We start from the raw sequence: 140,359 nt of genomic DNA, 5'->3' as shown, positions 1-140,359 counted from the left end.
GTTTCAATAGGCAGTAAAATTCTCTGGTTCTTGGTTGCCCTGCTTGCCTTGGGCCAACTGGCCAACTTGACCCTTCCTTGATGACACAGTCTGGGAGGAGGACACTGACTGGCTGCTGGGGACAGCCAGCAGGGGACAAGGTGTTTCTGGCTTTGCATCTGCTAAGATACTCTCTCTGAGGGCCTCTCCATGTGTCCAGGGAGCCAAGAATGTCCCCCACTCGGGAGCTTTGCGCAGGATCTGGGGCTGAGCAGAGGGCAATGGGACAGGGCACCCTCTAAACACTGGGGGCAGGAGAGAAGGGGACCTCATGGAGCTACCTGGAGCTGCTCTAAGCCACTAGGACCGGGAAGGCAGGCAGGGCCCCATCCTTCCTCTGGCCAGCTGCTGCCCCCTGAGCCTACACTGTATCATGCTGGACGCCCTTGGGTCCTGCCGTGTGGGAGGGAGGGCAGCTCTCTACATCACCTGCAGGGGGACATGAGCCCCATGAGCCCCTCTATGGCTAGGAGCCTCAAGCTCTAGAAACCCACAAGTCAGGGCACCTGGGTGGCTCAGTAGGTTGAACACCTGCCTTTGGCTCAGGTCATGATCTCAGGGTCCTGAGCATCGGGTTCCCTGCTCAGTGGGGAACCTGCTTCTCCCTCTGCCTCTGCCGCTCCCCCTGCTTGTGCTGTCAAATAAATAAAATCTTTTTAAAAAAGAAACCCACAAGTCTCCAGCTCCGCATCATCCTATGCCACCACCACGTCTCCATCATGTGTCCTCGGCTTGCAGCACACTCAGGATGAGGAGCTCACTACCAACAAAGTGCTCTATCCCACTGTTGCGGGGTCCTAAATCCACGCCATGCAGCTGAATTATAACGGAAGCACATTCACGTTGCCTCAAGCAGTAAAAAGAAAACAGGCAAAATTAATTTAATTTAATTTTATTTTTTTTTTATTTTTATGATAGACACACAGTGAGAGAGAGAGAGGCAGAGACACAGGCAGAGGAAGAAGCAGGCTCCACGCACCGGGAGCCCGACGTGGGATTCGATCCCAGGTCTCCAGGATCGCGCCCTGGGCCAAAGGCAGGCGCTAAACCGCTGCACCACCCAGGGATCCCGCAAAATTATTTTTAATAAATTTTTTTTACCCTACATATCCAAAATACGATCAGCAAGGAACATTTTAAAACATTTAGTGAGAGGTTTTACATTCTGCTGCTTTGCACTGGGTCTTGGAAATCTGTTTTTTTTTTTTTTTTTTTTTTTTACACTTAAGCACTTCTCCATGAAGCTAGCAATCCTGGTGCTCCAACGTCACATGGGGCTGGCGCCTGTAGTACTGGGCAGTGCAGCTCTCGCTCCCGGACTCCTTTCTTATGCTGCATTAAAATCTAACACGCTGCCCATTGGTTTTCTTTTTGTTCACTGTGCTTACAGACTGATCAGCTATTTGGTAACAATGAGTAGCTACAAATAAACTGTTATGCTCTTAACTCTAGTGCCAGCCAGTAAGCCAGATGCCTTATGTGAATTCCATTTAAAACCCACACAGCCCAATAGTGCCAGTTTTCAAAGGAAGACATCAAAAAGGTCACATAGTTAGCAAACGAGAAAGCCAGGACACGGCCCCAGGTCTGTGATCCACTCACTTCGTCTGTAACACCAGGCTGCCCAATATGGTAGCTGCCACCATCTATCACAGCCCAAGCATTTGAAACGTGGCTGGCCCAAACTGAGGCACGCCGTAAGTGTAAAATACACACCCGATTTCCAAGACCTAGTACCCAAAACCAATCATTTTTCTGTTGATACCATGCTGAAATGACACTATTTTGGTTAAGTAAAATATTAGGTCATTAAAATTGCTTACTCCTGTTTCTCTTTGTGTTTTTCTTTAAAGTGGCTATTAGAAAGTTTAAAATTTCCTATGCATCTGGCATTATATTTTATTGGACAATGCTGCTCTAGCCTGTTTCCTTCTGGGCTAAATATTTTCCTTTCCTTTACCAGTTCAGGCATAACATCATTTCTAATCCTTTCCCCGAGGTGCTCCTTTGGATCAATTCTTCTTGCAACGATCAATGGTCCGGCTGACTATCCTTCCGTGATTTGCCTGTTCATGTTGTTTGCCCAGTTTGGATGTGAGACTTTTTTGTATTTAGAGGCATTTATGTCTTCTGTCCATTGCAAGATTGCAAATATTTTCTCCCAACCATTATCAGCCTTTCGATTTTTTCTGTGGTGTCTTTGGCCACATAGGTTTCTGGTTTTATGCACCCCATCTGCAAATAGTTTCCTCGGGGGCTATTTAGAGGCATTTATGTCTTCTGTCCATTGCAAGATTGCAAATATTTTCTCCCAATCATTATCAGCCTTTCGATTTTTTCTGTGGTGTCTTTGGCCACATAGGTTTCTGGTTTTATGCACCCCATCTGCAAATAGTTTCCTCGGGGGCTTTGGGATTTCAGATCACAGAAATTCAGAGAAATCTAAGATTTTTGCCCACTCCCAAATCTATCAAAAAAGCACTCTGCATTCTCTTCTACTATATTCACTTTTCAATCCTTTTTTCTTTCATCCAGCTGGAACTATTCTGTTTGTGATGCGAGGAAGGGATCTGACTTAATTTTCCCCTAAGTGTGTAGCCAATTGTCCCATTTAGTGAATAATTCATTCTTTTCTTTATGAAATGCCATTTTAAAAAATCATCTTTGAGCTCTGTTTTCCCTCTGTTGGCAGGCAAATGAGGCACCAGCCGCTCCAAATTTACATCCGACCAGCTCAACAAATAGAGGTCTTCTCTAGGTAGTGCCAGCAAAAGTCCCAGGGCTGACTCTTGGCAGACCCTTGACCCAACCTGGTGGCCAGGAAAAGATTATGCTAACAGGCCAAGTCTGATCTGTTTGTCTCCTGGAGCAGAGGGGTAAGGACATTTGAGAAAGTGGGGGAAGGTGGTAGTTCCTCAAAGGGAAATTGGGATGCTGGAGATAGAAGAATAAATGCTGATCATCAAAAACATGCCTAGCACAATGTGGACCCTCCTAGCCTGTCACTGGGTACCCCAGAGCCCAAGCTCCATAGACATTTTGAGGGAGTCCTTCAGGTCCATTCTGTACTAGCTGGGCTTCGCCCTCAAGGATCAGCTAGGGTCATGTCTGCTCAGAAATTCAGATCTGGCTCCAGATGCCCTTGCAGAGGGATCCCCACCAGCCTGGAAAATCAGCACAGTGGGGCCGGGGGGTGGAGACTGCCTTGCTGACTCCTGCCCCAGGACCCTTGGCCAGGTCCCTTCTCCCTGCCCAAGGGGGTGAAGCTCGGGGAGGGAAGGAAGAAGGAAAGGTGACAGCAGGGCAGGGCCACTGTTTACAAACAGAAAGCAGCTCCTTCCTGCCCGTCCCTAAGAATGTTGCTGTCAGGACTGGCTCAGGAAGTTGAGCTACTATAGGCAGGGTCCCCAGAATGCCTCTTCTGGCCTCCTTCCAAGGGCAGCCCCTGGGCCACTAGGGATAGAATACAGAGATCAAGCTCTTCTGCAGAGAGGTTTTGCAACACAGGCCAGAATGTTGACCTTGGGGGACAGGAGCCTGTGTTTCTACACAGGACGCCCCAGCCCTCAGTGCATCACGCCACAGATGCTGGCACTGCAAGCCCCGCCCTCTAAGCCTACGGGGGAGCAGGGCAAGATATGAGGAGTCCTCAACACAGGAGGCCAGACCCCGATTCTCCTGCTGGCTCCTCATCTCCATGGACCTCTCCAAAGCACCCCCTCCTGCCATATTAATAATACACTGACCAGAACAATAGTAACTGAAAACACCATATAAAATGAGAATAAAAGTCTCTTTAGAAAACTTTGCTCCACTGGATGACACAGAACTTTGGCAACTAAACAAAAGCAGGCTGCTTGCTATACAGAGGGAGGGCACCAGGACACCAGGGTTCAAAGCTCAGCATTGCCACTTGCTGGCAGCGGCCCGGAGGCAGCTCGTTAAACATTTCAAGCTTTTGTTGACTCCCCTTCAAAATGAGGCTGAGGACAGCCCCGCTTCCTAAGGTCATTTGAGGCTCTGCAAATCGAATGACTTCCATAAATGATCGATAACTGCGATGTGTTCGGTGACTGTAGCACCTGGGAAGGGACATGAGTGGCAGCTGTGCTGTAAGGGAGGGGAGGGAGAGCGTAGGAAGACTCTGTGAAGCAATAGAAAGTGCATGGAGATTAGCTATAGATGCATATTATAAGATCTTTAGGTCAGCCACTAAAAACATACATATATATTATGTATATATTTAAATATACATATATATAAAATATATATATTTTTTTCTTTTTAAGATGTATTTGAGAGAGAGAGAAAAAAAGAAGAGCCGGGGGAGAGAGAGAGAGAATCGCTCTTTTTTTTTTTTTGAGAGAGAGAGAATCTCAAGCAGACTCCTTGCTGAGTGCAGAGCCAAGATCCTGAGATCATGACCCGAGTTGAAATCAAGAGTCAAAAAAAAAAAAAAAAAAAAAAGAAAAAAGAAAAATCAAGAGTCAGACAGGTAACCAACTAAGCCCTCCCCAGACACCCCTAAAATTTTTCTGAAATAGGGCAGCCCCGGTAGCCCAGTGTTTTAGTGCTGCCTTCAGCCTGGGGTGTGATCCTGGAGACCCAGGATCAAGTTCCATGTCGGGCTCCCTGCATGGAACCTGCTTCTCCCTCTGCCTGTGTCTCTGCCCCTCTCTCTGTCTGTCATAAATAAATTTTTAAAAACTTTAAAAAAATAAAATTTTTCTGAAATAAGTATAATTGGAAAAAAAAGTATAATTGATAGGCAAGGAGAGGAGGAAAAATGGAATCATATGAAACCATTAAAAATAGAGAAGGCAGAAAAGGAGGGGAAGTTTTTTTTAAAGGAAGAACAAGTGCACTGAGTACTATGCAGACATAGTAGATATTAACCCAACTATACCATTATATTAAATGTGAACGGCCTAAATACACCAGTGAGGAAACACAGACCATTAGAGTACATAAAAAACAAGACCCAATCATATGATGTCTACAAGAAACTCCCTTATTTTTAGTTTTTAAAAATATTTTATTTATTTATTCATGAGACACAGAGAGAGAGAGGTAGAGATACAGGCAGAGGGAGAAGCAGGCTCCCCGCGGGGAGCCCAATGCAGGACTCGATCCCAGGACCCCGGGATCACACCCTGTGCTGAAGACAGATGCTCAACCACTGAGCCACCCAGGTACCCCCTACAAGAAACCCCTTTAAACACCAATGAATGGGAGTGGAAGGCAAAGAGCTATGGAACCAAGTTGCCCAGGACTGACCTGGCCATTTCCTCAACCTGAGACTCCATTTTCTCTGCTGTAAAATGGGGATAGGAGGGGTTCTGATCATATAGAGGTGTTGTGAGGATTGGTTGAGTTAATTCATATAAAGCATTTAGAATGAAGACTGGCACAGAGTAAGTGCTGGAAGACTATAATCTCTTCAGCGCCATCATTATTATTATCCAAGTGCAGGTTCAGGACTTGTCCAGCTCTCACTTCCACCCAGCCTTTCACTGAAAAGCTTCCCCTTAACAGAAACTCTATAGAGCCACCACTGTTTCCTTGAGTTTTAAGACCAAGATGAGCCATAATTTTCAAGGTCTAGTGCAAAATGACAAAGCGGGGCCCCTGGTTCAAAATTAGGAATTTCAAGAAGGTGTACAGACAGAACATTAAATGGAGGGCAGGGCCCTTGTGAACTCAGGGCCTAGTGAGGTTACACAAGCCAAAAAGGCAGTCAGAATCTAGGATGCCAACCACCCTGCCCTTCCCCCTCTGCTGACCCAGCCCGCTCCTCCCCATTGGGTCAGGAATACAGTGACCTCCACGCTGTGAGCACACCTCGCCCCTCCAGACCCATGCAACGCCAGCCCAGAAATCCCAGCGTCCCTTCCGAGAGCAATGCTTTGCTACCTGCTTTCTTTTCAAATCCTGGACAGACCCCCAGTTTCCAAGGGGGCCTCCTTTCTGGGCCCACCAAAGCTGGGTGCCAGGTTTGGAAAGGGAAAGGGCTAATAACATCGTTTCTGGGAGCCTTGCCCAGGGTGGGCTGGGAACCCCTGGTCCACGTACTCCCCACCCTCAGTCCATCCAGTTGGCCACGCACAGCCCCCACACCAGGGGTTGGGGCTGGCAGAGAGAGACCTCAGAGCTTTTTACCTCTCGGGGCCCCTGTTTACCAGATCTGGCAAAGTCCAGGGGCTCAGCTCACTCTGGTCCCTCCCTACTCTGTCCCAAAGGTCACCACCCAGGGACCCTTGCCCTCTGGGGCACTCTCAGAGCTGCAGGGGGATGCAGGCCTGGGCGGGGGTGGGGAGTGGGGGGTGCCTACTGGCCACAGGCACTGTGTAAGCCGCAGCCCCGGTGCCCAGCCTAAGGCAATTCCCAGCGAGTGTGGGCAGGAGGCAAACAAGCCTTTAGTGTCAGCACGGCCCACCCGGCTCAGAAACACTCTTCAGTCCTTAGGAACTTAGGCTTAGAAACTTAGTCTCTTCAGTCCTAGGAGGTGGGGTGGGGGTCTGATAGTAACCCTTCGGGGCTCAGGGACTGCAGGGCAACAGGCCCCCAAAGCCTGCCCTCCCCCACACCTGCCTCTGTTTTGCATACCCATCCCTCCCCTGCTGCACCAGAGGGGAGGGACTCCCTGCAGGCCTGGGTGCGGGCCAGCTGGGTTTTGATCTGGAAGATAGGGTCCATCCCAGCCTGGGTGGGGCACTGGGAAAGCCTCTTGCTCCTCCGCCGCTTTCCATTCTCTGCCCCCTCAGAAATGAACCTCGCAGGCTGCCTGCCAAGCTCAAAATCCTGAAATGCAAGCAGCTGCCTCGTGGGTGCCGTGCCGGCTGCGGCTGCAGGGTGGGAAGCCAGGATGGAGAAGGGCTGGGGTGGGGCTGGAGCCCTCTGCTGCACCCCATCCTTCCCCCCTTCCCCCTCGCCCGAATTCCAGGATGTTTTCAGAACCCCAAATCAAGAGCTCCTGTGTGACGCGCGCAGGGACCCTGGGCAGAGGGGACCCGTTTGACAACCAAGGACACCGCGCAGAGCAGAAGGAAGGCGGGGAAACAGCTGTTCCAATTCAGAGCTTAACACTTGGCAGAGGTGAGGGGGAGGGAAGGGAGAGGAAGGGAGTGCAGGGCAGGGAATAAAGGTGCTGCCTCTGCCCCAGCAGCTACTGGGTTGCAAGAGCGAACTTGTATAATCTCAGAACAGGGCCTAGCATTATAGGGGTGCCAAAAATGCGTACTTAATGATGGTTACTATTATAATTGTTGCTACCCTGGCTTGTTTCCTCACCTCCCCACAGGTGTCAACAGTTCTCCGGCCTCCGCCTACTTTGGTGGTGGTGGTGGGTGGGGGGTTGACAATACTTTCCCAGGGGAGGGGATGGATTTAGCTACCTTGGGTGGCCTCCAGGGTACTTTGGCCTCTACCGGGGGCTCACAGCCCAGGCAGGCTCCTCCCCCCACCACCCCTCCCTGAAAACCTGCCTCTAACTCAGACCCCAGCATGGGTTTATTCATGTCCTAGTCAACTCTCTGTCACTCAGCTAGAACTCCCAGGGGTCCATCAATCCACGTGGGATTCTCCTAGGGAGATAGTCTTGTGGAGGCAGGGTAAGAAGTACACTTGGAATTGAATTAAAGTTGCTCACTGGAACTAATTCCATTCATTCTGTAGTCATCCAGTCATTTAACAAATATCTCTGGCGGCCTATCACCTGCCAGACGCTGGGCCAGAGGTAGGCTTGCAAGAATGAAGAAAAAGATAGTGCCCGCCTCCTGGCACCGGGAGCTGAGCTGGGGTGCAGACAATGACCACCCATGGTGTTGGACAGGATCACCTGAGGGGTGCGATAAACCGCACCCTTTCTGGTCCGATGCCGGGGCTGCGGAAGGACCCAGGACTCTGCATTTCCAAAGTACTTCGCATGATTCTCATTCCTGTTCCCCCAAGGAGCAAGAATTCTAGACAGAGCGGAGCCCTGGGAAAGGAAGGACGCTGAGGGCAGGTAGGGCTGTCCTGGCGCACTGATGGAGAGGTGGGCGCTGAAGCACGAGTGGGAGAGTGCGCGAGAGTGGGAACAGCATGTGCAAAGGCCCTGCGGGGAAAGTGGGAGGCCAGTGTGGCTGGAACTCAGGAGGGAGGAGGAGCTGGAGAGGAGGAGCAAGGTGGAAGTTGGAGTGGGGGGGGAGGCACGCCTGGAGCTCTGGGGAGCCCTGGGAAGGTTTTGTGCAAAATGGGCCCGATGTGCTTGGTGTTTGAAGGATTTTTCTTCCAGCTCATAGGCATGCTGAGCCCCACCGCCAGACTGGCAAAATCAGGCTTCTCTGGCAATTTCTTCCTCCTGTGGGGCCCTGCAGAGGGCGGGGAGCCCAGGGAGCCCAGGGGCCAGCCTTGGCAGGCAGGAAGCTTTGGACTTGGTTTTTGCTCCCACCTTTGGAGCCCACCTCTTGGGCAAGGATTCGTTTTCCAGTGCCACTGCCAAGATCCACCCCTGCTCTCTGGCCCCTCAGAGGCCAGGGCCAGCCCCCTATTCCACCACCCACCTCCTCTGCACTCCCCCCCCACCGGGGGTCACCTGCCAGGAAGCTAACAGCGCAGGGGGAATGCAGAAGAGCAGACACTCAGCCCTGCAGGGCATGATCCTCCTCGCCTGCGAGCTGGAGCCCCCTCTCCCACAACCTCAGGCCCCCCAGGTGGCTGGCAGCCCGGAGCTGGGGGCTCCGCGGCCCCTCCACAGTCCTGCAGAAGCTGGTGGGGAGGAGGTGGCACTTGGGGAAGGCGGGCAGTGCCTCGGGGAGTGGGTGGCCAGGGCCCGCAGGCCTCCTCTCCATCCCTTCAGGGACTGGGGGGGCCTGGCATGGCTTGTGGGGCGGGGCTACAGACTGGGCCTTATTTGCATATGGCATGAGGGGCGGGGCCAAGCCTGTCTTAATTTCTTTTTTTAAAGATTTTATTTATTTATTCATGAGAGACAGAGAGAGAGAGAGAGAGAGAGAGAGAGGCAGAGACGCAGGCAGAGGGAGCAGGCTCCTCACAGGGAGCCTGATGCAAGACTCGATCCCAGGACCCCGGAATCACGACTTGAGCCCAAGGCAGATGCTCAACTGCTGAGCCACCCAGGCATCCCTGTCCTAATTCTTCATCTGTGATCTCCCCACCTCCACCCTCATAACGGGAGGGGGCGCGCCTCCACCGCCTCCCCAGCACCTTTACTCTGATTACATGTAAAGCTCCTGGACCAGTTGGAGGGGGAGGAAGGAGAGGAAGGGGAGGAATGGCCCCCATTCTGGAAAACATTTCTGGGTAAAGCCAAGTGGGCATGGGGGGGTGGGTTATGCATTCTTCCATTCCAAGGGTGATCACCCCCTCCAATCCTTTCCTGGGGGGCCCAAACTCTCCCCCCCACACCTCCCCGGCTCCTGTCCCAAGGGCAGCAGTGAAGCCCCTTCACCATACTTACTCCATTGTTTGCTAAATCAGCGAGTCTCTGTGCTATCAAGGCCTCTGAAGGGAAGGCCCCCAACCCTGCCTGTCCCCCCACCTCCAGCCCCCTCACATGCCCTGGAGCTCTCTGAGTGGTGGCAGGAGGTCCCTAATTGATCCTGGGCAAGTGGGACCACCTAGCCAAGCCCCTGCTGTGTGCCAGTCTCTGCGGCCTGAAGTTCATAGATCTTATCTCAAACGACCCTGGCTGAGCCCCTGGGAGCAGGAACAATGACAACATCGTTGGCATTTGACAGATAAGACTCAGGTAGTGGGATCCTTGGGTGGCGCAGCGGTTTAGCGCCTGCCTTTGGCCCAGGGCGCGATCCTGGAGATCCGGGATCGAATCCCACGTCGGGCTCCCGGTGCATGGAGCCTGCTTCTCCCTCTGCCTGTGTCTCTGCCTCTCTCTCTCTCTCTCTCTCTCTCTCTCTGTGTGTGACTATCATAAATAAATAAAAATTAAAAAAAAAAAAGACTCAGGTAGTGAAGAGAGTTGCCCACGGTCACCCAGAGAGTGAGCAGAGAGCCTAGGTTGACACCCAGGCAAAGAGGCTCCAGACCGCTCGCAGGGAGGGCTTTTCACCATTACACTGACTCACAAAGAAGGCAAAAGACTCCCCCCCCTCACCTGTAGGGAAAGGGAAAGTTGGGGGACAGGAGACAGAAGCCCAGAGCACCTGGGGAGGTGACTGGGGGCAGGGTGGAGACCAGGTAAGGCAAGCCAGGAGCAAAGCATCAGGAGGCCCTGGGTTCCTGCACCTGCGGACCCTGTCCTGGTAGGTCCCTGAGCCCCTGAGCCCCTGAACCCAAGGCCTCCTTACGTTTATGTGTACGCATTGATTTATTATGTAAAATGTCAAGATATTGTCCAATTTTTCCGTCAACATGTTTGTTTGTATCTAGTGGAAATGGGCCAGAGTCCACACAGACATTTACTTAGGAAAATGAGGTTGGAGGGAAGGAGTGGCCATAACAGATTCTCCCTCTCTCGATTTTTTTAAAGCCAAGGTCAAATTCACATCATGTAAAATGCACCGAAGTGCACAGTTCAGTGGTATTTAGTACATCCACCGTGTTGCACCGCCACCACTTCCGCGGGTTCCAAGGCCTTTTCATCAGCTCCAAAGAGGGGCCTGTACCCTTCGAGCAGTCATCGCCACCCCACCTTTCTCCCCAGATCGGTAAGAGTGAGGCGAATCTGAGGAGCACTTGCTGGCAGTCCGGCCCTGCTAGGATGTGAGGCTTCTCAGTTCCCTATCAGGATGACCCTTTATCAGGACAGGAGGCCACACACCCCTTGGGGAGGCCAGTTCTCTGACTCATATCCCAGCCTGATGGGTCTCCCTCATCTTCTGGAACTGCCAGCAGCCAAAACCCCGGGGAAGGGGGAGGACACTCCCTCTTCCCTTCTCCCACTGCCAGGCATGTGGTGGCGGTGGGGGTGGGGGGTGGGGGTGGGGGGTGGGGGTGGGGGGGTGGGGGCGGGTAGGTAGGCAGGGAGAGGGGGAGCTGGGCAGGCAGCCCCCTGGGTGCTCCCCACTCACGCTATCCTGGGCTCTGCTCCCCATGGGTGCCCACACCCGTGCCTGCCCCCAGAGGAGCGCCAGGAATCCCAAGCAGCATAGTTGGGTGGGGAGGAGGAAAGGACCAGCTGTCTTCTGGGACACCGAATTCCTTCCTCCCTGGAGCCTGTCGCCAGTCACATGGGCACAGAGAAGGTGCAGCAAGAGGCTTCAAGTCCAGCCCCCCAGCCCGATATAGAGACCAAGAATGTTCTGTGTGTTTTTAGTGGAGGAATAGAAGGGCTTCACATAGTTCCCTAGGAATTTTAATTGTGTGCTTTGAACCTGCCTCCCATTCCTGCCCCTCCGCCCTCAGCCTTCGTGAGGGGACACTTGTCAAAAGCTCCCCGGAACTACAGGAGCAAACAGCCAGGACTTTGTGTGATGGTGACGCACAGACATTTCTGGGCAAGGCCAACAATGTAGCCGCCCCCCTCCCAGAGCCTCGCAGCCTGACACTGGCTGGTGTGTGTGTGTGTGTGTGTGTGTGTGTGTGTGTGTATGGGTGGGGAGCCCCAGTGGGGAGCCACCTGGGGGCCAGTGCCAGCTCAGCCTGTGTCACTGTGGCCGCTCTGTGCCTCAGTTTCCTCTTCTGTAAAATGGAGACAGAAACTGCAGCTACTCTCAAGGATGAGTTGGGTAAAGCACCTGGCATCTCAGGAGCACTCACAAGGTGACCTCCAATTATTATTATTATTGCTATATGTTAGCAGAGAAGGAGAAATGCTCTTCCCCCAGGGCAGCTGCTGGGCGAGTAAGGCTGGGAGGGGACCTCTGTTCCTGTGGGGCTGGCCTTTGCCAGCACCCTTGCCAGACCATCTCCTGGACTCTCGGGCCCCCTCGACATCTCTCTCCTTTATCTGGGAGGCTCTGGTCAGTGATTCAGACCCTGACGTCACACAGCAGGTCTTAAGTCCTGTCTCGGCCATTTATTCTCTGTGTGACTGTGGGCAAGTTTCTTAACCTCCCTGTGCCTCTATTTCCATTTCCATAAAATGGCATGTAAACAGAACCCATGTTCCAGGGCTGAGTGATTACATGAGACAGCACTTTGCAAAACTGTCTGGCACAGAGCAGTACTCAATAAAGGTGAGCTGCCAAAAACACACTACTGAATACCCTCGTGTGTAGGATTATAGGGAACCTCGACAGTCACCTATAAAAGGGTGTTTTGGTAACAACAATGGGAGAGTCTTACTGGGCCCATTTTATGGATGGGAAAACAGAGACAGAAAACAGAACGGTGAAACGGCTCTCCCAAGAGCAGCACAGCCTGTAGAGGGTGGAGTCCACGTTAGAACCCGGATCTAACCTGAAAGCCCGGCTTTTAATCATGACATTATTCCCACTGCTTCTTTTAAATAATGATTAAGAGGGGGGCAGCCCGGGTGGCTCAGCGGTTTAGTGCAGCCTTCAGCCCAGGGTGTGATCCCGGAGACACAGGATCGAGTCCCACGTCAGGCTCCCTGCATGGAGCTGCTTCTCCCTCTGCCTCTCGCTGTGTTTCTCATGAATAAATAAAATCTTTTTAAAAAATAATGATTAAGAGGCCCCCTTCCACCCATGACAGAGAGTCCTGGTCTTCAGGATTTGTTGAGAAAAATCTGGAACAACAGAAGGCCAGTATCAATCTAACAATGTATTGGTTGAACACAGCAGCATCCATCGACATTTAAAATAGTTGATTATGTGCTGTTTGAGATGTATTATGTAGTTTTCTGCCCATGCCTTGATGGTCCTGTGGGCTCAAGGAGCTGCTCCTGGCAATGCTGAGGCCTCCCTTAGGGTCCTGGAGGAGGGCACACTGGGGGCAGAGGGAGGGCGAGCATGGGATCTCCTGTGCTTAGTGAGTGGGACAGGTAGGGTGGCTTAGGGAGCACTGGGTTTTACTAAAACCACAAAGGAAGGGACAGTGAACTACTCAACAGTAGAGAGGGGCCAGTCACTGGTGCATGCAGCATGGATGAATCTCAAAACAATTACACTGAGTGCAAGAAAGAAAGGGGGGGGGGGGAGGTGCACGGTATATGGTTCCATTTGTAAAAAACCCTAGAAATGTCTAGTGATAGAAAGCAAATCAGTAAATCAGCTGGTTGAGGGAGGATGGCCAAGGGGACACACAGGAAACTCGTCAGGGTGATGGGTTCATTTGCTGTCTTGGCTGTAGCTAAGGTTTCTTGGGTGAATACATATGTTAAAACTGATCACATTGGGGTACCTGGGCGGCTCAGGTCATGATCTCAGGGTCCTGGGATTGAGCCCCACTTTGGACTCCACGATCAGCGAGGAGCCCGCTTCTCCCTCTCCCTCTGCCCTACCCCTACTTTCTCTCTTTCTCTCGCTCTCTCTCAAATAAATAATTAAAAATCTTAATCTGAGGCCTCTGGGTGAATTCAGGGGTGAAGAGACAAGGTGTGGGATGGCCAAACTCACCTGGAGAGCGCCCTGGGTTGGAGCAGGACTTGGAGAGGGTGCCCAGGCAGAGCAAAGCTCAGCTTCAGGGAATAGGAATAAAAGAAGGCCCTACAAATTCACTTTTTTCAGGAGATGAGTATACATCGGAGTATACATTTTTAAAAATCTCACTTGACTCCACAGCCAAACACTTGTTTCCCCCACCCCGGGATGTTGACAGGCAATGAGGGGGTTGGGAGTTCCAAGAAGGCAGGACTTGGCCTGGTGTAGTTCCTGCTGGGGCTGCGAGGCCTGGCACAGGTGTTGGCGTGTGTGAGGCGCTCGGGGAATAGTTCACATGAAGGTGTGAATGAATGAACGAACGAACGAACGAACGGAGACAACCTCTTATTGAGGAAGGCAGCCTCCAAGGGCAGCTGGCCCACGCATCCTGACTCACAGCCACCTTCATTCCCAGAGCAGACGGTGTAACTCCTATGGCCTGCAGGGTCCCCTCAGCACAGACAGAGCCAGGGTGACCCCTCAGCTCTCCTAACTGGGCCAAGGAGGAGGACTGAGACCCCACAACAGGGTTTCCCACAACGGTCCTGGGAGTTCTGGAGGGAACAGGAGTCTTGAGCTCCACCTCTAAACAGCTGCGTGACTATAAGCAAATCACCATGCCTCTCTGGATGGGGCTTTCAATTCTCAAAAATAAAGGGTTGAAAGTATCCACTCCCAAAGGCTTCCCTAGCTCTATCCATTCACTCAAGAAACCTCCTGCAATTCTGAAGCATAAAACCGAAAAGGGGGCCTATGGGATCACCTTTGTTAACCAGAAAATGAAAACTCTCCCAGACTTTTGCATTCCTAGAGCATCACTATTGAGCTTTCGCTATCCTTTTCCTGGACTCAGTTTTGTGGAATGATGAAACAGAACTGGGAAAGAGAAGACGTACAATAGCCTTCAAGTTCGTAAGGGTCCTGGCCTCCTGCAGCTCTAGCCCTTATGTCTTAGATCCCATGCTCCTCCAGTGCACCCCTACTGGGAAGTGGACTGCAAGGACGGTCGCTTTGGTGTCTGGTACAACATGGCAGGTAGGAAGCACGGTATCACAGGAAGTCAGCAGGACAGGAGTCCGGCACCTTGGTCCCCATCCCAGATCGGCTTCCTCTGTGGTTAGGTGACGCTGCCTGACATTCCTTGTCTTTCTCTAGTCCCTAAGTGGTCAGCAGGCAAGATACGGGGTGAAGCAGGACTAGTGTGTGGCAATAGGGAGTGGTGGGGACTGTGACTAAATCAACGCCATAAGCTCAGCATATCAGCTACATGGGGAGATGTGGGTGTGGGGTCATCAGATAACCCAATCTTTACCAAAAACCCAAAAGAATACATTGTAACACAGAATTTGTTATTAAAATGTTGGTAATGAATTCAATACATTTTTTGAAGGTTTCCTACAAGTTGAGACAGGTCCGGGCCTGTCAACCTTGCCAGCCCCTACATCTTCAATCTCATCTCCTTTCTTGTGGTTCCTCACCTCATTTCCAAAGTCTGCTGGATGTCTAGCACATGTGTGGTCTTCTGAAAAATGTTAAAATTCTGGGTTAGGCCGGAGGCAGGAGAATGCTAGAAGTGTGAGCACATGCATGCACGCGTGCGTGCATGTGCACGCACACACACAAGCCCTGTTTAGGGAGTGGTGTGTCCCCTGGAGCCAGCTGGGGAGTGTCCCTTCCAAGCAGACTGGGAAAGCAAGTCAACTGGGAGATCCTCCAAGTTATCCCAATTTGTTCTCAGGCCTGGCAGGGAGCCAGCACTTGCCTCTGGGATTTCCTGCCTGGGCTGTCATGGGGAGACACCCTGTAAGGCTGGGTCAGCATGCCAGCTTCTGAGGGCCACTCTGGGATCCCACATTACTGGCCTCTTGGGTTGTAAACAGCACACAAATTGGAAGGCTTACTTACTTTCTCCACATCCAAATGCAACTACCCTCCTCTTTTTCTCCTAAAACTCAGAAACGACCCACCGGTCCAAGATGGATATATATGCGTTTGTATATGCTTGTGTGGCCATTCATCATTCGCTCAATAAAGGATTTATGGGACGCCTACTGTGTGCAGGGACTGAGGGTACAGAAGTGACTAAAATCTCAGGGCATCCCCATTCCCTCCGCATCACCTCCTGCCCCCCACCCCATCACTCTGCCAAAACCACTTCTCACAGCTCATCCAAAGTCTCCTGGGCACCAAAGCCGGTAATCTTTCTTTTGTCCTCACTAAAAAATTTTCTTAACAGTAAGCACACCCAACATCACTCATCACTAGGGACATGCAAATCAAAACCACAGTGAAATACCACCTCCTACCCAGGAGGATGCCTACTATCAAAAAACCAGAAAAGAACAAGTATTAACCAGGATGTGGGGAAATGGGAACCATCACTGGAAATAGCATGGTGGTCCCTCAAAAGATTAAAACTAGAATTACCATATGACCTAGCAATTCCTCTTCTGGGTATATACCCCAAAGAACTGAAAGCAGGGGGGCACCTGGGTGGCTCAGTCGGTTGGATGTCCGACTTCTGATTTCAGCTCAGGTCATGGTCTCGGGGTCCTGGGAATTGAGCCCCATATTGGGCTCCCTGTTCCATTCAGAGTCTGCTTGTCCCTCTCTCTCCCCCTGCTTGCTTTCACTCTCTCTCAAGTACATAAAATCATAACACCACCACCAAAGAATTGAAAGCAGGGCCTCAAAGAGATAGTTGTACTCCCATACTCATTGTGGCATTATCCCAGCAGCTAAAACATGGAAGCAACTGGAGTGGCCATCGACGGATGGGTGCAGAAGCAAAATGTAGTAGATACGTGCAATGGAAGACCGTTCAGCCTTAAAAAGGAAGGAAATTCTGATAGATGCTACAACATGGATGACCTTGAGGACAACTGCTAAGTGAAATAAGCTGTCAAAAAAGACAAGTACCGTGTGATCTCCCATGTATGATATAGTCAGAATCATAGGAACAGAAAGTAGAATGGTGGTGGGTGGGGGCTGGGGGGAATGGCGAGTTAGTGCTTAATGGGTAGAGAGTTTCAGTTTTCTAAGATGGAAAGGGTTAGGGAGACAGATGGTGGTAACGTTTGCACGGCATTACGAGTGTATCCCATACCCCCGAACTGTACATTTAAAAATGGTTGTGATGGTCAATTTTATGTTATGTGGATTTTACCACCAATGAGAGAAATAAAAAAATCTCAGCAATGAGCACACCCAACACCCAAACCTTGGTTTCCTTTAAAAACTATTTTTTTTTTTGAGTATAGTTGATGCATATTACCAGAGCTTGGTTTCTAAATATTATTCTCAAAAAACCCACAAAACCCAAAAAAAACAACTGGGGCACTTGGGTGGCTCAGTCGGTTAAGCATCTGCCTTCGGCTCAGGTCATGATCTCAGGGTCCTGGGATTGAGCCCCACATTGGGTTCCCTGCTGGGCAGGGGAGCCTGCTTCTCCTTCTCCCTCTACTCCCCTCTCCCTGCTTGTGTTCTCTCTCTCTCTCAAGTAAATAAATAAATAAAACAAAACAACTAGAACCAAGAAAGAAACAAACAAACAAAAACCAAACCAGGGCTCCCTGGTTAAACAGGTGATTCTAGGGATGAAGCAGAGGGAAAAAAAAAAAAAAAAATCAAGATGAGCCTGGAGCGTCTTGTAGGGTTGGAAAGCAAAAAAGTACTCAAAACAACAAACGAGTGGGGCGGGGTGGGGGGGTGGGGGGTGTCAGAGGGTCAATGAGAACCAACCTGAGAGAGCTCCCATTGGCCAAAGCCAGAATAATTGGAGTGACACAGTAAATAATAGTAGTATTAGATCATAACCCAAAGCATAGAATAAGCATCCATGAGTGTATGAACACAAATAAATGTTAGAATGAATGAGGGTGAAGGCAGGTACTTGGAGAAGAATTATAAATAAAACAGGTAAATACTCTCCCCCCAAGGTAGGGGGTCTTAGTCCCCCTGCCCTTGAGCATGGGCTGGGCCTAGTGACTTACTTCTAGAGCACGGAAAGGAAAAAGCAATAACATATGGTGGAAGACGCCTGGCGGACACTACCCCTTACCCATCGGTCCTCATCACCAGGGACACCATCCACCACGGGGACGTCACAAACACCCTGATACGAGCGGACGAGAAGGGCATTTCACCTCAGTGGTCTTCCCCCCAAACCCGTAATCCAGGACCAATCATGAGGAGAACCTCAGACAAACCCCAATTCGGTGGGGCACCTGGGTGGCCTGGCGGTTGAGCATCTGCCTTCGGCTCAGGGCATGATCCTGGGGTCTTGGGATCGAGTCCTGCATCGGGCTCCCCACAGGGAGCCTGCTTCTCCCTCTGCCTGTGTCTCCGCCTCTCTCATGAATAAATAAGTAAAACCTTAAAAAAGAAATCAAGGGACACCTGGGTGGCTCAGCGGTTGAGCATCTGCCCTCGGCTCGGGGCATGATCCCATGGTCCCCAGATCGAGTCCCACATCAGGCTCCCTGCATGGAGCCTGCTTCTCCCTCTGCCTATGTCTCTGCCTGCCTCTCTCTCTGTCCCTCATGAATAGATAAATAAAATCTTAAAAAAAAAAAAAAAAAGAAAGAAATCAATTTGGAGATGGTTCGCAAACACCTTCAATTCCCCTACCAACACAAGGACTCTTCAAAACCCTCAAGGTGGGCAGCCTGGGTGGCTCAGTGGCTTAGCGCCGCCTTCAGCCCAGGGTCTGATCCTGGAGACCCGGGATCGAGTCCCACTTCGGGCTCCCTGCATGGAGCCTGCTTCTCCCTCTGCCTGTGTCTCTGCCTCTCTCTGTGTGTCTCTCATGAATAAGTAAATAAAATATTAAAAAAAAAAAACCCTCAAGGTCACAAAAAAACAGAGGCCGCCGGAGAAGCTGTCATAGAGGGAATTAACACCTGAATGCCATGTGCTCCTCTGGGTCGGATCCTTGGACAAAAAGAGGATGAACCACAGACACAAACTCCAGAGCTGGTTAACCCTAAGGCACCGATGTCAAACGCGACCCCAGGACGCCTAAGGAAGACGCCAATGCCAGGGCGAGGGCGAGGCAGGTGACGGGCGCACGGGAACCCCCTGTGTATCCTCCCTGCAACTTTGCTAGAAATCCCGAACGACTGCAAAATAAAGACTATTTATAAAAGCCCTTCCTCCCGATTAATACAGGAACGCATGTTCACCGCAGATAATTCATCACATAAACAAGTAACCGGCGCTTGCTTACCGTCCGCTGTGAACGTGCCAGGGTATTTCAATCCGACCTTTCTTTCCTGTGCGCTCTTGACGCAACCGAGGGTAAGGTAACCTCGCGAATTTTGGCCTCTGGGCTCTCAGCCCTCCGAGCACATTCCCTCGGCATTCAAGCATTGGGCACCGGTCCTGTAGCTCCTCGCTATCCCAGGAATCGCCGTACTTTGCTTAGCTGCTCTCCCTGCTGCTGGACGCGGCGTTCAGAGGTCCTCTTATGATAAATAAACTCTAGTGCGCACAGCTGGGTCTGCACGGGGGCTAGTTTCCTAAAGTGAGTCTTGAGAAAGCATTCCTAAGTGGAAGGATGTGGATACTTTCAAGGCTCTTGACGGGTGTTCCCAACTTGCCTTCCAAAACAGTACTCTTGTGAGTACCTCGGCCAGCGGGATATTTAGGACACCTGCTTCTGCAGGGCTTGCTTTATTCTTCGGAACATCCCCATGCTTGCCTTTCTGGCTGCAATCCCCTGGACGTTGCTCCCCCTGGACTCTACTTACCCCTGGACACATCAGGCTCCCTGCATGGAGCCTGCTTCTCCCTCTGCCTATGTCTCTGCCCTCTCCACAGTGGCCTCTCCGTGGCCCCTGCCCGCACTCCACAGTGGCCCCTGCCCGCACTCCACAGTGCCCCTCTTTCTCTTGCTCGGGAACTCCCTGTGCCAGTCCATCTCTTCCTGAGGCTTCGGGCATCCCCCCAGCCCCCAGGCACGGCCTCGGCTAGCCTCCCTCTGGAGCTCCAACACCACTTGCCTTTCAGAGGCTCTTTATACCAGGACATCCCTCAGGCGGATTCTGACTCCCAGCGCAAAAGGGAAGTTGTGACTTCTCCCTGCCTCTGTCTCCCGCAACCCCTTGCTCCAGGCAGGGCACCTCTATGCCATCTTGACCTCCACTCACTCCCTGTAAGCCACACTCTTAAGGATGGTGGCTTTGGCCCCACAAACGTGCCTCCTGCAGCTGTCTGTCCTTCTGCCTTAAATTCTAATAAATTGCGCCCCACCCCCACCCCCACCCTCAACTTCTCTCTCCTCCTGACTCCTCTGCATGGAGGAATTAATTCTAAAACACCAACCTGGTCATTTCACATCCCCATGTTGAAGACCCCATGGACTCTCTACTGCCTGCCAAGTGCCTCAGATTCATGCATTCAAAGGCCTGAAATAGGATTGAAGCTTATTTGTAGAAAAATTGACTCTGTCCTCTTTCAAGCAAGCTTACCTCAAGGACCGTCTTCTGTGCTAGACACTGGACAGTACGGAGGCTTTAATACTTTTTTTAGACTTGCTGATATCCCTTGAGAACAAAGGAGAGAAGCTTTCAGCCAACATCACCTTGGACAGACAATACTTCCTAGCCAGACATCGTTAGTAATATGCTTTGTGCAACCCTGGGCACAGGTTCCTGTCTGCAGTCCCGCTACAGATTTGCCTTTAAAATAGATCTAAGTTGGGGCACCTGTGTGGCTCAGTGGTTGAGCATCTGCATTTGGCTCAGGGCATGATTCCAGGGTCCTGGGATTGAGTCCTGCATTGGGCTCTCCGTAGGGAGCCCGCTTCTCCCACTGCCTGTGTCTCTGCCTCCCTTTCTCTTTGTGCCCCTCATGAATAAATAAATAACATAATTTAAAAAATAGATCTAAGTTTTTTTTTAAAGATTTTTATTTATTTATTCATGAGAGTCACAGAGAGAGAGAGAGAGAGACAGAGACACAGAGAGAGACGCAGAGACACAGGCAGAGGGAGAAGCAGACCCCTCATAGGGAGCCCGATGCGGGACTCGATTCCAGGATCCCAGGATCATGCCCCAGTCTGAAGGCAGGTGCCAAACTGCTGAGCCACCCAGGGATCCCAGATCTAAGTTGTTTTTGTTTTAAAGTGCAAAAATCTAGAAGATGGAGTAAATAACAGTAAAGGTGGTGCTGGATCACAGCAGGCCAGGTGGAGGTGTTACAATTCCTCCCAGGATGGTCCCTGGGCTCTCAGCAGCACCTGGGAGCTTGTCAGAACTTAAGAACCCCAGGCTCGGCCTCAGACCCCATGACTCAGAATCTGTGTTTGAACGAGGTCTGCAGGTGATCTGCGCATGCACGTTAAACTCTGGGAAGCACTGATGTGTATGATGAAGTCTTGGAAACACTGACCTCAGGACAAAAAGCTCACCCTCCTCTGTCTCCACCTCCTTGCCGTTCAAGACTCAGATCCAAGAGGACTTTTTGTCCTTTTGTTTGATTGAGGTGACTTTCACGTAACACAAAATTCACCCCTTAAAGTGAGTGATTCTATGGCATTCAGCACATCTGCGATGTGTCTCCACTTGTGTCTAATCCCCAAGTTTTGTTTTTTGTTTTTTCATTCATTTATAGACGCTTGGGTTTTCACTGTTTAGCTATTGTGTGTAGCGCTGCTATGAATGTCCGTGTACCAGTGTCTTTTTGAGTATCTGTTTTCAGTGCTCCTGGTTATATACCTAGGAGTACAACTGCTGGGTAGTGGTGCAGTTCTACATTTAATGTTTTCAGGCAAAAAAAAAAATGTTTTCAGGCAATGTCACATCAAAATAGAGATTTTCCTTGACCCTCAGAACTAATTTTGTCTCCTTTGCCTCCTAAGCAATTTCAAAAACACCCCACATTGAGGTGCCTGGGTGGCTCAGTCGGTTAAGAGTCTGCCTTTGGCTCGGGTCATGATCCCAGGGTTCTGGGACTGAGCCCCCCATTGGGCTCCCTGCACAGTGGGGAGCCTGCTTCTCCCTCTCCCTCTGCCCTTCCCCATCATTTGTACTCTCTGTGCTCTTCTCTCAAAATAAATTAAAAAACAAAACAAAACAAAAACCACCCCACATAGCAAAGCTGGGATTCAAACCCAGGACTTCTGGCTATGAATCCTAGCTTTTTCTGCCCCCCACAGCAGGCAGTTGCCTCTGCCTGGGACTGACTTCATTTTATAGATGAGGGTGCTCATCAGGTTGGGAACCCGTGCAAAGCCACACAGCTCCTAGGTGACACCTGGGCTCTGGACTCTCAGCTCCAGCGTCTAATCTATGGATCCTGTGGTCTGTACTATGCTCCTAAATGGACAAACAGGTTTCAAAAAAAAAAATGCCCCCTTCCATTCCTGCGGATGCTAAGAACCTCGCGATGCTCCATCCCCCATGAAGTTGGTCTCCTCCCAGGATCTGCCATGAGGCTAGTTCTGCAGCAAGGAATGAGCTCCAGGATCTTTGGTTTGGGCATGTTTATTTGGCTCTTAATATATATATTTATATAATTTGGGGTTTTTTTTCCATGATAGGAGGAGAGGGAGAAAAATGACACTTTATTTTGTTTTTCTGCCTTTTCCATTTCTATGCTGCACAGGGATCGGGTGCAGAGCAGGATGCTGGGGCGGGGCCAGGCCGGCAGTGGCTCAGGTGTAGCCCACCAGGCGCGGCGTGCAGGGGAAGGTCTTGCGCATGCTCATGCACTTCTCTTTGTCGATGCAGAGGGTGTTGGCTTTGATGGCCAGCTCGTGCTCCAGCCGGCACTTGGTCATTACCAGCAGCTGCAGCGTGTCCTGCGTCTCCCGCAGTCTCAGCCTGAGGGTCTGTAAGGTGTCATCAATGGTGAACACCTCATTCACAAGCCTGGGGCAGGAGCAGAAGAGAAGGCACAGTTTACCGAGCTGCTCAGCACAGATGTGCCTGCTAGGTGCCAGGAACTGTGCCCAGCACCAGAGGCAGCTGTGAGCAAGATGGACGAGGGAAGACAGAGGTACAGCAGGGAGATGGGGGAGCCGCTGAGGGGTGTGAGCACAAAGGGAGAAACAGGCTGTTTAGGGCAACAATCTGGCAGCTCCTCAGTACGTTAAATGTAGACTTAGCCACATGACCCAGCAATTCCGCTCCTGGGTATATACCCCCAAGAACTGCTAACAGACACTCAAACAAATACTTGTACAAATCCTGGTGCAGCACTAATCACAAGAGTTAAAAGGTGAAAATAATCCCTACATCCTTCAACCAGATGAATGGATAAACAATGGGTGGTCTATCCATACGATGGGATATCGTTCAGCCATAATAAAAACAAATAAAGCACAGCCACCCGCAACAGTATGATGACCCTTGAAGACTCGTGCCGAGTGAAAAGAAACCAGTCACAAAAGGTTATATATTGTACAATCTACATGAAATGCCAAAATAGGTAAATCCATAGAGACAGGAAAGTGAGTGGTTGGCAGGGGCTGGGGGGAGGTGGCTCTGGGGTTTCCTTTTGGGTGGAATAAATGAAGATGTTCTGGAGCTAGATGGTAGGGGTGGCTGCACACCACTGTGAATGTACGAAATATCACTAATACTAAATTTTATGTTGTATGTATTTTGTTCCATTAAAAAAAAGCAACTCTGATAACTTGGTCCCCCTTTCTGGCTGAGGCACGTGTGTTGGCTGCTCATAGGTCCACAATTCTCCAGAGAAGCTGACGGCTCACCAACATAGGGGGACAGGAGGCCATCCCTTGCCTCAAGGTGGGAACAGACAGCTCCATGGTGCAAGCATGCTCCAGTCTCTCCAGTGGGATCGGACTGAATCTGAGCTTCCCTGTCCTACCTCTTCACCCACCTTCTCCTTAAGGAAACTCCCAAAGGCACCAGGAAAGGCCCCCCTGGAGAGGGAACTTTTGATGTGAGAATAAAAGATGAGAACCAGCTGGCTGCGTGAAGCCCAGGAGGGGAGAGTATGCTATAGCTGTGCCATGGGACAGGACTCTACAATGTTGGAAACGTTCTATACCTGCACTGCCCATTCTGCATACCACTGGCCACACAGGGCGCGTAAGCACCTGTGATGCAGAGAGATCACGGAGGAACTTATTTTTAATGGTATTTAATTTTTAATCATTGAAATGTAAGTGGGAGAGCCATACACAGCTGGAAGCTGGCTACCCAAGTGGACAGACAGCATAGTTCTAGAGAAAAGGATAGATGCCAAATCCAAAGCTGGGAGGCCTGGATTTTGTTCTCAGTGCAAGGAGAAGCCACTGGGGGCTTAATGGGGTGGGGTGACTCACATTTTGGACAAGTCTCCAGGCTGCTGTGTAAAGATGAGATTGGAAGGGGACTAGAGCACAGGCAGGAGAGGGGTTAGGAGGTTATCACAATATCCAGATCGAGTGAATTGAACAGTGACCCCCAAAGATGTGTCCAAGTCCAAACTGGCAGGGCCTGTGAATGTGATGTTATTTGGAAATAGGGTCTTCATAGGCGTATTTAAGTGAAGGATCTCGGGATGAGATCGTCCTGTATTTAGGATGGGCCCTAACTCCAATGACTGGGCTCCTTATAACAGGAAGGAGGGGGAGATATGAGACATGGAGGGACACATGGGAAGAAGGCTGCAGAGACCAAGTGGTGAGGCCACTCCACGCCAAGGGCGCCAAGCATGGCTGGCAACACCAGAAGCCAGGAGGAGGCACGGTGCAGCCTCTCCTCAGGACCTCGGCAGGAACCAGCCCTGCCAACACCCGGATTTCAGACAGTTGGCCTCCCAAAGTGTGAGGGAATCAAGGAATGTTGTTCAAGCCACTTGGTCTCTGCTGACTTGTTACAGCAGCCTTAGGGAATGAATGATATGCCACATGAGCTGTGATGGCAGCTTGGTGGCAGGGCTGTGCTCAGGCCTAGGGACACGCTACTGGAAGGGCTTGAGTTGGCTATCAGGGTGGGCTTCCTGGAAGGAAGCCTGGGCTAGAGAGAGGTCACAGAGCAGCCTGGAACCCCTCTGCTCCTTGGGGCTCTAGCCCAGCACTGTCCACCAGAACATTCCGAAGCCTCAGGAACATTCTGTGCTGTCCAACATGGCAGCCTCTCGCCACCCACGTGAGATGTGGTTTGTGGATATAAGGAGCTGAGTTTTAACATTTATTTCTGTTAATTAATTTAAATGTAAATTTAAATGGGTGTTCATTTTCGGGAATGGGCATGGATAGGACCTGACCCATGAGGGAGGGTCAGAGGGGGAGGGGTTACCTGTAGAAGAAACAGGAAAGAAGGCCCAGAGGTGGGAAAGGAGGGATTGGGAGGTGAGGGAGGTAATGCAAAGCCAGGGCAGTTCAGCTGCTGGAGAAGGCAGACGGCTTGAGTCCAGTTCTCTGCTCAGTTCCCAATACACTCGTGCATACACACAGACACGCACAGACACACGTGTGCGTGCACCCACACTGCCTGGGGCTCCTTAGGCAAACATGGCCCATCCATGCTCCTCGTCTACCCCTTTCAGAGGCACAGCTGGTGGACGAGGAGGTGGGGAGCTTGTTCTAGAGTAGGAGGTCCTCAAGGACAAATCTAGTCCCCAAAAGCCCTGTTCTGTGTAAGTGATGATCACACCTCGGGTGGGTCATCAGAGAGCCCTCGGCCCCACAGGGTGCTGGAACCCAACCTAAGCATCTAAAAAGTGGGGGCAGTGCAGGAGGGATGGGGAGAGCTTCCCCCAAGTCCTCAACAGGGACCTAGACCCCCTTCCAGCCCAGCTGGGGTGGTACCCTGGACCCTGCACCCACTTCCAGGGGCGAAGAGCTTCCGGGCAGCAGCAGGCTGCGGAGTAGGTAGCCAGGCCTTCCAGTTCAAAGCCTGGGGTCACATTCCCTGCCCACTCCTTGCCCACACACACACCCAGCTTTTCCGTTTCCTGAGTGATTATCTGGCAGCAACGAGGCTGTGCAAACATCAAACGCCATCACCTGGAGCCATCCAGCATTTTCTCTTACAATATTCTTCCTCTCTTTACTCCGGTTCTCTTCCCATCTGCACACATCTAGCTTAGGATGAGGACAAGCCCCTGAGTCGTGGGGCATTTGTTATGCAGCAACAGGTGGCTGATACAGTGCCCCTAACGTGGAGGGCACACAAATTCCCACATCTGATGGCCTGTTCCTGCTTTGCCTGGCCCTCATCCCATTCCAGACCCCTACTCCAGGCTCACAAAGCCCTGCTCTGGGCCTGCAATGAGCTTCCCCCGCCTCTGATGAGGAGACCCTTGGCTAATAGACGCAGCCCCTCCTTCACAAATTGGGATGGGCGGGATTAAGCTTTTCCAGGGTACTCGGAGAACTTTACAAGAGAGAGTGCTGGAGACCAAGGGGGTCCCGGAGCACAAGGTAGGGGAGGCCATGGAGGGGACCCCAGAACCCCAGAACCCTGCCCAGTGTCCTGCTGAGCTGTGGGGCCACTTGTCCTGATTGGGGAGAGGGGAGAGGCCCAGTTTTCAGGTTTCCCGGGAGCTCTGGAGACCCACGCCGCCCCGTCCTGAGCTCCCCCACTCACTTGAATTGTGGGATGTCCTTGCACAGCTCCACATTGGGACGCCGGGTCCGGCACTCCAGCCTCGTCTGCGCCACCTTCAGCGGGCACTCCTTGGCCATGATGGACCTTTCCAGAAGCATGATGGTATTCTCCGCCTGGAAGATCTCCTGCAGCGTCTGTGGGGAACATGCGGGGTGTGTCACAGAAGGGGCAGGCTCCGGGTTGGGTGCGTCAGTGAGGACTTCCCCAACCTTGACCTGGTCGGTGGCGGGGGGCATGGGGTGTTGCACTCTTCCTAAAGCAACCTCAGGAAAGCAGCTGGAGCCCCTCTGGTCAGCCAGGACGCTGTGAACACCGGAGAGGGGCAGGTACCAAGGCTGGTTGTGTTTCCAATCTCCAACATCCACTGGAGTCAGCCAGTTAGTATTCAGAGGGAGGGACAGGAGGAGGAGGAGAAAGGCCTGTAAGAGTAACACGATAATCCAAAGTGACAGCTCATCTCTGAATCCACTTCAATCTGACTTAATCTAGATTGTTCTAGATGTTTTTATAATCCAAAATTTACCTTTATAGTAACTAGGTCAGCAAATAAACTGGGAAAGAAGAAAGGAAGGAAGGAAGGAGGAAGAGGAGAAAGAGACTCAAAATTTTCTATTTCCATGTAGTATTTCCCCCAATATAATGCCATACAATTGATGGAAGTACCGATCCCAGGAAGGGACAGGAGAGAGCCTGCTGGGGACCGGGAACATTCTATATCTTAATCTGGGTGGAGGCTTCCTAGGTGTAAACATGGGTGGACAATCTTTATCAGAACTCATCAGGCTGTACACTTTCGAGAGCAAATAAAGCTAAAGCCAGAAAAAGGTCAATCATGAGAAAAGATTGGCAAAATGGTGATGTTCATGTTGGGTGCCTGGGGGTCTTTTACACAAGGATGCTCTTTACTTCTGTATGTTTGAAATCTCCCACAATAAAAAACAAAAGCACGAGAGGACTAATGAAGAACCGGCGCCCTGGCGCAGTCCGTGACCCGAGGGACCCCGATCCCGCACCCGGCTGACCACAAGCGCACCAGAATTGAGAGTACCCCACACACGTCACCCCACTGTGGCTGACGTCCACTCCCCTCCCTACCACCATGTGACCGGGTCTAGTTCTCATGGTGCCCCTCGCCTTCCAGAAGACTCCTTGTGCGTGGGCTGTGCCAACCCCCCTTCCAGTGGCGAGGTTCCATGTTCTCCCTTCCTGACCAGCCCCCAGGTGGCACCCTGCCCCGGGACCTCCCACATCCCTCCTTCTGCTAGCTGTCTGTCCATCTCCCTCACTAGTATGTGCCCTCCAAGAAGTCGGGGGCTCTGTTTTGTCCCTGTGGCATCCCCGTCGCCAGGAACGGTGCTCAGTGCAGATTGAGGGCTGCCAGATAAAACACAGCACACCCAGTTTAGTGTGAATTTTGGATCGACAACAAAGCGCCTTTTAAGTGTACATGTCAGCTACTGCACGAGACATACCTAAAAAAAAAAAAAATTTGTCGTTGCTCTGAAATTCAAGCTTAACTGGGCATCTTGCATTTTTCTTCTTCTTTTTTTTTTTTGCATTTTTCTTCTTTTTTTGCATTTTTTTCTTCTAAATCTATCAACTCTATTCATGGTAGGAATTCAATAAAGTCATAGAATGGGTGAATAAATGAATGAATGGATCACAGTGGGATCTGGGAGTCTGGATGTTTAGCTAGCTCCTCCATGGTCCTTATCCACAAATGAGGTTTGGGAATAGTGTGGCCCTGGACTTTATATGGTCAGGTTCATCCCTGATTTCGATTATCAGGGAAAATTGCTCACACACAAAAATGCCAGGGCTCCTGAATGGGGTGGGATTGCGAGTATGAGACCTAGTCCCTGCCTTCTGGGACATTACATTCACATTGTTTTTCGTCTATTTGTGAGCTAGGAAACATTCACAAATCCTAACAGTACTGGGATGACTATTTTAGCTGGGTGGAGCCCATATTCTATGGGCACCAAGACATTGCTTTAAAAAAAAAAATTATTTTCCCCAAAAGATTTAAAGTCCTGGCTTCCCTATTAGCTTAGGGAGGGGAAAAAGTCTAGAAAGAGAGCATTTTGCTATTTCAAGGTAACAGCAGGATGCCCTCTCCCTATAGGGCTATGGGAAGGGGTGGGGGGCTACTGGGCCTCCTTCAAACCCCGGGAGGAGGAAGGCTCCTCACCTGGTCCTCAGTGAGCCACCCAGAACCAGAGTGGCGCCGAACACATGTTGGTTAAACATTATCCTATGAGAATGTTCTGCGCTCAGCACGTGAGCTGCCATGTAAACACTCCAGTGGGGGAGGGAGGGCTGGATATCTCTCTTAGGAGCTGTAGGGATTTTTCCTTAGAAATACATGCCCTTTTGTGTGTGGAGGGGTGGGGAGGAGCTGCCACAGATGCAGATCTCAGGAAGCACAACCCCAACCTGATACAGAAGAAAACCAAGACTTCTAGAGATGAAAAAAGCTTCTTAGCATCACACTGCCCCGTGCAGAAAACAGCCCCTCCATCTCCCATCTACACGTCTGTGGCCTGTTGGCGGCGTGGGGTTAAGGAGGACATCACAGAGGGTCTGGCGGCTGGTGGGACCTGCCAGGCCTGCCTCAGCCTCAGCCTGTGAAGGCAGCTCCCAGCACACTCATCTGCTGCTAAGGAAACCTTGAGGGTTGAGATGCTCCGGGCCAGTGTGCCAAGGCTGTGCTTGTCTTGCTCTTTCCTATTTGCTCCCTCCATCCCCTGGTCCCCAGCTCAGAGCTTGGCCAGCCTCCCTAGTGGCCTGAAACTTGACATAAGGCCTGTCCCTCGGGTCTAGGGATGGTGTTGACACTCATTCACAGGCTCAATCGCCTCTTCAATTCACTCTATTTAGGGTTTCATTCATTCACACGTTGCCTTCTCAAACGTTCACCGAGGACACATTGGGTGCAGAGCACTTCTAGGAAGGGGACGCCACAATGAACACAAAAGATGGAAAAAACCCTGTCCCGGGGGAGCTCACATTCTAGTGGCGACTTCACTCATTCATCCGCTCCTTTGTGCAACAAACATTTTTTGTACCCAACACGTGTTTCTTAGCACTGACAAGTGCTTCCTACAGCTGCAAGCGCTTTCTTCAACATCACAGAAATTCAAGTTCCTGCTGCCACCCTCTCTCGGTTTAAAAAAAAAAGACGGAACACCTGGGTGGCTTAGTGATTGAGCGTCTACCTTCCGCTCAGGGCGTGATCCCAGGGTCCTGGGATCAAGTCCTGCATCGGGCTCCCTGCAGGGAGCCTGCTTCTCCCTCTGCCTGTGTCTCTGCCTCTCTCTGTGTGTGTCTCATGAATAAATAAATAAAATTAAAAAAAAAAGACTTAGGGGGTGTGTTTAGTGTACAGGACGCTGGCAGGGGACGGGGCCACAGGAGGGGCATCTGATACGAGTTCATCTCAGTTCTTGGGGAAGTCCCTCGTGAGCACAGTGGAGGGACAGGGACACAGCCACAAGCCCGGTGGGTGGAACCCAGAGGTTTCTGCCGGCAACAGGCTGTAGCTACCTTTTAACAGCTTTGCTCTGCTTTCCTTCTCTATATCCTTCTCTGTATCCCTCCAGTGAAGGCAAGTGCTATTGGGTCTCCAATTAAACAAGGGATAGAAATACAGTTTGAAGGATCGTGGTTTTAAGCATTTGTCAGGGACTGGAGTTACAGAGAAATACAAATACTAGCCCCGGGGGCTCGTGGATATGGTAATATTGGGAGGGTGGCCCAGGAGCGAGTAGAGTTGGGAAACCCCACATCACACTGTCCCCCAGGTACACAGATCCAGCAGGTGAGAGAGTGGAGGGGGGCTGGGGAGCGGGGGCGGGCAGTTACAGCCCAAATGAGGATGTGAAGGGGTGGAGTCCCCTGTGAAGTCGTCCACCTCCCATCTTCCGGAGGCTGGCATCTGGTGGTGTTGAGGGGGTGGGGGCAGTGCTGGGGCTGATTGGTGGTTGTTTCTCCAAGTCACCACCTCCTGTCTCCTATGGGCGTTTCTTGAGCAGGCCTGCCTGTGGATGTTCCAGAACAGTAGGGGTTTTCCAGAATTGGCCACTCTAGAACCGGCCGATGACTCATACCCAAAGCAAATATGCCCAGGTGAATGTACTCTGCTGAGACTGTTCCCCACAACCTCGTGTCCAGGCTCTGTCACTCACGCCAGGGTCCTTTTCGTTGGAAGGGAGAAAAAAGCCACACACACTCACACATGTACACACACACACCCATTCATTCTGTCTTGGGGGCAGCTCCTGCCCAGCCACCCCCACCCCCACCCCGGTCCTACCAGCCTCTAAAGCTTCAGGAGCCCCATGTGCAATGACACAGCCTCCAGAAGTTTGAGGAACGACACCTGCAAAGGCTGAGAGGCAGAGACCAAGTGGCCTGCACACACAGTAACCTTGACTTCATGCCCACAAGGAAGCTAAGGACCTGCTTGGTGCCAACAGAGGCTCCAAGTGCCAGCCTGGCCCACCAAGCTCCAGGTCAGCCTGGTTCCGGGACCCCAGATTCCATAATGTGCCCTGAGAGAAGAGCCCCAAGTCTACGAGGGCGATGCACATACCCGAGTACATCCACTCCTGGGTATACACTGTCGTATCGCAAGACCACTAGGAACATCCATGTCGAGGATGTTGAGTGCAGTATCACTTGGAGTGGGCAGTGAGCTGGCAGTGGGTGCCCTTGGCCACAGAGAAGGACGAGAAGAAGACAGCAAGTGGGCCCTGCAGAGGATTTTGGTGGCTGTCAGGTGCCAAGGGTTAGGGGTGGATGGAACCAAGGCCGGATCTTTAAAACCATGCAGGATGAGCAAAGAAGGAAACAGAATGAGCTATATTACAGGATCCCTTTTGAGAAAATTAAAATCCCTGCACCTACAACAGCCTTATACATTTTGAAAGAATACATCTCAACTAAGGGATCCATGTCCAACAATTAAAACAGTCGTCTATGGGAAAGTCGTCCAGGGGAGAAAGGGAGTGAGCGTAAAGTAGGGGGATAAAAGGAAGGAAACGAAAAATAAGCAAAGGGCTTTTTACAAACAGGATGTGCCAAGAAGTGAGGAGTATGATAAATTCCTCTCTCTTCACTGGGGTCAGAAAGGAAAATATTCCCATAACCCTACCAAATTTAAGCTTCCTTTTAAAATAACTTTAGTTTTTGCTTTTTTTTTTTTTTTAAATGGGAGAAAGCCAATTAAAGAAAAAAATACCATCTGACAGTAAAGGGTATTGTTTCTTGAATTTGGCTGCATGTTAATTTTTATTTTTTTTTTTTGAGTAGGCTCCACACCCAGCATGGAGCCCGACTTGGGGCTTGAACTCATAACCCGGAGATCAAGGCCTGAGTTGAGATCAAAGGTTGGATGCTCAACTCACTGAGCCACCTGGGCACACCGGATTTGGCTGCATGTTAGGATCACCAAGAGGGTTTTTAAAAAGATAGATGCCTGGGCCCCTTTCCCGAGAGGTTCTGATTTCATCGGTCTGTGTATCAGGTCAGCAGAGCTCCCTGAGCATTTCAAAGTGCAGTCATGGTCAGGAACCACTGGTGCGAGGGATGCAGAGACAGGCAAACATTGAAAGTCTCCAAGGGAAGGAAATGGGTTAAGGACCACAGCCAGGGACTTGGTGCTGTAAGTCAGGGTGGCTGTCTCGGCAGGAAGCCCCAGGGAGGGTAAAGGGATTAAGTTCATCCCCAACACCTACCAGAAGGTAAAAAGGTAAAAGACTTTTTTTTTTTTTTTTTTGAGACGTGCTTTGGGTTTCCCGAAAGGAGCCTGGGGAAGGAGCAACTGGCTCATCACAGGGTTGAAAACCTGGTATTCTGATGGCACAGCCCAGAGCTGTGCCCTCCTCCCACCATGCCCCGGGGAATCCAGACCCCAGGGAGGAAGGAAGGCAGGGAGGAAGGTCTGAGCACACGCAGCCTTCCAAGGTGGGAAGGTCCGGGCAAGCTGAACACGGTCCCAAGCTCAGGATCCCTCAGACTCAAGGCACCTGTTATATGCAAATGTACATGCACGCACCTGCTCCGGTGCACGCGCACACCCCACACACACACACAGAATGAGTGTCCCAAACAGCTCCATCTCCCTTTGCAGTCACCCACCCACTTACTGCCAGAGATGGTGTATCCCACGCACCCACATCAAACCCACACACTCCCACCACAGGGCCTTTGTACCGTCCCCTCTGCCTGGATGCTCCTTCCCCAGATGTCCACATGGCTCATTCTCTCACCTCCTTCGGGGTGCGGCTAGAATGCCCAGAAGGGCCTTCTCTGACCATTTCCTTTCAAGCAGCCACCCCCAAACTGGCCAGCACTCCCAACTGCCCAAACCACTGCTTTATTTTCTCTATAGCCCTTACACCAGGTGACACACTATGTGTTTTATTCATTTATGTTATTCATCTCCCCAACCAGAAAGTTAGCTCAAAGTGAGGAAGGACTTTTATTTTGCTCACTGCTGAATCCCCAGTGTCTATACCAATCGGTGCTTGGCACATAGTAATAATAATAAGAAGAATAATAAGAATAATAAGAATAATAAGAATAATACTGAACAGCCAACACTTGAAATAGTGCTCACTGTGCACCAGGCACTTTGCAGAGGGCTTTGCATATATGGACCAATTGGTTGGTGCTCAATGACACTTGCCCCCAGGACGGATTAATACACGCCACGGGGTGTTTGGTTAAAAAGAGGACGGTCGTTGGCACCAGCCTGCCTGAGTCTGTTTAAATCCTGGCCCAAGCTGGTTGACCTTAGCAAGTGTCCTAGGGTCTCTGAGCCTTTCTAGTAAAAAGGGGATGCTAGTTACTCCCACCAAATGCAGAGCAGAGGTGAGGTGACTGGGGGCAGGCCCGGGAGGAGCCCCTCCACTGCCCGGCACACAGACACACACACACACACAGACACACACACACACACACACACACACACACACACATCCTTAGAGCCACACGATGAGCACCGGTGCAGCATCCTGCTTCCCAAAGCAAGTATGTGCACGCGTGTGTGCGCGCATTTCTCCTACAAACACACCCTGGAAAGAGCCACAGGAAAGTCATCATCCCCCTTTCCCATCTTTCCTAGACCGGGGTGAGTGATGTCTGTCTGTCTATCTCTCTCTTTCCTCCTCTCTCTCCCAGCCCCTGAGCTGTGAGGGGCACCTTGAGCCCTAGAAGCATCCCCTCTCCCGTAGGCCCCAGGGGTATTAACCGTTCTGCTCCCACAAAGCCCAAGAAGCAGGGGGAAAGAGGCTCCTGAGGCAGGGTGCAGCCTGGCTCACCCAGGCTGGGCGGGTCGCTGCGGGATTGGCCCAGGGGGTCACCCCATGGGAGGAGCCTCAGCAGCCTCACTCAGAAGCTGGAACTCAGTTGGGAAGGAGGTGGAGGCAGTGGAGGGCTCAGCTCACCCACCGGGCTCCCCTAGTCCAGGGCTCTGTGCTCTGTGCTGCAGCCGCAGGGTTGAGACAGGAGGTCTGGGGGAGTCCTGAGCCTCTCATCTGCAGTGCATGGTTTGGGGGAGCAGTAGGTCACTCTGGGCCACTAAGCCCCTCTGCAGTCACACAGATCTAGGTTCAAATGCCAGCTCCGGCTCTTCCCCACTGTGTGACCTTGAACAGGCCACTCCACGTCTCTGTGCCTCATGCAATCAAGCTCTTAACATCTACCGAGCCCCTTCACCGAGGAGCCCCTTTCACAGAGCCAGACACTGGGTGGGGGCACTGGTTCTCCTGTGCAAAACCAGCATAACAATAACTCACCTGCATTACATGAGATAGTGTGTGCAAACTGCTTAGTCCAGTGCCTGGCACATACCATGGGACTGTCCTGCACCCCCACTCTATCCCTGACCCCCATCCTGCAATGTTCAGTCTATTAGATTTTTTTCCTTTGGGATCATTGGTCTTTTTCCTTTTCTTTCTTTCTTTTTTTTTTTTTTTTTTTACTGTACGAAAGTAGGAAACTTAGATTCATTTGACAGAATTTGTTTTCTCAGGCAACCCATAAACTCCCTCAGACCTCCAGTCCAGGGCTCAGGCTTAGCTTCCATTAACCCACTTATTTGGATGTAAGGGGTCAAGGCAGCCTGTGCAAGGGAGGAGGAATGTCCTCTTTCCCAGCCTCTGGAATGTGGCTCGGAGAGGCGGCCAGCCCAGGGCAGATGGCGGCCCACATCCTCCCAACCAAACTTCTTTTTGTTAACCAACCCCCCTCCAGGCAGATACCCAGCCACAGGAGCCTCCGTGCAGGGTGTCTCGGAGGTAGGAGCCTTGGGCAGAAAAGTCAGGAGACCCAGGTTCCCATCCAAACCCTAACACAAACCAGCTGTGGAGCCCACGCCCCCACTCAGAGCCCTGGGCCACAGGGGTGATTTCCTTACCGGGCACATGGGGATCAAGGCCTGTGCTCCCTCGCTGGCTAGGGTGCTGCAAGGTCTCCCGGACCAGGCGATGTGCTCTGTACCCTAAACCATGGCCAGTCTTCCCCGCGTGCCTGGAGCCACTTCCCTGGAACCCAGCCTGAGACCTGTCAGCTGCAGGGATGGCTCTGGTGTGTGTGTTTTTAAGCCTTCATTCAACCCTGTCCAGATGTCCAGGAGTCCGAGTACACAGCCTTCCGGAGCATCTGGAAGATGCTCTAACAGCGGACAGCTTTTTCTGTAAAGGTCAGTGTGGTAGATATTTCAGGCTTTATGTGGTCTCTGTCACGGCCACTTGGGCACTGTGGTGCCAAGGGAGCCCCAGATAATATGTAAATGTACAGAGATGGGGGGAGATCCTGTGTTTCAATAAAACTTTATGTACAAAAATAGGCTGAGAGGGGGAAGAGTGGGCCTTGGGGCCAGAATTTTGAGACACCCTGCTGTAGCCCATCACAGACAAATCCTGATTACCCTAAGCAGCCCATGTCGTGCAAGGCTGCTGCTCCTCTGGGGTTTCCTACATTTAGAAAATCATTTTTCTACTGCCTTGTCACTCCAAGTGCAGTCTGTAGACTGGCATCGCTGTGGACTCAGAGCGCTTTTTAGAAACGCAGGGTCTCAGGCCCTGCCCCAGACCTACCAAGGGAATCTGTGTTTCAGCAAAACCCTCAGGATGATCCCATGCACCATAAAGTTATAAAGTGGGAGGATGGGCTCGAATTTGTAGTTTGGCGGGGAGCTCTCTGGCTGCTGCCACGTGGAGGGTGGAAGCAGGAGGGCAGTGGGCACTGGAGAAGCAAGAGGACCCACACCGAGGTGGGATGGAGAGACATGGAAGGAGAAAGGTCACAGGGGTATTCAAAAGGTAAAACAAGGAGCACTGGTAGCAGATGGGAGGGGGCCAAGTGAGGTGAGGCCAGGTTTCACAGATCTCAGCCTGCCCAGCCCTAAAATTAGGAGGAACCTCCTAGAAGAGAGGCGTGGGAGCTGCCAGCCTGCACATGAATGCCAACACCTAAGTCCTGAGCATGCGGCCTGAGCAAATCACCACACCTCTCTGAGCCTCAATACCCCCATCCATATAACGGAGATGACAGTAGTATCCACCTCAGGGGGTGACTGAGACGACTGATGTAGGCACCCCACGTTTAGCACTGTGGCTGGCACACAGCCAGCACGCTCTAGATCTGGGTTTCTCAACCGGAGCACTTTCCACCTGTTCATCTGTCCATCCATGTATCCATCCGTCTGCCTATTTGCTATCTTTTTTCTTTCGTCTTCATTTTTAAAAAAATTATTTGTGAGAAAGTGGGCAAGCATGAGTGGAGGGAAAAGGGGGAAAAAGGAGAATCAGATGCCCCACTGAGCAGGGAGCCTGATGCGGGGCTCGATCCCAGGACCCTGAGATCATGCCCTGAGCTGAAGGCAGATGCTTAACCAACTGAGCCACCCAGCTGCACCTTCGCACCTTTCTTTCTTTCTTTTTCTTTCTTTCTTTCTTCTTTCTTTCTTTCTTTCTTTCTTCTTTCTTTCTTTCTTTCTTTCTTCTTCTTCTTCTTCTTCTTCTTCTTCTTCTTCTTCTTCTTCTTCTCCTCCTCCTCCTCCTCCTCCTCCTCCTCCTCCTCCTCCTCCTCCTCCTTCTTCTTCTCCTTAATACCAGGAGCCCAGGGCTTCTCAGCCTCAGCACTACTAACATCAGGGGCCGGGTGATAGTCTGTGGTGGGGGCCATCCTGTGCACTGTGGGATGCTAGCAGCATCCCTGGTGTCACCTGCTAGATGCTAGCAGCACCACCTCCCCTGCCAAGTCATAGCAACCAAAATGTCCCCATCGTCAGATGCCCCCCTGGGGTGCAACACTGTCCCGTCGGAGGGTCACCAATCTAACCATTACCTGTTATTTTTTTACGAGATTTATTTGTTTGAGAGAGAGAAAGTGCAAGTGCGAGCAGGGGAAGAGGCAGAGGGAGAGAGAGAATCCCAAACGGACTCTGTGCTGAGTGAGGAGCTTGCCGTGGGCTCGATCCCAAAACCCCGAGACCATGACCTGAGCCGAAATCAAGAGTCAGCCGCTAAACTGCCTGAGCCACCCAGGCACTCCCAAACGTGACCTGTTATTATTAATCATTACCACTCTTGGGGATCCCTGGGTGGCTCAGTGGTTTAGCACCTGCCTTTGGCCCAGGGCGCAATCCTGGAGTCCCAGGATTGAGTCCCACGTCAGGCTCCCTGCATGGAGCCTGCTTCTCCCTCTGCCTGTGTCTCTGCCTCTCTCTCTCTATGTCTATCATAAATAAATAAAAATAAATCTTTTAAAAAAATCATTACCATTCTTATTATTCTCAGGCTGTCCCCGTGGGAGTGGGGGGATGCTCACGACGACTCCCAGCAGGAACTCTGCAGCAAGACACCTGGACTCAGATCGTGGCCCTGCCGTTTACTAGGTGGACGAGGGCAGGCTTTACACAACTTGCTCAGCCTCGGTTTCCTCATCTGTAAAATGGGGCTAACGACGATTCCATCTTTACTAGGCTGCCCGAGGGAAAGAGGACTTAACACAAGGAAAGCACTGAGAACCCTGGCTGCACACAGTAAGCTTAGTCTTCAGGGTGATTCTTCTCTTTCTCCTTCTGCTTGCGGCCTGATGGCTCACCAGACCCGGACTGTGATCAACCACTCTCAGCCCTCGCAGGGGAGCAGCTGAGGGCAAACTGCACCACTCACCCACTGCCCTCACCCCAGGCCCCTGGGTGGGGAAAGGGCGAGGTCCACGTTGGAAATGGGCTCTGGCTGTGTGTGAGGTGTGAACGGCAATTGCCGGGTCTGCCTCTGCCCAAACCAACCCCGTGGCTCAGCGGAAAAGTGCCCTGATATTCCTGGCTGGAACAGAAATCCACCCAAAGGCTTTGAAAGGGGGGGATGGGTCTGGCGGGGTGGCTCGCCATGTAAAACTATCTGCCTGCGTCTTGTCTTGTGACAGCAGAGAAAGCGTCTAAGGCCAGGAAATTACTTTTGATGTGGAGGGGGAAAAAAATGAATTTAGCAATTCTAGCCGGCCTTAGGCTTCTGGGTGCTTTGTGCAACCTTGCAGATTCATTGTTTTCCAAATCGCGCCAAGCCAAGGGGTTTCCAAGGAGGTGCCTGGCTCAAGTGCAGCCTTCTCTGCTCAGGAAGAGAGAAGGCAGCTTGGAATCCTTCTGCTGGTCAAATGGTGGAAGGTTTTCAAGTAAAGCCACTCCCGGGGACAAGGGGAGAGAGAGAGGACAGGACCGCTCGGAGTGACCTCACCAGAAATTCAGGTCGTGAAAGCTCGAGAGCGTGCTGTCCCAAACTCAGCACATTGACAGAGGCAGATGCTTCTTTGTTGCGGGAGCTGCTCTGTGCCTCGTGGAGTGTTTAGCAGCAGCCCTGGGTTCTACTTGCCATGTCAGTAGCTCACTGCCCTCACAGTTACGACAACCAAAACATCTCCAGATATTGGCAAATGCCACCGGGGAGGAAATTTGCCCCAGATGAGGAGGAGGAGCCTGTTGACTAAGCCCTATTCCCAGCCATTGCTGTCCAGAGGTGGCCAGCTGCCTTTGGACAATGCCAAGCCAATGCAAACACGAGCTGCTGAGAGGCCGTCCGAGGTCAGGGGTCCTGCGAGCCCTGGAAGAGGCTCTCTGCTAAAGAGGACACTTACGTGAGTGTGAAAATTCATGGTCATCCACCAGCTCGGGTCTTCAAGTTCCCTTCATATTAATCACAATTTCTATTTAATTGTGTGCTTTTTAAAAAAGATTTTATTTATTTACTCATGAGAGACAGTGAGAGAGGCAGAGATATAGGCAGAGGGAGAAGCAGGCTCCATGCAGGGAGCCTGATGTGGGACTCCATCCCAGGACCCCGGGATCACGCCCTGAGCGTGATGCTCAACCACTAAACCACCCAGGTGTCCCAAATGTGTTTGTTTTTTAAAAAACCAGTCTCCCCTATTAGAACATAAGCCCCCTTGAGGGCAGGGATCTTGTCCCATTCATGTTGTATCCTCAGAACCTAAATCAGAGTCTAATACATAAGATATGTAAGTGGGCATCTGCTTCCGGGAGGCAGGGAATTAACAGACCTTTGTTGCATGTCTACACCTGGGAGATACACCTGGAGGACTTGTTAAAACTCAGATGGATAGGTCCCAGAGTTTCTGATTCAGAAGGTCTGGAATGGAGCCCAAGGATTTGCATTTCAAATACGGGACTGGGTGATGCTGATGCTGTCGTCCAAGGACCACACTCTAAGAAACACTGGTCTGAACTCAGAACCTCTGGTTCTCAATCTTGGCTCACGGAGTCTAAAAGGTTGAATAAATATCCAGGCCACACCCCAACCATTTAGATCAGGATCCCTAGAGGCAAGACCTGGGCTTCTGGGTGATTCCAGTGTGCAGCCAAGCCCAAGAACTGCTCCCCTGCACCCTCCCCTCTCATCTCACAGCCTTATACATCAAGACACGGAGATTCAGAAAGTTAGTCACTCTCCCGAGATCCCTTAGCTCTACCAAAATTCATCCCTGGTCTTCTGACTCCAAACTCCATGTTCTTTTGGCCACCTTGCTTGCTCCTCCCTCCAGATGGGAGATCAGAGCCCGGCTTTTGGAACCATCCTTCCAGTTGATCTTCATGGAGCACCAGCACGGAGATGGGCAGAGCTGTTGTTATTCTCACAGATAGGGGTCAATCATTGCCACTCCCATCCTGCAGACGGGGAAAACGCTGGCCTTGGTCACTTAGCCAGGAAGTACTAGGGCCAGAATTGAGTGCAGCCATCTGCACCCACCAGTGGGGCTCACACGTGGAGATGCCAGGGGTATCTGGACCGGGACAAGGAGAGCAAATGCAACAGCCGGGCAGCAGGTCCCGAGCAGGCAAACAGCCAAAGACCCAGAAGTGGACAACCCACAACTTGGAAGAAATTAGCAAATCGCTAGGACCTAGCTGAGGATGAGACAACGCTCTTCCTCGGCCAGGCAGCATCTTATCGGCTTCCTGTGTCAGCTGTAACCAATCCCAGCGATGGCCCCACCCTTGGCTTCCAGTCAAAGGCCGACACCAGCTGGAGCTTGCACTGGGGAGAGGGAAGGAAGAGCTTGGAGTATTGATGGTGGCCACAAAGTGAGCCCGACACAGCCTCATTTGCACCGGCCACCCGGAGCTCAGAACTACTGGTTCTCTCCCGTTCTCTGAGGCCTCTTCTGTCTGGTCCCTCCAGTGTTCTGCATTTGTTGGCTGCCTCCCCAGCTCTGGACCTCAGCCCTCTCTTCCTGATTCCAGCAGTTTCTCTCCCATTTGTTCAGTGTCACTGCTGACAGATATATGGTGACACAGTCCATTTCCCCATCACCCGGCTCTCAGAACTGCCCGTACCTGGGCTCTCACAGGCCCCTCAGGATGGGTGACTCAGGCACACGTGGCCCAGGTACAGCAATGAGACCTATCTCCAAGGGACACAGGTGAGCCTCTGATTCCTCCTGGTGTAAGGGTGAATATTAGGCAGAGACCTACTGCACGCCACCCCAAGGCTTTTCTTGAGTTACCCTGCCCTACCCACATACCATCTGTATAAGGATTTCATTTTTCTTCAAATCAACCCCCTTTTCAGCCTTGGACAAATGTATTTGAAATAGGATCTTAATTTCATTGCCACAAGTGGAAAACCGATCTCCCTCACCATTAATAGAGGGTACCATAACAAGAGAGAAAGTGGGAAAAAGAAGGTTAGTCTAAGTTCCTTTGTCTTTAGGGTTTCAAAGCCTGCTTGAGACTCGATGCCTCGCCGTCAGATAGAAAGATGTTAAAGGCAAATTAGCATCACTTCCAGTCTTGGCGCTATCGGAAAGCCTGATGACACTTGGAAAAGGGAACTTTCTCGCCAAGCTGCAATGGTGTTGAAGGCTCGCACCCGCCCCTCCTCTCCAGACTACCCACAGCCACAGGGGCAGGCAGGCCGGCTCCACTTCCCCTGGTCTGGGCCAGTTTTAGAAAGAGCCGTCAGTAGCTTGGCTGCGGGTACCGGTGCTGGACAGGATCCGGCTGCTTGCAAAGCACAAAAGTATTTCCCACTCCACAATGGGTTCCAGACCTCCTTGGACAAACACGGGGGCTGGCAGTAGGAGCTGGGGCCCTCAGATCGCCGGCTTTGGGCCCTCACCCCTCAGACACTGTGACTTCCTGCGCTGGCACTGCCTCCCAGGCAGGGAAAGGGTGTTCTTTTGGTGTTAATGACCGCTTGGAAAGCAAAACCCCAAAGACATCTCAGAGTAAAAGCAATGGCTTTCAAGGTTAAAATTCATAGTCCTTCTGTGTTCTGCTCAACTCTTCCCATGCCTGACTGCCTTATACATCTGCTTTCTTACATTTCCCCAGACGCATGCAGCAAAACGTGCTAATGCATGAGCCTACAGGAACCCAGGCGAGTAATGCAAATGAGCTAAGTGGCCCATGACAGGGGTGGTGAGGACCAAGGTGAACTGGAGAGCCTGGGCTCCTACTCACTATTCCCCTGGAGAAAGCTGAGCTCAGGGTTGCTAGAGCTACCCACTTTTCTACAGGTTCTGGAAATCTGAACTGTCCTGTGAAATCTCCATTTTTTAACCAAAAAGTTAAAAACAAAAACAAGCCACAAAAGACCTGTATGAGAGTGCATATAAAAGTATGGACATTCATGTCCACTGCAGCTTTAAAGGTGACAGCCCAAACTGGAAACAGCTCTCGTGTCCTTAAACAGCGGAATGGATAAGCAAATTCTGGTATGTGGATACAATACATACCAGGGGTGTCTACGTACAATACAATATCCGCACAACACACACTGCCCCACAATAGAGAGTCAACCAGACTCACAATTACGCTGAGTGAAAGAAGCCAAATGAAAAAAAAATGCATAGGGTACCTCTCCCTTTATAAAATATTTCTAGAAAATGCAAATTCAAGCAGATCAGTGGTTGTGTGGGATGGTGGTCGGGAGTGGAGAAAGATGACAAGGGGGCACAAGGAAACTGCCTTTTATGTGTTCACGATCTTGATTGAGGTGGTGGCCTCATGACATATATTGGTCAAAACTTCTCAAATTGTACACTTCAAACATGTGCACCTAATTACATGACAAGGATAAATAAAGCTGTTAAAAAGAAAAACAACATGGGGGCCAAAGATAGGCGGGCCAAGTTCAGCCCACGGACTACTAGGTTTTGTCCTCGGATTGAAACCGCTCACCAGCGTTTACTTGAGGTGCGGTGCACCATGCATTTCAGGGGGTGGTGCTGGGTTTACAAAGGTGAGGAGTCCCCGGGACAGCAGTGGTGCAGATCAGCCCGGTCCCAGTGAACATGCTGACCCATGGACAACTGGCAGGTGCTACCCAGACAGAGCCTCTCACCTGCACCTTTCTGGCCACACTCTCAAGGTTTTCTCTTTGGAAATCGAAAGCAGTTGAAATTTCTCTGTAAATCAAATGCCCTTTTAACGAGCTGCCAGCTACTCTGTGGGTACTCTCAAAAGCAAACAGGGAGGCAGGGAGGCCACAGCAGTAACCCAGGCAGGAGATGGTAGAGGTCCCCCAGGGTGGAGGCAGAAGGGGGCAGCCAGAGGATCGTGGTGAGGTTCTGAAAGTAGAACCGACTGGATTTACTGATGGAGCGGCCGCGGGATGGGAGAGGAAGAGAGGCATCCTAGTGGGCTCCAAGGTGTGGGACTGAGCACTCCAAGTCAGAGCCCTGGAAGCCCCTGGAAGCCCCTGGAAGCCCCTGGAAGCCTGAGCCGCAGAGGAAAAAATGAGGCAGCAGGCAGCAGGGTAGATGTCCTCATGGGAAAGCTGGCTCCCGTTTGCTACCAGAAAGCCCACAGCACGTGCAAGGACAAAGCTGCTGAGAGGAAGTTGAGAAATCCCACTTATCTCTTTGACAGCCTGACCCCCAGCTCCTGGCGTTCTCATTTGCTCCAGACACATTCACATCCAAGACGGGAAAATATGACTTTGACTCAAGGGCTCGCATGACCAAGAGGTGCAGAAACCCCAGAGGGGCGTTTGCCTCTGCACTAATGGGGCTGACCCTGGTGACAGGGTAAGCTGGCCGGATCCATGCGGGAGGGACGACTGGGCTCGGCTTGGAAGCTTGGAAACAAATTGCACTTAGGGAAAATCAGATTAGACTGGTTTGCCTTCGGAAGGATTTGGTTCCCCCAATACTCTGAGTCTGGAAGAGGGGAGGAAAGAGAGACGGAGGGAGACAGCTGCTCACCCAGATGTCTGTCAAAGCTGACTTTGCTGGACAACCGACACTCCGGCTACTTCCTCCTGGCGGCACCGCCACCCTCACTGCCCCCTCAGCCCCAGTTGGTTCAAAACACAGACCCTCAGGCCCAGCAGATTGTTCTGCCAGCATCTGCATTTCATTGCAATATCCGGGTACTGGTACTATCTGACACATGGGTCTACGCGGCTGTTTCCCAAGAGTCAGGCCTCCACCGACCACCCTTACCATGTCCACCATAACCCCTTCACACCGTTCCTCGCTCAATGAACAATCTTAGCTGCAAATCCATTCAGTTGTTAAAAAACAAAAAACAAAACAAAACAAAACAAAACAAAACAAAAACACCTCAAATGCCTCTATTCGAAAATAAAACTTTGTATCCCTATCATCTGGAAAGTCGGCATCATTTTCGTAAGTGCAAATAACCATGAAAGTGCATGAAACAAGAGGCAAGTAAAACCATGCTATTTAAGGTGGTGGCCTCATAACATATATTGGTCAAAACTTCTCAAATTCCTCCAAGGCCAGCACTCGCTGTTTAGAAGAGGTGGAGAAGGTCGTCTAGCATGTGATCATTTCAGGGACTGAAACAGGACTGAAGGAAGAATCACGTTCTTGCTTGCGATACACTCACTGTCACTTGCCCTGCCAGGGCCTGGCTTCCATACTTCAGGATAAGCACTGCTCTAGAGCGGTGACCTCATCCCTCCCCCGGGTCACCTTTCTCCCACATTAAGAGTCCACCCCCTTAACAAAGCATATTCAACTGGGTCGTTGGATACAGGTGGGGACTTATGCCGATCTGGAGTCCCGGGCACTCCAGGACCCCTAGGGGGGTCCCAACTCTCAGGAGGCATCGATTCTCAAAGGCAGCAGCCTGCTCCCAGGTCAGCAACTGCTCCAGCCCAGAGAAGTCACCAGCCTCTCTTCTAGCAGAGGTCAACATGACTGGGACACACCCTGGGCCCCAGAGTGCGAGGATAAAGTGCATGGACGAGATCCAGGACATATTACAAAGTTTAGGGTGTGGCCTTAGGGATGGGAACCCTAGGATCATGGTGAACAGCTAAGGCTGTCTATACACCTCCATACCCCTGCTGGATTCAAAGTCTGCATGGGAACTGTGTAGACCTGGCCTTTCAAAGTGGATTCCTATGACTACCTGGACAATACTTACTTTGTAGCATGGGTGAGGATGGGGGCTTCCAGAAATGCTCCTTGCCAAGGGAATCAGGTTTAGCTCAACAATTAACAGGTAAAATTTTAAAGGAAAATTTCAAATCCTCCATCTGAACCCACCACTGAAAGATGAAATGGTTAGGATGCCCAGGTGGCTCAGCAGTTGAGCATCTGCCTTTGGCTCAGGCCATGATCCCAGGGTCCAGGGATCAAGTCCCGCATCAGGCTTCCTGTGAGGAGCCTACTTCTCCCCCTGCCTATGTCTCTGCCTCTCTTTGTGTGTCTCTTATGAATTTTTTTTTAAAAAGTGACGATTGCTATATATTTACCTTCATTCCATCAACTCCTTCTTTTATTATCTTAGAAAAACATGATATAGGATCGTCACCAACCAGGAGGCAAGTCCTCGCTCAGGGAGTGTTGTCACAGGTGCTGGGCTGGGGTGTGGTGTGTTTCAAATGGGTGCTGGCTTATTTACAAAGCAGGTGGTGATTAAATTATAAATATTAATAAAAATCCTCATAGTTACAAAAACTCTCTCATCAGGGAGGAGGAGACTGTTGGTAACAATTCCAAACTTCCCTGGAGAAATTTAGGGAAAAGGCTTTGCTCCCCACCATCACCCAAGAGATCCTTTTTCTCCCCATTAATAATAGTATGAATACTTAGTTACCTTTTATTGAATGTTTATCATGAGCCAAGCACTGTGCTAAGGACACCACAGAAATGTATGCCTTGATCAACTAACTCTACTGTTCCCTGTTTCACCGAGGAGAAACCAGTCGCTGAGACCCACCAAAGGAGCTTCTCAAGTCACCTCCAGGCCTCAGACCTTGTGCCATGAAACATGACAAGGTGCTGTATTTGACCCACAATATGAAATGTCTCCTCAAAAGAAAATGCTTGATCTGCCTTTGGGGCATCTGGGTGGCTCGGTCGGGTAAGCATCTGACTGTAGCCCAGGACATGATCTCAGGGTCCATCTGCTACATGGAGGAACCTCGGAGACACCATGCTCAGTGAAATTAGCCCGTCGCAAAAGGACAAATAGTGTATGATTCCACTCGTGTGGAAGTGTGACCTGGAGTGGTCAATTTGTAAGAGACAGAAAGGAGGGTGGTGGCTGCCAGGGGGACAGGGGACTGGTGAGTGGGTGAGTGGTTTAATGTACATGGAGTTCCTTAAACCTGGGAGTTCTTTTCAGTTTGGGAAGATGGGAAAACGTTCTGGAGACAGATGGTGGTGATGCTTGCACAACAGCCTGAAGTTACTTTACACCAGTGAACTATACACTTAATAGTGGTTGCTACGGACTGAGTGTGTGTCTTCCAAAATTCATGTTGAAACCTCATCCCCATTGTGACAGTAAGAGGAGGCGGGGTTTCAGAGAGACAGTGAGGTCCCTAGTAGGCTCATGAATGGGATTTTAGTGCCCTGATATGAGAGACCTTGGAGAGCTCCTCCCATCTGTGCCATTGCCATGGGAGGACACAGCGAGAAGATGATGTCTGTGGATCAAGAAGCAGACACCGAATCTGCCCAAGCTTTGGTTCCTGAGGCTTACAATCATGTAAGATAAATGTCTATTGTTTATAAGCCTCCCAGCCTGCGGCATTTTTGTTACAGCAACCTGAACAGACCAAGAAAATGGTACTCTTTTTGTACCACAATAATAGGACAACTTTTCCCAGAAGGAAGGAAGGAAGGAAAGTAGGAATGAAGAGAAAGAAAGAATAGGCTTGAAATTAAAAGTATTAATTTTTACTGGATTCATGGATCATTCTTTGAAAAACATCAACAGGAAACTCAACATTGTAGATTCCTCTCCTTCATCGAACAAAGATCTAAGGGGTGTCTACGGTGTGCCAGGTGATACACGAAGCAGGGGGGCTACATAGCGGGGTTGGGAGTCATGTTCTGGGGAGATGCAGACAAGTCAACCAACTAATACAGTAAAATCATAGCCACCGACACAGTGTTTACTCTGGACCAGGCACTAGTTCGGCTGGTTTACCTACTACGTTAACTCAGATAATCCTTCTGGCAGCCCTGAAGTCAGAACCAATATTATCCCCATCCTACGGATAAGGAGACTGAGGCACAGAGAGGTTAAGGAAACTGTCCAGGATTGCAGAGATGGGGAGCCAGGACTCACACCCGGGCAGCCACGCTCTGTCCATACTTCTAACCACATGCCATGGGGTGGAGAGGACAGTGATAATCTACGTAAAACTGCATGTGCAGTCAGCAAGCTGCAACCTGTAGGCCACATCCGGCCCACCGCCGACTTTGGTAAATAAAGTTTTATTGGAACACAGCTGTGGGATGCCTGGGTGGCTCCTGGGATTGAGTCACGCATCGGGCTCCCCGCAGGGAGCCTGCTTCTCCCTCTGCCTGTGTCTCTGCCTCTCTCTCTGTGTCTGTCATGAATAAATAAATAAAATCTTAAAAAAAAAAAGTAATACAGCCGTGCTCATTTGTGTCCATATTGTCTACAGCCGTCCAGATGAGCAGGACTGAGTAGTTGCGACAGAAACCGTACGGCCCACAGAGCCAAAAAGAGGATCTGGCCCTTTACAGAAAGTGTCTCAACCCTGCTTTGGGAAGATTAATAGAAAAGTGTTCAGGAAAGGAGGGAGGGAAGGCACATCTGCCAACTCTGTCTTCTCAAGATAGTTCACATCTCTCCCTCCCCCTCCCATCTGATGCACAGGTGGCCATCCCCCCTCACTGGATGCCCTCAAGAGCCTCTTAACCATGCTGTGTCCACGCCCCACCTCTGTAACCGTTTCCCCTCTTTCTCTGGAAAGAGATCTACCAAGGATGAGATTAGATCCCAATCCCTTCCGTTTAAAGACCTTCTAAGCCTCTCTTCTGTTCTCAGAGTAAAGTCCAGACCCCTCACCATGACCTACCAGGACCTGTAGGACCTCAGCCTGCCCAGGGCTTCAACCTCATACCACACATGTCCTTTGTACTCACTGGCCACTCTTAGGATACTCTTCCCACCATCTCTTGCCTGCCCAACTCCTTAGTGACCTGCTCTTGATGCCACCCAGTGTAAGGTCCCTATGTGAAGCCCTGATGCTTCTCTTTGCTCTTCCCTCATACTAGAAACTTCCATTTTCTCTGCTCCCTCCATACCTGAGGCTCTAGGGTGGCGTTTGTGGGGGCTTACACTGACCCTGTCTAATTTCCATTGAACTTTGCATGCCACACACACACACACACACACACACACACACATATATATATATATATATATATATATATATATATATATATAATCCTTTATATATGTACATACAACATATCCTTGAATCTACAATTCTATTTTGTGAATGCAGGTTCAAGGCTAGTCCTTTGTCACCACCTCCCCCAATCAGACTGTCGTACCTGTGTCCTTCAAATGTGTAGATTTTATAGCCACCACTGCTCTACACCAGAATGCAAATCCCCTGAGGATAGGAAGCAAGGGGTTATTTGCACAGCCCCTGCTTTCATTCCCTGTGGCCAGCAAACATGTGGCACCCAGTATGTTCACTGAGTGTAGGTGGAGCAGGGAGGATAAATTCCATGCAGGGAGGACCCCCAGAAATGTGAGACAGCACACTGCATTCCCACAGGAGCAGTAGAAAGGGCAGGCAGTATGGCAGTGGCAGGAGATAGTGACAAAACTAGGCAATCCTTCACCCCTGATGCTGTGGAAGCCTTCGAAGGTCAAAAGGTTACATTTCCAAAGATGCTGATGTGGGCCAAGAGCTACTCGGCCCATTTCCTGGGGCTCTGATAACTGCGCCCATGTTCACTGACTATGTTCTGCTGCAGGGCCTTCAGATGGAGCGAAGGACCCTGGGGGCCGCCAGCATCCTCTTGGGTGATGTGCTGATGGGCAGGCCAAGCTCCAAGCTCCATCATCGGGGGGAGCAGGGAAGGATCTACCCCAGATGCTGGAATCCCTGTGGGACGCTCATGGCCCCTCCCCTTTCCGGGGGACACCCTCCAGATCCGGACCAGTAGGCCGGTTCAGCACCAGGGGTGGGTGGGCAGCTTGGCCAGATGCCGCTGAGGCCCTTAGGAGGCAGGTGAGGACTCAGCTGAGTGGACAGTGGTCCTTACGTGCACATGCGTGAGTCTCACTTACCTTAGCCAGCTGTATCTGCAGCTTATTCTTCACGTCTGTCACCTCGGAGATTCGGGCGCTGAAGGCCAGGTTGGTGTGGGTAAACTGCTTCCAGAGCTGATCTGACAAGGTCTGGAAGAGGTTCTCAGCCTCCTCGCGCAGCCGGATGGAGTTGGCCCGCATGTTCTGCGAGTGCCTGATGTTGTCATTGCTGAACTTGGCCCAGGTCTCAGGCACAGAGATCCTGCAGGAGGTACAGGGATGAACTAGGGATGAACTGAACTCAAGACAGAAATTGGGATGGGGGTAGAAGGCAGGGCTTGGAGAACCCCCAATCCCAAGTCTCATGCTGGGCACTCTTGCCATCTCGAGTGGGACCATCTCTGTTGGGGGGTCACCCTGGGCACTGTCGGATGATTAGCAGCACCCCTCTGCCTGCCAGATGCCAATAGTACTGCCCCTCCAGTCATGACAACCAAAAATGTCTCTAGACATTGCCAAACGTCCCTTGGGAGAGGGGGAACCACTGCCCCCCGTTGAGAACCACTGGACTAATCCATCCCCCTCGTCCCCCATTTTGCAGGGCAGGTAACTGGAGCCTAGCCAGAGCTCATCTTCCAAAGAGCACCTGGTGAATTGTAGGGAAAAGAGATTCCTTCAAAAAGCTCTTTTTCTGAGCTCTCCCTTCTCACCACCAAAATCACGAGCCAGGCCACGAAGCAGACACTGGGGCACGGTGCTGGCTGCAGGCCCTTTCAATTCAGTGACGAGAGCGTGCCCATGCTACCTGCCCCACCTCACTCATTCAACGATTCAACGAACGTTGTCTGAGCGACTACCACGTGCCAAGCACTGTTCCAGGCACCCAGGATAGAGCCAGAAACAAGAGCATCAACGTCCCTGTCCTCACGGTGCTAAGCTTCCAGGAGGGGAAGATAGACATCAAATAAAGAAGATATTTACGCATGGTGTATGTACTGTGAAGAACTTTAGCCGGGGAAAGACAGGCTGATGGAGTGCAGCCATCATGCATCTGTCAGGGTCATAAATGGGAAGAAAAAGGATCGGAAGGCGTCGCGGGGCTCCTGGGTGAGCCGAGGCACAAGGCTGTCACCACTGAGGGCCAGAGCAGAGGGAGGGGAAGGAGAAGGGAAGCCCTGGTTGGGGAGAGAGTGGGAGCAATCCACCCCCAACCTCCTGCTCCTCCTGCCCTCCGCCTCCCGCTGGTGCCTCTCCTCCAGGCTGAACCCAAGTGGGAACCAGATGGGAAGGCGGTCTGCTGCAGTGGGCAGCCCCCACTATAGGACAGCAGCCGGAGAGTGGATCTGGGGGGCGGGGGGATGAACGGAGACACAGACTATTATCAGAAAAGGCAGGCAGGGAAAGCTTCTCAGAGGTGGTGCAGCATAAGGTATTCAGTATAGACAACAGAAAGTACTTCCTGGCAGAGTCTGCAAATCCCTGCAACACACAGCTGATGTACTGCATGGGGGTCTTCTCCTCTGGGAAGCCTCTTAGAAGGAGGGGCATGTATTTCTCGGGAGCCGGCTTCATTTCGGGGGCAAACCAGACTGGGTGACTTTTTAAGATCTCTCCTAGCTGGGAAGTCTCCAGTTCTTAAATAAAACATCTCTCTTCTCAGGCAGTAGAAAAAAGAGACTCAATTTTCTGAAATAGAAGTCTCCTTTCAACATTTTAAAGCACACTTAGATTGCATGGTGAATAGAAATTTTTAAAAACCATATATCATATGTGGTCGCCTTGTCTGTCTTTTGCAGGAATTTTAAAAAATCAAGCAGTAACGGGGGTCTCTCAGCCTTCTGGAGGCGGGAGAGGGCACGGTGTCTGATCCAGACCTTTCAGCCAACAAACACTTGAGGCTCAGAGAGGTGAAGTGTCTTTTCCAAGGTCACACAGCTACTTGTCATTGATCCACGAAGGGAGAGGCACCTGGGATAGCAGATAGAGACTGCGGACTGACTCGGGAGCGTGCCTCCTGCTGCTGAACGGAGCACTGTCAAGGTCAGGAGCAGCAACCTCTAAGCCCTCGCCCTCCCCTGGAGCAGACAGCTGTGCTCCCCAGAGAAAACAACCCGCTCCATCACACTCTCCCTGGGGGGCATGTGCCAGAGGCAGCTTGTCTGCGGAAGGTGGTGTGCTTTAGTAAGGGGGACGACCTTTCTGGAGCTTGTGTCCTCTAAGGATGGAGGAGGTGGCAAGCTTTGCCAGGAGGCCGGAAGGTGCCGAGGTAAAACAGGCTCTGTGTCCAACGTGGGCTCACACTGTGGCTCTGCCACTCGCTGTGTGAGGTTGGTCCAGTTGCTTCAACTCTCTGAGCCTTATTCTCCTCATAGTAAAATGGGGAGAATAATGGTATCTACCCTGCAGTTGTTGAGCAACTAAACGTGAAACCCCTATTTGGCACCTGGCAACAGGAAGCGCTTGATAAGTGTTTTAGAGTCACAAGACGCTGTTTGCAAAGTGTCGTGTCTAGCACTTAGCAAACATCCAGCAAAGGGCACCTACTACCAGCACCATCACCATCATCATCATCATCGGTTAAACTGCGGCAAGGAGAACTTGGGTGAGCAGAGATCCTTGCAATGTGGTCTCCCAACGTCCTTCCGCCTGCCCTGCCATGGCCCTGTCTCAAGAAAACCTCCAATACAGAGCCTGGGCTAGCATATCTGGTGAGCAATCAGTCACAGCCACGGCACTTGCCCTCCAGCTGGAGTCGCTGGACGGGGACTTTAAACAGCAGGCCCCGAGTCTCTGTCAGCCCCTGGTTTTGAGCTCTCAGGGAAGCATCTGTCTGGGAAGGGGATCCTCCAGACTCCCACTCCGGATGGCCAGCTGCCGCTGAGGGGACGAGGTGCCTGAAGTCCTGCTCACATGGCCAGTGCCATGGGGAGTGGGGGGGGGGGGAGTCCCCTTGTTGGGAACAGGAGGAGGAGGAGGGTCCCCATGAGTTGCCACTACCGGAAACCCCAAAGGGTCATTGCAATACTTTGATATTTACTGAGGTCCAGCTGGTGGCCCCAGGTTCAGACCAAGGAGACTGCCAAGAAATTCCTTTCCTCTCTTCTCTCTTTCTTCCCCCGCTCCCTTCCTTTTTTCACTCATTTGCTCACTCAACAAGCGTTTACTGTGTGACAGGCATAAATATGTGTACTAGAAGTCTTCTTTCTCTCTCTTTTTTAAAAAAAGATTTTACTTATTTACTCATGAGAGACACACAGAGATGAGAGAGAGAAAGAGAGAGAGAGAGAGGCAGAGACACAGGCAGAGGGAGAAGCAGGCTCCATGCAGGGAGCCCAACGTGGGACTCGATCCCGGGTCTCCAGGATCACACCCTGGGCCGAAGGTGACACTAAACTGCCGAGCCACCCGGGATGCCCTCCCTCTCTCTTTTTTTAAGAGACCAAGAGAGATACCACCATCTCTACTTGTACCCAGAGCACTGCTCTGTCCAGCCCTCATCATCCCAGACCTTAGACTGCCGATTGGGAGAGCAGGCCTAAGTTCTGCGTGAAATTCCATCAACAGGGACATGCCTATGACATAGCCAGGCACACAGAAGGCACCTACCTCGGAGCTGCTGTGACAAGAAAATGAGGTCACACCGCAAACACTCAATACATGTTCGCTGCTGTCTTTCCCCCACACTGGACTCTGTGCTCAGCGCTCCACACACCCACCTTTTTATACTCAGAGCAGCTCTGGGAGGTGGGCACTATTTTTACTGCAGTACAGATGGGGCCCAGAGAGATTAAGTACTTTGTCCCAAGCATGAGTGCAGAGGCTGAATCTGAAGCCAGGCAGCCTGGCTCCAGAATCCACTCTTAAGCCGCCACCAGCGCTGACGGGCATTCGTTGGCTCTTGCAGCAGAGCTTGGATTCCTCCTCCGCCTGGTTACAGCCATTCTATTTTGGATTTGTTTAGTGGAATTGCCACTCGGGGTGCCTGGCATGCCCTGGCTCATGGCAGTGGCTGTGTGACCCTCCCTAAGCCAATCTCTTACACCCCCTTGCTGGAATTTGAATCTTGGGCAAAGTGGGGCAAGAATGAAGAGAGGAGGGCTCTGACAATACAGCTGATTAGCTCCCACTGCCTGGCTCATTCAAGCTGCTAGAACCTTCCCGTCCATCCAGCCTTCTCCTGAAGTCTGTGGCTCCCCCAGCAGCCTTCCAGTAAATTCCATCTTGTCTTATGTTAGCCAGCATTGGATTCCATGGCTTGCAACAGAGAATTCTCAATCACCCACTTTGCCTCTTACTTGACTGATGCATGATAACCCCTTATGGTTCCTTGGCAGAAGCAGACCTGGAAGCCCTCACATCCATCAAGCTCGGCCAGAGATAGGTACCAAGAGCTCACTACTTACGTGCCATCGACTTTCTCCATGCCATGGAAAAAGCTGATGCAGTCTGACGTGTTCCTCAGGTTAAAGCACTTCTCATCAATAAACTGGGCTGAGGTTTTGTCCTCCAGGTCCCTCTCCAGAGCATGCTGAGCATCTCGGTTATCCCTGTGTGGGGCAAGGATTTGTCCCTAGGTTATGTACTTACCCAGAGTCCCTCACATGACGTTACCCAGGAGCGTGGTGCAGAGCCATTGCTGAAAGCCAAGCCTCTGGACTCCCAGAAGGGTGCTCTGTCTATCCCCAGTGGCTTCTCGGCCTCTTCCCACTTTGATGCCCTCATCACACTACTCCCATCCCCTTAATACACTAGGATCTGTTGTCATCTAGAACAGGGGTGGACATTTACTGTAAAGGGTCAAATACTAAATATTTTGGGCTTTGTAAGTCATAGGGTCTCTGCTGCAACTACTCAGCTATGCAGGAAAACAGTACATGAACGGGCATGACTATGTCCCAGTAAAACTTTACAGAAGCAGGTGGTGGGCCAGACTTGGGCCCCCAGCTGTACTTTGCTGACCCGATTGAGAAGATATGAATTCTCACTGCGGACAGAGCCCAGTATTGATTTAGATCACTTCACAGATCATTGTGTTTGACCCTATGCTGGGCACAGAGGGAAAAGACATGAACTCATTCACTACCAGTGACCCAGTCACTACTACCAGACCCAGTCACTACCTTCCAGTTGCTTACAGATTTGTATAGATAGAGCAAAGATGAATAAAGAATGGTAGGGTTTGAAAAGGATACTAAGTAATGCAGAGGAGGAAGCCATTAACTCCAGGTGAGAACGTTTCTGAGGTAGGTTCCATAAAACAGTAGACAGGTGGGTCAAGAACGTTTCTGTGGTAGGTTCCATAAAACAGTAGATAGGTGGGCGGGGGAATGAGGAGTCCAAGCTGAGGACTTCACATGTGCAAAAGCAAAGAAACGAGACACCCAGGTGTTTAGGGACCTCTTAGCAGCTCATTAAGGCTGACAGAATAAGGGGCTGGCAGAGTCAGGAGCTAGGGGGAGCCAGGACCTGGACAGTCAGATGGGTAGGATCAGAGACTGGGCCGAGTCAGGGAGCCTGCAGAGCTAGTGACTGGTGGGGCGAAGCATGGGACAGTCAGGAATTGGACAGTCAGGGATGGGTGGAGTCAGGGAGGGGGCGGAGTCAGGGTGGGCGGAGTCAGGGACTGGACAGAGTCCAGGGTCTTGATTGGGCGGAGCCAGGACCTGGTCAGAGATGGGTGGGATCAATGAGTGGGCGGAGTCAGGGAGTGGGTGGAGTCAGAGTGGGCGGAGCCAGAGACTGGACTGAATCAGGCAGTGGGCGGGGTCGGGGTGGGCGGAGTCAGGGCTGGACAGAATCAGGGAGTGGGCGGAGTCAGGGCCTGGACAGAATCAGAGAGTGGGCGGAGTCAGGGACTGGGCAGAGTCAGAGAGTGGGCGGAGTCAGAGAGTGGGCGGAGTCAGGGACTGGGCAGGGTCTTGATTGGGCGGAGCCAGGACCTAGACAGAGATGGGTGGGATCAAGGATTGGGTGGAGTCAGGGAGTGGGCGGAGTCAGGGGCCGGACAGCATCAAGGAGTGGGCGGAGTTAGGGAGTGGGCGGAGTCGGGGTGGGCGGAGTCAGTGACTGGGCGGAGCCAAACATTGGACGGTCAGGGATGGGGGAATCAGAGACTGGGCGGAGTCAGGGACACAGTAGAGGTGAGCCGAGGACAGCGGTAGGGCCAGTACTTGGTGCCTTCAGGGCTGGTATCTTGCCTGGGAGCCTTAGACTTACAGGCCACCGTGTGCCAAACTCCAGACCCTGGAGAACCACTTTTGTGGTTCTTGTCATGTTCTCAAAGTACCTGTGCTATTATTTACCTGCCACTTTTCATAAATCACTTCTAAAATATAAATAAGTGTATTTTATTTTTTTTTCAGTCTTCATTTATTTATTATATATTTTATGCCAGACACTAAACAAGCAGCAGAGTAATTCTGAGGAATGATATATTGGAGACTACAGTTTGGTGGGGTAAATAAGTGTATTTTAAAGGGAAAAATCTGCATCGCTGTCTTTAAAGGAACATCAGTAGCACCGTCCATTATTGGGTCACCTCAAACATAAATACTAAGAAAACACTAACAGAATCCTAGCTAGAATCTGTTGTCTCCAGAAGGTTCTAAGCCTGAACCCTTCTGTCTCTCTCTTAATAGAAACAAGACTAGTCAGTGTTAAGACACACGAGCATCAACTGGGACTCTGCCCTTGAAGTGTTTGGAAATGACGAGGAGTAACCTTCACTGAGCCAGCTAATGTCCAGACACCAACTAAAGTGAGTGGTGCACATTTCATACTGGGGTGTCTGTGTGTCTGTGCATCTGTGTGCATGTGCATGATCCTTCTCTCTTTCTCCCTCATCTTTCTTGGCTTCTCTCTGTCTTGGGGATTTTGTGTCTCATTCTCTGTCCCTCTCCCCCTGTCTCTGTTAATCTTTTTTGCCACTTTCTCTTTCTGCTGTGGACACCGGATGCTGGTGACAGCTTTCAAACAGGCTGGAAGCAAAGAAAGTAAATCGTGTTGGTGGGTTCCCACTTATCAGAATGCTCAGAGAGTCATGTTGGGACAGAAGAAACCATCCTGAGTCCCCTGAGGCCTTCTGAATTGGCAGAGCCATGGAGGAATGGGGCCCTGTCCTGCCTAATGAACTGGAACGTGAAGACCAGAATGTAGAAAAGAAACATGCCAGAGCCTTAGAGGGGACCCAGGGCCTCAGAATCCCTGGCCTACTGGTCCAGCTAATGAGCCTAGAGAAAGAGTGGACAGCCCCTGTCTCCCCACCTCAGCCAGTGACGTAGAGCCCAGCCAGAGCCAAGGCTCACCCTGCTGTCGGCCTGCAAGGAAAAGCCCTGATAGGGCTTCTGCTCAGCCTTTTCTGCCTTGCCAAGGCTTCTGGTGACGTAGGGACACAGCTCCGCCTGGATGCAGGCCTGAGGCCTCCCCCAGAAAACCATGAGGCCACAGGCCAGCACCAGGGAGGCCACCTGAGCCGGTCAGCAGTGGAGCCTCCCCACGGGGGCAAGGCTACACTGAGTTCTACCCAGCCACTGAGGCTCCGGCCAGTGCCAGGTTAATCAGGGAGCCCTGGCAACATGAGCTGCTTCCTGCCAGAAGACAGGCCTCCTCTGCGAGAGAGCCACTGCCCAAGGTCAAAGAGCCTCTCTCGAAGGTGGCTCGGCCTCTGTTCTGGCAAAGGGGAGGGATGCCTCTCCACCTGCTCACGTTCTCTACCCCCACCCTCCCTGCCCCAGCTGCCTGCACCTCTCAGTGTCTGTCCTCAATCCCCCCAACTTTTCCTCTGTCTCTGTGTCCACCCCTCTCCTCCTCTCTAGCTGTTGGTACACTCCCACATCTTGCTTCCTTGCTGAGATTGCACAAGCAGTACCCCCCTCACCGTCCCATCTTGGGATTTCCCTCCTTGAGTCCAGCTCCCCAATGTCAAGTCTGGGATTCTGTTCACTCTGTGGGCTCAAACTATCCCGTCCCAAACTCCAGCCCTCTGTCACCCCCATACGCCGAGTTCCTGCCATAGCCTTAAATAGGGAACCTCAAGCACAAATAGGGAACCTCTTTCTTGCCCAAAGTGATCATAAAAATAAGGGCAAGAAAAAACCCAGTGAAGACATTTCCTTACCCAAAGCGCTCTCTTTGTTAAAAAGATTCCTTTTTAAATATAAATATGTAAGGGTTTTTTTTTAAAGCAAATTGATGTATAGACAAACACGAGGCAAACAGTAGTCCAGGTGGGAGGTGAAAGTATCAGAAATCAGGTCAGAGGCGCGCAAATGACCCTGCTTTCATCCATTTACAGGTCCCTGCATCACTGCTGTGTGTGCACCTGATTTCAGACACCTCCGCCTCTAAGATCTGCCCTGACCACACCCTTAGATCTGCAGGGAGATTTTCAGCACTGCCCTGGATGCTGTTCTATCCTGGGTGATCCTGTCCCTTCCACCTACTCCTCAATGGAGGCGGGGGGCTGCTCTATGTGTGTTGGGAGGGCAGGTGACTGCTCCTTCTGGGGCACAGCAAGCCCCCAGAGCCTAGCTGCAAGCCGCCTGACCCCTGAGCATCTCATCCAGGTTACCCACATGCCCCACGCAGCTGGAAGGGGCAGCTGTGGCTAGGTGACCAGCCCTGCTCTTGTCCTCTGTGTCTGAGTATACGAAGAGGAGAAACCAGCAGAGTAGTGCACCCCATAAGAGTTGAAGGCAGTGCCCAGCTCCAGCATCAAGAGGGAAGGCTACCTCCAGGGGAGCCAAGCGCCAAGGGCTTCGCTATGGGCCCCAAGCCCTGTAAAACTCAGGTCTCCCTTTAATTATGAGGGGGAGCCTCCTGGCTTGTCATGATACTGGTTATGTAATCTTCCAAGAACAAAAAGATGATTGCTTTTGAAGACTCCCGGCTCAAGGCGCCTGCCAGCTCCCCTCTGGAGATGCCCTGGCCCCTCACCTTGATGCCTGATGCCACCCGCTCTCAGCCATCTCCCCAAGTTCAGAACAAACACGGGGAAGCCCCAGGCTAAGAGAGGCCTCAGTGAGGCCCATTTCTTTTGCCAAGGCCCTGCGTGCAAATAAGAACAATCAGCAACGGTGGTGGCAGCACTGACCCCGCTGGCCTTGCAGATGCTACAAATCAGGATTTTATTTTCTTCCCTGGAGAGCTGGTTGTTAAACACTTGCCAACACACCACTGACCGAAAGAACCACCTAGAGACGGACAGCCATCTGCTTGCCCTCAGAAACCAAGGAGACCCAAAACAGATGCCAGAAGGGGGAGAGAAAGCAGTTCTTACCGCATCTGGATATCAATTCTTTGAGCTAGTTTTCTCATCTGTTCTTGGCAACATTTTAGCAAATCTACTTCCTGCAATGAAAAATATCAAAAAAACAAAAAAACAAAAAAAAAAAAACAGCGTCACTTAGGAAGTCATGGCACCTCACTTCCCAGGCTAGTGACTCTACCCCTGCCTCTCGTCGCCCACCTTGACCGTCCCCCCCAAGGTGAAATGTCAGGGCAGGGTCCATTTCCTGCCTCATCCCACCTGATCCCCGGGCCAGATAGGTAAGGGTCAGCTGTGGAGGCTCTACATTCCTCGTCTTTTTTTTTTTTTTAAGATTTTATTTATTTATTCATGAGAGACAGAGAGAGGCAGTGACACGGGCAGAGGGAGAAGCAGGCTGCATGCAGGGAGCCCAATGTGGGACTCAATCCTGGGACCAGGATCACCCCCTCAGCCAAAGGCAAGCACTAAACTGCTGGGCCACCCAGGGATCCCCTGCATTCCTCGTCTTACTTCCTTTTTTATACACTTTCTGATTAAAAGAAAATTTAGCACCTACTATGTGCCAAGTGCTCAATTGTAGATTGTTTCATCATTATATTAAATAATGCATATGAAATGGTACAGTGTATGACATCCAGTAGGTGCTCTATAAACACTAGCTTTTGTTATTGTTACTTATTGGTATTATTGTTAAGTTGTTCATTTTGGAGATCAAAACTGAGGGTCCCATGACCTCACTTCCCTGTTCTCTATGGAATGTAGGCCTTCAATGATGCTTTCTGATCCCTGACTTTTCATGTGGTGACACGTGGCTTCTGCTCCTGATGGGCAGCTCAGAAACCTCTGTGACTAGACAAGCCTCCTCCCTTGGGGCGGGGGGGCGGGGGGCATCTTACCCGGATAAGATTCTTCTCCACATCGTCATGGACCAAATCAATCCCAATCCTTTTCTCTCTATGGTACAGGCACTCCAGAGCCACCTGTAGGGAGCAGCAGGAGTGACATGTTTTCCCTGCACCCATATGGAGATGCTGACCAGAGGTGACTCACATCCACCTTTGCTACAATCTGTTTTATCCTCAGGAAACCTGGATGCTTCATGTAGCCTCATCGCTGTGCACATGAGCGGGCTTCCACCTCCCCTTCTCCCTCCGTGGGGACGACGGGGTGCCAGGACTGCCAATGGGTAGCATGCTGGTGCCTATCTCTCAGGTTTGCTGTGTGGATTAAGTTGGCTCGACAAATGTAAAGCACTCAGAATATGGTCAATAATTATTACCTATGAACATGTGTGAAAGCCCCTTTTTGAAGATCTGTAAATGGGGAGGAGGGGAAAGCTTTGCAAAGTGACCAAGGCCATGTGAGACCCAGGCAACCCTGTGACACAGTCATGCACCTTGAAGCTGTCATGGGGACATGGGCAGAATGGAACAGAAAATGGGAAAAGTGGCTGCTCAGGGGAGCTCCCAGAATGAGAGGCTGAGAAAGGCTGGTGATTGGGCCACGAGCCCGTGACGTCACAAAGACTAGCAGAAGCAAGAAGGAAGGGAGGGAACAGCCCATCTTGGTGCTGGAATGCAAATGCATCTGGGAACTCAGGAGGGGAGAGGGGTTCACATCACAAGAATTTACTGAGCCCCTTTTCCGACCACACCCGATCAAGGTGCTAGGGATACCACAACCAACTGATCAGAGGGTCCCTGCACTAATGGAGCTCTAAGAGACAGGAGAGAACACACACAAGTAAACACAGAGGTGCAATCATTTCAGTAAGGAGGACTTGGATGAGAATAGTCAGGGCGATGTGGGGTTGGCCAGGAAGGACTTTGCTAGGGAGATGACAGACCAAGACCTGAATTATCAGAAGCAGCAGAGGTGAATGGGAATGATGTGCCAGGAAGAGGGAACAGCAGGTGCAAAGGTCCTGAGGTAGGAAGGGGAGCAGACAGGAAGGCCCTGGAACTGGAGGAGGTGAGGCTGGAGCAGTGAGTAGAGCCTGGGCCGTGCAGAGGCTAGGGCTGGTGACAAGGAATTTAGATGTTAACCAGGGTGAATCAAGGGGGTTTTAGTGAGGGCGTGTGGAGATCCAATTTAATATATAAAATCACCCCTCTGGCTGGAAGATGGGTGGGAGGAGGGCAGGAGTGGGGAGGAGAGGAAGGAGGTAGTCATCGTTGTCCAAGGGGAGGGCAGTAGTGCTGGAGATGGGGAGAAATGGAGCTGAAAAATCTCTCATCCCCAAGTCACCCTGCGGCTGTCGGGGAGCTGCCTGCGACCAAGTGGAGCCAGGTTTTCCGGACAGGCGGAGCCAGGACCTTTCCTGCAGATGTCCTCACACCTGACACGGAGCAGAAATGGCAGCAGGGGGCTTCCAGGCAGGAGGTTCTGAGTCCCTGCCTGCTCTGGGGAGCAGCAGAACATCATCCTGTGTGACCAAGGTTGGCTCCCAGAGCATGAGAGGAAGGTAATGCCAGTTCCTTACCCAATGTCCACTCCAGGACCCAGTGAAGACCACTCACCCACCCAGACTCCTCTGCAGCCACAGAGCCCAGGAGACTTCCGGCAGATGGGCTAGGAATGGAAACACAGGATGTTTCCTTCCAGAAAACTGACATTCCCTGCCACAGCTGGCACAGGTGCCCTTTGCCCTAGCCCTATCTTCCCGCCTCAAATGAGAACATCAAAATGCTCCTTGCAAGCAGGAGCCTGCAACATGAGATACAAAATCTCTTCGCAAGCAATAGGACAAAAGCCACATGCTGACGATGGCAGAGCAGAAAGACGGGCACCTGGGTCGCCTCCGGCATCAAGTGGAGGCGGCAACAGGCTGCTCTGTTTCCTCCTGGAATTCTCATTAGGACAGAAAAATCAGTTCCTACTTGGCTGAGCCTTGGCTGAGCGGCCATCAGGTACCCGTTACATGCTGCCAAAAGAAGCCTAACTGATCCGGGATGTGATTGGAGATCAGAAGTGTCGGGAACACTCCCATCCAGGTATTTATTCATTTACTCAACACACACAGAGTGCCTACTATGTGCCACGCACTGTGCTAGGCTGGGAATATATTCAGAACACCGGCCCAGATGACTGCCGTCCGCATAGACACTGCTCACGGAGGACCAGCACAGACGTGCTGCCCAGCACAGCTGAGGATCCGTCTGGAACACGCCGGTGACAGGGCAGACAAGAATCCCTGCCCTCGTGGCACTTAGATTCTAGCTCGGGGAGCAAAAAATAAATAAATATATGGCGCAAGTGATAGAGTATGTTAGAAGGTGTTCACAGGTATGGGGCAAAATACAGCAATTATTTTAAGTATATCCTTTAAAGACCACCCTGTGCGCATGAGTGCACGCACACACACGTACGCGTGCGCACACACACGGGATGACTGGATAAAACCTCTGCAGTTCCGATGTAATCCCAAGGGGAAAAGGAAATCCGATTCAGCCTGAGGAACCCTGATTTGACTGGGATGATCCTGGACTGTAGAAAGGGATCGCAGAAGATAATGCAGCTCAAACTGACCTGCAAAGTGCCTGTGGCCTTCACCCGAGGAGCTGATCGCACAGGGCTGCATCCCAGAGGCTGCCTTGCCCCCCCCTCCGCCCCCCACCCCCGCACTCACCTGCAGTGGACAGTTGAGCTCCTCGGCCGCACACTCCAGCCGCCTCTTGACTGTCTCCAAGCTATAGCTCTCGTTCAGAAGCCTCTCCAGCTCGTAGCACAGCTCAGACTTCCAGAAGCCAATGTCCGACAGCCTCTGGCCCAGGTTCCGGCTGGTGCCCTCCTGCATCTGGCGCGTCAGCTGGTCCTTGTCCTGCATGAGCCGCATGGAGTCGCCCGTCAGCCGGCTGGCCCATAGCCGAGAGGCCTCGGCCCCGCGCATCTGCAGCTCATTGGACTGGTCCCAGTCGTGGGGGTTGTAGCGGCAGAAGAGCGCAGAGCGCAGCGCGGGCAGGATGGTGGGCGGCCGCAGGGCGCTGCGGCACGTGGCTCCCTCATCCACGCAGGTCTGGGCATTGGAGATCTTGTAGAGGAGGCTGGGTCTCCAGGATTTGAGGCAGCGGTACCCAGGCAGGTAATAGGGCTGGTAACATTCCTGGATCTCTGGGGCCGGCACAGCCAGGGGCAGCGTACTGAAGCCACAGCCTTTCTTGGGGCCACAGTAATTGGCGGTTTGAGTGGTTCCAAGAAACTCCATCCTGCCCCATCAGCCACACTAGGGCAAAACTCTGAGGGGACAAGGCACCGAGGAAGGGGAAGGATCTTCTCTTAGAGATGGGCAGGACCTCTATGACTCAGCACTGTTGTCATAAAGCCCCAGGGGAGCGGGGCTCTCATGGGGCTTTTGCTCATTTCAGGCCCACTAGGCCATATTGTCCCAGTCAAAACACATGCAAGAAACAAAGTGAATAGGGGCTTCTCAAGCCACGGAACTGGAGGTGCAAGAAATGGCATTTATCTATTCTGCGGTAATAATCAAATCTGCCTTTCACACCTTTCACACCTAACGCTGCCTATGGGAGAAAATAGAATGTCAGCTCAGAGGCCATCTGGTGGTTAGTTGTCTTCCTTCCCCCTTTGTCCTCAAGATGGCACCAGAGTGGAGCATCTGTAGTGTGGAGTACTACTCAGCAGTAAAAAAGGAATCACAAATGTATTAAGCCAAGTGGAAGCGGCTAGACTCAAAAGGCCACACAACCTGTATGGCTCCATCTAATAGACGGCATTCTGGAGACGTGGATTCATATGGACAGAGGACAGATCAGGGGCAACTGGGGGCTGGGGGTAGTGGGGCAGGAAGACTGACCACAAGGGAGCAAAGAAGCATGGGAAAACGTGGGGGCAATGACAGTACTATCCCATGTCTTGTCTGTGTTGGGAGTTACACAGCTGTTTGTGTTTGTCAAAACCCACAGAGCTATTCACTGAAAAGGGTGAATTTTACTGTACATAAGTCATACTTCAATAACTTTAACTCAAGAAGGGCAGCAAGGGGAGAGATTGTGAGGCAGAGACCTCATAGCTCACCCACCAAGCCCCAGCACCCAGCACGCCGATGAATAAATGAATGAATCAATGAATGGGCATCTAGAATCAAGAGTTTTATTGTGCCAGAAAGCATATTCAATCCTCTACTCTATACCAATGTTTTTATCCATCAAGAAACTTACTCCCTTCTTGGGCTGGTGGGAGTGGCAACGAGATCCCAAGGCAAAGAACCAGAGGGGTGCTTGACCGGTGGGGCCTTCCCCCCTTCCGATATGGGAAAAAGCAGAACCTAACCTGCAAATAAGTGGTCCTTGTTAGGGAGGTGTGATGGTCAAGGGGAACTTTCGCCCTAATTACAATTGAAACCAGGGGTTACAGAGGACCAAGGCAGAGAGAGATGACCAAGCCCCTTCTGCATATCTGATGCTTTACATATACTCATTGAATTTCCACAGTGAACCTAGAACAAAAGGGTGGGCTCTGCACTCATCTTGCAGGGTGGGCTCTGCACCCCCTCCACACCCACAACACTTTACTTTGTAAGATCCTTTAAGATGAGACACCACACACAGGAAGTGCTTGCACATCCAGAGCTGTCAAGAAAGGGACCAAAAAGACTCGGCATATGTTTTAAGCACTAAAGGTTCATGTCTAAAAATAACAATGTGACTAATACTTAAGGGTATAAAGTAAAATTTGGGTTTCTCCCTCCCACTACCTCTAGTTATTTTCAGTCTTCCTAGATATAACTACTATTAATCAGAATTTGTATATTTTTCCAGAGATCACCCATGCATATACAAGCACATGCAAGCAGAATCTGGCTGAGTTGGGCTGGGACAGGGCTTGAGATGCTGTCTTCTTTCAAGTCCCCAGCTGAGGCTGGTCCAGGGACCACACTTGGAATAATAGTGAGACTCTGAAATCAGTTCTACGAGGGAAAGGACCTTGTTTGGGATTGTCCTTGTCATCGCATCCACGGCACTCAGTAGAACACCTGGAACATAGTCAGTGCCCAATTTGGGTTTGTGGAATGAATGAAAAAAAAAATGGATGGATGAGTGGATGGGTGGATGGATGAAGCAACAGAACTTCAGAAGCCGTTAAATGAGAAAGATGAGAAGAGTAGGCTATAGCTCAAATGAAAAAGGAATGGTAAGCCTGACAGCACAGTTCAAGAGGCTCAAGGAATCAAGTTCTAAACATTTAGTAAATGAAAATACTGAAAGTAAGGCCTTTGGAGTAGAGGCCTTACTTTTACTTTTTACTTTTTACCTCGCCGCAGTGGTGCAGTGGCATTTCCAAGTTTCAGCCATGTTGCAGCAGATCTCAGGACTTTCTTTTTGTAGCTGAATAATATGATGGATCGCTCATGTTTATCCATTCAGCCGTAGATGGACCTTTGGACATTATGAAAAATGCTGCTATGAATATTCCTATACAAGTTTTCAATCCTCTTGAATATATATCAAGGAGTATCAAGGAGAGGGAACTGCTGGGTCCTGTGATAATTCTGTTTAAGATATTATTGAGTTCTAATAAAGTTTCAAATTAGCATGTTTTTCTTGCTTATTCTCTATTAAACAGTATACGTAGAAGTTAAATCAGGGAACCCCTAGAGGGCACCTGGGTGGCTCAGAGGCTGAGCGTCTGCCTTCAGCTCAGGTCGCGATCCCAGGGTCCCGGGATCGAGTCCCGAATCGGGCTTCCCGCTGGGAACCTGCTTCTTCCTCTGCCTGTGTCTCTGCCTCTCTCTGTGTCTCTCATGAATAAATAAATAAAATCTTAAAAACAACCAAAACAAAGAACCCCTAGCTATGCAGTCAGCCCCGACACATGCAGGTTCCCGACACTCTGATTTGAGAGTCAGTTCCTAATGGCTGGGAATCGGTGGCGCTCTCTCTGGATACAATTTTCATCTCCAACCCCTTGTGCAGACAGTAGGCTTGATACACACAAGGGGAACCAAGATGGAAAGAAACCAGAACTTGGTTACTTCCATCTGTCATTCTGTGTGACCACTCATGCCCAGAATGTACAACAGAGAAGCAGAGAGTGACCTTCAAGGTATAATATTTTTATTTGGAAAGTGGACATTTTTAGTTCGTACATGAAATCTTTTCTGAATGCAGTGCTTTAAAACTGAAATGCTATCTCTGTATTTGTCAGCTATATCAAAACCAACCAGGAACAAAACTATTTCCCAAAATACTGTTGTATACAGGGCAGGGGTGTTAATACAATTATCTACTTGGGCTGTTAAATACGGTAGGTAGTCACTGATTAGAGACCTCTCATCCACCATGTTTTATTTATTTATTTTTCAGTCTCCCATTTTTTTAAAAGATTTTATTTATTTATTCATGAGAGACACACACACACACAGAGACAGAGACACAGGCAAAGGGAGAAGCAGGCTCCATGCAGGGAACCCGATGTGAGACTTGATCCCCGGACTCCAGGATCATGCCCTGGGCTGAAGGCAGATGCTCAACTGCTGAGCCACCCAGGGATTCCTCCCTCAGTCTCTTTTAAGACATGTGGATGGAAAATGCATTCTCTTTCTGGAATCTCTGTAGGAGGTGGATGGGGAGAGGCTGGGGAGCTGGGAACATGGACATTTGAGTGACCCCCCTCCCTCAGTGGGGCTCCCCATCGTCAGCCAGCTCTGCCTCCCAAAAGGCAGACACCCACACCCAGCACTGACTACCACAATCTCTGCCTGGATCCCGCTGTTATGAGATCACTGCTGACTTCCACGGGCTGTGAAGGGGACAGCTTCATGTCTGAATTTAATGGGAAACCCAATAGTCTGGGGAAGAAAAGAATCTAGGTGATGGCTGGAGCAGCGCTGTCCCATGGAACTTTCTGCTGCGATCAAATCAAATCAAGCATTACTTGGGTGCCCCCTGTGGGTAGGCAGGGATCTTGACCTGCACCTGCTTGGCAGCCAAAATTGGGGACTGGAGGTGGTTCCAAGCAGTGCTTAGAAAAATGACAAAATAGGGACACACGTGGAGGAAACAGAAAATCCAGAAAGAAGCTGCTTTCAATTCAGCATCTCTGTCAGATTGCATCATTCAAGAACAAAACCTGCATTTTACCATAAAGTGTTCCCCACTCCCCTTTGAATTTAAGAGGGTATCTTTTGGGATACCCTTGGCTGGTGTCTAATAATCCAGCAATCTTTCTGGAAATTTCCCTACCGATACATGCCTTTGTGAGTGTTAAATGCATGTTCATATATCCATGTATTATTCACAGCTGTGTTGATTGTAGCAGCGAAAAAAGGCAGAATTAACTGAGGTCCCCCGGTAGGGGATGGCTAAATAAAAGCCATCTTTTTATGCTGTAGCATAAAAAGAAGATGGACTTGTAGTTGCTGATAAGAATGGATTTCTAAGATATAAGTAAAGAAAAGCAAGATACAGGACAGTTTACATGCTACAATGCCACTTGTGCAAATATATGTGTAGTTGTATACATGGAAACACTCCTGGAAGGATACATAGGAACCAGTATCAGGGTGATTACTCTTGGCGGGGGACAGGACTGGAATTGAGGGGTGAGGGGCACAGTGGGAGACTTTTACTTTTTGGTTAAGCCTTCCATACCAATATATATACACACACGTTCACAAGATTTTATTTTAGCGTATACATGTATATATTTCATGTATGCTAATGTATATAGAGTCTGGTGTATATCTTATATATCTTCCATACTTATAACTTAATAGGACTTCCACTTCTGGCCAAGATTGGATAATAGAGATTGGCTGTACTCTCCCAACTGAAACAATTCAAAAACACTCAGAATATATGATTTTTAAGTCACTGGACATCAGACCATGAAGGACAGTCACCCCTGAGGGATGAGAAACAAATGAAGCCAGTTGTACAATTAGGCCAGGCTCACTGCCTGGACAAAGCTTCCAGACTGTGGCACAATTCCTTGAGTTGAGGAGACAGAGCTGGGAAGGCAGGGCACCAGTGTCGCCAGAGTCCAAAGGACAGAGCTTTAAAGTGGAGGGAGCTACCCACAGCGAGCTCTGGACATATGCAGAATGGCCCTCTTGGGGAATCATCCTGAAGGATTAGAGGGAACCATCCCCTGAGCTCCCATGGGGTGCGGAATAGCTCCCTATCCCACCAACCACAGTAGAAAATTTCATAACTTGGGCAGCATCAAGTCAAATACTCAGGAGGATTTTGCCTTCATGTTAGGACAAAATTAGCCCAGGACTTCTAAGGAAGCTTAAAAGCAAGATCTCAAAAGATAAAAATCTTTCCAGTCAATTAACCATGCCCCAGAAAAAAAGATCAAGAATACTTGTAAAAGGAGTAAAATTTTCAGCACTCAACAAGGTAAAATTCACAATGTCTGGCATTTAATAAAAAATTACCAGGCAGGCAAGGAAGCAGGAAAATATGATTGATAATCGGTGTGGGGGGAAATCAACCAATTGAAACCAAACCAGGAATCACACAGATAATAGAATGGGTAGGCAAGAACATGTTAAAGATTTTTTAAAAATTTATCCATTTGAAAGAGAGAGAGAACATGAGCAGGAGGGAGGGGCAGAGGCAGAGGGAGAAGCAGGATCCCTGCTCAGCAGGGAGCCCGATGTGGGGCTGAAACCCAGGACCCTGGGATCATGACCTGAGCTGAAGGCAGATTCTCAACCGACTGAGCCACCCAGGTCCCCTGAGAAGGACACTTTAAACATTATAACTCCATTACATGTGTTCAGGAAGCTAGACAACAGATAGGATACGTTGAGTGGAGGCATGGCAGATATATACACACAAATACGTACACATACCTGAATTGAACATTGAGAGATAGAACTACAATGTCTGTGATGAAAAATACACAAGACGGGATTATAGGGCTGCTGTAAAGAATCACAGATTGGGGGGATTAGAAACAGCAAAAACAGATTTTTTTTAAATTTCATTTATTTATTGGAGAGAGAAAGACAGCATGGTGCGGGGATGGGGGGGTAAGAGGGAGAGGGAAAAGCAGGCTCCCCACTGAACAGGGAGCCCAGGACCCCAAGAGCTGAAGTCAGGTGCTTAACTGAATAAGCCACCCAGGTGCCCCCAGAAATGTATTTCTCCCAGTTCTGGAGCCTTTAAGTCCAAGATTAGGGTGCCAGCCCAGTCGGTTCTGGCAAGGCTCTCTCGCTGGCAGATAGATGGCCACCTTCACCTTCTCTCTGTGTCCCAATATGGCCTTTCCTCATGTAGACAAAGTGAGCTCCCTGATGTCTCTTCTTATAAGGGCACTAATCACATCACAAGACCCAAGACTCACAGCCACCCTAATCACCTCCCCAAGGCCCAGCTCCTAACACCACCACATGGGGAATCAGGGCTTCTATATAGGAATTGGCGTGGGGTGGGGGGAGACCAACATTCAGTCCATAACTCGGCAGATTGGGATAATGCAGAAGAAAAAAATCGGTGAAGTTGAAGACAAAGCAATAGAAAGTCTCCAAAAAGAAATAGAAGACTGAAAAAAAAAAAACTATAAAATGTTGCTGAGAGAACTTTAGAAGAACCAAAATAGAGCGCTATATTATGTGTGTGGACAGGAACCCTCCATAAGTGTTAAGATGTTACTTCTACCCCAGTTGAAGGTCAAAGTCAAAGCAAACTCCAATGAAAATCCCAGCAGGTTTTTTTCTTTTTTTTTTTTCTGGGTAGAAACTCATAAACCGGTTCTAAAATTTAAATGCAAATTCAAAGGACCTAAAATAGCCAAAAACAATGTTGAAAAGCAAAAAGGAGGAGGATATAGACTTTCTGAATTCAGGATTTATTGTAAAGCTACAGTATGGTATCGGCATAAAGATAGACAAAGATCAATGGAATAGCACAGAGTTCTAAGAGATCAATGCAGAATAAAGTATCCAGAAATATATCCACATATTCACAGTCAACTGATTTTCAACAAAGGCACAAAGTTAATTCTGTGGAGAAAGGATAGTCTTCTCAACAAATGGTACTGGAACTATTGGGTATCCATATATATATTTTTAAAAATGAATTTCAGCCCACACCTTGCACTGTATACCAAAATTACATATAAAAATGAACTCCAAAAAAAATGAACTCCAAATGGGTCACAGACAGAAGTATAAAGTCTGAAACTATAAAGATTCTTGAAAGAAATGGAAAATCTTTGTGACCTCATGTTAGGCAGCGATTTCTCAGACGTGATACTAAAAACGCAATCCATAAAAGAGAAAACTCGCAAACTGGGCCTCATCAGAATTAAGAATGGCTCCTCAAAAGGCATTAAGAGAATGAAAAGACAAGACATAGACTAGGAGAAAATACTCACCAAACGTATAATCGATGAAAGGCTCATATCCAGAATATGTAATATATTTTTTAAAGATTTATTTATTTATTTATTTATGATAGACATAGAGAGAGAGAGAGGCAGAGACACAGGAGGAGAAAGAAGCGGGCTCCATGCCGGGAGCCCGACGTGGGACTCGATCCCGGGACTCCAGGATGGCGCCCTGGGCCAAAGGCAGGCGCTAAACCGCTGAGCCACCCAGGGATGCCCCAGAATATGTAATATTCTTGAAACGCAATATGAAACAACCAAAAATGTTTTTAAGTGGGCTTAGGATCTGAGCAGACATTTCGGTGAGGAAGATATGCTAATGGCAAATGAGCACATGAAAAGATGTTCAACATAATTACACGCTAGGGGAATGCAAATTAAAGCCCCGGTAAGATATGGCTGGGCACCTACAGGAACGTCAACGTGTTTAATCTTCCCAACAACTAACCTTTTGAGGCAGTTAATATTATTATTGCTGTTTTATGGAGGAAGAAGCTGAAGCACGGAGAAAAGACTCAAAAGCTGGCAACTGGGGAGCTGGGATTTGGGTGCAGACAGCTGGCATTGAAGAATGCATGTTCTTAACCAACATGAGTGGGGTTCCCTATATGTAATAAATCTCTTATTTTTTGACTCAATTTTATGTTAAGTGCCTGCAGTATATATAGACAGCTCTTTGTTAGATATTTTTGCCGGATCCATGGGAAGAGAGAGAAAATTCTCTACACCTATAACTTAAATTTTCGGACTACTTTGATCATAGGTGGGGTGAGAATGCCACCTACTGGCACAAAGTGAAACTGCAGGCACCTCGAAAGCGTGTTTTCTCCACCTGCATGTGTTTAAAATGCTCCCATCCTGCTGAATCAGTACCGAAATGTTTAACCAGGTTGATCCAGGTGCTAGTCTTAGTTCATTCACTAACCTGCTGTGTGATTTTGGGCAACTTTCCCCATCTGGGCCCCTGTTGCCCACATTTGTAAATAAGGTGCAGGATCTCACCCCTGCAGCTCTCACCTGCAACCCTGAGTCTACTTAAACACAACCTGTATTGGATCCTTGCTCTCTGGATGTTCTGTGTTTGGTGCTTTACATGAATCACAGTGTTTTATCCCTACGGCAACCTCATAGGGGAAAATAAAATGCCTTTATCACCCCCATTTTACAGGTGAGCAAACCGAGGCTGATGGGAAGGCATTTGCCCAATGTTGTTCAGCTCAAAAGAACTGGAGTCAGGATTTGAACATGTCCTCTGACTTCAGAGCAGGAGCTGTAAAGCCCGGTGTCATCTGCCTTCACCCATCTCACATATCCCCACCACAGGAGTCTGTAGTGCCATGGCTACTGACCCTGAAGGGTTCTCATTTTTTAAAATTTTGACAATTTTATTGCTTAAAAAATAAGTCTCACGTTTGACATACAAAGTAATTTTAAATGTCCCTGAAGGGTTTTTAAAATATGCTGTGATGCTCTAATTTATAATAAATATCTATTTGGTCTTGCTCCTCATCATCGACACAAAGCTAAAACTCTGGCAATTTCAGAGTGAGTAAGGTGTATCTTGTTATGTTAATAAGGCGACTGCATGGACAGGGGCTGGTTGCCAGGGAATCAACCTCCTGATTGGAGGGATGGAATATTCAGTCCCTCCGCACCCCCAACCCCCCCACCCCCACCTGACCTCCCAGGGCCTGGAGGTTGAGCCAATCACCAGGTGGCCAATGATTTAATCAAGTGTGCCTGTGTAATGAAACCTCCATAAAACCTATAAGGACAGCGTTTGAAGAGCTTCCAGTGTGGTGAACCTATGGGAGTTTAGGGAGAGTGTCGTGCCTAGTGAGGGCATGGGAGCCCTGTACCCTCTCCCTGTAACATTGCCTTATGCATCTCTTCCACCTGCCTGGTCCTGAATTATATCCTTTTATAGCAAAAACGGTAATCTGGTAAGTGGAAAGTTTTTCTGAGTTCTGTGGGTCACTCTAGCAAGTTAACCGAATCCAAAGGGGGTGGGGAGATCATGGAAAACTGATTTTGTAGCCACTCGGTCAGAGAGAACAATCTGGACTTTTGACAGGCATCTGCAGCCCAAGGAGGGGGTCACCGAACCCCCAACCTACAGCTGGGCAGACAAAAACACCGGTGACAACCTGGATTTGCAAATGACATATAATGTCGGGGGTGGGGGGTGGGGCAGCCCTGTAAAATTGAGCCTGTAACCTGTAGAATTGATCACTATCTCTAGGCAAAATAGCGTCAGAATCAAGGGACCCAGCTGAATTGTAGGGCACTTGGCTGGCATCCTCAGCATTGTCTGTTCAGAGAAACCACACCCCTCACATTGGAAACTGGGTTGAGAGCTTCTTTATGTGCCAAAGCCCCATGCCCAAGGGTCTAACTTAACTAATTGTGGGGGACTAGGTCCCTAGCATAAGGTCCCCTAGGGGATCATAACATGCAGCTGCCTCGAGAAGTGCAAGCTACAGGTGACCTAGCACCCTAACTCCACATTTAAGGTCTAATAACTTGAGAAGCATAAACAAACTTTAAATTAAAAACAAACAAACAAAAAAGGGCAGCCCCGGTGGTGCAGCAGTTTAGCGCCGTCTGCGGCCCAGGGCGTGATCCTGGAGACCCCGGATCGAGTCCCACGACGGGCTCCCTGCATGGAGCCTGCTTCTCCCTCTGCCTGTGTCTCTGCCTCTCTCTCTCTCTCTCTGGGTCTCTGTGAATAAATAAATTCTTTAATTAATAAATAAATTAAATAAATAAAAGAAAAGAAAAACTACTTTTTAAAGCCGTTTTAGCCATACGGAAAAATGTATCAGGAAGTTCAGAGAGTTCCCGAATATTCCCTCTTTACCTCCCCCACCCCGATTACCCCCATTATTAACCTCTGGCGTTGGTGTGGTCATCTGTTACAGTGGATGAACCATGATAGCGATTTGTTTTCAGTAACTAAAATCCCTGGCGCAAGTCAGAGTTCACTCTTGGTGGTGTAGGCTCTGTGAGCCTTGACGCACGCATAACGTCAAGTCTTCAGCACCACGGCATCAGGATAGTTTCCCTGCCCTGAAAATCCCCTGCGCTTTGTCCAGTCATCCCTCCGCCTCTGCCTCCCCCAGGCCCTGGCAACCACTGATCTTTCTGCTGTGTCTCTACTTTCACAAACTTATTTTTAAAAGCACTTAAAAATGTAGCTAATTAAATCTTTTGGCACTTAGTAAGGTTTCCACATTTGCAACGACAACATTTCCAGCTCTCGCTTTGTAGCTTTTAGTCGCTGCCACCTTTAATCGGGGGGACAGAAATAACAATTTTAAATTTAAAACCTATCAAACTCCCCAAACTAAATAAATGTAAAGGAGAGGTAAACAGACTTCTTCAAATGCTGGGTCTGGTTCAGTTTGCGGCGTTCACACTTTTCCACGCTGCTAAATACAGCAAACTGGGCTCCGACTTCTGGAACACGCCGCCGTGTTCAGGAAAGAAGGCCGCGGATTCCACAGGCCATTAGCACCTGCTTCCATGGGATGATGCAGAGAGGTGACCTGTCAGAGGAGGGTCGGCAGGGAGGACAGTCAGGACAAAGGACCCGTGTGAGCCAGGATAATGGCTGGCGTGCCAGGGAAATGTCCGCTGTTCAGTTTTAGAGCCTGGCACGCACAGTGGCACACAGCTATGGGGCCGGAGGGGTCAAATGGGCCGGGGGCGGGCACCGAAAACCATGTCCAGATTGTTGTGAACCTGGCCATAGGGAGCTGTTGAAGGTGCGCAGGTAGCAGAGTGACCCAGGCTGAACTGTGAGGGGAAAGGACCCTAAGACATGTGGCAGACAAACCCCCTGGGGAACCTTTTTTGGGTGTGACCGTGTGGCCGATTCTCCTGATGGAAGGTATGTGATGAGGGGTCGATCCTGGCTGGAAGCATTTAAGCAGCATTGTACAAATCACACGCTCTCCCTTGAAGCCTGCATTCAGTGGCAACAGGAGATGGCAGGGCCGTTGTCTCCTGGATCCCCGAGGAATGGCGAGCAGGTCTCTGCCAACGAAGCTGTCCAAGTAGCCGGAGCCAAAAATGATCTCTGCTGCCTTGAGCCTCTGCAGTCTGCGGGATGTTTGTCCTGGCAGCAGAGCCTAGCGGGGCTGCTAGGAAAGTACTGCAGGCCCAGGGGAATGAGGGTCCAGAGGAAGGCAGCAGGGTGATGGTGTCATGCAGTGTCAGCTGTCTGTTGCCACCCCAGACTTGGGAACTTAAGATAATAAGTGTTTATTTAGCTCATGTGTCTGTGGGTTGGCTGGATGGTTCTTCTAGACTCACTCACACACCTGGTGGTTGCCTGTGGGTCTGGAGAGGTGGCTCTGCACCACTTGGCTGGAGTCTCCCTGTTGTCTCAGGGTCACTGGTTTGGAATGGGCTTGTCTGGGACCACCAGGTGGCCCGGCTCTACACCATATGTCTTCCCTTCTGCGGGCTAGCCTAGAGATGTTCCCCTCATGATGGCAGAGAGGAAAGCAAAGAAAGCAAAAACAGGCAAGTACTTGTTTTTTGTTAGGTCACACTGGCTAACAAAGTAAGTCACATGCCTGAGCCTTGCGTCTGGGGTAGAACAGAGGCTCTGCACACAGGAGAGGGGTGAGGAGTTGGGGCCACTTGGGCAACTACAGCATCACATCACAGAGGTGAAACCACAGGACTTGATGCCTGATTGGACATGGTTGGGGGGGGGTTATCGTGACTGTTTACAGCCACGGCCACCAGCCTTTACCGCCACTGCTACACATGCCTGCCACTTCATCCATCTACATGTGGCCTCTGTTTGGCTGCCCCGTGACTTGTTTTGACCAGTACAATGTGAGAAAGTGACCTTGTCCAGCTGCCACATAAAGGTGCTCAGGCTAGACCACTGAATGATTGGAGACCACGTGGAGAGACAGTGGCCACATGGAGGGAAACTAAGGCACACGTGAAAATGAGAATCTCCTACTCAATTCCCCCGTGGACGGTGCCACGTGAATGAGCCCAGATAAAACCAGAGGACTCCTGAGAAATAACAAACCACTGTTGTTTTAACCACTATGAATATATATATACATGGGGGTGACTTGTTACGGGGAGTTGCTAACTTGCTACAGGGGAGATGGTGAGAAGGAAGCAAGGCTGATGCTTAGACTCTGGACTCGAGTTCGTAGAGCAGTAGCATTCTCTAAGATAAGAATTCCAGAAGGAGGAATAGGGTTTGAGGAAGGAGTTGTGGCTAGAGGAGTGTTAGGCCGGAGAGGCACCCACGCGGTAAAATCCACCAGGTGGCAGCTGAACTAGGAAGAGCGGGGCTGGAACTTCATGATGGATAGTGGATGACGCCATGGACCTAAAGCTGCTCACCCCAGAAGGATGTGGAAAGTGTGCCTACGAGTGGGCCACGGACAGAGTCTCGAGGCGCACCCCTCTTCAGAAGTGGTTCTCAAACTTTAGTGAACAGAACTGCTATCTGGTGAGAGTGTAAAGATGCGCATTCCCTGGCCCAGCCCTTGAGTTTCTGACTCAGGAGGTCAGGATGGGCCTGGGAATCTGCTCTGCAGCCTCGTGCCTGCCCTACTGCTCGCACGACCACAGGTGGAAAATTCTATCCCAGGTGAGACAGGAGTTTGGCCGGGGACGGTGGGAGAGAGATGGGAGCAAAGCTGAGGGGAGGCTTATTCGATTTTATTTCTTAGTGTAGAATGTGATCGTTTACAGCCTTGTGGGGAGGAGTGCGTAGTGAGGGAGAGACTGAAGAATGGAAGATCTTTCTTCCCTGCTACTGAGGAGACAGACTCGCTGAGTGGGAGGGTCGCCTGGGTAATCAGAGACTGCGGGGCTCTAATGTGGCACTGCTGCTGAAGACAGCTGGCGGGAACATGCCGGAAATGTCTGCGGGGACCTCAGAAGGACATGAAGCGGGCAGGCCTCAGGTCTCTACTGTGTGGCTGGGAGGGTGGGGAGGAAAGAGCCTATGGTCAGGAGAGTTGGGTGGAGCCTTCTGGCTGTGAGACCCTGAGCAAGCTGCTTAACCTCTCTGAGCCTCACTTTCTTCAGTGAAAGGAGGATAATGTGCATCCTGCTCCCAGTGTACAGCATAGTGGTCAAGAGCCCAGGCCCTACATCAGAGTTTCCTGGCACCCCAGCTGTGCTGCTTACCAGCTCTGAGACCTTGGGCAAGTCATTCTTGGTGACCCTGTCTTCCTACCTGCAAACTGGAGGTCACAAAAGTCCCTGCGGGTGAATTCCTCTCTGACCGCTCTGACCCCTGGGCTTGTTCATGCTGGTTCATTCTGTCTGAAATACCATATGTCCTCCCCACCGCCACCCCGTCCCTCCCTCGGCTTTAAGGAATCGCCCTGGTTGTCTCGTGTCGTAGCCTTTGTAAAGCTGTAGTTACCTGCTTCGTCATCCGCTGCCCCAACCAGGCTAGGTGCCAGGACGACAGGACTCGGGGCGGTTTGGTGGCGCCAGCACCTCGCACACGGCCACTTGGCACCGCGTATCCCGGATGACAGCCCGGGTTCATCACTCTGGCTCCCTCGCTAGGAGCTGTGTGACCTGAGGAAGGAAGTTCAAACATTGTGTTCTCATCCGAAGGCACAATTCTGGAAACACTGCTAGAACGGATTCAGGCCGGAATGAGGCTGAGTGCAAGGCTGACGAACAGGATACTCCCATGATCTCAACGAATCGCTTCAGATTCTTTCTTCGTCACAAACGGAAAAGCGGACCATCCGATGCAGAGGTGGGACGGATGCCACCTTCACCAAGTGGTCGAGGATGGGACCCACTGGTGTCCTGTGCCTCTGGCCGTGGCACAACAGTTGTACACATCGGTCAAGTACCTTCTGCCAGAATGTCTTAACCTGAATCTAATCATGAGGCAGGGAATCAGACAAATTAAGATACTGGGGCGGGTTTTCTATAAGGCAATTGGCCTACACCATATCCAAATGTATCCATGTCCTAAAAGATGACCCCCCACCCCACTCCCCAAAAAAGGGTAAGGGGTGGTGAGAAGAGGACTGTTCTGAATTAAAAGGCACTGAGAACAAAGGAAGGTGCGACTTTTGATTGGCTCCAGGATGGGGGTGGGGTGGGGGGAGCAGACCTTATTTGGGACAGCGGAGTAAACTTGAATATAAAGTTTATTTTCGCTAATAACTTTGCATCGGTATCAAATTTCTTGGGTATGAAAGGGCATGGACGTGTCGCGTAGGAAAACGCCCGTGCCCGGGAGCCCCGTGCTGAATAATTGATGAATGCTCTCCGCTGCCCAGTTTAAACGGCGACAGAAATTAAAGACCAGTCCCCCTCCCCCCTGCAAGCACCTGATGAAGTCCGCGCGTGCGCACAGCCCCCTTTTCGAGACTTACTTGGCGCGCCTGGAGAGTCAGATTGGGCGCCAGGAGGCGGAAATACGTAAGGGCGGGTTCCGGTGACCGCGCAGACGTCGAAGGCGGCCGAATGGAGGAGGTGCCTCAGGGTGAGCGCACGGAGGGGGGCGTGGGTGGTGGGGCTGAAGGGACAGGAGCCACTCTAACTGTGACCTTGTCACCGCGCAGGCTGTCCCGGGACCGGCAGCGCCCAGGCGGGCCGAGGGGCCTCATGTCAGGGCTGCCCCAACCAGCGGCTCTGCGCTTCCGGAGCCGGCGCGGCTCCCGACCCAGGTGAGGAAGGGGCAAGGCCTGAACCGGAAGTGAAGGGCGCCAGCCCGGAAGAGGCGGGACCGGGAGGAGACCGGCAGTGGGAAAGCACAGAAGGAAGTAGCGGGGTGGGGCGGAGCCTGAAGGATCAGTGACAGGCGTGGAGTCCAATGGGATCTCAGGAGGGGCGGGTCTAGGGGTTTGAGTGACAGGGGCCCCGCTGCTGGAGAATAGGGTTTATAGACCTTGAACTAGGGGTTTGCTCGGGCTTATTATTTAGACAAAATTGTCTTCCTTTGGGAATAGGAGCGATTTTCTCACTCATTTAGCATAAATACGTATTGATTTCTCCTGAGCATAGTGCTCTGCGCTGGGGTTACAGCTGTGAGTGAGACAGGGTTACTGCCCTAACGATATTAAGCTAATAGGGGAGACCCTCCGTAAATAACTGAGCGAGCGAGGAAATCATCGCATGATAAGTTCGGTGAAGGACAAGTCGCAGGATGGGGAAGGCTCTGGGAACTCGCCTAAAGGATCTTAAAAAGCAGGAGGCGGGATCCCTGGGTGGCGCAGGGGTTTAGCGCCTGCCTTTGGCCCAGGGCGCCATCCTGGAGACCCGGGATCGAGTCCCCCGTCGGGCTCCCGGTGCATGGAGCCTGCTTCTCCCTCTGCCTGTGTCTCTGCCTCTCTCTCTGTGTGTGTGTGTGACTATCATAAATAAATAAAAATTAAAAAAAAAAAAAAAGCAGGAGGCTGGGAGGATGCTGAAGGAGTTGAGCGGGAGACTGAGGCTGGATTCCTGGGTCCTGCAAACGGGGTGACCTTGAGTGAGAGTCCTCAGGTCTCTGAGCCTCCGTTTCCTTATCTAAAGTGGAGGAGGGGCACCTGGCTGGGTCAGTCCACAGAGCATGCAACTCTTTTTTTTTTTTTTTTTTTTAAGATTTTATTTATTTATTGATGATGGGGGGCAGGCAGAGACACAGGCAGAGGGAGAAGCAGGCCCCATGCAGGGAGCTCGACGTCGGATTCCATCCCAGGGCTCCCCAGCATGCAACTCTTGATGTCAGGGTCATGAGTTCAAGCCCCACGTAGGGCTTGGAACCAACTTAAAAAAGAAAAAAGACTTACTCATTTGAAAGAGAGAGAGAGCGCGCATGCACACGCATGAGCAGGTGAAGAGGAGGAGGAGAGGCAAAGAATCCCAAGCAGACTCACCACTGAGCATGGAGCTGGACCTGGGACTGGATCCCAGGACCCTGAAATCATGACCTGAGCAGAAACCAAGAGTCAGGCATTTAACTGACTGAGCCACCTGGGCATCCCCTGAGAACCTGCTTTTTAAATAAGAAGAAGCTAGTATAATTACCTCATGGTGTTATTTTAAGGAATTGAAGTGAGATGTTGAATGCACAGAAAATGTATGATCTGTGATAGTTACCTGTGACTGGTCCTCATAAACGTTTGCTCTTTGTCAGGGACTCTCAACCTTGGCACTACTGACATTTGGATCTGGATAATTATTTGGGGTAGGAGGCTGTCCTGAGCATTGTTAGACCTTTTTTTTAAAGATTTAGAGACAGAATGCAAGCAGGGGGAGAGACTCTCCAGCAGACTCCACTCTGAGCACAGAGCCTGAGACAGGGCTCAATCTCATGGCCCTGAGATCAGAGCTGAAACCAAGAGTCAGATGCTTAAACAACTGTGCCATCCAGGCACCCCGTGTTTTTAGCCAGTTAGCAGCGTCTGTGGCTCTACCCACTGAATGCCAGTAGCACCCCTTCCTGGTGACAACCAGAAATGTCCCCAAGGCAGATTTTGCCCCTAGGTTGGGAACCATTACTACGTGTGGAGCTCTCCTGGAGCTGGGAGTGTAGCAATGAACAGTTCAGGTAATTTCTATTCTCATGGAACTTGTATCCTAACAAGAGGAGACAGAGAAGTGAACTAATAAACAAGAAAATGTCAATGATGTCAATAGCCTTTGTAGTACTTACTACTGTCACTGATTAGGTGGTATTTCACACACAGTCCTGTGAAATAGTCCCAGGGATTTAGCTCCTTCTAGTCCATTGGAAGAGTGACGTTTGAAATTTAGTCAGAGACTTCATCACCTGATTTGCTTTCTTTGTAGCCATAGAAGAAATCAAAGAAAAAATGAAGACCGTGAAACACAAGATCTTGGTGTTATCTGGGAAAGGTGGTGTTGGAAAAAGCACATTCAGTGCCCACCTTGCCCACGGCCTAGCAGAGGATGAAAACACGCAGGTGAGACCTTGGGAAAAACTGGAAGAGGCTCCTGTATGAGAGTTTGTGATGCTTCCTAGAGAACTGATCCCTTAGACCAAGTTGGATTGGTCTCGGGAATCTAGATCCTTGCAGAGAGAAGGAGGGAAATGCATGGGGAAATGCATCAGATTCTCTACCTGTGAAAATGGATAGCAGGTGTAATGTCTCTTGGCATGCTGATTATTTTGTTAAGTTCAGACTTCTTTTTCTTAGCCACTTTCTACTTGTGTCTGGGCCAGGGGTGTGCAAACTATAACCTATGGGCTTATTCAGCCCCTCTCTTGCCTTTCTATGGCTGTGAGCTAAGAATGGTTTTTACATCTATAAATGGATGCTTTTTAAATTACTTTTAATAAAAGATTTTATTTATTTATTCATGAGAGACAGAGGCAGAGACACAGGCAGAGGGAGAAGCAGGCTTCTTGCAGGGAGCGTGATGTGGGACTCAATCCCCAAACCTGGGGATCACGCCCTGAGCCAAAGGCAGATGCCCAACCAATGAGCCACCCAGGCATCCCTATAAACCGTTGCTTTTAAATTGTTTTATAGTATCCTTGATTTTTGTCTACAAAACCTAAAATACTGTTGACCCTTGAACAACAAGGGTTTGAACTGCATGGTTCCACTTACATGTGGATTTTTTTAGTGGTACTATAATGTATTTTCTCTTCATGTTTTTCGTAACATTTTTTCTTTAGCTTACTGTAGTAGTGCAATGTATAATATACAAATAGGTGTTCATCAGTTGTTACCTATAAGCTTCTGGTCGGCAACAGGCTATCAGTAGTTAAATTTTGGTGGAGTCAGAAGTTACACATGAATTTTCATGTATAAGGCCCCTAATTCCCACCTTGTTCAAAAGTCAAGTGTATTTTCTCTTTAGCTCTTGAGGAAGGAAACATTTACCAAGCCTTGAACTGGGCCTCTCACCTAGTACCCAAGTATACATATGAGCATGCAATCACCAAATTGCTCAGTAAAAATCCAGCTGCTCTCTGGATTTCAGCTTTAATGAAAGATGCGGTATGGAGAAGAAGAAAAAAATAATTTTCACTACAAAGTTGGAATGGAAATTTACAGTACCTGCGATTTTAAAAATACATTGGATCATTCATGGGACTCATGATAATTTTGCATTGACCTTAGAAAAGTGATCCTATCACTTACTTTACACTTGATACCTAATAAAACCATGAATACTGTGTTTTCTAATTTTTTTTAAACACGGAACACATTCCATCTTTGTGTTCTTGTAAAATGAAATTTTATTCAAAATTCCAGTGGAAAAAATGCTTACACATCAGAACTGCTAGAGCACCACGGATGTCTCTTAGAACCCAGCTCTCGGGGACGCCTGGGTGGCTCAGCGGTTGAGCATCTGCCTTTGGCCCAGGGTGTGATCCTGGAGACCCCGGATCGAGTCCCACATCAGGCTTCCGCATGGAGCCTGCTTCTCCCTCTGCCTGTGTCTCTGCCTCTCGCCTCTCTCTCTGTCTCACATGAATAAATAAAATCTTTAAAAAATAAAGAACCCAGCTCTCTGTCAGGGTGAGCCCTGAAGCAAGAGACCTCGCTAAGGACTTGTGTGCTGGCTTTGTGGGTGCCCTGGGTTAGAGAGCCTACTGTTCTCAGGATGGGAATTGCCAATTAACTGCCCTCTCCCTTCTCAGGACACTGTTCATGTTTCCTTTCCAGGAAAGCAGTTGTTTTGTTCATATTGAAAGTTGTGTCTCCCCATTTCAATTCTTCCCATGGTCTTCATGCCTTCTTCATACATTGACTTATTTCTCAGTATTTGTTTTCTCTTCATGCATTTTGAATGAATTAATTTTATATATGAGGGCTGACTTTCAGTTCAGATTTCTCTTCTAGCAGATAAATAGCTTTTCCCCTTTGACTTAAAAAAAAAAAAACAGTAGGGGTTTAGAGGTACATTTAATCTAATGTTGAAATTTCAAAACTGCCACACATTGTCCTTTCTATTTTAAAACTCTAAAAGCTGGTTAAATTTCAGTGTTGTGTGCTCATAGTAGATAAGCCATCCTATGTAAGCATGAAATCGTACTGTAAGACCTTAACATAAGACTTTATTTTCTCTGCAAAAAAAGTCAGCTACAGTGGGCCCACCATTCTGACATGTGCACAGTACACACACAGGCGCTGAGACACCACCCAGTCCCCAAGGACTCCAGGAATACAGTTTTCAAATCACTGGATTAAGAAATTAGAGTTTGCTTCAGGGGTGGGCAAACTTGTTGTGTAAAGAGTCAGATGGTGAGTATTTTAGATTTTGTGGGCCATATTGGTTCCTATAGCACCTGTCCAGTCCTGCCCTGACACACAAAAGCAGCCATAGACTATCTGTAAACAAACTTGGCTGTGTTTTAACACAATTTTATTGTCACTGATACTTGGATTTCATATAATGTTTATGTCATGAAATAGAGTTTTTTTAATTCCACCCCCATCCCCAGCCTTCTAAAAGTGTAATAACTGTTCTTACCTTGTGGGCTGTACAAAAACAGGTAGCAGGCTGCGATTGGCTCCAGGAGCACTGGTGCTTGCTGGGAGAGTGCGTCTTTGGAGGAAGATTGAAAGTCTGGGCCAGCCTGGCCTTCTCGGGAGTGAGGAGGGTGGACTTGGTGAACTCAGTGCTCCTCGCACTTACCCAGGCTCTCCATTCTGCCTTATTCCTCCTTTCTGTTCCGATCATTTTCTTTTCTTTCTTTTTTTTTTTTTTTTAAGATTTTATTTATTCATGAGAGAGAACAGAGAGAGAGAGAGAGAGAGAGAGACGGGGGCGGGGGGGGGGGGGGGAGGCGGGCAGAGGCAAAGACACAGGCAGAGGAAGAAGCAGGCCCCATACAGGGAGCCCGATGTGGGACTCGATCCCGGGTCTCCAGGATCAGGCCCTGGGCTGAAGGCGGTGCTAAACTGCTGAGCCACCCAGGCTGCCCAGTTCTGATCATTTTCTAATGGTGGAGCTGTTTGTGCTGGCCTGCCAGTCGCTGAGGTGGGCTTCTCTGGAATCTGGCCTCCACCATCCCAAGATGTGCTCTAGGGATGTGGGACCAGGGAGAGATGACTGGGCTTGGAAAGGAGGTGCCTGGACACTGTGAGGGGGACCGATAGGGTATGTGTATGTGGCTCCTCCAGTGAAGAGGGCTGAGGATGAGGCTGAGCCAGACCGGGGGAGGCTTTGAATGACCTGCTAGGACATTTGGCAAGCAAAGAGGCAGGGTTTGAGTGTTGCTTTAGGAGCATTGCAAGGATAGTCAGCCGAGTGTGTGATTTGGGTATCATTGGAGGGTACAGGAAGCCGGATGGGAATTGGTATTCTCCTCTCCGTGAGCAGCCACGAGGATCCAGATCAGGGAACAAATGAGGGCAGAGTCAGGGAGGTAGAAGAAGCAGGGCCTCAGCACTTTGGAGCAGAGGGGCAAGTCAGAACTCTGAGCATTTGGGGCAAGGTGGTGGGTGGGCAAGGTAGAGCATGGTGGCCAGGAGTACAGGCTCTGCAGTCTGCCCAGGTTCACATCCCGCTTTGCCCACGCCACCTCTCTGACCTTGGGCAGGTTACCAGGCTCTCTGCCTCGGTTTTCCTTGTAAAATGAGAGTCCGGAGCGAATGAGATAACGCACAGTAAATGTCCATGACGGCAATCAGTATTACTTTATCCACTGCCTGGAATGTGGGGGAAAGGCACTGATGATTTCTGCTTTGGCACCAAGTTTGTAGCCTACCCCCACCAAATACAGTGCTGAGTAGGTTCAGAATCCATTTGTTGATTTATTCTTCTGTTAATCAACAATCTCCTGCCATCTGAGGGTCAAATTTGTATTGGCCAATTGGTTGGCCAAAAACTGATTATTTCTAAGAGAGTATCCGTATCATCCAGAATGCTCTTTGCTGGGATCCCTGGGTGGCGCAGCGGTTTAGCGCCTGCCTTTGGCCCAGGGCGCGATCCTGGAGACCCGGGATCGAATCCCACGTCGGGCTCCCGGTGCATGGAGCCTGCTTCTCCCTCTGCCTGTGTCTCTGCCTCTCTCTCTCTTTCTCACTGTGTGCCTATCATAAATAAAATAAAAAAATAAATAAAATAAAAAAATAAAAAAAAAAGCTTCTAAAAGCAAAGAGCATTCTATCAGGCATGTGTGTGTACGTATGCGCACAATAATTTTTTTTATTTAAAATCAGATGATTAACATGTAGTATTAGTTTCAGGGTAGAACGTAGTGATTCAATTTTTTTTTTTTTTTTTTTTTTTTTTATAGTCACAGAGAGAGAGAGAGAGAGAGAGAGAGAGAGAGGCAGAGACACAGGCAGAGGGAGAAGCAGGCTCCATGTACCGGGAGCCCGACGTGGGATTTGATCCCGGGTCTCCAGGATCTTGCCCTGGGCCAAAGGCAGGCGCTAAACCGCTGCGCCACCCAGGGATCCCCTGATTCATTGTTAATAGTGCTCATTACATGAAGTGCCTTACATGCCCATCACCCACTTAGTCCATCCCCCGCACCCGCTTCCCCTCCAGCAGCCCTCAGTTTCTTTCTTAGAGTTACGAGTCTCTTATGGTTTGTCTCCACCTCTGATTTCATCTTATTTTTCCCTCTCTCCCATGTTCATCTATTTTGTATCTTAACTCTCTGAAGATGGGCTTTAACCAGGCCAGATACAAGTACGTACTTGGAAATAGAGAATTGTTTGCATATTATGGTGCTTCTGTATAATTCTGCTCTGAAGTAGTTTGCCCGGACTTTGCAACTGATGGAAAATGCTCCATCCAGTGTGAAAATATGGCAAAGTAAGCTGGTTTTCTTTATGCAACAATAGCTTAGCTTACAAAAAAAAAAAAAAAAAAAATCTGTACTTAGGAAAGTGTATTTCCCCACAAGTCCTACTCAAGACTGAGACTGCCGCTGTATCCAGAGGGTGCGGGATGTTGACAGATCGTAGACTCCATCTGCCTGGTTGATTAATCTCAGCGCACATTCCTCCCTTCCCTAAATTCAGAGGGGAAACACCCAATCCCTTTTCTGTCTGGTGGAAGCTCATCCCTCTCAGCAGGACTGTTCTATGTTAGTGTTCAAGGCAGACAGGCGTCCGGTGGCTTATAGCAAAGGCCCATGAGCCAAGAGGGAGCAGAATTGGGAACCATCCCCCCCCCCCCCCCCCCCCCCGACTAATCACAGGCCAGCCAGGGATGTGTGAGTTGTGGTGAAGGGAGCAGGAGGAGCCTTGGTGGTTGTACCTGAGCTGAGGGACACCAAAGACTATAGCATTAACAGGTCCACCTTGGGGCTTCCGGACTGGAGTGTTTGAGGCTCCTGTGGCTTGTAGACTTTGGAGCTGGAAGGGGCCTGATGATTTGCACACTTGTTTCACAGATCAGAAGCTCCAACAAAAACACTTTGTAAGAGGTGACACAGCCATTTTAGTGCCAAGAATCAGGACTAGAGCCCACCTTCCATGACCTCTTAAGGGGATGTTTGGGGGTGCTGAGTATGGGAAAGGTCTGGATCCCGACAGCACTCTGCTCCACCAGTCTGTGGCTGGAAGAGAGCTGTGGCAAAACCTATTTGTCTCATCAGGTTTCTAGCACCTTCCACAGAGGCCCTGGTTAAGATTTACGGCACTTTGCTCTCTGCTCAGGTTCTCTGGCCTGAGCAGAAAGGGAATCCGTTGGATAGATTTAGGGTAGTGACAGGTTCAGCAGGAAGTCTGCAAAAGACAGGACACGGGGCCCCTCGGAGGTCTGCATAGCGGGGACATGTCACAACTTCTTTGAGTACCACCCCAGGAGTGAATGCCCGTGATTTGTTTCCGCATCCTCACATCCTTCCACTCCATATTCACCTACTTGGTTGTGGGGAGCATAGTTCCTTGAAATGTTAAATTGTTCCTGAAAGCAAGGGCAGAGACTGAGTGGCTAGAAACTGGGAGTCCCGTTCGTCTGTTAGGGTCACGGTGAGGGTGTGGTTTCCTAAGTCTGGAGGCTCTGAGGTAGAATGTCTGCAGTCATTTATGCACTCGGTCCTTCTTTGTCTGTAGGTGAAGGCAGGCAGGTCGTCAGCCCAAGCATCGCTCTGTTGCTTCTTCAGTTGGTCCAGCAGAGGGCAGGGGAGGCAAGCGGCTGATAGGAGAATGAAGAGTCTTCCTGATTACAGTACAGAGTGAAAAAGCGGAGGTGGGGCTTTGCTGGGAGCAAAGAAACTAATTTAGGGCAAGTTAAAAAGTTACCCAGTGGTGTTGTACTTTAGATGCTTGATATTTGAGCTTTCAAGATGAATATTAACTCTGCTGTTCAGACTGTCTCAGATCTTCTCGTTTCTCACACCCAGAAAACAGCGTGTCTGGGGTGAAAGTCTTCCGAGGTTGCATATTCACTAGCAAAGAGCTTTTCTAGACTTCCTTCTTATTTTCAGTTTTATTTTAGAAGTTGAGGTTAAGCCATCCTTCACCTTCAGGATCACAAGACAGTGGGGCTCGGTGAGAGCTCAGCATGAGGCTCTACTCTGGCCCTCCTCTCCAGGCCCCCAGGGGTAGCAGAAAGAGCCCCGGTGTTGGGAATCACCAGACCTCAGGTTAGTCGTAGCTCTGCTGCTTGCTTTTACTGAGCAAGTCACTGGGCCTCTCCGGACCTCCATGTCCTCTTCTGTAAAGCAGGGATAATGATACTCACTCCTTAGGCACATGGTAAATGCTGAGTGTATGGTGCTTGGGCCTGACACTGGGCCCAGAAGATCACCCTGGAGTTAGGCGCCAGACTTGGGGGATGGGTGTGGAAGTCAGTGATGTGTGGATGTGCTTTGCCAAGCTCTCTCTACGAGTTCTAGACTGTGTGTCTGTGGCCTGGAAGATGAAAGTTGGAACTCCCCCGAGATTCCTTTCCATTTCCCCATCCTCCTTTCAAACTCAAACCCTCTCCCCCTCCCAGTTGTGCACATCTGGAACATGGTATATTCTGTTGCATCACTGCTTTGGTCTCTTCTTGTTTCCCAGGTTGCTCTTCTGGACATTGATATATGTGGGCCATCGATTCCCAAGATAATGGGCTTGGAAGGAGAACAGGTAATAACTATAGTACGAACCTCAGGAAAGTATCCTCACAGCAAACCAGAGCACCGAACTGCTAATCCCAAACCAAGGGGTCAGCAGAGCCATGTGTTTTTAGGCGGCCATGCTAAGAGCAGCTCGGTGTTCCTAGCCTGCCGGCCTCAACAACAACTGTGAGCTTTGGGGTTTGGAACCATATATAAAGTTCACCCACACCACTTGAGAAGTATTTGTTTCAGTGCCTTCTTAGAGGGGAAGGGAAACAGCAAGCGAAATGCAGAAGTAGGACACAGAGACTTCACACTGCTGGGAAAGCCAGACCAGTCTGTGCTTGGTTCTGTACCCTGGAAACAAGGGAATGTTTTTGCCCTTGTTGTCACCCCTGGGGAACTGAGACTATGAGGTGGGAGAGTGATGTGGGGTGGGGGACAGGCCGTGGCACCACCGCAGTCCATGCAGGTACTGGTCACTCCCTCTGGGTTGTAGGGAGCAGTCCCAGAAAGGGTCCCTCTTAAAGGCAGTGCACTGAAATGGGGCTGGGCAGGGGTAGGGGGGTGCTTGGATGTTTCAGGATGTCGGATGGGTTCATTCTTTATGTGACGGTTGGGTGCTAGGATACAGTGGTGAGCAAGACAAATAAAGCCCCCAGCCCTGATGGGAAGGGGCAGCTGATAGATAGTAGAAAATGAAAGCTGGGTAAGGGGATGGGGTGAGCAAGGGTGTGGTCAAGGGCACCCCTCTATGGAAAGCTAGCAAAGAGCCTTATGGGCCAAGGGAGCAAATGCAGGAGTCCTGAGGCATGAGTGTCTGCAGCAGGATGACCGGTGGCAGAGGGACAAGGGGAGGGTAGCTGGACAGTGGCCTGAGGCACACAGGCCAGGCCTGTGGACTCTGCTCAGGGCTTGGGCTAGGCTGCCGAGGGTGCTGGAAAGGGGTGATTCCATCCAGGGTGGAGGCAGAGCTGCACTATCCAACGTCTGTGCCCACGTGCCCATCAGTAACACTTTGTAGTACTCACCCACAGTATGGCTGTGTGTTTGTTTATTTATGAGTTATATACATCTAGCACTGACTGTACCGGTACATGAGTGTTTGATAAACACTGATATTTTCACTATGGTGTTGAATGGTGAGATAAAACAAGTCCCACTATTTTCTTCTACACTGCGGGTCATTTCGTTTATTCCTCTTTTAAGCCTGTCACCATGGAGAATGAGTTTTAAATAGGAATGAAGAGTGATAGTTGTTTTTATTTTTTATTTTTATTTTTAAAATATTAGAGAGGGCCAGAGATAGAGCACGAACAGGAAAGAGAGGGAGAAGCAGGCTCCTCGCTGAGCAGAGAGACCAACATAGGGCTTAGGACCCCAGGATTATGACCTGCGCCTAAGGCAGACACTTAACTGAGCCACCCAGTTGCCCTTTTTTTTTAAATTAAGACCTGGGTGAACTAGGTGCAGAGAATGATTGCTTGGGTGATGAGCAGGGACTCAATGTATGGAATTGTTGAATCATTATATGGTACCCCCCAAAACTGATAACAATGTTGCACGTTAACTGTACTGAAATTTAAAAAGGACACAAAAATTTAAAAAGACCTTAAAGCCAGTCACCCAAGATAATGTATTACAGGGTTGCATTTCTGTGAAGTGTCCAGAACAGGCACATCTGCGGAGGCAGAGAGGAGATGGGGGTCGCCTAGGATTGAGGTGGCATGCACGTGGGGGCGAAGGATTGGATGTGACCGTCACAGGGTGTAGGGTATCGTCTCGGAGTGATGAAAATAACTGACTGGTGCCCAGCTCTGGGAATATTCTGAAAGCCACTGAATTGTACACTTTGAGCAGGAGACTGGTGTGGTATGTGAATTAGCTCTCCCTAGAGCTGTTAGAGAGGTAAGACTTCTTCAAGAAAATGGGCCTTCTGTCTTGGCTCCTAGGTTGCCCTAAAGCCCAACTGCTGAGACTCATGTGTAGTTGGAAGTTGAGTCAGTTCTAGTTTCACGATGAAGAGGCGGTGCGGAGTTGAACGCCGGCTGTTAAAGAATACCTACTGAAGGAGAGTGTGAATCTTGAAGTGGCCCCACCCTTCCTGTTGGCCCCCTCCTCCCAGAGGTGCAGCAGACCAGCACTGAGGCACTGACGCTCAGGCCACAGGCGGGGCAGGTCCTGGGCTGCCCATCTCACTGAAGCAAACACCCTCACTCCTAGATTTGGCAGAGGCAGCCTTGCCCACACCACAACCACCTGCGTTGCCCCAGCCACCCCCAACTGGTTCTTGTCCTATTTGTAAAACACCTTAGACCCCAAATTATGTTTGAATTCAGCCAAGTTTACCTCCTGACTAGATCTCTAAGCAGAGTTTCAGAACATTCCAACGTGTGTGTTTGTGGGGGGGGGGGGGGGGGTTCTGTTACCCGCTGCCTCTCCCCCAGCTGCTCACTCTAATGAGAATTGAGTGGGAGCTTTAAAGACAACGAACTGTAGTATGCCCAGAGTGCAGAATTTCTTATCGGTGAACGTCGATGTTTATGTTCATGCAGGTTCACCAGAGCGGCTCGGGCTGGTCTCCAGTGGTGAGTTTTTACACCTTTGTCTTATTTGCCGGGTAGTGTATTCCGGGTCCTGGTTTCAGAACGGCTATGGTTTGGGCGGGCAGCACTTTCCTCAACCCAGCTGTCTATCAGTTAAAAAGTAACAATCAGCATGCCCTTGTAGACATAGGGAGCACAGGTAATGTCAGGGATTGGCACACTGTGTCTGTAAAGGGTCAGACAGTACATATTTTCAGTCTGTGGGCCATACACTGTCCAGCATTGTAGCATGAGGGTCATAATGTGCAAGCGAATGACCATGTATTCCAAGAAAACTTGATGGACAATGCCAGAAGGTGGGCCAGATTTGGCCCTGGAGGCTGTGGTTTGCCAGCCCAGGCGAGGGTAGCTAAGGACATACTTCTGCTGTGGTTTCTGCACTCTAGCACACGGCCCCAGGGGGCCTCGTTCAGGTCCCCCTGTATGATAACCCTTCCTCTCCCAAAATGATTTGTGAATTCAAAGAATGAATAGACCCAAGATCACATGATCATTTTGTTCTCAAAATGCCTTCAGCTCTGATAAACGACAAGGAAGTGACCTGTGCTGTGGTTTTAAGTGTTCTTTGCTTCATCCTCTCCAGTTCGTGGAAGACAATCTGGGGGTGATGTCGGTTGGTTTCTTGCTCAGCAGTCCTGATGATGCCGTTATCTGGAGGGGACCAAAGAAAAATGGTTTGCCACCCTGCTTTCTCTCCGTGAGCATGATCTTCCAAGAGCAGAACTACTTCAGGTTTCCTTTGCAGCCTGTCCCATCAGCATGGCAGCAGTCCTCTGCTGGGCTTTGCAGAGGATCATGGTTAAGCATCCGGTTGCCTCTGTCTTTGCTTGTTGAAGAGAGCTAGTAGAGATACCTGTTTTTGTTTTATAATTTATAATGTCTACTATGAGTTTCTCTGTCTTTAAAGCCTATGTGACATTGGAATTGTTTTTACTCTAGTTTTATAGTAGCTTATTTAGGTCCAAGATGTGAGTGAGGTGAAATCCTAGCAGGTTGATTGGGCCCAGAGCTTAAAATAACAATGCAGAAGTGTCATTTGTAAGGCAGGGCTTCTCAGTCTTTGCAGTGTTGCCATTTGGGGCCAGATAATTCTTTGTTAGGGGAGGGGTGGGCTGTGCTCTACACTTGCAGAAGGTTAGAGCACCCCGGGCTTCTACCCACTGGATGCCAGTAGTTCCCCGCACCCCAGTCATGACAACCAGACAGGTCAAGTGTACGTGAAGATCATAAAGTGCCTCTGTAGAGTTGTAAGTACAGAAAAGAGAGAAAAGGCATCACTGGCTCGCCCTCTCTCTCCTAGGCATGATCAAGCAGTTCCTTCGTGACGTGGACTGGGGAGAGGTTGACTACCTCATCGTGGACACTCCTCCTGGCACGTCGGATGAACATCTCTCGGCTGTCCAGTACCTGTCGTCGACACACATCGATGGGGCGGTGATCATCACCACTCCCCAGGTGAGTGAGTGCCCCAGTAGAGCTGGCTTTGAACTCTGCTGTGTTGGGAGCTTCTTTCTCATATGGCTTTGAGACCCTTTTCTGGAAGTAGCTCCCCAGAACACATGCTCCAACAGCCCTCAGGGTGGATCTACAAAAACTTTGTTAGAAGTTTTATCTTAGGTATTTGCTGTTAACAAGTAGGCATTCCACGGTTATGTATGTGCACAGATCAAAGCAGTAGTGGCTCAGAATTGCCCTTCACATTTCCTTCACTCAGCCGGCAAGACCACTGGTGCCATTCAGTTCGGCTTGTCCCTCGTGGTCCTGTCCCCTCTGCTGTGCTCATGCTTCAGTCCTCATAACCCGCAGTGCTGCTTCTGTGCACCTTTCCCACCAACTCCCAAGACCGCCTGGTTTTCTGTAGAGCCACCCTGGGGTGTATTCTAGATAAGCTGCTGTGGTCCTTGCTGCTGCTTTAGCAACGCCCAGCTCTTGTTCCAGGCCCATAGAGGCCATACTGAACCCAAACTGAGAGTGCACGGTAGTGTCATCCTGAGTGAATCCAGCAGTGAATAGACGCAGTCTGGTCTGCGATGTGCTTTATTATTGTTGCCAAGAAACCAGCAGATTATTCTGCTCAGCTGTACCTTTTGTCGTGATCCTCTTCTCCAATCCTAAGGAAGCACACCAAAGGAGGCCTCAGTCTGTGAATCAGTATCTCCTCATGCTTCACCAAACCTTCACAGAGCAGCACCTATCTGTGGCTCTGTGCCAGGCATCAGGGAGGAAATAGGCCTGTCCTCCCTCATGGCCTATATGATTCACTGAGGAATGTGGGTACCGGACACTGCACACATGCAGTGCTCCAACAGCAGTGTGACAGGCCCCACGGGCCATGTGAAGATGCCTGGGTCGGGGAGTGGTAGGACGGGATGCGTGTGTGAGATGTCTGGTGCCCCGTGGAGGGTGTCTTGGAGGCACGTGGAAGAGCAGGATGCCGCATAAGTGGTAGGGCCAGAGGTAGGGAACACCTGGCCCAGGGAGTGGCAGATGGATTTGTCTTTGATAATGCTTTTGAATTTTTACAGTGTTTGGGCCCCACTCTAGACCAGCAGAACTGTCAAGGGTGAGTCCCAGACGAGTTACCCAAAAGGAAAAATCTTTTTGGAATAGAGCACTGTGCTGTGCGATGTTGATAGTGGGGACGTTTTATGGGTGTAGGGGCAAGGGACATATGGGAACTCTTTCTGCCCAGTTTTGCTTTGAACATAAAACCATTTCTCAAGATGGCCTGTCCAAAGCCACATTTACTGTGAAAAAAGGGTGTGGTGCCCCCCTTGGGCTCAAGAAGAGGGAAACAGATGGAGCAGATGCTGGCCCTTCTCCAGGAAGCCATGGGAGGACGTTCCACCCTTTGTGTGGAACGTTTATGGAGAGTGTGACTTAACACGAGGGTCACCCACCTTCTCAGAGCCTTTCACAGCCACTTGCACAAGCAGGTGACTCTTTTGGGGGTCCTTTTTGACAAAGCAGGGCCACCAAGGAGAGAACCACAGTGGTGCAAGGAGCACGGAGACTAATACCAGTTTATACTGGTTTTCTTTCTAGCTAAATGCCTTTTTGTCTGTACCTCAATCTCATAGGGATGAAGAACCAAATGTGTGCCTGGGGAGAAATAGGTATCTCAAAGCCTTGAACCTTTGGGAACTCAGAAGCGTTAGAGCCACAGAGGGTAGAGTGCGGCCACACTTGACAACAGCAAGCGAGGAATAATGTGTCCGTGATAACCGTGACCTGGGGGGCATAGAGAGGGTGCCAAGCCTGGATGTCACACTCTATGTATCACTGTAAAAGAAGCTTTTAGAGTTCAGAAGTGAATTTGATCTAACTAGACTATTCCTCATTTTCTTCTTGTCTATAAAGTTGTTTGTGCTCATAATCTAGATCAGAGGTTAGCAAACTTTTTCTATAAAGGGCTGGATAGTAAATATTTGTGGACCACATGGCCTGTCACAGCCACTCATTTGTACCATTGTAGGATGAAAGCAGCCAGTGATAATATGTAGAGGAACATATGTGGCTGTGTCCAGTTTATTTAGAAAAACAGGGGTGCCTGAGCGGCTCAGTTAAGTGTCCAACTCTAGGTTTTGGTTCAGGTGGTGAGATCAAGCCCCACGTCCATTTCCATGCTGGGTGTAGAGTCTGCTTGAGATTCTTTCCCTCCCCCCATCCCACACCCTTTTTCTCTCTTGAATAAATCTTTAAAAAAAAAAAAAAAAAAAAAAAAAGCCAGACATTGAGACTGGCTCACAGGCCACACTTTGCTGTTCCCCTAACCTAGAAAATAGTGCAGTTTGGCTTGGTGTAGTATATCAATGAGAAAAATAGAACATGAGGATATCATAAAAGGTCCTTTTTGTGCATTTGTTTTCTGTTGATATTTGGCTGTTCACATTTATCCTTTTGAGGTTTGGCGGGGAATAGCAGCTAGCATAGGGCTTAGTGCATGGTTGACACTAACGAGATACTTACTGAATACTCTGTAAGGTTTCATGGTGGTCAACCCACTACATTGCACCAACCGTCCCTGCAAGCACGCCAACTTTTTTCTTATGCTTTGACTTTGAAATGGTGTTTTGAACCTTGATAGGAGGTGTCCCTCCAAGATGTCCGGAAAGAAATCAACTTCTGCCACAAGGTGAAGCTGCCCATCATCGGAGTGGTGGAGAACATGAGTGGCTTCATCTGCCCCAAGTGCAAGGTGGGGGCGCATCGGCCCATGGCTTGGCTAAGCAGTCCCTTCTGAGGAGGAGGAAAGCCTGGGGAGGGGTCTCTGACATGGTTTATGCTTTTCCTTGTCACTTTGGAAAGTAGAGTCACAATCTCTATTGCTGATTTAATGAGAATTCTTCTAGTGGTTAATGTTTCACTTTCAGACAGCCATTTTTTTTTAAGTTGTTTTAAAGTGTCCATTTCTAGTGATTCTGAAACAAAATCCTAATTCTTCCCTTTTTAACTTACCTCACAGAAGGAATCTCAGATATTCCCACCAACGACAGGGGGTGCAGAAGTCATGTGCCAGAATCTGAAGATCCCGCTCCTTGGAAAAGTGCCTCTGGATCCACACATAGGTGGGTGAGTCTAAATGCCATCCTGACCCTCCATTGCCAGATGGGGCCTTTACACCCTGCTCACTCCACACAGGCATGACTGGGCAGTGGGGCAGCAGACGCAGAGCCCACCCTCAGGAGCTCAGCTCCGGTCTAGGGACACAGGCATGTCACTGTGGGAGTGAGCAGACTGCATATGAAGGGTGTGGTTGGGTGAGGCGTGGAGGGTGGGGTGAGGACTGGTCAGGGAGGTGCTGGGAGGCCCCAGAAAAGGAATCCACCAAGTAGAGAGGACAGGACAGGGAAATGCCATGGGTGTGTGCTGGGGTCCTGTCTCAGACAGGAATTAGGTTCTGAGGTGAAAGGCATGAATCAGAATTAGCCTTGAAAACCCCTTACGAAGACCGGCCTGCCTCCTGGGAGGTCCAGCACAGCGTGGACGGCCCCGTCTCTCGGCATTAGATGAGGGCGTTGGCCTGCCTACAGGGGCCCCGTGCATGAAAAATGTTTCACCCTTTTCATCCCAGAGTCCTCTGGGTCCCTTCCATGAGCAGCAGCAAGACTGACGGAGTGGGTGGGGTGGTGGACCCCATCCCCATCCTGCACTCACTCTAGAGTGTTAGCTTGCTGAGCACCATGATCGGGAGGGCCACTCACATTCTTCAAATTATACTTGCCTCCAAATGTTTGTTTCCCTGAGGTAGAGTCAAACTTGCTTAAGTTAGCTGAGCCTGTGACCTGAGGAAGTGGTAGGGCGGTTGCGTCAGCAGAGGGGCCTGGGCCAAAGGAAGCCCGGGGAGAAGCCGGGAAGGCAGGCTGGAACCCAGATGTGGACGGCTCTGCAGCCAGGCCCGAGAGCTGGGCCTTCAGGGTGAGGAAATGAGAACCTGAGACTGAGAGGGAGGCCTTCAGGCGTCCCTGTAGGGGAGTGTGGGGAGGAGATTAGGGCTTGCCCAGACCTGGAGATGAGACACACAGCAGTGGGAAGGGGACACGATTTGATGCTTGGGGAGAAAGGTGGCAGATGTCTGCCCGCTCTAGAAGATGGGGACAGCCCTCAGAAGCTGTGACCGTTGGTGGGGGGGCAGTGTTGTTGAGGAGAGCAGGTTCCCTCGCATGTTGGGTCTAGAGGAGCCTTCGGTTGGTCAGCAGGCTCAGGGACATTGTGGGACGTGCCTATTCAGGCGAGATTGCTGGGGGTGTACAGAGTGGAGGAGCCAAGAGTGGGGTGGGAGGGCGCAGCCTTGAGGGGCTGCTCGGGGACTGATGGCTGCTCTGAGAAGCCTGGCACCTAAGTGCATATCCGGAGAACCTTCCTCGCGTATTCTCCGGCCCTGAAACACCACTTTGCTCTGTGTTTTCCCCCATGAAACATGGAAAACTCCAGCTGCTGCTTTAGCGAGTATGCAAACACCCAGGAAGATGAATCTGTTTGCACTGACCAGACGTGGTGCCAAGTTTCCCCACCTTAACCCTCCAGGTCTAAGAGTGTCTCCTGCTCAGAGGCCCCTCGAGGCAGGTGGGATGTAGGGATGAGTATGAGTGACTTGAGGCGGGTCATTGCCCGTCCTGGCTCACTCACTGCTGTCAGCCCCAGCATCTGCCACCACCTGAGTGTGGGCCCCGAGGAAAGGAGTGGTGGGCAGGAGATTAGGGGGATGCCTGGCAGAGAACGGGCAGGCAGCCTGCTGAGGCTGGGAGAGCCTCAGACCCCAATGCAGGACCCAACCCCCGAGAAGGCAAGGGGAAGGGAGGCATCTGCCCTCCTGCCTGGCTCCAGCTTCTGCCGAGCTTTTCTTTTTAGGGCCACTTTTCACAAAGCAGTGAAGTTCTGATTACTTGCCAGGAGCCAGTAGCACAGCAGATGCCCTGAGGGCAGCTGCTACTCAGTCCCAAGCTCAGAGGATGAAGGGCCTTCTGGGGAGTGGGCCTGTGTGACAAGTTACATGGCCCTAGCCTCCCTTCTAGCTGAAAGCACAAGGCCCGTGGGCAGCAGAGAAGGGTGGTTGGCGCTGTCCTGTACTGGAAAGCAGGACAAAACTGTGAGGTCACTGTGACAGGCCACCTCCCTCCCCCCCAGAGTTATTTTTGTCCAGCGAGAGCAAAGGCAGATCCCTGGGAATAGGACGGCGTGAGGGCACACATTTCAGCCTGTGCTGGGATCCCTGGCAGAAGGAGGTGCCATATCTCTGGCACTGTGCCAAGCCTGTGGACCCACCCGGCTGAGGCTCTGGGGTCGATGTCCAGCCTCAGAGCCCGGCTCTTCCACCGCTAGCTGGAGGCTCCAAGCCCTGATGGCCTCATCTGTAAGAGGGGGTGGTAACCGTGCCCCCTGCCCAGGGAGTGGCAAAGATGACAGGAGAGGAGACCCAGAAAACTGCAGAAACCAGCTCTTTGGACAGTAATGCCTGGTCACGGAGCACGGTGAGAGGGATGGAAGTTTTATTAAAACGGGGAGGGGGAGGGTCCCCCGGGGCAGGGAAGACTTGAACACTGTGAAAATTGTACCCAGTGGCTAGTATGTGACTCTTCTGGGACCTAGGACTTCCGGACCTGGTCCAGCACATTCCCAGGGTGGCTCGGGTTCATCTGGACTCCAGCTCTGCCAGCTCCTCCTCCTGACTCCTTTCCTCCCTCAGTTTCCCTGGCTCCTGGGGCAGCTGGCCTTGCAGGGCCCAGCTGAGGTGGGGGAGCAGCGCCACTGACTTGCTTCTGCAGTTGTGCCGAGCAGGCGCACGGGGTCTGCCCAGGTTTGGGGGTGGGCAGAGCAGTGGAAGAGGGGCAAGGAGGACCTGCCTGGGCAGCCCCGAGGAGTGTAAATACACACGTTCCACATGTGTACTTATGCTCGCATTCATCTCGTGTGTTTCCTCAGCTATACTCTCCACTGCAAGTGAGGTGGGCTCAGGGTCTTAACATCACAGGCCCGAGAGGGCCTCCAGTTCACCTTGCCACGGTTTTCTTCATGGATTTTTTTCTTTTCATTTCTCTTCAAGGTAAGAGTTGCGATAAAGGACAGTCTTTTCTGATTGACGCTCCGGATTCCCCAGCCACTTTAGCCTACAGAAGTATCATTCAAAGTACGTGTGTGCCTGACTCCTGTGCTCTGCTGGGTGTGAACATCCCATTTAGAGCCATTTATGGGTTATTAGGGTCACTGCCACTCAGCCTTGAGTGGGGACAGTAGGGCTCGTGAGGGCTGGGATGACCCCTCAGCCTAGGAAGCCAGGTGTCCATGAGAAAGCTTTTGAGAGGAGAAAGCACATGTGCAGCCTGAGTGTGCTGGTGAGTGGCCAGTGGAGGCCTGGACGTTAAGGCAGCTTGGGCAGGGGCAGTCATTAAAGCTGTCACGCATTCCTTTTACCTAGGAGAAGGGCATCCAGGGCGGGGAATGGCATTTCCAGGCTCTTGATCTGTGGAATGGGCCCATGTAAGATCTCCAGCCACACACTTAGGACCGTGGACAAGCACTTTTGAGGAGTCAGCATTGGCAGAAACAGGACTGTTTTGGGAATTCAGCCATGCAGGGCTTCAGCCCTCACCAGCACAGGCAGGGCTGCCTGAGAGAGGGGCACCGCATCACCGCTTCTCTGTTGTCTCATGTTCCAGGAATCCAGGAGTTCTGTGGTCGCCATCTGCCAGAAGAAGGGCACCTCATCAGTTCCTGAAACATGAGAGTGTTCAGGACACGAGCCGACCCCGCAGCCCGGCCCAAGCAGCCTGGGGACACGGGCAGAAAGGGACCAGACGCTGGTAGGGCGTGAAGTCACTTTTTCAGAGACGCTTTAATTGTCGTGTTCATACACTGTCAGCATACATAAAGGCAAGAATAAAAACGTCTCGGGCCTCTCCCCTGAGGCCTACTTCCGGCAGGAAACCAACGGCTTATTGGTCAGGGAATTCTTCTCTGCTGAAGCTTATTTAAGAACAGAACCTCTTGCTTCAGCCACTGCAGGCTCAGAAGAGAAGCCTAAAAAAGAACCAGAGGGATGGATGTGTGGCTTCATTGCAAAATCCAGTCATGGTTTTAAATAACAGTCCAAACGCCATTGCTTCAGATTGAGAGGAAAAGTGAAAATAGTCCCAAAAAGCCCATAAATCACCCATGTAAACAGAACGGGGGTCTGTGCCCCGTGCAGTAATATATGTGCAATGTCCAGTAATTTCCAGTGTCCTCCAAGACCATTTATGGGGTATTTTTTTTTTTTTTTAATTACGTAAAAGTGAAGTAAATTCTAGAATTCTCCTCATTGCCGGGAGATGTGCAGGAACTGGCACCAATGAGGGAAGAGGTGATTCCCAAGTTCCAGCTCCCTCTGGGCAGCTGTGGAGAGTTGGGCAAATCCCGTTGTTCTCTCCCCCCATTCCTGCCCCGTCCCTCGTGCCTGCACACAGGGTGGAGTTTGCACCCCTTCCACGTGAGCCAAGGGAGGGGGCCATGGAGCCCTGGGATGACCCCCTACCCTGGCTGGCTCCCACCTCGATCTCACCTCTTACCTAATGCTTGTGAATCTCCAGCCCCTCCAGGCCAGGCTTCTGGAAGTCACCCGGGCCAGCCTGCAAGAAGATAAGTCCACTGTGGCTTTGTCCCCACACATGAGGGGCCTGATTCTGCTGATTCAAGAGCCAGAGCAAACCCACAACATAACCAAAAACCTGCAGGGCTCATTGCTCAATCAAGGTCTTGGCAGAAAGCAGCACTGTTCAAATTTTAAGATGGGTCAAACCATTTTAAGAGGAGCTGGTCAAATTTAAAAGATCTTATGCTTCTAGAAATATATGCTAGGTTAAAATTGTGTGTGTGTGGTACTTAATCCTGTAGTTTTAAAATCACTTAAAGCTAATAGTGGCAGTCACAAAAGGACCAGTACTGCAGGATTTGACTTCCGTGAAGTTCCCAAAGGAGTCAGGTTCAGAGAGCCAAATAGATGGTGGGAGGGGAGGCTGGGACTTACTGTGTCATGGGGACAGAACCTCAGTTTGGGGAGATGAGAAAGTTCTGGAGATGGATGGTGGTGATGGCTGCATGACAGTGCGAATATACTTACCACCACTGATCTGTATGTTTAAAGTGGTAAGTTTTATGTTGTATAAATTTTATGCCCCGCCTCCATGGGCACATGCGTGTGCATGCACACACACACATACACAGAACACTGTGGCAGCCGACTTGACACGAAAACGGTTAAAACTGCATTTGCCACTAGGCCACCTGTGCTTCAAACATCGAGTGCAGGGGTCCAGGAGTAAGACTTCAGGAACTCACCGTCTGGAATACCGTCTGGGACAGAAAACTGGCTGTGACTTTGCTGAGGTCACTCTCACCTCCCATCTTACAGAGGATATAACCATACAGGTTAGCGGCTTGGAGAGAAATCCCAGCTATCACAAGGGCCTGCTCACAAAGCAAAAGTAGTTCTTGTAAGAGCATGTATGGGAATGTTCCTCTCGAACCACAGAAGTGGCTCTGGTCTGTACCTAGTAACAACCAGACGTTTTTTGAGAACTCACAAATCATGGACACCTTATCTAGCAACAACAAAAGACAGTGCCATTATCATCCCATTTTATAGGGAAGAAACTGAAACCCACAGAAACAAAAGTCTCAGAGCTGATGCATGGCTGGGCCAACAGCCAAACGCCAGAGTGCCCCCCACTTTTGATCTGGATGTTTTCTCACAGAAGGAGCCAGATCACAGCAATGAAATAGAATAATTAAAATAGGGGTGGCTGGCGGTTGAGCGTCAGACTCTTGGTCTCAGCTTAGTTCACGATCTCAGCATTGGGATCCATGCTGGCTGTGGAGCGTGCTAAAAAAAAAAAAAAAAAAGCCTATAAAAACTTAAGAACTCTGAGGCTTGCTTTTAGGAAGAGTTCTAAAGTAGGATATCACATGGTTTTGCTTACAACTTCTCTCAGCATTATTCACAGGAGTCTGAAAGGTTCAACCAAATGTCTGTCAGTGGATGAACAGAAAAAAATGCAGCATGGCCCTACAATGGAATATTATGCAGCCACAAAAAGGAAAGAAGTCTTGATAAATGCTAGAACACAGATGACCCTTAGATAGACTACGTTAAGTGGAAGAAGGGTACAAACGTGTTATATAACTCCAGTTACAGAAAATGTTGGGAATAGGTAAGTGTTGAGACAGGAAGATGAGTGCCAGGCATGGAGGAAGAGGGGCACAGGGGAGGTGGAAATGGCTGGAAGGAGGGTACAGGGCTTCTTTTGGGAGTGCCAATAATATCCTAGGATGGGCTGTGGTGCTGACCGCACACACTTGTGAATATACTAGAAACCTGTTGCGTTGCATGCGCTGAATGGGTGGATTGTAGGGTCTATGAAAGCTCAGCAAAGCTGTCGCAAATCAACAGCTAATAAAACCCACTTCTGCAATCCTGGTCTGTGCACATGGCAAAGCACTGTCCAAGTCAGAGTGTCACCTTACCAGCCACTTGAGCTTCAGGGAGAATAAGGTGCTGAAGAGGAACACGATCCAAATAAGCGGGCAGATGATGAGGCCGAGCCAGAAGATACGTGCTTCAGCCTCTGTGGCGGCAATGTGATTCGGAGAGGCCTGTTTGGGAGGAAGACTGCATTTTCAGAATGAGTGAAAATGGTTGCAAAGTCACTTGCGGTCCTCTTGGCTTCTCGTCCATGAACTTCCGCCACACGCTGGTGGCAGCGGCGTGCCTGCAGCGGTAGCTTCAGCCCTGCCTGGGAACCCGATCTGCACAAAGCCCACAAGGGACCTGTGCAGACTTCCCACAGCCTTTGCCTTGGTTCAACTCCTAATGGACAATACCTTTCTGGCTTCAAAAATCCAGTGGCTTTTCCCATCTTCATCGATCTGGTTCCACCAACGAAGGCCCACCATGAGTCTTCCCGTTACGTTCTGGGGGAAACGGACAGAAGGACTCTAAGCATGCCATAGGAAAAGAGTCATTGTCTTTTCACTGATGAACAAAGTAAAAGTCTCCAGTTGGTGTTGAACTTGCCCGGGGAGTGGGAGTGGGAGCAGAGGGGTCTGAGATGTGGTGGGTTCTCAAAGCCAGCTGGAGGCTTCTAATTTTTAACCAAGCTTACCTTAACAAGCGATTTCCCCGCCCTGCAACACGTTTTACAAAAAAATGCAAAGCCTACGGAGTTGCCACCCTCTTGAGATACATATTGGTGACAGTGGCAGTTGAGAACTGGACATTTTTTTCAACTCTGAAACAATGTATTTTTTCATACTCTTAAGTATGTATCTGCTGTTTAAGCGAAAGCACCTCTTGGCCCAAACCAGCCACATTCATTGGTAACGTCAGTGACATTGAACTATGGCCCTCGTGTTTCAGGAGCGATGGCGTCACGAGCCAGGGGGGCCTTACCTTCACAGACCAGAAGTCAAAGGACAGGAGGAGGAGCACGGTGACAAAGCAGCCCACAAAGCTTCTGCTGAACCAGTCACAGCACACATACGTGACAATGGCACTCACTCGGAAAAACAGATGGAAAAAGGTGGCCAGTGGGTGCCTAGGAAAGAACCCAGAAGCCCCCTCACTGCAAAGGCCAAGAGGGCAATCCCCGAACTCACTGGGTGGGTTCTGACTTGTCACGTTTTCCCCAGTGCTTGTCAAGCCAAAGTCAGGCTGCAGCCCTGAGGACGTCAGCAAATCACAAGTTTTGAGCCACTCATTATTATACTAGAACCTTTCCCCTCTCGAAGAATCCAGTACTTTCCCCCAATTTGATTCCAAATATCATTTGTCCTCTTCGAAACACAGCCACCTTTGAAGTGAAACAGGACAGTGGTCACCTCCTTCCCACCTGGTAGTGATAAGGACCAACCAGTTCCCTAAAGGTAAAGGTTGGGCTGTTCCACCAGTTACTGAGCAGTTCACATGCAGCCCACGGGGTGCCGTCTCCTGTCACCAAGGAACACGTGTTCTGGATAGAGGGAAATCCTGACTCACCCCACACCAATTGCTTTAAAGGAAAAAAGTCTAGAAAGACCAAAGACTCAAAGTTAGCTCAAGAACGAAGACCACCCACCCATATCCAGTGCAGAGAGAACAAATGCCCACAGGGGTCAGGCAGGGGATGGTGGGTGACACGGACCAGGCCAAAGACATGGCATTGTGTCCCCCCCCCCCCCACCTTTGGAATCCACCTCGGTGGAGCACAGGTAGAAACAAAGCTCGAGAAGGCAACAGTGCAAGCCAGGTGGTGAGAGGCAGTGAAAGCCCCACCTGGTGCTAGGGAGCAAGGGGCAGAAGGGCCTCCTCACCCAGTACTGGCAGATCCTTTAGTTTCACAAGGAGCCAGAAATTGAGAATTGCGACAGGAAAATGTTTTTAAATGATGGCGGCTAAGAATGTTGAAATACAGCAGGCTGGGTCTTACGCTGGCCCACGAGCCTCCACCTGGGTGGTCAGAGAGCCAGCAGAGGCGGAGTTGCATCAGGGAGGCACCTGCTTGTTCTCGCAAGGAAGGACCATGCCAAGTAAGCAAACGGGGGCTCATATGGAATTGTGCAGTTTCTGACTCTCAAGGGAACATGAACTTCCTCAGAAGCAGGATTTATAGTGACTTCTGCATTTTACTCCTGGTGTTCCAAAGGAAGGAGCAGTGCCCAAACCCTAGCTGTCCACCTCAAGGCTTCCCCTTTGTGCCTTCCAGATGCTGGCCTCTCCTGGCGGCCTGGGTGCAAGCCAGCCTGGGACATGTACCCGGCCCTGAAGAATCAGACGTGATCCCACACAGCCTCCACATCTGGAATGTTCCCAAAGATTAGAACCTTGGGTGTCTCTCGTATTTGTTTGTCTGTTATTACATTTTATTGCCTTTTTTTTTTTTTTTTTTTTTTTTTTTTTTTTTTTTGAGAAAGAGAACATGCAGTGGGGAGGAGGGTCAGAGGGGGAGAGAATCTCAAGCAGACTCCACATTGAGCACGGAGCCCAACTTGGCACTTGATCCCACAACTTGGAGATCAAGACCTGAGCTGAAACCAAGAGTTGGATGTTCAACCGACTGAAGCCACCCAGGTGCCCCTTCTCTCATACCCTTTAACCCTTAAATCTTCCTGAGGATCTTTTAACTAAATGTCTTAATACAATCTTGCCTCTTTGCCCTGAAGATAAGAGAGTCCCCCGTGCAGTAACTGAAAACTTTTTGAGGTCAGAAGCCATGTCCGAGATTATTTTATGTCCTCAATAGCACCTGGCATTTAAGATTCTCAGCAAATATTTACCGTGTTAAGCCTTGTAATCAGGTCTATATTGCCAAACAGTATATTGTAGGACAGTATAGACTTAAAAGACGTAAAAGACCCACGTGGCCCATGATCCAGGGTAAAACCTGGAAGTTAATGCATATGAATAAATCCCCTGCCCACCCACTTTCGGCTGTGGTTTCTTGAAATGCAGAAAAATTCCCATTGTTGGAAGGTTCTTGGTTGGGTTCTTAAATGATGTCCTTAATGTGTAATGGAAAGTACTAACACCATGGCTACTGTCCTCACTCCGACAAAGCCCAGAGTAGAAAATGATGCTGACTTTGCTCTCAAATACTGCTTTCCTTTCATTTGATGCAGGCTGTCCTCTGGGCCACTCTCCAAGCCCTCCCTTCGGTCCCCCTCCGCGGTTGGCCCAGCCTGTGTCTGCCGCCAACGCCTACATGGTCTCAGACCAGTTTCCTGGTTTTGAGAGTTGCAAAGGTCATGGCTTAACATCTGTCCACCCTTCCCTGCTGGGTCTCCCAGGGTTTTCTCTGCTACCTCCATGGGCACAGAGCACACGCACACCAATAGTCATCTCCACCTCCCAATGCCACTGGCTTGCAACCCCACCCTCCCAGGCACCCACCTGGTGGCCCATCGAGAGGCAACCAGTACAGAGGTACCAGGCTGCCAGCATTCAAATCCTAGCTCCAACCTCAGACCAGTGCCACACACCCACTGGACACCTCAGTCTCCACTCCTGTAAAACGGGCATGCCAACAGTGGAACAGTGGCCACTTCATCGCTATTAAAAGATCAAGTGAAGGTGGCACATAAAAAGTGCCTGAAACCCAGATCGTGCTCAGGGACTGTGACAAGCTTACCTCAGCCACTCGAAACTGACCCACCTCCAAGGAGCTCCGCTGTGAAATTCCCCACCTGACCACAACTTTCTCTCTCACCAGCCAGGGGCAGACCTTCACCTCTGCAGGGATCCCCCACATCTCCTGACCGCTCCACATCCCCCCCTTCCCTCCACATCACCGAAGAACCTTCTTCGTTTCTTCACTTTAACAGGCAGTGCTTCCCACTTGATAGCAAAGCCCTCACCCTCTGCAGGCCAGGTAGGAGCCTGGAGGCTGACAGGAGGAGGGGAGGACAGACAGGGGAACAGAAAATGAGATTAATGCAAGGGTAGTGAAGGTGGGGAAAATCTGTGGGTACCTGGATGGCTCAGTGGTTGAGCATCTGCCTTTGGCTCAGGGCGTGATCCTGAGATCCCGGGATCGAATCCCACATTGGGATCCCTGCAAGGAGCCTGCTTCTCCCTCTGCCTGTGTCTCTGCCTCTCTCTGTGTCTCTCGTGAATAAATAAATAAAATCTTTTTTAAAAAGGGGGGGTGGGGAGAGTCTGGCTGGGTTTCTGTTTCAGTTCAAATCCATTTTCATGGATCTGGGACCCACAACTGAGATCCCTCTTGGAGGAAAGCGCGGCCCAGACCCAAATTTTACAAGGAAAGCCCTGCTCTACACTGGATTCGTAAACTCTGGCCCAAGAGCCAAATCTGGCCCACTTCCTGTTTCTGTAAGTAAAGTTTTATTGGAACGCAGCCATGCTTATTCATTCACTCGCTGGCAGTCGGAAATATTTACCCAGAAAGTATGCCAAGCTCTCTGCTCCAGAGCTATCATGAACAATGATGAAATTAGGTGCTGTTCAAAACAAACCCAAATAAAGCAAATTACTACTAATGGCCCCTCCCCACCCCCAAAAAAAGTCTGCTTTCAAAAGCTGCAGGGTGGAAGCTGGCTGACTGGCAGGACCAATGGATTGTACTAGAAATCAGAGTAGTTTATCTATGGGGACGGCTGAGGGGACAGTGCCTGGGAAGGTACAGAAACAGGGCTGCTGGACACACTCCCATATCTTTTTTTAAGATTTATTTATTTATTCATGAGTGATACACAGAGGCTGAGACGCAGGCAGAGGGAGAAACAGGCTCCATGCAGGGAGCCCATCGTGGGACTCGATCCCAGGAGCCCAGGATCACAACCTGGGCCAAAGGCGGATGCCCAACTGCTGAGCCACCCAGGTATCCCCCACATTCCTATATCTTGATCTCATGCATATACACATAACAAAAGTCCAAACCATCTATTCAGATCAGTGCACTTTATGTACATCACACCTTTAAAAGTTTTGATCGAAACCACTACCCAAAGAGAAATCTTTGCAAATCACCCCAAAAGTTCTAAATGTGATCCCGTCCAGCAATCACACCACTCAGAATTCACCCAAAGGGGTTGAAAACTTGGGTCCACGCCTGCAACAGGACACAGATATTCGCAGCAGTGTTATGCATCATTGCCCCAAACTGGGAGCAATCCAGGATGTCCTTACCAGGTGAATGGATAAACTGTGGTGCATCCCACAAAGTGGCATATTACCGAGCACTAAAGGGAAGTGAGCTCTCGGGACGCCTGGATGGCTCAGCAGTTGAGCGTCAAGCCGTGAAAAGATGAGGAACCTTAAATGTGTATTACACAATGAAAGAAGCCAGTCTGGGATGGCTGCATACTATAGGACTCCAACAGTAGGATATTCTGGAAAATACTAGAAATACTATGCACACAGTAAAAAATAAATAAATAAAAAATAAAAATAAAAGGCTGCCAAAGGTCAGTAGAGGAGGGAAGGGATGAATAAGCAAAGCAGAGGGGACTTTCATGGCAGTGAAACTACTCTATATGACACAATAATGGTGGGTTGTTGTCATTACATGTGTCAAAGCCCAGGCAATGCACAGGGATAAAACTTTACATAAATGGCTTTAGGTAACAATGCTGCGTTGGCTCAGCATTTGTAATAAATATAAGACACTAATGCAAGATGTTAGTAGGAGGAAGTTTGGGGTGGGGGGACTTATGGGAAATCTGTACTTTTTGCTGTTTTCCTGTAAACCTAAAAGTACTCTAAAAAATGGACACAGGCAGTGGGTGGGGGTGTGTCTAAACAGTAAATAGGGTAAAATCAGGGAAAGAAAGGTGTCCCATAGGCACACATATCTTCTTTCACATAAACTTTTCCCCCCCATAAACTACTAAAGCAAGTCTGACCCGAGAGGAAAGGCGGGTGTAATCCTAAAGTCAGCAAGGATCAAACAGCATCCTAAAGCGTTGTCCTTCATTGCACTGTTTAAATTACTTTGAAAACCCGTGCTCTGGTTTTTAAAGACTGTCTCTGGCTTTAATTCCTCAGCAAACAACCTATTTTAAGCTCTCTTCCTTTAAAAACCTCACTCTCAAAAAAAAAAATTAAATAATAAATAAATAAATACATAAATAAATAAATAAACTCACTCACTCTCCAGACACTCTGGAAAGCTCTCTGCTTTTCACCAGGACAAAGGTTGAGGAAAGACTTAACCTTTCCTCCTTGGCTTGCTTTTGCCACTTAAAACAAAAAAACCCCAAGCATCTGAGATGATGCCTAGGATCTGCTTCCCAACAAGCCGAGGCCCCCAGAATGGATGGGGGAGAAGAGGAAGTCAGCCACGTGCTGATCCTGACGGAGGCTCACTGTTCCCCATACTTTGAAGTCAATCTGAATTTAAAAAGTAGAAAAATAAAGAAATCAGAGGGAGCCTCCACTTTGCATTGAGGCAAGACATCTTTCAGAATAAACCAAGCCCATGCATGGGCTGATATTCTGGGGGCTCTCTGTGGTCAACATAAAAAATCCAGACCTAAAAATCCCCAATTGAGTAATTGGCCATCACAGTTGGATGCATGAGGAAAATTTCAGAAAGCAGGTCCTTCCTTCTGGACTTACCAGTTCTTCTGCAAAAAAACAAAACAAAAACAAAAACAAAAAAAACCATAGTGGGGAGACGGGGAGAGGCCACCCCTACTTGGAACATAGATGCGCACCGGGCCCCCACCTGGACAGAGCGGGCCGTGAGAGCCAGAGCCAGCCACGCATTCGCACGCCATCCTTGCCCTTGCAGGTACACGGCCCGGGGCAACGTACTACCATCCAGGGCCTTGGTGTACTCATCTGTGAAGTGGGAGGACAACATCAACCCTAGGTGCCTGAGGTTCCCGGAGAGGAAATACCTAGGCCACCAGGCCAGAGGGGACCTTGGGTGGCTGTGGCTGCTCACTCCACTTACTGTCTCTCATTCATTGTCACGATTTTTGAGAGAAGTGACGGGCGGGGGGGGGGGGGGGGTGCGGCGGGGAGCCTTGGCCAGTGGTGCTCTTTTTGGACATCCCGTGTCAGAGGTTTTCCCCCACTGTTAAAAACGAACAGGGTGCTGCTATTTATTTCTTCAGCCCAACGCCCACTTAGAGTCAGGTGGCTCTTCCGCTCACGGCGGTGGCCGCCAGGAAGATGCGGGAGGAAGGGGACCCCCATGCGCTGGGGGAGACAGCTAAGGCACCACCTGCCCCTCCCTCAGCCTCTCCCCTTGCCTACCGGGACCTTGTTAGAAATGCAGGATCAGGGGATTCCCCCCGCCCCCAGACTTCCTAAGCCCAAATCTGAGTTTTAATAAGACCGCGGGGGGACTCACAAGTGAGGGGCCCTCCTCCATCCCATCTGCAAGGGAAACTCAGCTTGAGGAACAAAGCAGAGGGAGGCTGGAGGGACCCACACCTCGGAGAGCAGAGACCCCGATATGGCCTGCTGAAGCCCGTGGGCCTGGCGAGCTGCAGGGCAGGGGGTAAGCATCTGGGCGGAACCTGGTTTTTCTCTTCTAGAACGCCCCAGAGGCAGTGTTAGCACCCCTGTCCTTCAGACTCTGGCCTCTTGCTTCAAATGACAGCACATCCCCCTCCACTCCTAGGATCTCCGCCCAGGACAGGCAGGTTTGTAGACACCTGGGATGTCTGTGTCCTCATTGCTTCCATTCAAAGGGCAGCATGATAGAGGTCTGCGTGTGGAAGCAAAACAAAACAACCCAAAAACCAAAAAAATAAAATAAAATAAAATAAAACAACAACTAAAAAACCAGACTTCCCTCTGGTCACCAGGGTTTTAACTCTTGTTTCTGTTCTTTATTTCTTCTTAAAGAGACATCCCAACTTTAGAGGCTGGACAGGCTTAGTGGCAAATCCAAGTGAACCCCCCAGGGCTGAGTCAGCAGGGACGGGGGGCTGCTCAGCCTAGGCTGGGCCCTGCTGTGGGGGATCCTCCCCTCTTCTCCTGGGGGGGGGGCACCTCAACATGGCCCAGAGTTTTCAAAACACCTAGAAGCCAAGGAGCTGAAAAACCTGTCTTCGAACAAAAACTTGGCACACGCATGTTCGTAAGAGCACTAAAGGGAAGTGAGCTCACCATCCTCAAAAGGTGGAAACCCGTGTCCCTTACCAGATGAACAAAGTGTGACCGACCTGTCCACACAGTGGGACGTTACCCTGCTGTAGACAAGAATGAGGCAGGGACGCACGCGCCCATGAGGACAGACCTGGAAAACATGAGGCTTAGTCACAGAAGCACAGGTAGTGTAGGACTGTGCTGAGAAGAGGCCATGGAGCGGGCAGGTGGGTAGGACGGCCCGGGGCCTTGGTGTGGGCTGGTAGGAACGTTCTGGAGACAGATGGTGGTGATGGTGGCATAGCAGTGGGAACCTATTTACCACTGCTCCACAGTACACGAGAAAATGATGAAGACGGGGGTGCCTGGGTGGCTCAGTCCGTTAAGCACCTGCCTTTGGCTCAGATCATGATCTCAGGGTCCTGGGATCGAGCCCCATGTAGGGCTCCCTGCCCAGCAGGCAGCCTGCCTCTCCCTCCGTCTGCCTCTCCCTCCTGCTTGTGTGTTCTCTCTGTTAAATAGTCTTTTTTTTTTTAATGGTGAAAATGGTAAATTTTAGATTAGGCCTATTTCACCACAATAAAAAAATGTGGCAAAAGTTAAAAAAGGGAATGAAGCCGTACTGGCCAATGCTATAACATGAAGGAGTCTGGAAAATATGATCGTGAGCAAAAGCAGCCAGGTCACGTACTGTAGGATCCGGCTCATAGGAAACATCTAGAAACAGGCCAGTCTAGGGGGATGGTGAGCGCCTGAGAGGCTGCCTGGGGCTGGGGGCACAGGGGGGTTGTGTTTAATGGGGATGGGCTTCCTTTTGGGGGTGACCAAAAGGGACTGGAACCAGATAATAGTAACGGCTGCACACATGTCACTGAATTGTTACTTTAGATGGTGAAAATAGTCCCTTTCGCATCATGTATATTTAACCGCAATTTAAAAGCAAGAGAGGGATGCCTGCCTGGGTGGCCCAGTGGTTGAGCATCTGCCTTGGGCTCAGGGTGTGATCCCAGGGTCCTGGGATCGAGTCCTGGGTCGAGCTCCCCGCAGGGAGCCTGCTTCTCCCTCTGCCTGTGTCTCTGCCTCTCTGTGTGTGTCTCATGAATAAGTAAATAAAATCTTTAAAAATAAATAAAAACAAGAGAAAAGAAATGGAGGAATGAGAGGCACAGCTTTCAAGAGTTCTGCAGGAAGAAGGCAGGGCAGGGGAGCAGGGGGTAGTGGGCACAAATTCAGGCGCGCACACACGTCAGCTGCCCAGGTGCAAACCCCAGCACCACCCCTGGAGACCTGTATGACCTCGAGCAGGTGACTTCACCTGTATGAGTCCCAGTTCAGAGTCAGGGCTGCCAGGGGCTTCCGGTCAATCACAGTTCACATGAGGCATGTTCCCTCAAGTTGTGCAGCGTGAGAGCCACTAGCGGCACAACTGCATGCGCCGAGCTGCGGGGAAGATCCCAGAGAACCTGCGAGGCTCAGGATATGGCCCGGTGGGCGGCGGGGCTTCAGGAAGTGCCAGGCGTGACCAGAAATCACGCACTTGTACTGGGGTGCACTCCTTCCACCAGCAGAAGCCCCTTTGCTGCACGGACATCTCACCTGGGTCTCCCATTAAATCAGGATGTGGATTCGGAAGGCCTGGGGTGGGGCCTGCACTTCATTGAGCACTAGGTGATGCCGCTGCCCTTGGGGCCGCAGGAAGAGGGGAAAGCAATCGCCCTGTATTCCTTCCTTCCCCCGGCACCGCAAGCAGGGATGGCTTCAGACAGAAATTTCTCTCCCGCAGCCTGGAGGCCAGAACTCCCAAATCACAGTGTGCACAGGGCGGGCTCCTGGAGGGCTGCGGGGGAGCCTCCACCCCAGGCCTCTCTCCCACCCGACCTCCTGATGGCAGCTTAGGCCTCCTCGGCCTGTGGCTCCTCACCCCAACCTCCGCCCCCAACCTTCTCCACGGGTCTGTCTTCACAAGGCTGGCCTTTTACAAGGACACCAGCCACGCTGCAGTAGCAGCCCCCCTCCACCCGCCGGCTCCTTTTAACTACGTCCACAGAGACTCTACTTCCAGATAAGGTCACCTTTGGGGGGGGCTAGAACTCCCACCTGTTTTGGAGAGGAGACAAGTCAGCCCCTAACACCTACCTTGGGACAACTGAGCCCAAATAAGCCAGGTAGGAAGGAGCTAGAGAGGAGGACGTGAAAGGAGGACGTGGAAGCCCAGGGAAGCGAACCGTCCCAGGGTCTGAGCAAAGCAGCATCAACGCAGGGGATGGCAGCTGGAATCAGGCCCCCCTCCCGTCTCCAGCTGGGCGCCCTCTCCGGGGAGGAAGGGTCCCCCTTCCTGGTTTGCACGAAGCCCTAAGGGCTAGCAGCTGCTCTGAGCCCCAGCTCAGCCCCGCGGGGAGCCACAGATCAACGGAAAGGGGACCCGTACTTGCTGACGACAGTGACCCCGGCCCCAAAAATATGTCCACTAAGAGATGGCAGTCCGGGCCCACCTGACGCACATCGTAGCCACAGAGCCTGGGGGCTGAGGCAGGACACGCACCCGGATTCCTGGCACGGGTGGAGAAACACGCGCGGTGAGGCCGCGGGCAGCAGGGAAGCCATCGGAGGCCGCCAGAGTCGGGTCAGGAGGCTCAGAGGCCGCCTGCCAGGGGCGCCCCGCGGCGACAGCGGGCCAATCCGAGTACCAAGGACCACGCACCCTCCCCCGCGAGTCACCTGAGTCAAGGGGCCCTCGGCGCCCACCCCCGAGGTGCGAGAGGACAGACTCCCCACCAGAACGCACCATGGTGAAGGGCACGCGTCTGACGCGCCTCGTGCCTTTTCTCTACAACGTACACGGGGCAATGACCTCCATGCCGATGAGGGGAAGTTTCTGGATCACTTCGGCTCACCAATGAAGACCGAATGACAGGACTGGAAAGCATCTGGACCATGACCCCGAAAGGACCCAGGGGTGGAGCCGCAGAGGACCACCAGGCACGAGGAACCCCTGGGGGAAGCATGCCCCGGCCCTCCGAACAGCCACACCCGAATCTCATCAAGCCTCCGGCTCCAACTACTAATTAGCAAGAAGTAGAGCAGCCGAAGGAAAACACTGAAGGGCGCGACTTAAATCCAGATCCCAGGAAGCTCTACAGAACGTCAGCGTGATGGCAAAGGGGAAGAAAAGACAGGGGGCAGCCGGGGAGCCCATGGGTTAAGGACCTAAGGAATCCAGCAGCCCATCGCAACCTGTGCACGTTACTGCACTGCAAGCTCCAACAAATAATACAAGTTACGAGACAATCAAACTCCAGGCCCCAGCTGGATATTTCACAGTATTGGGGGATTATTCATTATTTTCAAGTGAGTTGATGCTATTAAAGGTGATGCTAATCGAGGTGTTGGTTTTAAAACTGAGTTCTTGGGACGCCTGGGTGGCTCAGCGGTTGAGCACCTGCCTTTGGCCCAGGGCGTGATCCCGGAGTCCTGGGATCAAGTCCCGCATCGGGCTCCCTGCATGGAGCCTCCTTCTCCCTCTACCTGTGTCTTTGCCTCTCTCTCTATGTCTCTCATGAATAAATAAATAAAAATAAATAAAACTGAGTCCTTGGGGGTGCTGGGGCGCTCAGTTGGTTAAGTGTCTGACTCTTGATTTCTGCTCGAGTCACAATCTAAGTGTTGTGAGATTGAGTCCTGGGTCGGGCTCTGCACTGGGCATGGAACCTACTTGGGATTCTCTCTCTCTCCCCTGCCCACCTCACCCTCTCCCTCCTCCTCTCTAAAAAAAATAAAACTGAGTTCTTTTCAATATGACAGAGTACGTTTGAAGTGGCGTGAGGTCTGGCTTCAAAACGATCAGAGTATAAATGAAAGATTGGTCCTGAGTCGATCATTTCCGAAGCTGTGTGATGGGTACGCGGAGTTCATTATTCTATTCGATTTGGCATATGTTTTGAACTCTCTATGATAAATTTTTTTTTTAAATAGTCAGGGAAGCAGATGACTGCCTTGCGAATTTCAGTTCTGCTATTTACTGTGTGACCTTAGACAAATGACTTAACTTTCCTGGTCTGGTTTCCTCACCTGCAAAATGGGGATAATCACATCTACATCATAGCAGGGCCTGGAGCACAGTGGGCACTCTGTAGACACACATGCATTTGTTCCTTCTTTGGGCGAGGCTCTGAGATGCTCCCCAATGACCCCAACCTTCTGGTGTGTACACACTTGTGTAGTCACCTCCCACAGTGAACCAAGGCTGGTCTGCCTGCCTGATAGAACAGACTAGACGTGACCATACGTCACTGTTGAGACCAGGTTATAAGACACTTTGGCTTTCCGTCTCAGTCACTTGCTCTCTCGTGCTCTCCCTGAGGGAAGCCAGCTGTCGTGCTGGGAGCAGTGCTGTGGACAGGCCCACATGGCAAGGAGCTGGGGCCTCCAACCAACAGACATGTGAGGGCACCATCTTGGGAGTGGCTCCTTCTGCCCCAGTTGAGCTTTCAGATGACCTCAGCCCTGGCCGATCACTTGACTACGGCGTCATGAGACCCAGAACCACCCAGCGAAGTAGTAGAACTCCTGTGACATTTCAAAACACATTTGTGCTTTCTGGCAACAAAAGCTTATGCCAGATCCAGTCTGAGTAATTTCCACATCCAGATTTGGAACTGGCTCCTCTCTAAGGAGCCCTGGGTTCTTTGGCGAGAGAATCGAAGACCAAAATCTGGGGCCTGGGGTGGAGCTAAGAGGTGGTGGAGGACAAAGAAAAAAATGCCACTTCTAGGCCATCTTTAGTAGTGACAGAGCTTGAAAAAAAAAAGTCTTTTTATGAGACAACACTTTTTTTTTTTCTGCAGTATTTCTGCCAAAAATCATCACTTGGCTTTAACCATGGATAATATCAGACAGACCTAAGTTTAGGTACATTTCTCCAAAAAGCTGGCCTTAGTTCTTCAAAACAACCTATGTCATGAAAGATTAAGAAAGGGTAGAAATATCCCAGAATAACTAAATGCAGTGGGCAATCCGGGTTGGCATGCATTCACACCTCCATACACACCTATGCACACACACACAGCAAAGTGCCAACAACTGGTGAACCAAGGTAAAGCTAAGTCCTTTGTACTATCCTTGCTGCTTTCTGGTAAGTTTGAATTTATTTCAAAATAAGAGGTTTAAGTCATTTTAAAGATGTTGATTCAAAATATTATTTTCTAACAACATACTTTGTTGAGGTGATTTTCTTCCTCAGGCATTCCATCAACCATTGCATTGAAAGCCGTAGGCTTTGTCACTGCTGCACATGTGATTATTTGCAGGTCGGTGTTCACTTTGGCAGGACATATACTAAAATTAGAATGATATTGTTTGCAGATCATTTCAGTACCCCAAACAATTAATGCTAAAATTAAAATGGTAGTTTAAATTGTCCAAGGGCATAGAATTATATTTGCAACCCACATATAGTTTACATTGATTTTCAAAATTGTTTAAGAAATAAGTACATTGAGGGACACCTGGCTGGCTCAGTGGGTGGCTTTTGTGATTCTTGATCTCAAGATTGTGGGTTCAATCCCCACACTGGGTATAATAGAAATTACTTAAAATTTAAAAAACATATATTTAAAAATAAAAGAAGTGAATTTAATAAATAAATAGAGCTGAAAGCAATGCCACCACATTTGTTAAGCACCTACTATTTACCAAGCTCATCTGGGTGAAGTGCAGTGAGCAAATGGACCAAGTCTCCCCCTCCCCCCGACAAACATCACCAGTGTCTCAGGAGAGGCAAAGAAGCAAATGGGCAATTTCAACTCAGTGTGAAAAGTATCATTAATGGGATAAGCAGAGTCATAATCAAAATAGTCAACAACTTTACCCCAAAGGTACAGATGCAGTGAAATGCCAAGACACCTGCACCCCAATGTTCACAGCAGCAATGTCCTCAATAGCCAAACTGTGGAAAGAGCCACAATGTCCTTTGACAGATGATGGATAGAGGAGATGCGGCCTATATATATGATGGAACATTACTCCACCACCAGAAAGGACGAATATCTACCATTTACATCAACATGGATGGACCTGGTGGGTATTACACTGGAGGGTATTACACTGAGTGAAGTAAGTCAATCAGAGAAGGACAATTATCATATGGTTTCACTCATACACGGAATATAAGAAATAGTGAAAGGGATTATAGGGGAAAGGAGGGAAGATTAGGGAGGAAGACAAACCATGAGAGACTCCTCTAACTCTGGGAAACAAAGGGTAGTGGAAGGGAAGGTGGGTGGGGGTTTGGGGTAACTGGGTGATGGGCACTGAGGAGGGTGCTTAATGGGATGAGCATTGGAGTTATATGTTGGCAAACTAAACTTACTTATTTACTTTGTAAAAGATTTTATTTATTTATTCATGAGAGACACAGAGAGAGAAAGGCAGAGAGACAGGCAGAGGGAGAAGCAGGCTCCATGCAGGGAGCCTGAGAGGAGGAGCACCTGGGATGCTTCTTCGCAGTGATGAGAACATGTTCTGGAATGAACCATCCAGGCATCCCTAAAAACCACCTTAAAGGGGTGACATTTGTGATATGGGAGTTATATCTCCGTTAAAACATAAAGAATTTTTAAAACTATTTGAAGATCTAAAGGACAAATTTGTCAGCAGAGAGCTCAGTGTAAACCAAGGCCAGTGGAGGGTGTGGGGGGTGAGCAGGAATGGGGGGGTGCTCAGGGTAAGTGGTGTCAGATGTCCACACACAGCGTGAGCCCTGACCCCTCAACCCCCTGATGGCCTCAGGAAGTTTGGGGAGAAAACCCCACGATCACAGAGGAATTCCAACTCAAGGGCTCTCACTCCCCAGGAAAGTGGAGGAAATTCTGCTGTAGGATCAGTGTTCACTCCCCCCTGTCCTCAAGGGGTGGGAACAGGGAGTGTGTGTGTGTGTGTGTGTGTGTGTGTGTGTGTGTGTGCGCGCGCGCGCGCACAAATGCAGGCGCTCAGGGCCGAGCTGGGCAGGGAAGTAAGTCCACCAGAGCTGGGTGAGGGCCGGGCTCACCCAGACGGAACAGATCCCAAACTCAGCCCACCCTGCAGCTCTCACAGCTTTCCCGATAAAGCCAGCAATCAGTTACTTGTTTTAAATTATCTCATTGCATCATATTACTAAGTGAAAGAAGCCAGTCTCAAAAGGCTGCATACGATGATTCCAGCTACCCAACGCTCTGGAAAAAGCAAAACTATAAAGACAGGAAAGAAGATCCGTGGCTGCCAGGGGTTGGGGGGAGGGAGGGATGAACAGAGCGCAGGGAATTTTTAGGGCAGTGAAGCCAGTGTGTAGGATATGCTAAGGGGAATGTGCAACATGAGACCAAACCCTAATGTAAAGTGTGCACTTTGGGTGATGATGCAGGTTCGTCAACTGCAGGAAATGTTTTATCTGGGGGGGCGGGATGGTGATTTGGGGGAAGCCGTGCATGTGTGGGGGCAGAAGGCTGTGGGGACATTTGTGTACCTTCTCCTCAGTTTTGCTGTGAACCTAAAACTGCTTTTAAAAATAACATCTTTAGGGGCACCTGGGGGCTCAGCAGTTGAGCATCTGCTTTCGGCTCAGGTCATGATCCTGGGGTCCTGGGATTGAATCCCTCATGGGGCTCCCCACAGGGAGCCTGCTTCTCTCTCTGCCTGTGTCTCTGCCTCTCTCTCTCTCTCCCTCTCTCTCTCTCTGTCTCTCATGAATAAATAAATAAATAAAATCTTTAAAAATAAATAAATAAAAATAAAAATGATGTCTTTTTTTAAAATCGGGAGTTCAATTTGCCAACATATAGCATAACATTCAGTGCTCATCCGGAAAAATGACATATTTTAAAAATAAAAAAAAATACCACGACAACAATGTATGGGGGTGAAATTCACATCACATAAAATTAACCGTTTTAAAGTGAACATTTCAGTGGCATTTAGAAATTCACACTGTTGTTCCAAAACCGTCCCATCATTCCAAAGTAAAACCCCAAACCCCATCAGGCACTCTCCTCGTTCTGTCCTCCCTGCAGCCCCGGGAGACAACCCACTTGCCTCTTGTCTTTGGTTCACCTACGCTAAGCAAGTCAGGTTTCTCATGTGACCTGTTCCAATTTTTTAAAATTAAAATTCAAACTCATTTAAAATACTTCCCCAGCCTAAGAGAGTGTGAGGCTCGGAATCTGTATCCCTGACTATCCCTTTGTAATTCCTTTTCTAGAGTATTTTAAAATCCAGGGGAGAGAGACATCTCTAGTGAAATGCAGGGAAAATGTGAGGATCCACGGCCTTGACCTGTGGCTGTGTCTGAGTCATCCTGAAAGCGCCTTGCTCCTGTGACGAGTGAGGAGTGACTACGTAGCCCTGGGACACCCAGAGCCGGGCCCCTGTGTGAGGATTCCTCCCAGGGCTGGAGAAGGGCCTGCCCCGGGCTCTGTCTCCTTGAATTCCAGCTCAAGTTCATTGCGTCGGTCTTACTAAGGAAATGTCATGAGCATCACTCGCCAGAATTTATGGCTAAGCTCTGTACCAACACAATACCCCCCCACCCCGTGCCAAAGAAGCTGATCACACGCGCGCACGCACACTCTCACACTCACACGAACCAGTGCGAGCATTCCTCCTTCACTCACAAATGGACAATCCAGAAAAATCTGCCACGTTGCTCAGGGCACAGCAGTCACGCTGCTGGAGACTTTCACACCCATCTCAACATGTTGTCAGCATCCTCGGGGATGGAGCCCGAGAACCCCAAGTCTTGGCCCTTCCTTGAGTTCCCCCGGGGATGCTGATGAAGTCAGGACCCCAAGACCTGCATCGAGGCCCCACTGCTCCCAATCATCTCCCTCCGACCTGGGAGTCTTGGGCCTGCAGCTTTGCACCAAGTCCCCTGACGTGTCCCTGGTGTTCAGCTGGTCCAGGCCACCAGCATCTTCCACCTACACCCTGGCTCCACCAGCCCTAAAATACACACCCTGCCCCAGGGCCTCTGCGCTTGCTGTTTCCCCGCCAAGGCTCTCCTCCTTGTGCCTTTTCCCATGCCTGGCTCCTCCTCCACATTTGGGTCCCTTGGTTCAAATGTACCTCTTCCAAGAGGACACTTCTGAGCCCCCCTAATCTGAAGGAGCCCCTCATTTGCCCACACACCCCTCCCTAGGGCTTACCCCTCTCTGAAGTTACTTTGTTTATGGATATTTGCTTAGATGGTCACTGTCTTCTCCTTAATTAAAATGTCAGCTCCGTGAGGCTCAGGACCAGGCCTGGCTGGTTTTCTCTGTGTCCCCCAGAATGGTGTTCAGCACACAAACGTTCTTGAAAATTTTTGTTGATTTTTTTAATTTTTATTAGATTTTATTTATTTATTCCTGAGAGACATACAGAGAGAGACAGAGACACAGGCAGAGGGAGAAGCAGGCTCCATGCAAAGAGCCTGATGTGGGACTCGATCCTGGGACCCCAGGATCACGCCCTGAGCTGAAGGCAGACACTCAAGCGCTGAGCAACCCAGGCATCCCCTTTTTTTTAAAATTAGTTCCTGATTTAGTGAATACATGAAATGAATGCAAGAATAAGCCAGTGGTTCTCAAAGAGGAAGGGATTTTGTATCCCCCACACACACACCTCCCCCCCCCCCCCCGCGGCGATATCTGGAGACATCTGTGGTTGTCCCAGCTGAGGGACTGCTACTATCTAGTGGGTATGGCCAGGAGTGCTGCTCAAGACCCAACAGTGCACAGCATCGCCCCCGCACAAGGAATGTCTGGCCCCAAATGTCAATGGTGCCAACCCCTGAATGAATGAGTTAGTGAATTAGACACTCCCGGTCCACGAGGTCAGCCTGCCGTCCAATATCAAACATCAGGGAACCTGAGTGACGTCCCCAAATGCCTTCCCTGACTGTGTGGGTCCCACTTCAGCAGAAATCTCCTCTCGGTGATTTTATCGTTGGCAGGGCTTATGCAATTTCAAGTTAACGAGAAATATAAATAAGGGGAAGTAAAGCTGCTGTAGATGTAAGGAGTTAATTTCAAAATATGTAATTCCGTGCCCTAATCAAAGAGAACTGAAATTCGCCTAGTTCCCTGATTCTGCGGGTTATTTTCCTTGGTAATCATGGACCTTCCTCAAAACTAAATAATCAGCTCTTGGTGGGACCTGCTTATGTGTTATTATTTCTACATTTTTAAAATACAGCTTTCAGAGTGCGGGGTGAGGGGCAGCACGACCTCCCCAGGGACACCAGGGACAGGGGTCTCACTTATTGAGACTTCCTGGAAATACAGCAAAGAAAAACCAAAATTCCTCTCCTCAGAATGTTAGAGCATGGGGTGCGTGCATGCGTGTGTAGCAACAGAGCTGCACCTGCCTTGCATGTGGCCACCAAGGCTCTGTCTGTGGTCACCTGCTAAGTGCGCCTTCCTTACCTCCCACCTCGCCAGCTTCCCTTGCGACAGTGTCAAACACAGAGGTGTCCCGAATGCTCTGGGTCCCCTCAAATGCACATTTAATTTACCCAAACCCAAATCCAAACCCCAGAGAGAGAGAGAATAATCTCATCAAAGTTCTCAATAGGAGCGATTCTGCCCCTACGGGACTTTTGACCACATCCGGAGACATTTCTGGTTATCACCCCGAGACGGGGATGCATTGCTAATGCTGCCAAAAATCCTACAATGCACGGGATAGCCCCCATAACGAAGAATTATCCAGTCTAAAATATCAATAAGTGACGAAGTTAAGAAAATCTGCTCTAAGGGGCGCCTGGGTAGCCCAGTCGGTTAAACATCCGACTCTTGATCTTAGCTCAGCTCTTGCTCTCAGGGGTGTGGGTTCAAGCCCTGAGTTGGGGTCCACACTGGGCATGGAGACTACTTTTAAAAAAAGAAAAGAGAGACCCTTGGTGGCTCAGGGGTTGAGCGTCTGCCTTTGGCTCAGGGCATGATCCCAGGGTCTGGAGATTGGGTCCCGTATTGGGCTCCCCACAGGGGAGCTTGCTTCTCCCTCTGTCTCTGCCTCTCTCTCTGTGTCTCTCAGGAATAAATAAAATATTTTTTTTTAAAAAAAGAATGAAAGAAAAGAAGAGCCACTCTAAAAATTGGGAACAATTCTGCACTCTCACGGACACAGGGAAAATGTAAAGTATTCCCCAGAGTAAGCGTAAGATGAAAGCCCTGAACATGCTGCTCCCACGGCTCATCTCTGAGCATCCCTCCCTACGTGAGCATCTGGCCTCCTAAGCAGAGTGTAACACAAGACTCAGGCTCTAAGGGTTCAAATCCCCATCCTGCAGCCTCGTAGTGGTGTGGCCTTGAGCCAGTCACTCAACTCTATCAGTTTATTGAATCTTCAAACTAAAAAAACCCACAGTATCCACTTCACAGGTTTGCAACACAGATTAAACACATCATTCTAACTCTGACGCTCAAAACAGCATAGTACGTGCTGGTTAAGTCTTTGTTACTGCTCGTACTACTTTCCATTCACTATAACTTCCCCTCAAACAAGCCAACGATTTCATCTATGGCTCATTTTTGAGGAACAGCTTTTGCATCCAGCATGGGAAGAGAGAGACTTCTTGAGAGACAGAACATTACTCTGCGTGATGAGCCCATCAGGGATTTGCAGGGGGTGGATGAGGACCAGCCATGGAACATGGACCCACCAACCCACCAGCCTTGATAATTAAGACCAAAATCAGATCTAAGAACTCTGCCCACGGTAGGAGGAAACCATCCTACTCTGAGTGGGAGGCCACTGGATCCCATGGCCTTTGGGTCTAAATGAATTTTGTAAAGACAGTACCTTGGAAATATAAACAAAACTTACAAGAGGAGAGTCTCCAGCTCCCTTGTGACCTCCTGTTCCAATTGAGAACCTGCCTCCACCCCGGCCCTGCCCACAGTAGCAAGACACAGAAGTCACCAGAAGGCAGATAGGAGGTACCGTTCATGGAGCCCACACAAGGTGTCAGGGGTCCCGCCCAGCCAGTTATATACATTTGTCACCTCATCTAGTCCTCTTTATGCAACCTTATGAGGGAGCCAACATCATCCCCATGTTACAGCTGAGACAATAGGAGATCCAGAAGGTGCTCTGATCTGTTCAAGGTCACTGGGAGTACGTGACTAACATCAGGCCTGCGTGGGAATGATCTGGGTCTCCCAGGGCAATGTTGCACCTGCCGGCTCCTAGCATGGAACTGCCCCTGGGCTGCAGAGGAACTGGACCTCAGTGAACATAGAAAAGAGAATCATAGAAAAGGCTGGTGAGAAAGGGAAGCCGAAGCTTCTAGATGACTCACAGCACTTTGGCTGATGCACCCGGCACCCCAATATGGCCCATGCAGGTGGCAGGCACAAGAAACTGTGGATCTCCCGACAGGACAAAGACGCGGTGTCACTGGCCTGCATCTCCTTCCATAGGATCCTGAATCCATGTAGTTTTGTCAGAAAGCCTGCCTGTGAGGGGCCCCTGCGCGACTCAGTCAGTGAAGCATCTACCTTCATCTCAGGTCATGATCTCAGGGTCCTGGGATCGAGCCCCATGACAGGCTCTCTGCTCAGTGGGAGCCCGCTTCTCCCCCTCCCTCTCCCTCTGTCTATCTCCCTCTATCTCTCTTTCAAATAAATAAATACTTTTTTTTAAAAGCCTCTTTGTGTCTTGTGAGGCTGTCTGCTAAATTGAACCCTTAACCACAGTTAGTTGGCTGGAGAATGGTAGAACCAGGACCCAAACCTGGGTCTCTCTGATCTCGAGTCCAAGCTCCTTCTACTCCGTGAGGTACCTGGGAGCCCAGAGTACTCACTAAAAGTTGGTCTGCAGCACAGCATGCCTAAAACATAGAGTTTATTATATGGTTCAGCCACTTCCCTCCTAGGTTAATGGCAGAGAGAACTGGAAACACAAGCTCACAGGAAAACTTGTACACGGATGTTCATGGCAACACTTTTTTTTTTAACACTTTTCTTTTTAAAGATTTTATTTATTTATTCATGAGAGACACACAGAGAGAGGCAGAGACACAGACAGAGGGAGAAGCAGGCTCCCTGCAGGGAGCCCGATGCAGGGCTCGATCCCACGACCCCGGGATCATGCCCTGGGCCGAAGGCAGACACTCAGCCACTGCACCATGCAGGTGCCCAGCGCTTCTCATAAGAACCAACAAGTAGAAATAATGCAAATATCCATCAATTACAAATGGATAAACTAGATGTGCTCTAGCCATACGATGAAACACTATTCAGCCTTAAAAAGGAATGAAGAAATGTCAAAACATGGACAAACCTAGAAGCATGATGCTCAGTGAGAGAAGCCAAAGGGCCACACACTGTATGGTTCCAACTCTATAGAATTTCCAGAACAGGCACATTGGTAGGGACACTGATTGGTGGTTGCCAGCAGGCCGGGGTGGCGATGTGGGAAGAACAACTGCTGAATAGGCACAGCGCTTCCATCTGGGGTGATGAAAACTTCTGGAACTAGACAGTGGTCATGGTTGCACAATCCTGTTAATATACTAAAACCCACACTGAGCTGCATTCTTGGAAATGGTGGTTTACAATATTAAGTTATATTTCCAATTTAAAACACGCCCAATGCAATATGGCACCAAAAGCAACAATAAGTAAAGTATAAATAGACAAGTAGAACTACTTCAAACTAAACCACTTTTGTGCAACAGAGGACACAATTGATAAAGAAAGGCAACCTATGGAAAAGGAGAGACTATCTGCAAATTGTGTTTCTCATAAGGGGTTAATACGCAGACTACATAAAGAAGTCCTACAGCTTGATGGTAAAAAATCCAGTAACCCGGTTTAGAAATGGGCAAAGGACTTGAATGGACATTTCTCAAAAGATGTACAAATGGCCAATAAGCACACAAGATGATGCTCACCACCAACAATCAGTGGGGAAACGTCAATCGCCACCACAATGAGATATTGCCTCACGTCCATCAGGATGGCTCCTGTGAAAAATCTAGGGAATAACAAGTGCCAGTGGGGATGTGGAGTAATTAGAGCCCTGCACATCACTGGCAGGGCACTAGAGCACTGCACATCACTTGTAAAATGGTACAAGGGTTATGGAAAATAGCATGAAAATGCCTCAAAAAATTAGAATTACTATGGGACCCAGCGATTCCACTTCTGGGTATATACTGAAAGCAGGGTCTTGAAGATAGATCTGCACATCCGTGTTCTTTGCGGTACTATTCACAAGAGCTAAAACATGGAAGCAAGTCAGCGTCCACCGATAGATGAACAGAAGGACATGATGAGTTGGTACGTCCGTACGATGGACCACTACTCACCCTTTAAAAAGGACGTTAGGGGAACTGAAATAAGCCAGACACCAAATCTATATGACTCCACTTACATGAGGTAAGTGAATGTGAAAGTTGTCACATTCATAGGGACAAAAAGAACGATGGTTGCCAGGGGCTGGGGAGGAGGAAATGGGGAGTTGTTTAATGGGTACGAGAATTTCAGATTTGCAAACTGAGAAAGTTCTAGAGATCTGTTTCATCACAACATAAATAGCACTCAGTGCTACTGAACTGTATACTTAAGAGTGGTTATATTGGTAACTTTCAGATTGTGGGTTTTTCCCACAATAAAATTGAAAAAAAAAAAAAAGAAACAGGAAAAGGTAGCCAGTGGGGAACACACGTGCGTGCGCGTGCACACACACAGCATAGCTAACAGCTCCTCCACCTGCCCAGGTGTGCTGCAGGGTCCCATCCTCCCCTGATCCTGCCAGGTGCCCTTCCCTAAGAGCCACTACTACAATACTGCGCCTTGCTGACCTAGAACTGGGGACAGGAAGGGGAGGACCAGCTCTGGTCTTTATCCTAGGGCTTGGCCCAGCACCTGGTACCCAGCAGATGCTGGATAAATATTTGCTGAACAAACTTCATAAAAAACATGTGGTAGGGGATCCCTGGGGGGCTCACTGGTTTGGCGCCTGCCTTCGGCCCAGGGCGTGATCCTGGAGTCCCAGGATCGAATCCCACATCAGGTTCCCTGCATGGAGCCTGCTTCTCCCTCTGCCTGTGTCTCTGCCTCTCTCTCTCTGTGTTTCTCATGAATAAATAAATAAAATCTTAAAACAACAACAACATGCAGTAAGGTCAGGCTGGTACAATTATCCCCATTTTACACACAGGCTAATGGAGGCTCAGCAAGGCAAGGTGACCTTTCTAAAACCACAAAACCAGCAAGTGGTAACAGAAGAGATGACCCCGATATCCTGGACTCCTGTTAGATGGCCCTTCACAGTCAGTCAGGCCCCTATTTCAGGAAATTCCAACAGGAATTTCAAAATAATAATTCTTGCCTTATATTAGTGACTCTTAACTTTTTTTGGATCATGGACCCGTTTGGCAATCTAATAGAGGTCTGAGTCCTTTTCCTAAAGCAACACGCATGTGAGACTTAGATGATAGTTTTTAGGGGGATCCTGGACTCCCCTGAAGCGCATTCATTGACCTGATTAAGAACTCCCTTTCCACCCTGCTATCTGGGGGGCTCATTTATCCTCAGGATTTTAGAGTCATCTCTATATTCTTGAGCATCAGAGTCAAGGAAAGATATTATTTTATTTTTTTAAAATTTTAAGATTTTATTTATTTATTCATGAGAGACACAGAGACACAGGCAGAGGGAGAAGCAGGCTCCCTGCAGGGAGCCCGATGTGGGAGTGGGACTCGATCCCGGAACCCTAGGATCATGCCCTGAGCTGAAGGCAGATGCTCAACCACTGAGCCACCCAGGCATCCCAGGATGTTATTTTAAATTCATACTCCCAGGCCCATCTCTTGTGGATCTGGTAAAGTAGGCACAGGGCTGTGCCCAGAAATCTACAGAAGGTGCATCGGAGGATTCCGGGATTGGTGGCTCTGAGGCACACAGGGGGCTGGAAGCTGCTGCCTCTCAGGCTTCAGAATGCTGCCCCGAAGATCCCCTGAGCTCCCAGCCTCTGTCTTCAGCTGCCTACCAAACCTGGCTCTTAGCCATTCCAGCACAACCCAATAAGGACTTCCTGAGCCCAACATCTGTGACCCCAGAAGTGCTCCTTTACTGGGATCACTAGGCCAGAAACCTGGGTGTCACCATTGACTTGTCCCTGTCCCTGTCCCCACCCCACATCTCGACCATCACCAAGGCCAGCTGATTCTATTCTCTATGTGCCTCTGGACACCCCCACTTCCCTCTATCACCCCTGCCAGCACCGTTGTCCATGCTTCCAGCTTCTGCCCCCTGCTTCCATCTGGGTGTACCATCCATTCTCCGTCCTGTGCTCTACCGTGGTGACCAAACTCTAGAGCTGCACTATCCAATATGCTAGCCACACATGGCTACTTAAATTTAAATTAAATATCCAAAGTTCTGCCCAAAGTTCACACTCATTACATATCAATGGCTCAAGAGCCGCATGTGGCCAGTGATTACCATACTGGATGGTGTAGATAGAGCACATTCCCATCTTCACAGAAAGTTCTAGTGGACAGTGGAGCTCTACAACTTCACTTATGAGCCCTTCAGGGTCTGGCCCCAGCCTCTGCTCAGACCACTCCCCAGCATCCCTGGTCTTGAGCCACAGTGAACCACTCTCAACAACCTAAACTCATGCTCTCACCTCTAAACCATTGCATGTCATACCCTTCCTGTCTTTCTTGCTTGGCTAACTCCTACCCACGCTTCAGGTCTCCACTGTCACTTCTCCCCGAACCAGGATAAGTGCCCAAGCTTTTGCCAATCACAGCATTTAAAACACGGAGTCATAACAGCCATGGGCATGCCTACACCCATTACAGCCATACCAACAATTTTCAACGAGGGGCAAGTTTGCCCGCCCCTCCTGGGGGTCACCTGCAGTGCCTGGATTCATTATTAGCGAGGTGCTACTGGCACCCAGGGTAGAGGCCAGGAACACTGCTAACATCCTACAGTGCACAGGACAAACCCCCACGGCAAAGAATCATCCGGCCCAGAATGTCGGCAGCGTTGAGGCTGACCATGCTTGCTCTACGCTGGACAGCTCCGTAACGGACCGGTGTGTGTCCCGTATGCCCAGCCCCAGCCTGAAACTCTAAGAGTTTCCCCAGGATTCCAGTTCTCTTACATGGTCTTAGAATGACAGTCATTGATCATTACAGCAGGCTGAATAATGTCCTCCCACCCTGCCACCCAAATATCCAGGTCCTAACCCTGGAACCTGTGAGCGTCACTATACATGGCAAAAGAGACTCTGCACGGGTGATTCAGTAAAGGATCTTGAGACAGGAAGATTCTCCAGGATTATCCTGATGGGTCCTAAATGCCCTCACAAGCCCCCCTAGCAGAGGAAGACAGAGGGACACCTGACAGAGAAAAGGCAGCGTGAAGATGGGGCAGAGAGATTGTAAAATGTCACAACGCGGGCCGTGAAGATGGGGAAGGGGCCCCAGCCGGCATCCACTGGAAGGGACAGATGGTCCCCCCGAGTCTCCAGCAGGGTGTGGCCAGGCTGATGCTTTTTTTGGCCCAGGGAGGCTGATTTTGGACTTCTGGCCTCCAGAACTGTGTGTTCTGGATAGACAGGTGTTTCTGTGATTTGCCCTGCACAGCTGGGACCTGCGGGTAGGCAGGCAGGCTAAGGAATGTTGTTCGTGAGGCTCGTGCTGCATGGATGACCTCGGGAGCCCAGTTGTTTGGGATGCCAAGGGCTACCAATCTTGTCTCACACCCCCTTCTGCTCCTGGACCCTCCCGCAATGGAATCCGGAATCGGGGAGGGGAGGTGGGCACACGAAGCCCGGGCTCCTTGAAAATGTAAAAGCCTGATAACATGGAAATGCAGCTCGCTCCAAACTGCATGTAGGAGAACAAATGTCTAACTTCAGACCCCATCATTTGCCCTATAAATTCGGCCCTTATGGGGAGGGTCAGCTGAAGTGTCAGCTGAGAGGAGGATGCTCTGCCCAGACCTCCAGCCCGGCTTCTCCAAGGGGCTTCCCAGCTGGTGAGGCCGAGGTTGTAAACATCTGACCTGATGTAACTCCGCCGTAGTCTCGGGTCTCGCCCACTGTTACCTGCACGGATTCCCCGCCTCTCCTGGCTCTGTTAGGTTTCAATACGTTAATTAACGTTAATAATAATGTCATTAACGTCATTAACGTTAATAATAACGTTGTCATTCCTTTTCGAAACTGACACAACGGCTGCTGTGAATCCTTTGCTCACAACGCTGCGAGAGGATACACATCTGCTGTTTCTAGGCCAACACGTTTCTAGTCATTTGTTACAGTGGCCCGAGGACACTCCTACAGTCCTGTTCCAACCTGGGGTTTATTGGATTTGGATCAGAGCATCGGAAAGGAATGGCGTTTAGGGGAGGCCCCCCACCCTGCTGGCTCTGAGGGCGGGAAGGAGAGATGGTAAGGGTGCCCAAGGCAGGTGTTTCTAGATGGAGGTGCCCGGGTCGTCAGCCCTGGTGTCTGTGGGTCATTCCTCACACCTAGTCCTGCTGCCTCCAGGGGTGCGGGATGTCTCTGGTAGCAAGGGACTTAGCTCAGGACGTTACATCTGTCTGGTGCTGAAGCGAGGATTAGAATAAGAATGGAAGTTCTTGTCCAGCTCCCCAGCCTCCCTGCCAACCCCTCTCCCTTCCTCCACTACCATCCAGAAACAGGGGCCTTTCTCTGACCTTCCAACACAGCCCTGGGGCCTCTGCACCTGTTATTCTTCTGCTTGGAACATTCTTCCTCCAGAGTCTCCCATGGCTGGCTGCTTCTCCTCATTCAGGTCTCAGTGCAAATGCAGCCTCCTCCCAGAAGCCCTCCTCGCTTGCACTCGGGGCCAGGGCCCTTCACATCACCTTCTGTCACCACCCGCTGATTTCCTTCCCAAATCATCTCCCGCTGTAACGATCCCATGACCATCTTTGTCTGCTCACGGTTAGTCCCCTGCAGGCTGGACTGCAGGTGCCAAGAGGGCAAGGACCATGTCTGATCTGTCCAGGGTGTGTCCCTAGCCCCACGCCTGGCACACACCAGGCGCTCAACACATTGGGAAGGAATGAATGAGTGGGTGAGTGAATGTGAGGGAGTGAATTTGCAGCCCTGGAGGATGCTTGCCACATGCCAGGTCCTACGTACCTGATCTTGGCTTTCCGAAAGGCCAGCTCGTCTTCATTGCCAAAGTCCAGGGACACGTCCTCAGTATCGTCCACCAGCGCCTGGGGGACACCAAAGGCAGGTGGCGGGCGCTGCGCATCCCCACCCCCACCAGCTCTGCCGGCCGGGCCCCTCCCCCACGGCTGCAATCCGAGGCCTCCTGCGCATTTGGGGTGCGGCCCAGCCCAGGCCGGGGCTCGTGCATCCCTCCTCCTCCCTTCCCCTCCCCTCCCCCGGGCGCCCCCGCAGCCTCCTCCCGTCCTCTCCTCCATCCTCCAGCCCCCAGCATCCCCGCGGCCCTACCTGCTTCATCCTCCCCGGAGCGCACCTGGAGCCCCCAGCCGAGGGGCCGGTCCCCCGAGGGTGCGGGGCGCGGGGTCCGAGGCGACGCCCCGCGGAGCAGGTCCCGGGTGGGGGCGGGGCGCGCGGGGCCCAGAGCGCAGTCGCGGGCTGGGGAGCTGGGCTGGGGCGGGCGGGGGCGGGGCTTGGCTCGCTGGGGACCCCCGGAGGGAGGAGGGAGACAGCGGATGCCCAGAGTGGAGGGATGCGGGGCGAAGACCGAGCGCGCCCAGGAGGGGACGATTAGGTGCACTCGGGGATGGGGACGGTGGCCCTGGGGGAACAGAGGGGGTGGGCCCGTGAATGAGCTGGATGTCCCATAATTGGATGGGTGAGCGAACCAGGGAATGAATGTCGGTGTTGGGCAGCCTCATTTAGGGTTTGCAGAAGGCCAGTGTTTCCCCAAAGTCTCTGAGTGGGAGGAAATCACCCCTCTCTGGGCCCTGATTAAAAGCAGATTCCCAGGCCCAGCCCTGGAGATTGGGAAGGTCTGGGTGCAGGCCGAGGCACCTGCTTTTAACCGGTGAGTCGGAAAAAAAAACAAATTAAATTCAATTAAAAAAACAAACAGGTGAGTCCGCTGACCACAGCGAGATCTTCCCTCATCCGGGCGCCAACACATACTGAGCACAAAAATAAATATCATGGGCAGTTCTGATAGTCGTTCTGGACGGCGAGAGCTCCCTGAGTATCTCCCAGGAAAGAAGGTTTGCCACCTGAAAGTCTTTCCTGGCCCCCGACAAGGTCACGGCCCTCCCTGTCCTGACCCCCCGCCCCCCAGGAGCAGAGGGCTGAAAGTCTAGATGCTGAGGCCCCTGGTCCTGCCTTTGCCCACCCGACACGGGCAATGCGGGCCTTTCCCCTATCCCTGGTGACCTGTAAAAGGACCACTGGTCCACAAGCTCCTGACACAACCCCTTCACTGCTGGCCCCCTGAAAGGACAAGTGGCCTGGGGTGTGCCCAGGGGGAGCAGTAGGAAGCACAGCTGCCTGAGCTCTGATCCCTGGGTGAGCACCGCTTCCCTCCCCCGCTCACCTGACCCAACAAAGGGCCTGGCAGGTGTGTGGGGGGAGGATACTTTCTCCTGGGGACAGAATGCCATCCTGAGGGGTCAGCAGCTCTGGGCTGGCCTGCAATGCGTTTCTCTAACAAGCTCCCAGGTGATGCTGATGTGGGCCTCTGCACCGCCCTCTGAACCATAAGGACTTACATTACTGAATTCGGGTTTCTAGAAAGGCCTGTTGTGTCTTCCAGCCCAAAGTTGGCTCCAGGCACAGGAGAGGGTCACGCTGAGTGGCTAGAGGACCCTAAGCATCCCCTACCCCATGAGTCCCCAGCTGCCTGGGATACTCAAGGGAGGGCAGGTGGAGGTGAAAAGCCGTTGCAAAATATTTAGGGGCTTTTCCTACAACTCTGAAAGTCACCAGCTGTTGCTAGCTGCTAAGTCTGGGCTCAGAGTCCCCAAGGGGTGAGAAGGTAGGAAAACCCCCTTGGAAACCCCACCTAGGGACAAACTGTCATTCTTGCCCATCAGGTTGGGGATGCCTCGAGAAACAGCCATGGCCCCGCCGTGTAGAAGTCACCCCACAAACACAACGTCATGCCACACTCCCCCTTCCTGACCACATCAGGGCACAGGCTAAGGATGAAGATGCCAGGGCCAGACCCAGGGCCTAGGCTTTCCCTCCCCAGGAGAAAGTGCTCCCCCTGGATATATGCCCAGCTGGCCCTCTGCAGAGTCGGCCAGGAGAACTGGGAGCGTGGGCAGAGAACCCATCGCTTCTGCAAAGAATTCATCATTGGCTTTGAAATCAGCTACAGTGGATTTACCTGAGGCTGCTGGTTAACAGGCAGATTCCAGGGCCCCGCTCCAGGCCTTCTGAATCCCCAGGGCCAGGGCCTAGGAATCTGCTTTTAATATGGGCTCTGGGGAGGGGCACCTGGGTGGCTCAGGTCGTGATCTTGGGGTCCTGAGATCAACCCAGGAGCCTGCTTCTCCCTCTGCCTCTGTTACTTTCATGAATAAATAAATAAAATCTTATATATATATATATATATATATATATATATATATATATATATATGGAGAGAGAGAGAGAGAGTGTGTGTGTGTCAGTCTCTCTCTGGGGAATTCCTGAGCACAGAGACCTTGGGGAAATACTGACTTTCCCCTTCACGCTGGTGCCACTAAATATGGCCACTAGGGTCCTGACACAAGTCGCCTTCTGCTGGTCCTGGCTCAGGAGGAGTGTGGGGAGCAGTCTGAAAGAGCAGGCTCATCTCTGATCCCTGGCTCCCAAGGAAAGGGACTCCAGGCTCCAGCAGCCACTGGAGTCCAGGTGGCCCCTGGAGGCCAACATCTGGAATTGGGCAGGCCCGACTGGGAACATGCTCCACCACTTCCTGTCTGGGTGGCCTTGGGCAGGGGACTTCATGTCCCCGGCCTCGATCTCCACATCTGTAAAATGGGGTCACACCTCCCCTCACCCTCATCATTAGGGATGATGCAAGACCCGGAGAAAACACAGGTGGAAGGCCCTCCTCAGAGCTGGGCCTCCGGAAACAGCAGCTCTGGAGATTGACTTTGATCATCAGCAGAGGGCCCTGGGATCTGAGGAACACCCCTTCCATGGGGCTGGGCCACACACAGGGTGTGAACCCCGTGCCAGTCACTTGTTCCACTGAGAGGCGTCTGTCTTAATGGGGGAACAGGCACTGCACATCCAGCGTGGCCGTTTCCCAAACACTGTTTAGCCGGGACAAGTGACAGCTGGGACAGAGGACGAGCTTGGGACCCGAGGAGTCCCAGAAAGTAGGGGCTTGGGTGTGAACTGCCGTGGCTGAACACTGGAACCAGGAGCAAGGGGAGGACGGGGTCAGCCTGGCTGGACTGCTCCGATCCTTATCCTATAGGAGAAGGACAGCAGGCGCAGGGGGGCATATCCGAGGCTGGAAAGAGCTCCTGAGCTGCACTGTCCCCCCACATCAGGGCAAAAGCTGCAGCTTCCAGGCCTGTCATCCTCAGGCCTGCATTGCCGTGGGCCGGCCCTAAGACCTGCCAGTGGCCCTGCCATTCCTCCTCAGGCAGGGCTCAGGGTCTCACAAAATGAGCCAATAGAAGGGAGCCCGCTGACATGCACCTGGAGGGAAACAGCAAATCAGTTCTTAGGGTAAGTATATCCCAGGCAACATTTGGGATATACCTATGCTTGAGAAAGGCTCAGTCGTTTACCTCAAATTCACATTTACCTGGGGTCCTGTATTTCGTCTGGCAGCCCTGTGCCTCCAGGCCAGGGTGCACCCAGGCTCAGGAGGCCCCAAGGCTCCCACCCTGGTGCCCAGGCAGCTGTCCCCATGCCTCTCCCCTTCCTGCCTCCCCCAGATGCTCCGCCCACCGCACAGGGCTCCTCCCACCTGCCATGGCCTCTGGCTGCCAGGCTGGCAGCCTGGGCAGTGTGCCTCCCGTGGGCTGTCCCTGGGGGTGCCCCCTCCACACCCCCGTCTGCCTTGTTGGGGGCAGAGGTGCCCGGAGTGACTCCTGGATTCCTACCAGACAGAGTCAGCTGCGCCTGGACCTCTGTGACATGGGGCGAGATGGGCGGCCCTGCACACTCGCGGGGACTCAGCCACAGACTCTGCTGAATCCAGACACCAGGCCCTGCCCTCAGCAAGCCGAGATTCCACTTAAGAGAGAAATAAGAATTACCAAAGCTGAGGGCACCTGGGTGGCTCAGTGAGTTGGGCGGCTGACTCTGGATTTCGCCTTGGAGCCTGATCTCAGGGTCGTAGAATCAAGAGCCCCATGGGGGTGAGCTCAGAGCTGAGTCTGCTTCTACCTTTCCACACCCCTCCCACCTCTCCCCTCTCACATGCATGCGCTCTCTCTCTCAAAAAAATAAAATCTTAAAAAAAAATTAATTACCAAACTGGCAAAAAAAGAAAAAAAGAAAAGAATTACAGAAGATGTTAAAGGTCTGTCAAGAAGAGAACAAAGAAGGGATCCCTGGGGGGCTCAGTGGTTGAGCACCTGCCTTTGGCTCAGGTCGTGATCCCAGAGTCCCGGGATCGAGTCCCACGTTGGACTCCTTGTGGGGAGCCTGCTTCTCCCTCTGCCTGTGTCTCTGCCTCTCGCTCTGTGTCTCTCATGAATAAATAAATAAAATCTTAAAAACAAAAAGAAAGAGAGAGAGAGAACAAAGGCATAGAGATAGTAGGGGCTTTGCGGGGTCATTTACATTTTCAGCTCATGCACATGGGTGTGGGTGCTGGGGGAGCATGGATGCCGAGCAAACAGCAGGTGCAAAGGCCCTGAGCAGGGCAAGCCCTGGGTAGAATGTGGCGGCGGGGACCAGGATGGGCGTTCAGGGGCCACCTGAGGGGAGGGTGAAGGTGGAAGACCCCTGGATGAGGACAGAGGCCCAGCTCTCCAGTCCCTACCTCTGCACAAGGCCAAGCACAGCCCCCAGGGACAGTGCGGGGGGCGGGGGGCAGTGGTGGTGGCGCTCTGGCCAATCCCCGCTCAGTGGAAAGGTAAGAGGGCCTGGCAAGGGTCTTGTTTGTTGGGGACCTCCTGGTCTCAGGCAGCCGCCCCCATTCACTCAGCAAACGGTTTACAGATAAGGCCTAGCCCTTCCCGTTCACCCAGCACCCGCTCTGCCCCCACCCCAGCTCTGCAGTGAGATGTCTGCGGTCTCACCAGCTGCCCCTGGGGCGGGAATGGGGTGGCCAGCCTGGGTGCCAGGCAGGCTGAGAATGCGGGGTCCTCCACCCCAGGGTTGCAACAGAACACAGACCGTGGGAACCTGCAGAGGGCAGAGGGCCTGGGTCCCTCCACAAACATGTTTCAAGAAAACAGCTGGGAAGAAGAAACTTCTGGTTTAAAGAGATTTATCCAGGGGTTGATCACACACAGCCCTCCTGAGGGCAGTCCCCCCATGCCTTGATCCCTTACTAGGACGGGATTCAAACAGCCACGGGCAGTAAAAGTATTTCTGGGACAATTAAGGGATGGGCCCTGAAGGGGTTCGGGGCAATCCGCCTAACGCTAAGGATAATGAGCCATTGTTTTAAGGCATAATGATGATGTTGCGGCTTTTAAAGGCTGAGATAAAATTCACACGCCATAAAATTCACTCTTTCAAACTATGACACTATGGTGACACTATGGTGGTTTTAGCAGATTCACAAAGGGGTGCGACCATCACCTGTATCCAGCTCCAGAACATTCTCATGACCCCAAAAAGGAATGATTATATAAATATCAGTCACCCCTCATCCCCCACCCCAGCCCCTGGGGACCACTCGTCTGCTTTCGGCCTCCGTGGATTTGCCTGTTCTGGACATCCCGTAGAAGTGGAATCTTCCACCATGTGGTCTTCTGCTCTGGCTCCTTCTCTGAGCCTCGTGTTTGCGAGGTTCCTCTGTCTCGTAGCAGGTGTCAGGGCTTCGTTCCTCTGTATGGCCGTACACCTGCTTGGAGGGAGCTAGGGCCCTTGGTTTAGCCCTTCGTCGGCTGGTGGACGTGAGTGGGAATAATGCCACTCTGACACTCCTGTTCCCCTTTGGGCGAACACGGGTTCAGTTCTCTCCGGCACATGCCTAGAAGTGGAGTCGCTTGCAGCTTTGTTTTCCAAAAAGAGTCCCTTGACCTGAAAAGATAAGATGTTGGGGCTCGCTTCAAGATTGCCATAGGGGTTTGCGGTGGGGCGCCTGGGTGGCTCTGTCGGTTGAGTCTCCAACTCTTGATTTTGGCTGAGGTCATAGTCTCAGGGTCACGGGATCAGGCCCCAAGTAGGGCTCCAGGCTTAGCACAGAGTCTTCTTGAGATTCTCTCCCTCTCCCTTTGCCCCTCCCCTCATTTGTGCTCAATAAACAAACAAATAAATAAAATCTTTAAAAATCATACAGAAGGGGGGAAGTAGGGTGTGTATCAATGCCCAAAGACAGGCTGTACGAGTTGAGAATTTTGGATCAGAACAAGTTGGGGTTTATTTTTTTGTTGTTGTTTAACTTTTTACTTATTTATTTATTCATTCATTCATTCATTCATGAGAGGCACAGAGAGAGAGGCGGAGACAAAGGCAGAGGAGAAGCAGCCTGATGTGGGACTCGATCCTGAGACTCCTGGACCAGGCCCTAAGCTGAAGGCAGACACTCAACCCCTGAGCCACCCAGGTGCCCCCAGGTTGGGGCTTATTATGCTGTTTACTTTATAGCTGTTTAAATTCCTGCATAAAATTGTTTTTGGATATTGAGGCTTGGTTTACAGCAACCTTTTGTTCTTATTTCAATTTCCCCCCTACTTACCCCGAGCAATAGAAATGTCATGTAAGGGGTGCCCGGGTGGCTCAGTCAGTTAAATGTCTCACTTAACTGTGATTTCAGCTCAGGTCTTAATCTCAGAAATGTGAGTTCAAGCCCCATGCTGTGCTCCACCATGGGCATGGAACTTTGTTTTTTTTTATTTGTTTGTTTGTTTTAAAGAAATGGAGATGCATGGATGGCTCAGTGGTTGAGTGTCTACCGTCACGGCGTGATCCCGGGGTCCTGGGATCGAGTCCCACATCCGGCTCCCTGCATGGAGCCTGCTTCTCCCTCTGCCTGTGTGTCTGCCTGTCTCTCTCTCTGTCTTTCATGAATAAATAAAGTCTTAAAAAAATTCAAAAATTAAAAAATAAATGTCATGTGAACAACACATGTCATTTTAAATCCAAAAAAGTAAAAAGAAAACAGAGGAAATTGATTTTAATTGTGCTTTTCTTGAACCCATTGTATCCCAAACGATCATCTTAACATGTAAGCAATTAAGAAATTACGAAAAAGATAGTTTACATCCCGATTTCCTGGAGGACTTTCAAGCCGGGTGTGCAGGTCACCCGGATAAATCCTCTCCACTTGGCCTCACCCTTCTGAGGGGCTTGGTGATGATCCGTGGCCCCCACATTGGACAAAGCAGCTTTGTTTGGGGGCATTTGGAGCACTTAACCCCAAAGCTCTTGTGACTTCTTTTTTAATCGGTTGTTTTTGTCTATCTACGGCTAGAAGGTTGGTCCAGGGGGGCAGGCACCCTATGTGTCTCCTGAGGGCTGTCCCCCGACGCCTGGACCAGTGCATCGCGGGGAGTAGGAGAGTGGGCGAGTGAGGGCACGAAGGACCAGCGAGTGCGCAGGGCGGCCCATCTCGCCCCATGTCACAGAGGTCCAGGCGCAGCTGACTCTGTCTGGTAGGAATCCAGGAGTCACTCCGGGCACCTCTGCCCCCAACAAGGCAGACGGGGGTGTGGAGGGGGGACCCCCAGGGACAGCCCACGGGAGGCACACTGCCCAGGCTGCCAGCCTAGCAGCCAGAGGCCATGGCAGGTGGGAGGAGCCCTGTGCGGTGAGCGGAGCATCTGGGGGAGGCAGGAAGGGGAGAGGCATGGGGACAGCTGCCTGGGCACCAGGGTGGGAGCCTTGGGGCCTCCTGAGCCTGGGTGCACCCTGGCCTGGAGGCACAGGGCTGCCAGGCGAAATACAGGACCCCAGGTAAATGTGAATTTGAGGTAAACGACTGAGCCTTTCTCAAGCATAGGTATATCCCAAATGTTGCCTGGGATATACTTACCCTAAGAACTGATTTGCTGTTTCCCTCCAGGTGCATGTCAGCGGGCTCCCTTCTATTGGCTCATTTTGTGAGACCCTGAGCCCTGCCTGAGGAGGAATGGCAGGGCCACTGGCAGGTGCCAGGCGGGCAGGTCTTAGGGCCGGCGGGGAGTGCGGCCCATGGGAGTAATGGGTTGATCCATGTCGAGTGCCCTGCGTGGAGATCTGGGCTCTGACTGTCCTTGCCTCCTCCGCACACTCTCCCTGCTGACGCCTCCTTCTCTGAAGCCCCATGAAGCTTCCATCCATGCCAGGAGCTTGCTTCCTACTCTGGTCTGCCCTTGTCTGGAAGGGGAGGTCTTTATTTCAGACAGCCTGGCACCCCCTCCCCTCCTTTCCCTAAGAGGGGATGTTCCAGACTGTGAGGCGAGAGGGACAGCCAAGCTCTGATGTGACTGACTGGCCGCCCGAGGCACCTGCCATCTGGCCACTCCGTGGAGGAGTCAGCACTCAGGCTGTCACTCTGGGACTAGGACCAAGGACGGGGATGGGAGGTCCACAGCCAGGCTTGGCCTTGTGGTCCAGAAGCTGGAAAGCGGGCAGCGGCTCTCACCCATCTCATGCTCTGGCCTCCTCTTGGAGCAGTGGGAGCTTGACGAGTCCCTCCCCCGGGTCCAGTGCTGGGGACATCATAACGCTGGGTCTCTCCCCCAGCAGCTGGAAGTCCAGTTGGGTTGCCCTCCACTAGAGAAGACAGTTTCCACCACCATGCCCCCACTGGGCCCTGTTGGGAGGGGACCTGCAGACCTTTTCCCGCCTCACCTGTCCCTCCTCATGTTCTGATAACCCTGGCCAGACTCTAAGATTTCCAGAAACTCTCAATCCTCTTCCTACCTCAGGACCTTCACAGCTGCCGTTTTCCCTGCCAGGATTTTTCAGGATTGAAAATATGAGGTCTGTCTCCAAGAGGCCTTCCCTAACTCATGGCTCATGTCTCACCTAATCGCTCAGCCCGTCTAGGGCCTGGGGCCTAGACATGTCTCATCCTCTTTCTATCACTTTCCATGATTCTAAACTGTTTTATTAGCTAAGCAATCTTTCTCCTCCCCACCCTCTACTGGTATTCTTTCTATAAAAGCAGGTGCCCCTTCTGTCCACCTCACCAGGGGGACACTGTGGATATATGAGAAGTTTCCGGTACAACAGAAGTGAGTGAAGAGTGTGCAACTCTGGGAATTTTCCGAGCCTGGAAATCTCCGCCCACTGTATGGATGAGGACTTTGAAATCAAGGTGAACGGTAGCCTGGATTCCCACCTGGAGGGGTGGGTCTGGATCTAGGTTTTTGACACACACACACACACATACACACACAGAGCATAGACACAGACTGGGTTGGTGCAGGCTGTGTGGACCAAGCGGCCCAGGCCCCAGTTGTTGGGAAGCACTGGCCCCACTGGCCCAGAGGGGAGGAGCCCAGACGCCTCCTGACTGTGGGCCCTGGCCCGTCTGTGAGCCAGCAGGCAGGGAGCCCTACTTACGGGAAATGCTCTGTTGAGGAGAAAGGGTGGCGTCTTGTTTGGTCCAGCACACTGGCCCCAGTCCAACCCGGTCAGGAAGCCTGAGTGGTGAGGTCAGCCCACACTCGGTTCCTCCCGGGAGAGGCGGCTGCTGGTGGGGAGAGAGGGAGTGGGCTCCCTAAGAAAAGGCCCAGGGGCAGCCATCCGTCTCCTCCCTCCCTTTTACCAAAAAAAAAAAAAAAAAAAAAAAAAAAAGAAGAAGAAGAAGAAGAAGAAGAAGACAAAGAAGAGGCAAAAGCACTTTGGAAAGTATTTTAATGCCTCCTGAGAGGCAGCCGAGTGTGTTGGCTAAGCGCACAGACTTGGTGGTGGCAGTCAGCTCGCTGAGAGTGACGCCCAGTGTCGGTGCTCATCTGCTGGGGGGATCCTCAGCGTGTCACTTAGCCTCTCGGCCTCGCTTCTCCTCCATATGAATGAAATGGGGCACCCACTTCTGGGCGCTGGTGGGGTGGAGTCTGAGACTTACTATTTGGCCACGTGGTCACCAGCACACAGTGTTTGCTGATCGTGTCCCTCCCCCTGGTGACCCGTCCAGGAGGTAAGCAGGTACGTGAGGTGGTACCCATTTTACGCATATGGAGCCTGAGGCTCATCCAGGGCTTTTGAGGCAGGTGCACACAGGACACCGGCGGCAGGACCTCAGGGGGCCCGCGTCCCGCTCACAGCTCTGGCCACACAAGGCTGGGGTGCGCAGTCCCCGCCAAGTGCTCAGCCTGGGGTTGCCACGTGGAGGTCGCATCGGATCTCCAGACGTGTTTAAGTTGGATCTGGGTGGATTAGAAGGACAAACAAAACTGAAGTCGATTGCCAATACCTAAAAAATCAGGGATGTCACAACTTGTTTCTCTTGAAATCCGTGTGTCTGGGTTTGTTCGGTAAGATTTATTTGTTTGTAAGTCACCTCCAGCCCCAACCCGGGACTCAAACCCGCAACCCCAAGATCAAGAGCTGCACCCTCTGCAGACTGCACCGGCCGCCCGCCGCTCTGGTTTCTCTTGAGAAACTGGAAGCTCAGGGAACACGGAGCCTGTGTCCCCCATGGCAGGAGCTGAGCAGGGACCATCCCCCTGGAGATGGGGTTCACTCCACTCAGCCACACATTTGCTCATTTATGTTCTCTGCCCCTGGTAAGTTCACCGTTGCTCCTTAAAAACCCTCTGTTTGGGGGTTCCCCGGGCGGCTCAGTGGGTGAGCATTTACCCTCCACTCAGGGTGTGATCCCTGGGTCCTGGGATCAAGTCCCGCATCGGGCTCCCTGCAGGGAGCCTGCTTCTCCCTCCGCCTGTGTCTCTCCCTCTCTCTGTGCATCTCTCATGAATAAATAAATAAAATCTTAAAAAAAAAAAACAAAAAACCAAAACCAAAACCCCTCTGTTGTAGGTGCCACTGCCCCGGAGTAGACCTAACCCTGGGACAAGGACCTATGAGAAGGTGAGATTTCAGGCAGTGTCCCCAAGGAGGGAGGCTGTGTAGGCCTGTCGTTGGGCAAGATCCCACGGGAAGTCTATTAGCTTCCTGGGGCTGCCCTAATAAAATACCACAACTCCAGTAGTTTAGACAACAGAATTTGTTTTTTTTTTTTTGCCCTCACAGTTCCGGAGGCCCGAAGTCCAAGATCAAAGTGTTGGCAGGGCTGTCCCCACTCCAAAGGGCCGAGAATCTGCTTCGAGCCCCTCTCCCAGCCTCTGATAGATGTTTGGCAAAGTGGCTCCAACCTTCACACCGCATTGTCCACATGCAGGTCTGTGTCCACACGTCCCCGTTTTATAAGGACACCGGTGGTTGTGGACCGAAGGTCCGCCCTATTCCAGTATGACCTCGTCATGACTAATTACACTGGCCGTGACCTTGACCTTACGTCCAAGTAAAATCACATTCAACGTGAATGTGGGGACCGGGGGACACAATTCAGCCCATAACAGGTGAACTGCGGCTCAGAAAGTCTGCTCTGGTGAGGGAGCAGGAGGATTTCGAGGCCCCCACCCATCAACCACCGCCTGCGGGCTGCCCTGAACACGTGCTTCTGGCTCTGGGCACACTCGGGCCACGGGGGTTCTGGCAGAGTGGGGGGGTTGTCCTCCAGCAGAGGCACAGGGGATACTGCTGAGAGTGAAAGCTCACGGGGCGGGGGGCGGGGGTGCTGACAGGCATGAAGATGGGAAAGGCATCCGAGGGATGTCCATCCTGCTGCCCCCCCACCCCCCCGCCCTGTCCGTGGAATGTCCTGAAGGCAAACCTTTGCCCCACATCAGCCACCCACGGATGACTACCCTCGGAATGACCGTAAGTGAGTCACTGGCTGCTGAGTGCCTTCCTTTCTCCCCACACAAGCCACAGAGGAGGATCGTACCCACCCGTCCACCCCATCCATGTGCACCCCGACGTGGCTGTCACGCAAGGACTGAGGGCAGGTGGGGTGTGCAGAGCCCTTGTCCCCATCAGCCTCACGGACAGGGGAGCCCTGGGAGAAACAGGTTCTGGAGTCCCCAGGCTCTCCTTGTGGGTTCCCGGGGTATCCAAACCCAGCCGGTGAAAACAAGCATCTGTATGCAGCAGGGGCGTCAGAAATGAGGACACGTGGGAGGAACTGAGGTTCTAGTGCGGTGAGTCTGACTCAGCACCAGACCTGGGGTCGGGGAGGAGCAGTGGCTCGAGGCGCCACACGCAGTGGTGTCAAGAACCATCCCCACCCGGGGCCACCTTGGCATGTAAGTGCCGCGTGCTACGTGGGGCCTTGCTGTGGGCGCTGCTAGGAGCTCGAGTCAGAGAGGGAGGGAGCAATCTTCGGGGCGCCCGCTGGCAGGTGGGGCCCGGGCATATTGAGATCCGGGGCTTTCACGGAACCATGGCCGCCCTTGGATTCCATCCGGAGAAACCAAGCTCCTGCGGGCTCAGGGGTCAGTTCGACTTTCCTCACCGCCCGACGCGAGTGGCGAGTTACTGCCATGAGGCCGGGTGCAGAGAACAATCGGCCGTAGCTCCTGCCTCCCAGAGCCCTGAACGGGATGGCCGGCCACCCCCAGGGCTGGGCACCCCGAAGGCCCAGTCTTCACCTCTCTGACTCCCTGCGGCTTCGCGCCTCCGGGACATGGCACCCTTGATTCATAATTTTAGCTCAATTCACTTTTGGGAAAACTCAGCCACTGGCGGAGACCTTGAGAAAGGCCTGCCCCTGACCTTGATCGGCCCAGGCCTGGCCACTTCTGCCCAAGGGACCAGGCTCCCCCTAACCTCCCCAATGGCCCCCAGCACAGCGGGGAGGCCCTCACCCAGCTGCGCCCAGGGGACTTCTCATGGGATCTCCAGAGCCACCCAACGCCCTTCTGAAGGGCCTCAGCTGGGGAGGGAGGGAGGCCCAGACCAGCAGGGTGAGGCAGGCCGCCCTCCTCGGCTCAGTTTCTCACGCCGCAGCCGCTCCCTGCGATCCAGCTCCCGGTCTGGGTCAGGCTGTTGTCAAACAGTAACCAGATCCCGATGGACTCCTGCTTCGCACGCTCCAAAGGCTTGCCCTTGTCTGCACCAGCGAATCTCAGCTCTTGACTCTGCAGGACGGGCCCTGGAAACTCCCCCATGGGGCTTGGGGTGCCCTCCCCCCTGGACTGCGGCCGCCCCACACCCCTGCTCTTCTGGGCCAGCGTCTCCGCCTCCGGAAGCTCGACCTTGCTGTCCCCTTTGCCTGGCGTGCCCTCCGCGTGCTCTGGCACACTTGTCACATGACCCTCATATCCTTCAGGCTGTGGCTCAGGTGTCACCTCTGCGGCAGCCACAGTGGGGGACCCACCGGGACCTCTCAGCCTTCATGTTTCCCAGGCCTGCAAGCACCTTCCATTCTCTGCCTGGGGGGCTCCCTCTGTCCTTAGAAGCTGCTAGGCCCAGTGGGGGAGTGGGAGGGTCCCCACCAATGACTTTCAGGAGCTGGCATCTCAGTGCCCCACGCCCTCACCCCCCAGGTGGGCGGGTACCTCTGAGGTCTCTGAGGGGCCCCCCCGCAGGACTGAGCCCCAGCTTGCCCACAGGGTGACCTGCACAAGAGTCCACCTCAAACTGGCCCATTCTGTCCCTCACCCCCCCCTTCCCAGCCCCCAGCAAGCACTTCCCATGATCCCCCCGACATCCTCGCCCTGGACTTGGCTTCCGGATGATTCACACCAGAACACGTCCCCGGAGGCCTTCCCTCCCTCCCCCCCACCCCATCACCCCATACCTGTAGGCGATTGAACTGTCGCCCCAGAAAACATGTGTCCACAT

At 50.9% G+C, this 140,359-nt stretch overlaps 3 protein-coding genes and 1 long non-coding RNA gene across 6 annotated transcripts; 1 reads left to right on the top strand and 3 right to left on the bottom strand.

Annotated features, from left to right (window-relative positions):
* Nucleotides 1-22,014: 22,014 nt before the first annotated feature.
* Nucleotides 22,015-61,717, bottom strand: TEKT5 (tektin 5). 2 transcript variants are annotated; one of them, XM_025416524.3, is made up of 8 exons: nucleotides 61,046-61,717; nucleotides 58,314-58,397; nucleotides 57,427-57,497; nucleotides 52,553-52,696; nucleotides 48,189-48,411; nucleotides 26,329-26,532; nucleotides 26,093-26,247; nucleotides 22,015-22,417 (listed from the first exon to the last, which is right to left on the bottom strand). In XM_025416524.3, exons 1-8 carry the CDS (start codon nucleotides 61,619-61,621, stop codon nucleotides 22,201-22,203), a joined length of 1,674 nt encoding a protein of 557 aa, XP_025272309.1. In that variant the 5' UTR covers nucleotides 61,622-61,717; the 3' UTR covers nucleotides 22,015-22,200. The 2 variants fall into 2 exon arrangements, with proteins under 2 accessions (XP_025272309.1, XP_025272310.1); XM_025416525.2 differs by lacking the exon at nucleotides 26,329-26,532 and having other exon boundaries at nucleotides 61,046-61,714.
* Nucleotides 61,718-68,219: 6,502 nt separating this feature from the next.
* Nucleotides 68,220-76,311, bottom strand: LOC112640383 (uncharacterized). Of its 2 annotated transcripts, XR_003124010.3 has the most exons (4): nucleotides 76,173-76,311; nucleotides 75,194-75,354; nucleotides 72,153-72,323; nucleotides 68,220-71,497 (listed from the first exon to the last, which is right to left on the bottom strand). It is a non-coding gene; the product is annotated as an uncharacterized LOC112640383 (long non-coding RNA). The 2 variants fall into 2 exon arrangements; XR_003124009.3 differs by lacking the exon at nucleotides 68,220-71,497 and having other exon boundaries at nucleotides 72,039-72,323.
* Nucleotides 76,157-97,717, top strand: NUBP1 (NUBP iron-sulfur cluster assembly factor 1, cytosolic). Its single transcript, XM_025416526.3, has 11 exons — nucleotides 76,157-76,282; nucleotides 76,362-76,466; nucleotides 78,574-78,707; nucleotides 85,728-85,796; nucleotides 88,324-88,356; nucleotides 88,958-89,048; nucleotides 89,675-89,829; nucleotides 92,462-92,572; nucleotides 92,840-92,942; nucleotides 95,918-96,001; nucleotides 96,531-97,717. The coding sequence occupies exons 1-11, from the start codon at nucleotides 76,264-76,266 to the stop codon at nucleotides 96,587-96,589; spliced, it is 963 nt and encodes a 320-aa protein (XP_025272311.1). The 5' UTR covers nucleotides 76,157-76,263; the 3' UTR covers nucleotides 96,590-97,717.
* On the bottom strand, nucleotides 96,688-127,075 carry TVP23A (trans-golgi network vesicle protein 23 homolog A). Its single transcript, XM_025416527.3, has 8 exons — nucleotides 126,917-127,075; nucleotides 126,596-126,675; nucleotides 100,298-100,442; nucleotides 99,730-99,819; nucleotides 99,373-99,501; nucleotides 98,188-98,316; nucleotides 97,419-97,478; nucleotides 96,688-96,891 (listed from the first exon to the last, which is right to left on the bottom strand). Exons 1-7 carry the CDS (start codon nucleotides 126,923-126,925, stop codon nucleotides 97,419-97,421), a joined length of 642 nt encoding a protein of 213 aa, XP_025272312.1. The 5' UTR covers nucleotides 126,926-127,075; the 3' UTR covers nucleotides 96,688-96,891.
* Nucleotides 127,076-140,359: the final 13,284 nt, after the last annotated feature.

This window comes from Canis lupus, chromosome 6, assembly GCF_003254725.2.
Source record: "Canis lupus dingo isolate Sandy chromosome 6, ASM325472v2, whole genome shotgun sequence".
Classification (NCBI taxonomy): Eukaryota; Metazoa; Chordata; class Mammalia; order Carnivora; family Canidae; genus Canis; species Canis lupus.
Note: the sequence above shows the minus strand (reverse complement) of the source record. Positions and strands in the feature narration are given on the sequence as shown.

Excerpts from the sequence above, each read along its gene's own strand:
- TVP23A (XM_025416527.3), bottom strand. Across the intron at positions 98,317-99,372 it reads CCCTGAAGCTCAAGTGGCTG|GCCCTTGTGATAGCTGGGAT; the intron begins GTAAGGTGACAC and ends CTTTGTGAGCAG. Across the intron at positions 97,479-98,187 it reads CCCAGACGGTATTCCAGACG|GCTGGCCCGGGTGACTTCCA; the intron begins GTGAGTTCCTGA and ends ATCTTCTTGCAG.
- TEKT5 (XM_025416524.3), bottom strand. The coding sequence starts at position 61,621 with ATGGAGTTTCTTGGAACCACTCAAACCGCCAATTACTGTGGCCCCAAG. Across the intron at positions 58,398-61,045 it reads AGCTCAACTGTCCACTGCAG|GTGGCTCTGGAGTGCCTGTA; the intron begins GTGAGTGCGGGG and ends TGCTCCCTACAG. Across the intron at positions 22,418-26,092 it reads AAGGACATCCCACAATTCAA|GCTTGTGAATGAGGTGTTCA; the intron begins GTGAGTGGGGGA and ends CTCCTGCCCCAG.
- NUBP1 (XM_025416526.3), top strand. Across the intron at positions 89,830-92,461 it reads TGATCATCACCACTCCCCAG|GAGGTGTCCCTCCAAGATGT; the intron begins GTGAGTGAGTGC and ends GAACCTTGATAG. Across the intron at positions 96,002-96,530 it reads CTACAGAAGTATCATTCAAA|GAATCCAGGAGTTCTGTGGT; the intron begins GTACGTGTGTGC and ends CTCATGTTCCAG.